Below are 144,179 nucleotides of genomic sequence, written 5' to 3'. Positions count from 1 at the left end.
TACTATGAGAAGGCCTTTGATCGAGTACATCACAAATTAATTAAAATATTAAAGGATAAAGGAGTTGATAGTCAAGATGTACGGATCATAGAAAAATTATACTGGCGTCAAACAGCGACAGCTTGCATAAATGGAAAATTAACAGAAATTTGCAAAATACAAAGAGGCGTCAGACAGGGTTGTATACTGTCCCCACTGTAATTCGATTTATATTCAGATAGAATATTTAAGAAGCGCTGCATAATTTGGAATGGGGTGTGAAAGTTAATGGAATTTACGGTTATATGTTGATGGTCATATAATTCAAAGACTACCCAGTTTAAATATCTTGGTTGCCATATTACTGAACAACTAGATCAAGATAAAAAGATAAAATGTAGAATCGCGACAGCCCGCACGATATTTTTAAAAATGAGGTCATTCTTATGTAATGATAACTTGCAACTTCAACTTCAAAAGCGCATGATTAAATGTTACATTTAGTCAGTCCTCTTTTATGGTGTCGAAGCATGTACATTAAAAATATCCACCATTAATCGTTTGGAGGCCCTAGAAATGTGGCTGCACAGACGTACACTGAAAATACCATGGACGGCTATGCTGACAAATGTGGCAGTCCTTAAGAAAGCAAATGCTGCCCGCGAGCTGCTTGATAACATCAAATATAGAAAGGTGGCCTATTTTGGACACGTAGTAAGGGGAGACCAGTATAATATTCTTCAACTTATTATGATGGGTAAAATCGCGGGACGCAGAGGAATTGGTAGAAAGCAGGCCTCTTGGTTGAAGAATATCCGGGAGTGGACAGGAATAAAGAAAGCAGAACAATTATTTAGAATAGCTCGAGACAGAGACAGTTTCGCCATGTTAATAGCCAACGTCAAGGGGACTTGATAAGGCACGTTAAGAAGAAGAAGAATATAGTATTGTAGTATTATTGTAGTTGCAACATCATAACACGATATATTTTTTTATTGTCTTTCTTTACTAATTTATTAACAGTGTGATTTTCTTAATTAATAAATGACTCAGGCGTTTCCAATAGTATAGCGCAATTTATTAAATACAACGTCATGCCACATCAATAGAAATGATTTTGAGCTATACTGATAAGAACTGCTAGTTCATATTTTATTTCCTTTTCTGTTCCCTAGTTGATTTGCTGATTGTCCTGTTCATCATTTATTTTTCTTGTGTCTTGTTTAGACCATCGCTCATTCTTGGCCTATATCTACTCATATTTGCCGTAGGTAGTGATGCAATAAATAGGTAGCTTTTTTTTGTAAAAGCGGTCATCTGAAACAACAGTTTTGATTCGCTATTTACTGATGTCCATCATCATGAATCTTCATCATCATTATCATCATTCAGTCAATCGCGTCCATTGCTGCATATAGCCTCCCTCATATACCCCTCAGTTTCTTTTGAATGTTCTCTACACTGGACTGCTTGTAGCCAGTTTCCCGCTACCATTTACACATCGTCGGTACATCTAGGCGGAGGTCGTCTTCAGAAATTTTTATAGCAACTTTTAAAATCACTAGAAAAATCATCAACAACATCTTCTTGTTTGTTTGACCATCAGATTTCGACGGTAATCCATACATATTATATTATACTAATACGTCGCTAAGGAGTTCTAAAAACAACTTTTTTTATATACAGTGCGCTGGAATAAGTGTTACCCCTCCCTATTAACTTATTTATTTTCTGTTATACTGTAACTGTTATAAAACAGGCATAACTTTGATTTTTTTAAATAGGAAAGTACATCCTGTGATACCTCATTTAAAAGCTTTTGAAATACTGATTACAAAAATGTATAATACTTTAATCCTTTTTGAGAGCGTAGGCGCAAAATTATTTTTAAATGCATTAATTTTTTTCGAATCCTGAGAAAACTAATAAGTATTTTTGAAAAATTTAAACAAAGAATGAAAGACTACATTATTACCGAGGGCTGAAAGTCCCTTAGAATAAATAAAAAGTTTTTTTTGAATGATATATTTGAAATTAAAAATCACACTCAATTTTATCTTTTTTCACCGCTGTAACTTATTAAAATACATAAACACTATATTATAAGCTCTAGGGACTTTCAACTCTCAGTAATCTCAACTCAACAATCTCAACTGTATATAATCTTTCATTCTGCGTTTAAATTTTTCAAAAATATTTATTAGTTTTCTCAGGATTCGATAAAAATTAATGCATTTAAAAATAATTCGATCGAAATTTTGCGCCTATGCTCTCAAAAAAGATTAAAGTATTATACATTTTTATAATCAGTATTTCAAAAGCTTTTAAACGAGTTGTCACAAGATGTACTTTCCCATTTAAAAAATCAAAGTTATGCCTGTCATCTGAGGAGGGATCGCGAAAAGTTCGAAACATTGATGCTATAATATACTATGATTATTTTAAAAATCTACCTGTCCGAACGTTTTGCTTATGTGCTAAAATTAAATAAGTTAATAGGGAGGGGTAACACTTATTCCAGTGCACTGTATAAAAGTACACTAAAAATCGAAAAATGAAAGGAATTACGCTGAAAACACAAAAAATCGCCGATATAACTTAATTAGTGTAACAATTTCATAAAACAGTAGAGTAAACTTGCCTGAGGTTGGACCAATTACAAACAAGCATTATGGCGCGGTAAACTTGAATTATTCCTCTTGGTTTAAAAAGAGACCATAGTAATGGGCAAATGGTATGTAGTACTCTAGGCATTTTTGAATTAATATCTTTATGGTATGCAAATCGTCATTTGTGCCATACCCTGTCCTGAAGCTTGTCTGTTCTTTGGGTTGATAAAATCAAGTTTAAGTATTAGCTTCTTCATTAAGATTTTTCATAAATAGTTTGTACATATATGTCAAGGGGCTCACGAGTCTATAATATTCTAATTTAGTAATATCACTTTTTTGTGTAAACAGACTGTGACTCAATGAACTGTCAATACGGATGGAATAGGCATAGATTAATAATATAGTATTACCGGATAGATAGGCAACTCACTGTAAAAATTTGGTTCCTTTCGCCACTTGCGACCGTAGTGTTAACTAATCACCATTTGGCGGGAAATTTAAATGGACAAGCATTAATTTCATCCGTTCAGCGCCTCTTGCGGGCCCTTTCGTTACTAATTAAAATATCTTATAATCTCACCTATATTATTAAAATAAAATACCAGAACTTACTAAGCTTGTTAAAGTATTTTATTTAAATAATATCTAAGTAATACTCATAAATTATTCGGAATTCCCAAGTTACAAAAATATGTTATTTTTGCTGTCAAATTTAGTAAGGAAAAGGGATATAAAAAAAGTTATGACAATGTTTTTCTAAATATAGGTACGTGTATTTATTTGTTGTTTCAGATAAAACAGTTATAAACTAATTACTATTTACCTATCTATGCATTTTTCTAACTTTTCTATGATTTGTACACAACGGTACACAACAATAATAAACCATGTTCAGTTTTTTTATTAACACAACACAAAAGTTCTTTCGTTTAGTAACTAAAACAAAACTACACTTTATCAACGAAGGATAAGGAACCAACTTAAATTGAAATTACTAAGAACAAATCGTTAAAGGTAATACAATAAAAAATAAAAACTGTAAACTAATGGAAAATTTTTTCCACTAACTGTCATTACTTCTGACAGAATTGACATTGCCGAGTTAAGCCTCGTTTGATTATTTTATTTATGACATTCAGATATGGCGTTAACATAAATGATTGGTTAAAGTCTTCGTGAGCGAGATAGGCTGTCATTTCTCTTTATTAGCTGACGGTAGTGAAAGTGATGGGGGAAATTCCCCAGTTTGTTCATATAAGATTCCGGGGCATGTGGAATAGGCACAAAGACAACTAATGCAGCCACGATACAAGAGAGAGGTCCTAGAGAGAGACAGACAAGGTGGTGGAAACTTTGACAGGCCGTGTAATTTGAGTTGCCTATATCAACTTAAATCGGGGAAATATAAAAGTCTAAATATAAAAGTAACATAAAAACATAATCAAGGACTTCTTCACTTTGTATAACACAGTCACTAATTTAGTATTTAAATAGTTTTAAAATTATTTAACTCCCAAATACTTTAGGAAAGTAGGTATTTGTTTTGATAAATACAAATAACAATTCTGAAAAGTATCTAAACACCAAGTATGGCACTGTGTACTCTATTTATCCCCTAAATACAAAAAAGTGGTTAAATTTTGAAATATGTACTGCCAATCAGCATTAGGCCTTAGCCAAGTTAAAATATAAGTTAAAATATTCAGCGAACTGTAAATACTGATTCAATCGGGTCCATTTATATAGGCAACTCAAATTACACGGCCTGTCAAATTCTCCAACACCTTGTCTGTCTCTCTCTAGGACCTCTCTCTTGTATGTTGGTGTCAATCTTGCTTCACTATTTGAATGGGACATGGCCATTCCATCTGTATTGACAGTTCATTGCTGTGACTACGTTGTTCCAGTCCTTTAGAATCATACCCTCATGTATAAGCATTTACTAAACAATTAGCTTACTGATGTTAGTAGGATTTTCCTCATTTTGAAGTTATACTTCTTTAGGCACAAGAGTGAATTTTTACATTCCTGGGCGCATGCGCACACCGACAGTATGGTATTAGTCGCTACATCTTTTAAGTTATGTAGCGCAAATAAGGTGCACGTGAAAAGAATATATTATTAGTGTTTTTAGTAAATATACTTATTATAATTTTTATGTCTGTGGATTTGTCTTCCTCATAAGTATTATTGAAAATGTTTATTTTCAATTAATGTATCTGTCACCGTGATTGTAATTATGTCAGAGAAATGATCGACTGAATACAAAAGCGGTGACAGCTGATCGGCAGAGCCTAGGGATCGAGAGGTCCCCTGTTAAAATACTGACAAAGTCATATCCTTTTTTTAAATTTTTTTTATTCTTTTTGATCTTTCTAAAATTAGTTTAATATTTAAATACAATACAAAAAAAACTGTTTAAAGTAGATAGGTATATTGATTTCGTTAAAATCATAATATGAAGTTAGATTAAGTATATTATAATAGAAGTATGACTTCTTACGTGCGTACAAAGTACACACACACATTCTTTTTTTTTGTCTCAATAACGAGTCCATCATCACCAGACGATTGATGGTTCTTCATTTCCTTTTCCATTTCCGCTTCGTTTAAAGCTGATCTTACTTTTGACATTAATGAATAAAAGTACTTCAGATCCCTGATTTCTTACAGAACTTTATGTAAGAGCTATTCTTCCAGTTGTTGATTGTGTTTCCCCTTCATAGTGGACCATGATGCCTGATTTAATTTGACCTGTCCATCTTTGCCTACATCAAAATTGTTATATTTTGCTTTTCGTAATATTTTGTGGAAAATATAAGAAATGGATATTTTTTATTTTTAAAAAAACATCGTAAATATTCATAGAATAATAGCCACATCATTTACCTTTCCTCTCACCGGTCTAATACTTTCGCGAACCCAACCAAAAGCTTCTGCATACGTTTTGGTCGCACGCATAATAACTATCATAATTCATTTCCCGTAATCCTAGTGTCAAAAAGTCCTTAGACAACACAGCCCGCCTGTGCCTGTACGAATAATATATTTGTTCTGAAACTACTAGTGCATTTAAATTAGAAACGGGAGATATATGTGGTCTATAAACTTTTGACAACACAGTAATTGCATAAATTAATTACTCTAGATAGGTTTTGAATGTAAGGGAAATACGTAAATGGTCTTTGTTCCTATTTATATGGACTTCATTATTATTGGGAAAATATTATAACGTTACAAGCACACACTTAGTTAAAAAATTGTTTGTCATTTATTTTGAAGTTGATAGAGATATGTAAAATATTTACAAAATAGACTTATACTTTGTTTTATGTAGGAAAATGGAATCCTTATTTATAATTTATAATACTTTATGAAGGAAAATGGAATGAAAATAAATGTAAACTTGTAACGTTACAAACGTCACATTTATACTATTTTATTATTAAATAATTATTTTACTTTATTTCCTTTATATTTCATTAATGATTATCTTCTGTATTCGTTTTTACTTGTTGTTTCGTTAAAAACCTGTTTGGCGCCCGTTCTATAAGCAACTCTCTTTTCATCTAACATCTAAGTCATCATACTGAACGTACTCCGTATATCCTTACTCTCTAGATATCTGCCTTTTAATACGGAACATGGTTGTCCATCTCCTCATACTTTGCGCTGTCATGTCAATGAGAGTGGCAATTAGTAATGGAGGGGAAAATTAATTTATTTAAAGACATGAAATTTAAATATTAGCTTCATTTTATTCCAAACAGACGATCTTGGGGTAAGAAAATTCATTATTTTTTTCTTGTAATCACAGTTCAACATATAACAGTTTTTCTAGTATTTTTTATACCTAACCTCCCATCTTCTAAAAGCACGTGTTCGAATATTTAATTTCATCTATTGATATGCTTTTAGTAATCAGATAATTTAACCCGGGACCTGCGACGTGGGGTGCTACCAGCACCCCAAAACACATTTTCATCAAATATTTGGTATTTCAAGTTTGTTAACCGTGCTGTGCGTTGTAGTAGCTTTCTTTAATATTATATGGCATAGATCTGTTTGCGTTTGAAGTGGTTATTTAGTGTCTTTTTGAACTTGTAGCTCTAAAGTCGAATTGGGGTGTCATCATCTGGAAGTTTAAGTTTTAATTTTTTTTTTGTGTTTTTGATAAACAGGTCAGATTTATATTTTTTTATTGTAATAACTGATTTAAATTATTAATATAGTCTTTATACTCAATGAATCTTAATTTTTTTAGATATTTTACTTCAAGTATTATGGGTTGGTAATTTTATTTTTTAACTTTTACAATATACTAGTAGCTAATAAGTTGATAAAATATTAGTCCAGAAAGCCACTGCGCATCCGCTAGGGAAAATACAGTCGAACCCGCTTATTAGAATACCTCTTAAAGGAATATCCCGGTTTAAGGAATAGAAATTTGAGGTCGCGAAATATTTATAGTAGCAACCAATGATCGGTTATTAGAATATCCCGGTTATAGGAATACTTTTGCTTGGCATAAAGGCTATTCCAATAAACGGGTTCGACTGTATTCTAATTCGTATTTTTTGCACAATCTTACTCAAAAAGGACTCCTTTTAACAAATTTGCATGTTGCCAGGACCAAAAAGTGGTCAAAAATTTTTTAAACGTTTTTTTTTTGTTTTTTTCCTAAAATTATTTTTTTTGCATGGAAAAAAGTTTTTTTAGGTTTTTTGGATCATTCCAAACAGAAAAGGTCTTTAGTGACTTTTCTCTAAAAATGATAGTTTTTGACATATAAGCGAATAAAAATTGAAAAATTGCGAAATCGGCCATTTTTAGTCCTCAAAAACTATGTGAAAAACTGAAAATTTGAATGTTGCCAAGGTAGGTAGATATTCTTTAAACATCAATTGATGAAATCCCTAAGAGTTTTTTGCAATACAATATTCAAAATTTCTTTGGTTTTTAATTGCTAATCAAGTGTGCGCGACACTATTTTCCACGGACAGTATGATGCAAATAAAAGGAATAAATTCCTTATTTCGTAAACCGGCGACTTTAAGGAAGAATCCTGAAATAGGTCGATTTTTATTTTTAAGTTATGATATTGTGGCATATATGATATACTAGTGACGTCATCCATCTGGACGTGATGACGTAATCGATGATTTTTTTAAATGAGAATAGGGGTCGTGTGCTAGCTCATTTGAAAGGTTCTTCAATTCTCTATTCAGTAATAAAACATTTACAAAATTATTTATACAGGGTGTCCAAAAAATTTTTATTAAATTAAATTATTTGACCAAAAAAGAAGTAGAAGGACACCCTGTACAAATAATTATGTAAATGTTTACATTACTGAATAGAGAATTGAGGAACCTTTCAAATGAGCTACCACACGATCCTTATTCTCATTTAAAAAAATCATCGATTACGTCATCACGCCCAGACGGATGACGTCACTAGTATACCATATATGCCACAATATCATAACTTAAAAATAAAAATCGACCGGTTTCGGGATTTTTCCTTAAAGTCGCCAGTTTACGAAATAACGAATTTATTCCTTTCATTTGCACCATACTGTCGGTGGAAAATAGTGTCGAGCACGCTTGAGTAGCAATTAAAAAAAATAGGAGTTTTGAATATTGTATTGCAAAAAACTCTTCGGGATTTCATCAATATATGTTTAAAGAATATCTACCTACCTTGGCAACATTCAAATTTTCAGCTTTTCACATAGTTTTTGAGGGTTAAAAATGGCCGATTTCGCAATTTTTCAATTTTTAATCGTTTATATGTCAAAAACTATCATTTTTAGAGAAAAGTCACTAAAGACCTTTTCTGTTTGAAATGATCCAAAAAACCTAAAAAAACTTTTTTCCATGCAAAAAAAAATAATTTTAGGAAAAAAACAAAAAAAAAAACGTTTAAAAAATTTTTGACCACTTTTTGGTCCTGGCAACATGCAAATTTGTTAAAAGGAGTCCTTTTTGAGTAAGACAGTGCAAAAAATCCGAATTAGAATATTTTTCCTAGCAAATGCGCAGTGGCTTTCTGGACTATATGTTTTTTTATATATTTTTGTGTAACTAAACACATAATTTTGTTTAAAACAAGTAGATCACAGGAAATTTTTAAGGGGTGCTGTGAGCGTGGCCGTTGACGTCTTGCAAAGTCACGTGGCAGGTGCCAGGTTAACTAGCATCACCTTAATTCCATTTAATTTACCCTTGCCATCTACTAGTTTTTGAATAATATTTGGCAAAGGTGGATTTTGGTTATTAACTTCTTGATTGTCACTTATACGCATTATATCTTCTAGTTTTTGGGATAAAGATCACCGCCCTCCCTCCGGGAGTTTCCATAATCGTCAATCGCCGGCAATACAACAGCGAGGACAAAATCATCCAGACTGCAATGAATTTCATCTAGACTGCAACTAACAGACACCTGTAGGCCTGGTGGCTCAGAACATCCACGTCGCCAGAGCCAGTTGCAGAACCAACAGCAGTACCAGTCGACATCAAGAAGTTACCATCGGACCAGATACCACAAGCCCATGCATAAGTATAATCCAAGAATTGTTAGTTTTTGGCAAGAATTTGAATATATAATTTGTTAATGCATTTAATAAGTCACATTTTATATATCTTTATTGAACAATAAACATGACTGGTTAAAATATTGTTTTGTTTGCTTCCATTCTGAATTTTATTAGTTCATATTTAAGATTAGGACAAGGCGAACACACACCTTGAGAGACTGAGCTAAGCTACGGTGGACGATGGCTATCTTGGACGATTGAGAAGTATTATATTCGGATATCGTTTCCATTAACTGAGGTAGTCTGCCGCGTTCTTGTTGTTTCAAACTAAACCAAAATACACCAAAATGCAGCATAAGGCAACTGAGGATAGACAGAGAGACATAAATAAAAAAACAGAAAAATTAGACAAAAGGGAAAAAAGAAAATTCTCTATTAGATCGGAATGCAGAATCCTTGGTAACAATCTATTGCCTGACCCTTTTATAATTTATAAAGCAAGGAGGCCGATAAATAGCGGACATGTAAGAATGTACAATATGCATTTATCACCTCCAAATCCAATAGAATTCTGCATCCTTAGTACTCAAATATAAGTAAAATAAAATAAGGAAAGACAGCTTTAGATTCAATTCGATTCAGGGGCCATCACCATCATCGGCTGGCATATGTTTCTTCTTTTTTCAGTCTTAAGAACCGCCTGTGGTGTATTGTCCAAGTAAAACATATTGTGGAATAGCTTTAAACCGGTGAAATATGATATTCTTCAAATAAAGATATCAGGTCAAACGTTTAAGAAGCGGCCCTTTGAACGCATCTGTGTTTTTACGCCAAGACCTCGCATCGATTCACAAGTTTCGTGCAAAACGATAGTAGTTTTAGTTCGGTAGCAGTGTAGTCATTCGAGTGTTTTGTTTGCTGTAATTATTTTGAATATTGGTTTAGTATTTCGTTTGAAGAGTGTAAGGTGTTGATTATTGTAATTTAATTAATGTGAATAGTGATGTCGCGCCCGTAGGATAATGTATATATCGCGTACGATAACGCTGATATTGTAGAAATTGCCAGTGCTAGTGTGAATGTAATTACTAAAAAAAAGTGTACGAAATTCGGCTTCCATGAAACACTATTGACACAAGCCACCTCTGGTTTAACAGAAATTCCACTTTCTACTCTATATAAAATAGTTAAAAATGAACCCTATCATCGCAAGAAACGATGTGACTACAAATTTTCAAGATCTTTAAATCCTTCACTTGTAAAACTATTGAAAACCACAATATACGACTGCTACAAAAGCAATGAAATACCTACAATAGAAATAATAAGAAAGAAATTGGAAACAACCGGTCGAAATATGAACTGCTGTGAGAAAACTCTTCAAAACTGGATAAAAAAAATGGGCTTTAAATTCAAAAAAAAATAAATAAACGTCAAGCAATAATCATGGAAAGCCAAAGAATAGTCAACAGACGTAATATGTACCTAGAAGAAATTACTAAATATAGGCAAGAAAATAGGAGAATTTATTATTTAGATGAAACTTGGTATGATACCCTCGATACAGTAAAGAAAGGATGGACAGATGGTTCAAGCATGTGCATACCAGAAATGCCTGCAAGGCTCGCGGCTAATTATTGTATATTGCGGAGAAAGTGAGGGATGGGTTCCGAATGCTTTAAAATTATGTGGGAAGAAAATGGAAGATTGTAACGTTGACTACCACAAGAATATGGAAGCTGACATTTTTGAAGATTGGTTTGAAAACTCGCTGATCCCAAACTTGGAGAAAATCAGTGTAATAGTGCTTTACAACGCTTCCTATCATTCCCGACAGCTTACCAAAATACCAAATACATCTTCAAAGAAAGCTGACCTGCAAAATTTTTTAATGGAAAATTCTATTTTTCTTTTGTATTTCGAAGATTTTTACACAAAAAAACAACTTATTGAAGTTCTACACACGAAGCAATTTAGAAAATTATACGCTCTAGAGAGTATTGCCGAAAAGCATGGACACACTATATTGAGACTTCCCCCTATTTTTGTGTTTCAATCCTATTGAGTTAATTTGGGGACAATTCAAACCAAGTATAAGGCGTTCAAATACATTTCCTAAATTTGACAAAAAGGTAATTGAGATAATTAAAAAAGAAGTAGCCAATATTACCAAAGTAGACTGGCAGAAAAGAATCGCCAAAGTGATCAAAGTGGAAGAATATTATAAGAAGATTGGGCACTTCCACATTAATGGTGGAAATAAATTTATTACTGAATTGGGCGATGCTAGTGACGAAGAAAATACGGAAGAAGGAGAAAATGAGTTAAGTGTATCAGTATTTTAATTGTTGTGTTGTGCAATTCATTTTCCAAGCACAAGTGTAGTAATTGTAGTAAGTGTAATTGTAGTAGTAAGTGTAGTAAGTGTAGTAATGAAAAGACTCGGTTAAAAAAATATTTTTAGATTTTCTATTTTTAATAAATAAAAAAAGAACGGGGACATGCTTGCATTTTGTGCTGAATTTTAAAAGTTTTGAACTGTATACCTAAAGTAATTTTAGATCTAACTGTGTTTTTATAAAGTTCTTTTAGTATCAATAATTCTAACAATAACAAGATTAATTATAAAAGCTATTCTACATAAGTTATTAATGCAAGCATGCGGTAAGAGGGAGAGTCCCTGTGAGGTTAAATGTAATTAAAAAATTGATAAAATTAATTTTAACACATACGATGTTATGTCCTGATTTAACGGTATTTACCTAAGTATAAATAAATATTTTTAGTTACATATTTAATTACCAGAAAAAACCAGCTGCCGGCCTAATAGCTTAAAGAAGAACTACCCAAAGCTACAAATCTTACCTATTACACTATATAGATTGCTTGAACAATACCCTAAATCAGATTAAGGCCCGGTACTTTATGTCTCGATTAACAGCCGGTTAGTTAACCGGCTGTTTATCGGAATCTCTTTACGGTCTCTTGCGTTGTAATAAATGCAATTATAATTATTATTTTACTTATTTATAATTATAATAATACTTGTAATAGCATTTATTACAACGCAAGGGACCCTAAAGAGGTCCCGATAAACAGCCGGTTAACTAACCGGCTGTTAATCGAGACATAAAGTACCGGGCCTAAATCTAAAACTGTCTTTCCTTATAGTCCGTTCTTTAACGGTAAAATATTGCAAAATTTCTAAATTTTAAAGAACCGCTTGGATTGACATGAAATTTAACATACACATAGCTAACAAGTCAAAGAAAAAAGTGATATTGTGCCGATATGTGCTTTTGCCCTGGGGGTGGTTTTCAGCCCCTCTTGGGGGTGAAAAAATATTCGTCCAAAGAAAGCCAGGAAATGAATAAACTGGCTAATTTTAAGTAACTTTTGTTCTATAGAGTTTTTTCACTAAGTCAATACTTTTCGAATTATTTGGCAGTGAATATGTTCATTTTTTTAACAAAATAACCACGCTCTTAGACGGTTTTTCGCAAATAACTAAACAACAGTAAGTTTTTTGTCGAAAAAACATTCTTAGCAAAAATATAGCCTGTAAAAAATTTTAAAAAATGGTGTATATATCACGTCTCTACACCTAGTAGAAGCAGAGTTATAGCTAATGAAAAATAGGTTCATATTCGTCAAATTCCAAATGGAACACTTTAACGTGAAATAACCAAAAATGAAGCATATTTCGGGGAAAACTCATTAGAACTTATTTAGAGTTTAAAAAAGCTTCATTTTTGTTTTATAAAAAAAATTTATTTTATCAAAATTAAACAAGTTACGCTCAAAATAAAGTTAGTCCCTTTTGGTATTGGTAAAAAAATCGAGAAAATCACCCCCTAATTAGTATCTTAAATGAACTTAATCGTTACGACTTCACAAGTTTCTTGACTCGTGTATATATTGTTTATATGCAAATTTAGAAACACCAAATCCAAATCAATTTTTGCCTAACAGAAAAACAAAAAAATACATGATATTCAGAAAAGCAAATCTGACTTTTTTTTGTTTTTCTAGATTTTTGGTATCTCTAACAATTTTTAAGTTATTTTCAAAAAAAAGCATATTTTTCAAAATTTAAATTTTTAAAAATTTTATTTTGAAACCAAATTTTTTCAAAAATAAGCACTTTGAATCGATAAAACTTACAGATCATATAAACACAACATAAGTAAAATAATTTGTGGAGCGGTAACGATTAATTTCATTTAAGTTGCTAATTAGGGGGTGGTCTTCCCGATTTTTTTTTTGCAAAAACAAAAGGGGCCAACTTTATTTTGAGCGTAACTTGCTTAAATTTAATGCTAGAAATTTTTTGTAAAAACAGAAATAAAGCTTTTTTTAAACACTTTAAAAAAGTTAAAATGGGTTTTCCCCAAAAAGTGCTTAATTTTTTGGATATTTCACGTCGAAATATTCTATTTGAAATTTGGTGAATATGAATCTATTTTTCATTGGCTAGAACTCTGGTTCTACGAGATCCAGAGACCTAACGCGTACACCATTTTTTTACTTTTTTATAAGCTATATTTTTGCTGAGAACGTTTTTTTCGACAATACTTACTTTTTGAGTTATTTGCGAAAAACCATCTAAAAATGTGGTTATTTTGTTGAAAAATGAACATATTCACTCGCAAATAACTCGAAAAGGGTTGACTTGGCGAAAAAGCTCTATAGAACAAAAGTTACTTAAAATTAGTCAGTTTACCCATTTCCGGACTTATTTTGGACATATATTTTTTCACCCCCAAGAGGGGTGAAGGTCACCCCCAGGGCAAAAGCACACATCGGCACAATATCACTTTTTTTCCTTGACATGTAAGCTATACGTACGCCAAATTTCATGTCAATCCAAGCTGTTCTTTAAAATTTAGAGCAAAAACCGTGAAAGAATGGACTATTAGACAAAATAGACATTATAATATCAAACAGAGGAACAACTAATAGTCCAAGCGGCAGCGCTGAAAAATCTCTCTGAATTTAGTAAAGCTAGTTTTTTCACAGTTAATTACTGTGATTGTGTAGAGAAACATACTGCGGTCGGTCAAGCGAAACGTAGAACAGGGGTTACTGAGAGGGTATCAACGTTGCTTTCCTGCGAAGGTAATGCAATCCATTTACTAAGGATGAACATCAGTACACACATTCTAAATTGAATGTAAATAAAAGTTATTATAGTCGGTCAGCTGTATGACGGGACAGAGCCGGTCGGTCGGCCCCAGTGAATGTACAGGGTTATTGACTATATTTTGATCCTCCTGTAAACTGCTTTATTTACAGAATTAGAAAAAATGTAAAATACGAAAGTTATTCGATTTTTAAATTATGATTTTTTGACATATATATTGTACTAGTGACGTCATCCACTTGGGCGTGATGACGAAATAGACTAATTTTTTAAATGGGAATATTGGTCGAGTGCTAGCTCATTTAAAAGGTTATTAAATTCCCTATTCAGTAATATAAACATTAACATGAATAATTATACAGGGTGTCCAAAATATTTTTTTAACTTAAATTAATGGACACAAAGAAGAAGAATGTATGTAATTTATTTAGTTCAAAATACATTCTACTGCTGTCAGAAAACGGATATAAATGTTTATTAAACAAATAAACATTACTTTTCACTTAAATTCAATGTTCAAGCTGCCACCCATCTGCCTCTTGGCAGTTTGAACATTAAATTTAAGCAAAAATCAATGTTTATTTGTTCAATAAACTTTTATTTCTGTTTTTTAACAGCAGAAAAATGTATTATAAATTAAAAAAATTACATACATTCTCCTTTTTGTATCAATTAATTTAATTAAAAAATTTGTTTTTTGGACACGCTGTATAATTAATCATGTTAATGTTTATATTACTAAATAGGGAATTGAATAGTCTTTCAAATGAGCTAGCACTCGATCCCTATTCCCATTTAAAAAAATGTCGATTACGTCATCACGCCCAAAAGGATGACGTCAGTAGTACGATATATATGTGTAAAAATCATAATTTAAAAATCGAATAAGTTTTGTATTTTACATTTTTTGCTAATTCTGTAAATAAAGCAGCTTACAGGGGGTCAAAATATAGTGAATAACCCTGTACATTCACTGGGGTCGCAGGGTTACCAGGTCTACTGATTTTTCAGTAGACCTACTGATTTTAACTCCAATTACTGACCTACTGAAAAACTACTTTATAAATCTTCCAACATATATTGGCCGTTATTAACAGGTAAATTTCTATAAAATGAGCTTTAAAAATACGAGATTATTTGGCCGCGTCCGTATTATAAAGATGGCCGTAAATACCAGGTCATAATTATGACCTGGTATTATTGGATTATTTAAATAAGGAAATCTTTATATAATTAAGTATATTCAAATGGGAAATAAGCCACAATTTTACCTAAAAATGATTTTTGAGAGTAAACTAAATGTAAACCCAAATACTTACGATGTCGGGATAGTATCACGAGGTTTTTCCTGGTTTTCCCTCGTGATTTTCTATGGAATCTCTAGCGCGAGAATTTTACTGCCACCGTTGCATTTGGTTGTCTTTTTAAAGACAGATCACATGCTATGATTTTTTGTGGCGGATATTCTTGAGTTGGGATTGATTTCATGTAATCGAATGAACTATCTTTTAGTAAAGTCGTCCCAGGAACGCAACTCATCAATATTGGCAATATCATTTTAAAGTCGTCTACTTTAAAATGTATAATACGTGTCTGATTTGCCGATATAAATGAGTCAGATTAAATAAATTATTAGAATAATTTTTTACTAAGCAACAACATTTTTGTTTATTTAGTATTCATTTGTATTTTGACAACGACACCCGACTTGGGTGTCGAAACGTTAATAAAATCATTTTTAGGTAAAATTGTGGCTTATTTCCCATTTGAATATACTTAATTATAAAAATGCCACAAGAAAATAGCTTCAGAACAACTTTATATAATTGTTTTGGATAATTTTGAAACTGGCCATTAGTACAGGTGGCCGATTTTGACAGGTGACCGATAACACAGGTTTTAGGTACTGTATTTACATGGCCTAAAAAGAATACTGATTTCTACTGATTTTTGAAATCAAAACTACTGAAAAAGTAAAAACTGACCTGGCAACCCTGTGGGGCCGACCAACCGGCTCTGTCCCGTCATACAGTTGACCGACTATAATAACTTTTATTTATATTCAATTTAGAATGGGTGTACTGATTTTCAGCCTTAGTAAATTGGATACCTTCGTAGGAAAGCAACTTTGATAACTTATCAGTAACCCCTGTTCTAAGTTTCGCTTGACCGACCGCAGTATGTTTCTCTCCCAATCACAGTAATCAACTGTGAAAAACTAGCTTTAGTAAATTCAGAAAGATTTTTTGGCGCTGCCTCTCCTTCTATAAAGATGACATAAATAATATGGCTACCTGCTAGAGACAAAAAAGAGATCTATAAATAGGAAAATTACTAAAAAATAAAAATGAGAATTTGACAATGATCATGACATTGAACTACATGACACTATGACCTTGTTATTGGGTGCTTCTAGTCGCGGACTAATGCCCACTCTGGACTGTCAGTCCTTCACGAGCTCCCACATAGAGTCATCTACAATCTGGGAGCCCTCCTGCTTGGGATCTGTTCCTATTACAGTCTACCCTACACCCCAGGCTATTTTTGCCTGGCATGCAGGCATTTCCCAGGCTATTTTTTTGCTGAGAAATAGTGGTGTTATTTTAATGTAAGGACTAGATAGTCCTTTAGAAGAAAAGTCATATACAGGGCGATGAAAATCTATAATTTCGTGGTCTCTGATATAAATTTATTTTCTAAATTTTTCCCATAAAAAATTATACAACAGTATATTAACTTAATAAATGTATTTTCCAAGTTACGTAAGTTTCAAATTTTTATTAAAAACAAATTTTTAAATGTCAAACTCAGCTGCTAACTTTCAACATTATTCTCCACCTTATAACAATGCGATATCGCCAGCAACTACTTTCTTACGCCTTTTTGAAAATCGTTCTTTTAAAAGAAAAACGTCGTTCTTTTCGAAAGTTTCCAATGGTCCAACGCGGACGTCTACGCAACTTTTTCAACACTTTTTAAACGAATGTATCGAGATCGGTTCCGCCTCGGCTATTTTATTTATTTTCTGCAGAAACGTGTAACCGACATTGCCATCGCATCCAAGAATCGATTGAACAGGGAAAAAGTGGCCAACATAAAACGAGTGGTGTAGCACGTTTTCATAGTCTGGTACAATATTGTTCGAATATTTATGTTCGAATTGAATAAAATATTCTTAGATTGTTGGTGACATACCTTTTGTATAATAAAGAGTATAAATAAAGGAGTATAAATTTTGTATACAAAGACAAGCCATAACGAATAGATGCTTTTGTTGTGAAAACTTTTTGAAAAATATTGTCTAACAGTTCGATACGATTTTTCAAAAGGAGATAGAATTGGTTATAAGTATGATATATACAGTAGGGTGCATCGAAAATACGAAAAAATTTTTTTTATATTATCTGCCCCCCAATACAATTAAAAATTTTGAACAAATGTTAACGGACGAAAAAAAAAGTTTAATTTCGAAACGAAAATGCAATAGCTTACAAAAGTTGCCTAACACACTATTTAGTATTTTAGTAAAATTGCGTTGAAATAAAAAAATATTTTCTGCCCCCCACGGCAACTTAAAATTAGAAAAAATACATTAATATGCGAATTTCTTTTGTAATATAAGGGAAATTTAATACCTAATAGAACTTGAATAAATAAATTCGGTTTAAATTGGAAAATATTTTCTGGTTTCAGAAGGCAATTAAAAATTTTACTTAAGAAAAGTATACTATAACATTCTTTTTATAACAAAATAGCCTAAGTTATCCGTCTCCCAGAGTCACCTAAGTGTTTTAGTACTAAAATAAATATAAAGCAAAGTACACAATTAGGTATAAAAATATTACAAAAAAATTTGGCAAAAGCATTCTATTCGGAGATGTCTTCCGATTTAGCATTAAAGTGAGGCATAGTTTTTCTGGAATCAATTCGACTTTTTATAAATCCATACGCTCGAATCCTCGAATACGCTCCACAAACTGCTAGAGAAGCTTGTGTCACAAGCTTGACACATCGTTCTACACATTGTTTGTGGCAGTGATATTTCTCAATCTCAATGTTAAAAGGGTCTAAGTTAGGATTCTTAATAAAATGTCGCAGATTGTCACTCGAAAATCTAGAGAATATAGGTGGTTCTGTAAGGTGATATTCTTGTTAGTTAATTAACTCAAAGTAGTCGTTTGAATCAAAATTTTTATAGGAGAAAGTTTGAAGACCTTCACGTTTTTTGATTTGGTCACTGGCCAACTTCTTTTGATGTCCAAGGGGTAGATCATTTGAATGTCACAGACATACAAACCACTGACGCAGTTTTTTAAGATGTTCTTCTAACAGCCGTATTACATCGCCCTTAACGCTAGTATTTACGACTGTTTCGTCACATGCAATAGCTGGATTTGATACTTTCTGATATACCAGACAGCGGATACCCATATCTGAAATATTTGCACCCTGGCTCATGCACAAGTGTTATGTGTTCCTCCACGATCGATTGACCATAAAACTTGGTACTGTTTTTTACTTGAGCTAAAGTTTTGAATTTGCGTCGGTAACTTTCTTCTTTATCGTTGTTCTCTCTGATTATATTTGTTTTTGTTTTCCCTATCAATCGAGCTTATCACCATTTTTCTGGGACCTCTTTGATTTAATAGAAATTCGCGCTCATCCAGAGGCTACTTGAGTGTCAATTAATCAGAGTGTCACATTTGCATGCTGCAAGATCGAAACGTATAAGTAGTTCTACTTTTGTTCTTAAAGCATTGAATTTTATTTTTGTAAAATTCACTGTTTTGCCTGTTCTTAGATGGTTTCATAAGTTTCATATATTTGTCATGATAGGCTTTTAAAAGCTGAATAATTCTTGTATGTTAAATTATTGGAATTAAAGCCTTTTTCCTTATTTTCTCCAATTTAAACTATTTAGAATGGGAAATAAGCCACAATATTATTAAAAAATGATTTTTAAACGTTTCGACGCCCAAATCGGGTGCCGTTGTCAAAATACAAAATACTATTAACATAAACAAAAATGTTTATATTTATGTAATGTAAATATTTATGAGTTGCGTTCCTGGGACGACTTTACTGAAAGATAGTTCATTCGATTAGATGAAATCAACCTCAACTCAAGAATATCCGTCACAAAAAAAATCATAGCATGTGATCTGTCTTTAAAAAGACAACCACATGCAACGGTGACATTAACATTCTCGCGTTAGAGATCCCATAGTAAATCACGAGGGAAAACCAGGAAAAACCTCGTGATATAAATGAGTCAAATTAAATAAATTATTAGAAGAATTTTTTTACTAAGCAACAACATTTTTGTTTATGTTAATAGTATTTTGTATTTTGACAACGGCACCCGATTTGGGCATCCAAACGTTTAAAAATCATTTTTTAATAATATTGTGGCTTATTTACCATTCTAAATAGTTAAAATTGTAAAAATGCCACAAGAAAATAGCTTCAGAACAACATTCTCCAATTTAATTGCAACCGGTTCGGCAATACCAGAAAATCCTGGCTCTTTCTTGCTGAGTTTTTTTATCCTCTTGCAACCACAAAACTTCGTCGCTTGTTTGTATTTCGGTAAAACATTTTTAGGTATATTTGGTGGTTGCCCAAAAATGGGGTGGTCCACAGCACATCTTGATTTTATTACCCATGATCCTGGTTTATCTATTTTAAAAATCTTTAATTTACAAACAACAATAATAACAAAGTAGGGCATCGTATCAAACAAAAGTGAAAATTACACGCACGGACTCACGAAGCAAAACATTTCAAAGGGGTGGGGGAGACTGAAAAAACAAATAAAACTTTAAATATCGTTTAAATTTGTAATTGACAACATTTTAAGTTTTCTTTAATTGACCTTAGATCGAGTTAGCACATATTTTATTCCAAATAATATAAATTGAAATTTCCATAAAAATCAGATATTTAATAAAATTCAAGGTAGTTGGGGGAGCAGAAAATTCGCTTAAAAAAAATTAAAAATACTAATATGCTGAAAAATAACAATAGCAACTTTTTCACGCTATTAGATGTAACATTTCCAACTTTTATTTTTTCGATGCACCCTAATATATGTCATTTTAACTCCACCTCTATTAGTGACTGGGTAACTACTGCTAAGAAAAGATAGTTTGAAACACCTGAAGGGATGAAAAGGTTATACAGCATTGCTAAAGCAAGGGATAAGTTATAATTAGACTTAGGCAAATATGCAAATAAAAATGTATGAAATATGCACATAATTATGCAGTATTTTACCCAAAAATATGCATCTTTATCTAAAAAATATGCAGGTAATAACAACAATATTTACAATATTTTTTATTTACAATCTTCACATGTCGTATTAATTAACATGTAGTTACCAATGTATTTTACAAACCAAGCTTATGTAATTAAATATTTTTAAGTATTTTAACAAATAAATGATATTATTTCGAATTGTGGTAACAATAAATTATCAAACGGTGTTCAAAATTTTAAATTTAGATACTATAATAGTTGGTTCTAAATTAAAGGTTCGGAAAATGTCCCAGCTAGTACCTACTTGAACCACTTCAGAAAGAACCTGGTAACTGGTAACCACTGTTTATTTCAATGGTTGCTTTAAATTCTTGGAAAATTTTCTTCCCAATACCTATGTATTACTTTTAATGTTTTGACACAATGATTCAAATTCTTTTATTAAAAATGTACTGTCTAATTATTTATTAAAAATGTAATGTTTTCTAAACAAAACTATAGTTTGATTTTATGAATGGCACTGAACTGTTTATTTTCGGCATTTTCAATGCACTATAACTATTCACAATTACAAAGACACTTGTTCACGGCTTATTTCACTTGTTCACGGCTTATTTTACAACAAAAGGGAAATTGACCGTCAAAATAAAAATTTTTACCTAGAGATATAAACTGGCAGATGTTGGAACCCTTGTATCAAGGACAAAACGTGACAAAGCTATGTATAAGCTGGTATCTTATATTAGTTACTACATTTCGATACCGATACCAAAAATTTGACTACCAAGAGATTATAAAACAAAATCAAATATTGAGATTTTCAAGCTTTTTGTTACCTGAATATAAAAAGATATGTATCTATAGTTACAACCAAAATTTCAAATTATATGCACCTTATGCACATTTATATAAATATATGCAAAATTTGCATTTTTTATGCATAATATGCAAAATATGCAATTTGCATATTTGCCTAAGTCTAGTCATAATGCTTTGACTCACATGCTACAGATTAAGAGAGCGGATGAAAGAGATACGATTGACGGAAGATCCGATGTTGAAATAAAGCAAAGATGGTATGTACTGTCAAAAGTGGCTAAATGAAGAATACCATAAAAGAGACAGTGGATGCGGAAAAACAAATGATAATGTACTGGAGAAATCGAGAAAAGAGGTTCCCGAGGATTTAAAGAACGCATGGTAAGGCAGCAGGACCTGATGGAATAACTCTGAAGGTTTATAAGGCTCTAGGAAAGAAAGAGATTGACGTGGTGTAGCAAATGATGAGTAGGATGCCCTAAGAAAGATAGGACAAATGCCGAGGAAGAAAGGGTACTCAGTGCATGGAGGAAGAGCGTGATGGTATCTTTGTATAAAGGTAGAGACATTGAGGACTGTAAGAATAATGAGGGATACAGTTATTGTCGGCTACAATAAAAACTTGGGAGAGAAGGAAAGGCAGCTTTAGATTAAATTCAATGCGGGACCACCACCATCGGCTTACCAAGGATTCTGCTTTTCAGCGCCTTCAGAGCCGCCTGTGATGTATTCCGAAGCGAACTAAATCGACGTTGAACATGACCATCAACATAACGATGACCATAACAAACCATCTTAACCTATGCTCTCTCATTTTGGCATCAATTGGTGCCACACCTAGACTTCTCCTAATATACGCATTTCTAATTTTATCCTTCTTTGTCACTCCACTCATCCATCTAAGCATTCTCATTTCCGCCACGTGCATTCGTTGTTCCTCTTTCTTTTTCACTGCCCAACATTCAGTTCCGTACATCATAGCCGGTCTTATGGCTGTTTTATAGAATTTTCCCTTCAGCTTCATTGGAATTTTTATGTCACACAACACACCACTTACTTCTGTCCACTTCATCCATCCAGCCCTAATTCTACTGCATGCATCTCCATCTATTTCTCCATTACTCTGTAATACCGATCCTAGGTACTTAAAACTATTGTTTTTCACAATCATTTCACCATCCAAAGATACCATTTTATTTGTATTAACTTCATCTTTAAATAACCATTCCAAATACTCTGTTTTTGTCCTACTAAGTTTTAAACCTTTTTACTCCAGAGCTTGTCTCCACTGTTCCAGTTTTTGTTGTAAGTCTCTTTCACTATTTTCTATTAACACTACATCATCAGCATACATTAGGCACCATGGAATGCTACTCTGTAGTTTCGTTGTTATCTGGTCCAAAACTAATAAGAATAAATGTAAGGACTAAACACCGAGCCTTGGTGCAATCCTACTTTCACCTGAAATTTATTAGTCTCTCCCACACCTGTCCTAACACTAGTCGTTACTCCCTCATACATATTTCTCACAATCTTTACATATTTGCCAGGTACTACTTTCTTATTGAATGCCCACCACAGAATCTCTCGAGGAACTCCATCATTTGCTTTCTCAAGATCAATGAATACCATATGAGCGTTGGTCTCTTTATTCCTGTATTTTTCCATCAGTTACTTTACAATGAAAGTTGCATCTGTTGTTGATCTGCCCTGCATAAAGCCAAATTGATTATCGGATATTTTGGTTTCTTCACGTATCCGTCTATTAATTACTCTCTCCCATTCGGTGTTCATTTTAATTTTGTAATAGTTTAGCCAGTTTTGTATCAGATTAAGATGTATTCGAGACACCATTTGGTTTTCCCTTTGTTTGTATTCGCCGAAACAAAGACAAATTTTTATATAAATACTTCATTAAATATTTAAATTCGTTCAGCATAAAACCATTTAAGAGGGGCAATTAATCTTTGGCCCTAAGTAACTCAGACTCTAATGTACCAAAAGTATTTGGTGTAAAAGTGGGCCTAGCCTATAATCCCACCACAAACAAAATAAGTGTTGTACCCGTCGAGTTTTGGGGGAGCTTAAAAAGGGGCTGAAATGAACCGTCTCGCTTGTATTAGTCCATTCACTCACGGTAAAATATTGCAAAACATAAAAAATTTTAACACATTGATCGCCAGAGCTAGACTTACAAAAAAATTCTGGGGGCCACGTGTATATTTTCGTGTATTGTGTCGGACATATGAGTGACGTGACCTAATAATCATTATTGGTGTCGGCCATATATGTCCGACATGGCGATCAATGTGTAAAGAACAGCTTCGATTGACATGAAATTTTGCATACACATAGCTAACATGTCAAATAAAAAATTATATTGTGCTGTGTGCTTTTGTCCTGGGGGTGAGTTTCACCCAGATTATGCAGAAATGCATAATCTAATTCTAAGCAGAATAAAGGGAAAATCCCAGTAGCTGGCTGTATTCCATAGTTATAAAATTAAGAAGAAAACATAAATAAAACTTATAAAACAGAGAAGCACAAACTTTAATTTGTATGATGGTATAAAAATATAATTGAAACTTTTTAAAAAAGTGTCGTCCAAATGGAGTAAAACAACAAAACGTTTTCGATCAGATTCAGATCATCCTCAGTGCCTAGAATGAAGTATTTCTACGTTAGATTGAATGCAAAAAGGTTAAAATTGTGACTTAATAAAAAAGCATGTGGCAAATACTTACATTCCGTATAGTAAATGAAACTAGCACACTCTAAGTTGTAATGGTGACATCAAAATATATGGTTTTATGTATACATTTGTAATAAGTAAAGTGACCCTAGGCCGATGATGTTACATCCATATTAAATACTTAAAGCAACCTGGTTTCCTTGCTCGAATAAAACAAAAGATTCTTGTCCATCCTTGAAATAAAACTGTAGATGTCCAGATTGAGATGACAAGGTAGTCAATTTTTGGTTATGACAGAAAAATTAATGTAGTTTATTGAATTCGAATTAATTGTATTATATAAATTATAAGTAAATTTTATCCTATAGCGTTTTTTTCACCAACTTTTCCGAGTTATTTGCGAGTGAATATGTTCATTAAAAAAAAACATGTATTTAGACGGTTTTTTGCAAGTAACTCAAAAAGTGAACATTTTATCGAAAAAACATTTCTAACAAAACTATAGCTTACAAAAAGGTGAAAAAAATGGTCTACGTATGAGGTCTTTAGACCCAATAAAAGCAGATTTGTAGCTAATGAAAAATGGGTCCATCTTCATCAAATTTCAAATCGAACATTTTTGGAGAAAACTCATTACAACTTTTTTAAAATGTTTAAAAAGTTTTTAATGTTGTTTTGTAAAAAAGTTTCTAGCATCAAAGGTAAGCATGTTACGCTCAAAATAAAGTTGGCCCCTTTTTTTGTTAAAAGAATCGTGAAAATCACCCCTTAATTAGCAGCCCAAATGAAATTAATCGTTGCCGCTTCACAAGTTGCTTTACTCGTGTATGAATTTTTGATATTATGATCTGTAAGTTTCATCGGTTAAAGTGCCTATTTTTGAAAGGGCTGTAGTTGAAAGGGCTTGAACGAATCACTAATCACGAGCGTGCGGAAATTTTTAACAGACATATTTTAACCAATTTTTGTTTTATACACAAAAAAATCAAAAAAAAAAGAATGTGTGTGTACTTTGTACGCACGTAAGAAGTTATACTTCTATTATATGATTTCAACGAAATAAATATACTTTCAACAGGTTATTTGTATTTTATTTAAAGATGAAACCAATTTTTACTTACTACTTTCCAAAAATTTTTATTAAAACAAAAAGAAAAATAATCCGCTCACGCGCTCTACCACTGAGCTAGACTCCCTTTGCTTTGACAGGTTACAAGACTTCTCATACATACTGACAAATTTAATAGACCAAGTGAAGTATACAAAAATACTTTAAATATACTTACTATTATTATAAAATATCTTATTGCCGATGAAGACAAATCGAAAGACACAAAAATTATAATAAATATATTTATTAAAAACACTAATAATATTTTCGTTTTACGCACACCTTATTTGCGCTACATAAAGATGTAGCGACTATAATACCATACTGTCGGTGTGCGCATGCGCCAGGGAATGTAAAAATTCACCCTCGTGACTAAAGAAGTATAACTTCAAAAATCTAACTAATATTCAGAAAAGTAAAACGTATATTTTTCTACTCTTTGAGATTTTTGGTATCACGAATAATGTTTAAGTAATTATGAAAAAAATGCATGTTTTATATTAATTAAAAATAAAAAAAAATACTTTAAAACAAAATGTTTTCAAAAATAAGCACTATGAACCGATGCGATGAAACTTAAAGATCATATAAATAATACATAAGTAAAGGAACTTATAAAGCGGTAACGATTAATTTCATTTGGGATGTTAACTAGGGGGTGATTTTAAAGATTTTCTTACAAAAAATAAGAGACCAACTATATTTTCAGTTTAACTCGCTCTACTTTTATTGCTATAAACTTTTTTAAAAAACAAACATAAAGCTTTTTTAAATACTTTAAACAAGTTGTGATGAGCTTGTCCCGAGAAGTGTTTCATTTTTTGGTTATTTCACGTTGAAAAATTCGATTTGGAATTTGGCGAATAAGAAAAGAACCTACTTTTCATTAACTACAACTCTGCTTCTACGGGATCTATAGACTTCTTTAATACACTAATTTTTTCAATTTTTTTTAAGATATAATTTTGTTAAGAATACTTTTTCGATAAAATACTTACTTCTTGAGGTATTTGCGAAAACCCGTCTAAAAGCGTGTCTTTTTTTGTTGAAAAATGAACATAATCACTGGCAAAAACTCCAAAAGTATTGACTAATTAAAAAAAACTCTATAGAAAATAAGGTGCTTATAGGCTATTGATTATGTATTTTAGAAAGGAACTACAACGTTAACGGGGTTTTATTGTTTCATATAGTCAATGGACCTCTAAATATGGAAAAACCGCGGAGTGCTACCATTTAAAGGGGTGAGTTTTTGAGAAATGGGTGAATTAGTCCCTAGACACAGGGCGAATTAGGGTGAGTTCTATGCACGTTTGGTACAAACACGTCCACAGAAAAGTTGTTCCAGGTTAAATTTATTATCGAAATATCACATTTGAAAGTCACAAATATTTTTTTTTACAAAAATATATTCAAAAGAAAAGCAAGAAAAAAACACGAAAGATAGTAATTTTGTTTTTTGCCCCATAACTTTTTTCCACGGGGATATAGGTATAGGCATTGCTTCACAGAAAAAAATCTGTCGTCCTTTCTCGTTAAAATGACGTTTGGTAGAACTCTCTATGGTTTACAGTTTCTAAAATATGATTTTTAAAAGTTCGCCACTCACAACGATTTTGGGCCATTTTTCTTGTTACTTCGCAAACATTATTCTGTAACTTTTTTCTACGCAGCTTTGGGTATATGCAGTGTTACATTTAATAGGAAGAAAAGTGAATTATCTTTAAAATGGTTTATTGTAGAAGGCTGTGTGACTATTTTTAAGCAAGATATGGTTTATCAAAATTTTATAGTTTTAATTGTTTTTGATATATTTTACGATTATTTTTTCATTTTTCATTATAACTTTTTTTATTATATATTTAGGTATATACATTTTAAAATAAAAAAGAAAGCTTATTTTATTTAGGTACTTTAAAATGGTGTATTGTAAAAAATTCTAGGACTTTTTTTAAACAAGATATGCTTTTTCAAAGTGAGACATATACACATGCAATAGGTCCCACTAAACTGGAACCATAAATATGCAAAATTTTTGATATTAACTTTATCAAAAAAAAAAAAAAATTGTTTATAAAATACTCTGCATAGTCTAAAACCCAAGATGCAATCATTAGATATAAAATTTTATCAATAGTGTACGACGTATGTTAAAAATTATGAATTTCGCTCAAGAGTAAAGTGCCCTTATATTTCACAATATCGAAAAGTGTTTTTAAAAAAATTATTTGGAATTAAAAATTACCTTATAATATCCAATTATATTCTTTAAATTGAAAAAAATAAAAATTTTGAAATTTTTCTCAAATTACGTATATCCTTGGATATACGCTGATCCGACGCATATCTTGTTTAAGAATAGTCCAAGAATTTTTTGCAATACACCATTTTAAAGTAAATAAAGTAAGATTTTTTTATTCCATAATGATATACCTAAATGTACAAGACAAAAAGTCATAAGGAGAAATTTAAAAAATAATCATAAAAAATATCAAAAATCATTAAAAGTATAAAATCTTGAAAAAGCATAACTTGCTTAAAACTAGTCATACAACCTTATACGACAATTCACATCAAAGGTAATTGACTTTTCTTTCTATTAAACGTACCACTGCATCTACCTAGAAATGCGTAGAAAAAAGTTACAGAACAATGTTTGCGAAATAATGGGGAAAATGGCCCAAAAATGCTGTTACCGGCGAACTTTGAAAAATCCTATTTCGGAAACTGTAAATTCTAGAGACTTCTACCAAACGTCATTTTAAAGAAGAAAGAGGGATATTATTTTTCGATGAAGCAATGCCTATACCTATATCGTTCTGGAAAAAAGTTATGGGACAAAAAACAAATTTGCATTCTTTTGTGTTTTTTTCTTGCTTTTGTTTTGAATATATTTTTGTAAAAAAAAATATTTTTGACTTTAAAATGTGATATTTCCATAGTAAATTTAACCTGGAACAATTTTCCTGTAGACGTGTTTGTACCAAAAGTGCATAGAACTCACCCTTATTCGACCTGTATCTAGGGACTAATTTACCCCTTTTTTAAAAACGCACCCATGTAAATGGTAGCACTCCGCGGTTTTTTCAAATTTATAAGTCCATTAACGTTGTAGTTCCTTTTAGCTCTCTTATTTTGAACATAATCAATAGCCTATTAGAATTAGTCAGTTTATCGACTTCCGGTCTTATTTTGAACGTAATTCTTGTCACCTCCGAGAAGGGGTGGTAGTCACCCCCATAGCAAAAGCACACATCGGCACAATATCACTGTTTTTCTTTGACATGTTAGTTATCTAAATTCCAAATTTAATGTCAATCCAAGCGGTTGTCTAAAATTTGGAGGTTTTGCATTATTTCCGTGAGTGAATGGACTAAAAAGGGGCTGAAATGAACCGTCTCGCTGGTTGTATACCGCCGTTCGATATCGGCGGTCCAGATATTTTTGGCACGCGGCCAAAACTGGGGAATCACTAGGATATTAGGAAAAAGAGGGAGATACGAAGGATGGATTTTAACTCGTAACCTACTTTTCTAAAAATGGAGTGCCTTTATCTAAGAAGATGACAAATTTTCACTCTTTGTAAAACTTTCTTCCGTGATTAATTATGCGGTAATTCCCACAGACAGTTTTTTCTTGAGTACGTTTAGTTTGAAGTGGACTGAAGTGACCACATACGGATGGGATAACTTTTTTACTGAACATGACGCTTTAATGTTGTTCTGAAGCTATTTCCTTGTGGCATTTTTATGATTAATTATTTATATGGGAAATAAGCCACAATTAAAATGAAAAAAATAATTTTATTAACGTTTCGACGCCCAAATCGGGTGCCGTTGTCAAAATACAAAATATTACTAAAATAAACTAAAGTGTTGTTGCTAAGCAAAAAAAATTCTTCTAATAATTTATTTAATCTCACTCATTTATATTGGCAATTCAGATAAAAAGAAATAAAAATAGAAACCTTCTACGAGAAACTGGCACATTGTCAAAATTCAATAAAATTTTTAAGAAGATGTAGAAATAACAACATAATACCAAAGGGCTTGAGGTTACGGCCAGCATACTCAAGCAGAAGACTCCAAAATATTCTACATAGAGCCAGTTTGTCGATGATCCGGGAAAGGTTGCAATTTCACAGGTCAAATTTATTTTTTATCGAACAAGACATCGTAAGTATTGAAGATTTACTTTTCGGAATGATATCAAATTCTGATTTTGATCGAATTATTTTTAGTTTACACATAATTTATGAAAATTCATATCAGAAACAAAGAAATATACATTTAAATAAATTTAATAATTTTTTAGAACAAAATAGTTTACATACTTTTGATAACCTAAATAGAAATAATGACATATTAACGACAGTTGTCAATCTATCAAATAGACATTTAAATGCAACGGAAAATTTGGTATTGTCAAAAGGTTTAAACTATGCTGTTACTCATCCATCTATTCCAAAATTAGACATAATCAGCTCAGTGGAGAAAATATCCCAGTGTCTACCAACTCATGAAAAAGAACAATATAGGGTACTATGTAAACTTGAATTGGAAAAGTCTAATCAAATTGAACAGAACATCAGCAAAGAGGAAATGAAGGCTTTAAAAACTTTAAGAAATGATGACTCCATAACAATCCTACCAGCGGATAAAGGCAATGCAACTGTAATAATGAATAAAATACAATATGAGGACAAAATTACAGATCTAATTACAAATGGACCTTATAGCAAATTAACGAAGGATCCAACGAAGACACTGGAAAACAAAATATATAGAGCTTTATTCAAATTTAAAAATGATCTAACATACTATCAAAGAAAATTAATGACACCTCACTACAGTAAGACACCACATTTTTATGGAGTGCCGAAAATTCATAAAGCGAACATACCACTTAGACCCATTTGTAGTACCATCAATTCTCCTTGTAGTGAACTATCAAAATTCTTATTAAACATTCTAAAACCATTTGCTAATAATGATGACACTTTTATAAAAAATACAAAACATTTTTTAAACAAATTATCAACTATTGAATTTAATCCAAATAATATTTTAGTAAGTTTTGACATAAACAGTTTATTTACAAATGTACCATTAGATAAAACTTTAAACATAATCAAAACGAAATTAGAGAATGATAATACATTGGCAACTAGGACAAGACTAAATGTATCAGCTATAATGGAGTTATTGACATTATGTACCCATAATACCTATTTTCAACTAAACAATGAATTCTATAAACAAAATTTTGGTCTAGAAATGGGCTCTTCTTTATCTCCATTATTGGCTAATATATTTATGGAGGATTTCGAAACTAATATTATTTCTAAACAAAATTTAAAACCCACAGTATGGTGGAGATATGTAGATGATGTGTTTTCAATATGGCCTCATGGATCAGAATTGTTGGATACATTCCTGAATATTATAAACGATCAAGAAGAGACAATAAAATTTACAATGGAAAAGGAATACAATAACAGCCTACCTTTCCTCGATGTTTTGATCTCAAAGAAGGATATTGGATATGAGACTCAAGTGTATAGAAAACCAACACACACCAACAGATATCTCAATTACAAGTCAAATCACAACATCAACGTTAAAAAGGGAATCATTAAATCCTTATATGATAGAGCCAAAATTACTTGTTCTAACGAAAATTCCTTTTTAGCAGAAAAACAATTGTTAACATCTGTTTTATTAAAAAATGATTATCCTTTATCGTTTATAAATAAGGAATTGTCAAGATTGGATCGAATGGAACAGAACAACTTAGAACGGGATCCTACAACATTCACCAGAAATAATACGAGGAAAATATCAATACCATATATAAAAGGACTATCCGAGAAACTTAAAACAATAGGAAATAAATTCAACATTTCAACAACATTCAAAACAACAAACACATTGAGATCTATTCTATCTAAAACTAAACCTAACAATGATCAAGAAAGAACAAAAAATTGCATTTATAAAATACCTTGTGAATGCGAACAATTTTATTTAGGTGAGACATCAAGACCATTAGACGTTAGAATAAGTGAACATCAATCTTATATTAAAAATAGAGAATTTGAGAGATCTAAAATATGTCAACACGCATGGGATAATGAACATAGAGTTCAGTGGAGAGATTCAAGTATAGTCCTGAAAGAATCAGATAGTAAAAAGAGAAAAATCAAAGAAGCGGCTCTAATTATGCTAAATGAAACCAATTGTGTCGCAAATTCCTCGGTAGAATGCAGTAGGATGTGGTTACCCATACTGAAAGAGGAAGTCAATAGAAAGAAAATACCAAGATTAGTAAGTCAATAATATCGAGCTAGTACATATTTTATATTTTAGTATTACTTATATATCTAGTATTATTAATAATATTTATAATTTAAACATGTTACAAGTCAGAATTTGGTATTATTTTTTGAGAGTAAATTAATGTAAGACCAAATACTTACGATGTCGGGATAGTATCACAGGGTTTTTCCTGGTTTTCCCTTGTGATTTACTATGAAGTCTCTAACGCGAGAATTTTACTGTCGTTGCATTTGGTTGTCTTTTTAAAGACATATCACATGCTATAATTTTTTATGACGGATATTCTTGAGTTGGGGTTAATTTCATGTAATCGAATGAACTATCTTTCAGTAAGTCGTCCCAGGAACGCAACTCATAAATATTGGCAATATCATTTTAAAGTCTTCTACTTTAAAATGTATAATATATGTCTGAATTGCCAATATAAATGAGTGAGATTAAATAAATTATTAGAAGAATTTTTTTTGCTTAGCAACAACACTTTAGTTTATTTTAGTAATATTTTGTATTTTGACAACGGCACCCGATTTGGGCGTCGAAACGTTAATAAAATTATTTTTTTCATTTTAATTGTGGCTTATTTCCCATATAAATAATTAATCATGACGCTTTAAAGTGCGACAAAAAATATATCGTACCTATTTATTTAACAATCAAAAAAGAACTAACCAGGCTGGTTAGTAGATTATACTTAATATGAAGCACTATAAATAATTAACTTAGTTTTAGATTTCAGAAGAAATTTTGTTTCAGAAGAGCAAACTGATTGTTAGCCGAATAAATTAGCAAGAAATGCGACAAAGGCTAAAAAACTTATGTAAACTAAAGTGGAAAGCACATTCTATCATCACCTTCTCTTTTTATAGGCTCTACATACGTTTAATACTGGATTATAGGATTACAGGTGTTTACTATTTATATGGTTTTGCTAGAGACACCCACTTAAATTCTAAAATTTGTCTATACATACACTGCGGTGGAATAAGTGTTACCCCTCCCCCCACTGTTAACTTGTTTATTTTAAGAATATAAGCAAAACGCTTGGATAGGTCGATTTTTAAACTAATCATAGTATATTATAGCATCAATGTTTCGGACTTTACGCGATCCCTCTTCAGGTGACAGGCACAACTTTGATTTTTTTAGATGGGAAAGTACATCACGTGACAGCTCATTTAAAAGATTTTGACATACTGATTACAAAAATGTATAATACTTTAATCCTTTTTAAGGTGGTAGGCGCAAAATTTGTTTTGAATTATTTTTAAACGCATTTATTTTTTTTTTCTAATCGTGAGAAAACTAATAAGTATTTTTGAAAAATTTAAACGCAGAATGAAATATTACAATAATATCGACGGTCAAACGTCCCTGAGAACTCCTATAATCCTTATTTTAATAAGTCACAGGGGTGAAAAAAAAGAGAAAATTTAGTCTGATTTTTAATTTCAAATATCTCATTCAAAAGAAACTTTTTGTTTATTCTAAGGGACTTTCAGTCTTCGTAATAATATAATCTTTCATTATGCGTTTAAATTTTTCAAAAATACTTATTAGTTTTCTCAGGACTAGAAAAAAATAAATGCGTTTAAAAATAATTCAAAACAAATTTTGCGCCTACCACCTTAAAAAGGATTAAACTATTATACATTTTTGTAATCAGTATGTCAAAAGCTTTTAAATGAGATGGCACATGATGTACTTTCCCATTTAAAAAAACCAAAGTTGTGCCTGTCACCTGAAGAGGGATCGCGTAAAGGTCGAAAAATTGATGCTATAATATACTATGATTATGTTAAAAATCGACCTGTCCGAGCGTTTTGCTTATATTCTTAAAATAAACAAGTTAACACGGGGGGTAACACTTATTACTCCGCACTGAATAACAAATTTTTATAGAATTCTGCTAAACTACAATTCCAACCGTTATTTCAACTACAAACTCCAGCGAACTACAATTAAAATGATACTTCAAAGTAGAACCCAGCTTTTATCAAAGTCACCCATGACAATTATCACTTGTAACGTGGGAGAACTATCTCCAACAATCCAAATACTCACTGCATTTTTGCGAAGAATATAAACGTGACAGCCTGTGCATTCAAGAGACACACAAGGGGTCTGATCATCTGAGACCAAAAATTACAGGTATGCAGGTAGTGAGAGAAAGAAAACATAACCAATATGGTAGTGTCATATTTATTGGACAAAATATTTGGGGATCACTAAAAGCTCAGACTCAATCAAGAGAAATCCGAAATTATTTCTTCCAGATTAGATAACATCGATATATTCTCTATATACAAACCACAAAATTATTAGTTCTCATTTAACACCCCACTAGATGATAAATCTAAAATTTTTATTGGTAACCAATAGCCGCAGCCTATCCTGGGGTTATAGAGGAACTAAATGAGATGAAGAAAGAGGTGAAAACTGGGCTGAAAATAACAGAGTTACTCTCATCCATGATATAAAGCAACCATCATCGTTCAATAGTAGAAGACGGAAAAAAAAAAGATACAATCCAGACCTAATCTTTGCTAGTGATGGTATTAATAACTTATCGTCGTCGTCACGGCAAAAGTCACTAAGTCCAAAATAACAAATCTGAGAAAACGAACATTTAATGACTTCTGCCTGACAACAAAATGGTAATTTTGGACTTATGCATATTCAGTGACTTAGGCAACCATCTCTACGTACTGTCTAGGACTTCGTTATTTCTGTCAGACTATGAAACTTGATATTGTGAATAGATCAGGACACTCAACTCAATTTTAACAAAAGTGGACTTAGTGAGTTTTGAGATGACGATGACGTTATGCATCAAAATGGTCCTTAACTCAATCCCAAATACTCAACACATACCTATCATGATTCAAATGCAAAAGCAGCTATTCACCCAAAAAACAATCCCATTCAGGATTTCAATTTTAAGAAAGCCAACTGGCACAAATTTTTAAAGAAGCTATATGAATACTAACATCCATGGTGCCAGACCCAACAAACTGTGAGGCACTTGTGGAAGCAATAAATCTGACGTCAAGAAAGGCCATCCAGAAGGGATGTAAAACTAGATCTCTGAATGAGAACCTCTATCTCCAACGACAGTTTGAAGCAGGCGCGGAAATATCAGAAATTAGACACCAGACATTGCAATCCACTGGCTCTACAGACAAACTGGAGATTGTCATTGCAGAACTTAATATAGGTGAGACAGTAGGCCTAGTTGACATCGTAAATAAAATCCTTGAAACTATGAGAAGTTTTCGAAAATCTGGCTATTAAAATCGCTAACTCAACGTTGGGTACTGGCTAAGATCCAAAAACTGTGGTCACAATGTAAATCTCGTAGCTACATTAAAATCAGGAAAGGATTCAGAGGACCCAAAAAGCTACCGCGCTATATTTCTCAATATTTTGTCTCGTATTTTGACTATCCTCTTTTTGTTTGCTATTTTACTTAGGAACCTAATTTCGATCGCATTGATTTCCATCAATGTCCATGTTTCGCTGCTATACATGATTGTTGGTTTAACAACTGTATCTAACCACTGCCGTTTTTACTTTCTCCGGTATCTCTTTTTTCGCTATAAATGTTGTTTTCATTGTGTTAAATAAGCTTCCTGTTCGTCCCATTCCCTCGTTTATTTCTATGTCTTGTTTACCATTTGATTCAATTGTTACTCCTAGCTATTTAAAATATTCCACTTGCTCTAGTTGGTCTCCGTCTAATTCTATTGCGTTTGTCTTCCTCGTATTTGAGATTATCATTGTTTTTTGTTTTTTCTGTATTAATTTTCATATTTAGATTTCAAGATTTCAAGATTTTTCTGCAAGTCTTCTCTGTTTTCTGCTGTCAATACCATATCGTCAAATAGTTGCTCCGATAGTAGAGTCTGTTTCATTTTCCAGTATCCTAATGTTATTTTTCTCATTCTTCTCTTGGCGTTCTTTATTGATTCATCCAGTACAACTGAGAAAAGCAGTGGACTCAACAAGCATCCCTGTTTAACGCCATCACTTGTAGTAAATTCTCTGGATTCCTCGCTATTGGTTCTTACTGTATTTGTATTATTTTTCATTCTAAAAAGTAACATACCAGTATTTGACGGACGCTTGATGGTTCTTTATTTATTTATAGTCGAAAATATGTTGTGTGAATATCATTCACAAATTATATTGATCGATTTATTATATTCGGCTTCCATTAGTTTTTAATTTTAATGTTAATAACCGCAGACAAATACCACATACACCACAAGTTAATATATTCGGCAGTAGACAATCATTTCCCGTATCTGCGTAGCATGTTTATAGCGGGGCTATAATTTAATATTCTGGTCAGTAATCGAGTTAAATAAAGGGCCTGTTTCCAGTTTAATTTAATAGTTTAGGGATAATCGAACAGTTAGTAATAATCAATCTATGAGAGATAAAATATTAGCTATGACGAAATTTAGATCATTTCTTTGGCACGACGTTTTCCATTTTGAGTTTTTGGTTGAAATTGGAAATATATTATGTGCAGCTAAAAATAGGGAAAAGTCCCATAAGAAGAGAACGTCCAAGTATAGGGCCTAAAAAGGTCTAAAATGATAAAAGAATAAATATATGGAATAGACAGAGTGGAGACAAGCTCTGGAGGAAAAAGGTTTAAAACTTAGTAGGACAAAAACAGAGTATTTGGAATGTTCATTTAAAGATGGAGTTACTACAAATAAAATGGTATCTTTGGATGGTGAAATGATTGTGAAAAGCAATAGTTTTAAGTACCTAGGATCGGTATTACAGAGTAATGGAGAAATAGATGGAGATGAATGCAGTAGAGTTAAAGCTGGATGGATGAAGTGGAAAGAAGCGATTGGTGTGTTGTGTGACAGAAAAATTCCAATGAAGCTGAAGGGAAAATTCTATAAAACAGCCATAAGACCGGCTATGATGCACGGAACTGAATGTTGGGCAGTGAAAAAGAAAGAGGAAAAACGAATGCATGTGGCGGAAATGAGAATGCTTAGATGGATGAGTGGAGTGACAAAGAAGGATAAAATTAGAAATGAGTATATTAGGGGAAGTCTAGGTGTGGCACCAATTGATGAGCGCCAAAATGAGATAGCATAGGTTAAGATGGTTTGGTCATGTTTAACGTCGAGACGTTAATCATCCAATACGAAGAGTAGCTGAAGTGCAGATTCCTGGAAGGAGTAGGAGAGGAAGACCAAAGAAGACCTGGGGGGAGACGATAAGGCAGGACATGTTGGTAAAGGGAATTAACATTGATATGACCCAAGATAGAATTGTGTGGAGAAATGCAATTAGGGAAGCCGACCCCGCATAGGGATAAGGCAAAGAGAATGATGATGATATGGAATAGACAGAATGAGAATTACGATAAAGGAGCTATATAATACATGTGAAAAGAATTAAGCAGACATGGAGTTCACGTCTGGCTTCACAACAGCCAAAACCGAAAGGAAATATCACAATAAAATTAAAGTATACGATTCAGGTAGGGATAAAATACATTTTAGGACTAGTCCACAATGTGCATTAGAAAAATAAAAATGCAAGATTTTTCCTCAATATGGACGCACTTAGTGATAGTATAAGGAAGATGAAGAAAGATATCTGTTTTATGAAAATGTAGAATAATAAAGCTTTAATTCAAAGAGAGGAAGAGAGGAAATATGTAGATTAATATTAATAACAGGTAACTCCCAGTAAAAATCAAAATACTAACCATAAGGGACAATGATTGATAAACTTGGTAACTATAATATCCACAGAGATAACCATAAACCACAGAGGTTAAGTCTTAATATCAAAAAAGTATGGAAAAATTATAACAGACTACTTCTTAATCACCGACTAAGTAAGTTTAAGACTAAATGTTTATACTAAGGGTATAAACATTTTAGATACATCCCGTATGCACACCAATGGTGAATATAAAATTCTTAGTTTATGTCAAAAAATGCGCAATAACTATCTCTTAAAACTTACCAAATTTCATTTGCATATCTCAACCGGTTTTAGAGCAAAAAATAAATCGTCAGTTTGTAAGAAAAAATTCAACATCCCGTATCTCGGAAACGAAGCGCTTGTGGACGTATAGGAGGACGTTGTGGAGGGAGATAAAGCAAACGGTCATTATTTTTTCATGCAGAATTACCCCGTAAAGTTTGTCGCACTTATTTAGAAACACCCTGTATTGATGAATAACATGGCTAGTTGTTAAAGCACGTAACTTTTTTATGGTCCCACATAAGTGAATGGATCAAAAAGCAAAATGTTAAGAAAGCCTAAGGATGCAGTTGAGTTTTAATTTCAATATCTTATATACGCTAGAATATTCCACAGAGTGTTCCAAACTTTGAGGAAAAAACACACTATCATTGTTACATCCGGTATACAATGACACTTACCTGTTTAGCAATACTATTATTACATCGATATTCTTGAAGAATAAAGCTATAATATACTAAAAAATCGCTAAAATCGGACAACAGGTTTAGGAAATACGAGACATCAAACATGGAAAAACAATTTTGATGCTTGGTGTAGAATACTGACTTTGGGTTATACGAGTTTTGCAGCTGCTACAAAATAATCAACAAGGCACAGATCCTTCTAACCCCTCCTTTCTCTATGAAATACCTTTTGATGGGATAATATTCACTTACAAGTTTACCATTTACCTTTTTTCCATTGGATTTGTAGTTTTGCCGGAAATAGTATCAAACCGTTTTTACTCTTAAAAACCCGCCCCTTCCAGTTCCCGACTTCAGATCGCCCGTTATTTATTTTTCCTCTAATCTTTGTTAATTTTCGGTCTTTTACATTGAGTTCGATCCTGTTACTTTTTTTTCATTTTTTACCATTTTTCGAGGATTCCGCCCTGGTCTATTTTGAGATACATATTATAACCAACATTATACAAAAAAGCTTCCCACTAGAAATTGATCGCCACTAGATCCGCTTTCGGTCATTATAGTCCTGTCGCCAGGGGGGGTACAACGGCCTTCTTAATTCAGATGGACTTACCCAAGTTTTTTTTATGTATTTTGACCCGTAGAACACGAATTTTTTGGGTAACAGTTGATCCGGATGTCGATAAGATTGTTATAAACAAAGAAGTTGAGGAATTACATAACAGCGATTTCTCGCAAAACAAAACATTTTTTTGTATTTTTTGGGTCATTCTAACCAAAAAATGTTCCTACAAGTTTTTTCGTAGGATGCATAGTTTTCGAGATAAACGCGGTTGAACTTTCAAAAAATGGAAAAATTGCAATTTTTGAACCCGAATAACGTTTGAATAAAAAATAAAATAGCAATTCTGCTTACCGCCTTTAAAAGTTTAAGTCAAATTATATCTGTTTTGGATATTTGTATTGCTACAAATTTATTTTTTGATTGTTAAAAAAAGCTATAAACACATACTGTTTCCCGTGCCTAATACATGCGTTTTATTGCATGCTACTTAGAAATAGCCCCGCTTGCACTTTTACCTCCTCTACGTACTCGTTCGATTTTAAATGAGAAATCATTGAAACATCACTCAAGCACTAGGTGTTTATAGCTTTGTTTTAACAATAAAATAATACATTTTTGGCAATACAAATAATTAAAACCGATATAATTTGACTTGAACTTTCAAATGCGGTAAGCAGAATTGCTATTTTATTTTTTAATCAAAAGTTTTTCGGGTTCAAAAATTCCAATTTTTCGATTTTTTGAAAGTTCAACCTCGTTTATCACGAAAACTATGCGTCCTACGAAAAAATTTGTAGGAACATTTTTTGGTTAAAATGGCCCAAAAAATACAAAAAAATGTTTTGTTTTGCGAGAAATCGCTGTTATGTGATTCCTCAACTTCTTGGTTTATAACAATCTTATCGACATCCGGATCAACTGTTACCCAAAAAATTCGTGTTCTACAGGTCAAAATACATAAAAAAAACTTGGGTAAGTCCATCTGAATACAGGAGGCCGTTGTACCCCCCCTGGCGACAGGACTATTACCTGTGTATCCCTAGTAATGTATGTTATTACATTCAAATTCCAAATATTACTACGTATCTTGCAACGTATTTTCAAATGGATGACAGTTATCTCGAGATATAGCGGTGTTTGATTTTATCAATTCCTTCTACGTGATGCTATTTAAAGCGGGAGAAGGCTTTGATACGAAATCTCGAGCAAGGGATTGGATTAAGAAAGAAGCAATTAATTTTGTAGAGTTAATTTAAGTCTCTTAGAGCGTTAGGTTTTGAGTGGGTACATTAACGTGATGTACATTTCCAAGGTAATTGGAGAAATCACTCGGTTTCGCAAATTTCAATTAAATTATAATATAAGGCATTTACCAAGGACTGTCGTTTAACGTAAAAAATTAAACTTTGACGATTTAGGATTTAAAAGAAAAACGGTAAGAAGGTAGCAACGAAGAGGACACTCAGGAACGTCGTTAATAAAGACAGAGCACTGGGATAAAGATAAACAAACTGAAAAGGTATTTCCATTGTAATCTTCTTAAAAATCACTCAATCTCGGTGAAATTATCACAGCTTACAAGAAATAAGTAGTTTCAAAAATTTGCATGACAAAAATTTTTTGGAAAAAGAAAAAAAAATAATATTTTGACTTTTGAAAAAATCAAGTACCTAACTTCTAGTGATAATTTCCAATATATTTTTTACAAAATTTTTTTGCAAGTGTCAAAAAAAGATTTTTCGGAAATACGAGTCGTACGCCTTACGGCATTATAAAGATATAACCATGGTGAACACGTAAAAATAGATCATTTGTATTTTTATTTCTTGTTATGTTTTGTGCCTCCAACTAACTATACCCAGAAGGGAGATAAACGTGGTAATGTGCTTTGAAATACTTGGTATAGTAGCCCCTTATGCATAATATGTATAACTTGTGACACGATTTCTCTCTATTCTCGCTTCTATTAGCGATGTTTAGTCTATACAGTGATGAGCACGCTAATAATCGGCAAAATAACGCAAAAGATGGATAACATATTAAGTTGTGAGATAAAAAGAGATTAAACTAATATAGGCGAGAAATTTAGTGTTAGAAACCTATAAATTTACATTATATTGATTGTTTCCCACCTTTAGACGTATCGGACGAGCTTGACAACTAATACTATGAGAGTGACAGTTTTAGTTGACACACTATTTTGAAGCAAATCGATCCATTCTATAAAAATTGCGAGGTGAAAAGCTTCGGATCCTGGACTACAGTGAAATATTTTTAATTGTGTATTATAGTACCTGAAGAAGAGGAAGAAACAGAAAATGAAGACGGATCCAACATAAACACAGAACTAGAAATCACAAAAGAAGAAATAAGGAATAACATACGTAAATTAAAAAACAGAAAAGCACCAGGACCCGATGGGATACCAAATAGGTCTGGATCCCGCGTATGAAAAAAAAAGTTGATTAATAGCAAGCTGAAAATTTGTTAATAGCTTAAGGGTGTCTAGTCGAATAAACTTTGATATATGAGAACACTGAAACAGGGGCAGTTTTAATTGTGGAACAGGTTAAAAATTTGGAATGGTCAGACCACGAAAATGGCACATTTATTTTGTCCGACAGAATAGACTTAAACTCTCCGAACAGAGATTAAACTCTCATGCAAAAATCAAATGGCTATTTATCAGCTGTCATAATTCCTGTCATTTGAAATATTCTACATGTTCCACTCATTAAAACGCCCATTTGGTGATAAATAGCAGTCTGATTTTTGCATGAGAGTTTAATCTCTGTTCGGAGAGTTTAAGTCTATTCTGTCGGACAAAATAAATGTGCCGTTTTCGTGATCTGACCGTTCCAAATTTATAACCTGTTCCACAATTAAAACTGCCCCTGTTCCAGTGTTCCCATATATCAAAGTTTGTCCGACTAGACACCCTTAAGCTATTAACAAATTTTCAGCTTGCTATTAATCAACTTTTTTTTCATACGCGGGATCCAGACCTAAAATGAACTCCTGAAATACGGAGGAGAAACCTTAATCGAAAACATAGAGATCCTCTTTCAAGAAATAATATGTAGCCAGCGTGTATCAGACCAGTGAAGGACGAGTATAACAATACCTATACACAAGAGAGGAAACAGCAAAACCCTAGCAACTACCGTACCATCACCTTGCTGAGCACAACTCTTAAACTTTTAACAAAAATACTTGCCAATAAAATAAATGAAGAATACACAATTAGTTAGGAACAACAAGGTTTTCGGAAAAATAGGTCCACAATAGACGCCATATTCATAGCCAGACAAATTGCTGAGAAAGCACTGGAATATAGTAAACTTGCATTTATGTGCTTTATAGATCTGACTAAGGCCTTCGATTGTGTAAGATTGGAAGATGTGCTAAGATTGCTAAAGGAGAAAAATCAGCTCAACAAGATGATAAGGATAATTAAAGACATTAATACGAAGAAAAAAAACCAGAATAAAAGTCGAGAATGAACTAACATCGGAAGTAGAAATCAACTCGGGAATCAGACAAGGGGATAGCTTGAGCCCATTGCTTTTTAATTTAGTCATGGACAAAATCATAGAAAACATTAAAGGTACTGAAAAAGGATATAAGGTGGCGGAAAAACAAATAAAAATCCTCTGTTATGCTGACGACGCCATCTTAATCTCCGATAACGAGGATAATCTACAGCGAATGGCACAAACTTTCAATACAGTGGCGAAGAACTACAACATGAAAATATCAACAGCCAAGACAAAATCCCTGGTAGTGTCAAGGGAACCCATAAGATGCAACTTAGTAATTAACAACGAACTAATTGAACAAGTCTCGAGATTCCAATATCTGGGAATTGAAATATGTAGTTATGGAGATGTTAAAGAGAGCGTCCGAAAGCAAGCAAATAAAGTCAATTACGTGTCAGGATGTCTGAGGGATGTCATCTGGAGAAACAAAGATATGAGGCTGGAAGGGAAAGTATGCATATACAAATCATGTGTAAGACCGATCATGACATACGCGATAGAAACAAGATGTGACACAGCAGAAACCAAGAGGATACTGGGAACATCAGATATGAAAACGACAAAATAAGAGATCTCTGTAACATACAAGATATAGTACGGTGGGGAAGACAGAGACGACGAGAGTGGAATCAGCATGTGACGAGAATGGACAGCGAGAGAATAGCCCGTATAGCCAGGGATTCGAAGCCAACAGGCAAAAGATTAATAGGAAGGCCCTTTAAAAGGTGGCGAAATAGCTGGCAGTCAACATCACAGCTACGAATACAAGTTCAAAATCGGTAAGGAACAGGCCAAGAGGCCTATTATAAGAAGAAGAAGAAGAAGTGTATTATAACATTTAATAACCTCGCCCAATTCATTCGAACCACACCTATAATACAGTCCTAATATGGACAGTCCGATAAGTACTTAGCCTACAAAAGAAAAAAGAAAATTTTGGAAAAGTGGCAATTTATTTCTCTACATAGTCTCCTTCTAGCTCGACACTTGACCCAGCGATGCTCCAACTTCTTTAACCCGTCTGAAAAATACCTTTTCTCGAGGTCTGCAAAATAAGCTTCCGTGGCGGCGATGACCTCCTCATTCGACTTAAATTTCTGCCCAGCAAGTGTCTTTTTCAAGTTTGGAAACAAAAAGTAGTTGACCAAATCTGAAGAATACCGTGGATGGGGAAACAGTTCGTAGCCCAATTCAACCAATTTGGCTATGGCGACGGCGGAGGTGTGAGCCGGTGCGTTGTAAGGGTGGAAGAGCATTTTTTTTGCCAAATGGGGTCGTTTTTTCTTCAATTCGGCATCGAATTGGCCCAATAATTCGGCATAATAGAGCACTATGATCGTTTTGCCCTTTTCCAAGTAGTAGATTTAGATCACACTTTGTGAATCCCAGAAAATGCTGGCCATCACCTTTCCGGCCGATTGGACAGTCTTCGCCTTATTCGGAGCAGGTTCGCCGGGTGCTGTCCACTCTTTCGACTGTTCCTTGGTTTCTGGTGTATACCAGTGAATCCATGTTTCATCTACGGTTATGAAACGACGTAAAAATTCCTTTGGATCACACTTAAATAGGGTCAAACACTGCTCTGAAGTGGTCTCATGGTTGCGCTTATTGTCTGAAGTGAGCAAGCGCGGCACCCATCGGCCGACAACTTTCTTATGACCAAAATTTCATGCAGGATATGACCTATGCGGTCTTTTGAGATGCCTACTGTGTCAGCTATCTCCCGCACCTTCAGTCGGGGGTCTGCCAATACAAGATCGTGGATTTTTGTCACGTTATTCTCCGTGGTAGCAATTTTCGAGGCAATACGCGTGTAAAATCTAAAACCGACGTTTGTCCACGTTGAAACTCATTAAACCAGTTTTTGACAGTGGCCATCGAAGAAGAAGAGTCACCGTACACCAAGCGCTCTTTGATTTCGCTGCGTGATTTTCCTTCCAAAAACAAGAATCGAATCACCGACCGATATTGCTCTTTTTACATTTTATTAAAATCCGCGGACACGCTGACTTTTAAACTCAATTACAACAATACTATTATTTCGATTTGGCTAAAATTTTGACATTAGCCTTCTACGAGAACGAATTAAATGACAGTATACTTCATTCGCGATAGTGGCGCCATCCGGCGGAGAGGCTAAGTACTTATGGGACTGCCCTAGTAACTAGTAACCTAGTAACTCATATGCTGGTGAACAAAGCCATATTTTCAGTGTAATGTATGTAGGCGTTATATTATATTTTACTAGTATAAATGAAAACCACAAAACCAAACCAATATCTTGAGGTCGATTTAAATTTTTTATTTCCCTTTTGAATTTTTTCTTATCTCTGGGTTGTCGCCTGCTACGCGGTCCCGTCCAACGAGCACGATTTATCTAAACCTTGTACTGGAAAATAGTTTGGGATAATTTTATTTGGGGAAATCGCGTGGAAAATTCATAGCTACGAAAGCAATCTACGGATATATGTTGAAAAAGGAATTCATGTGTGAAAGAAAAAATGGCCAACCGTAAATGGGAAATTGTGTGAAGAGATTGTTTCGTACCGATACAGTTAATGTAGTAGCTGGAAAGTACGTAGCTAATGGATTATACATGGTTTACGATGTAGTTAAAGGACTTTTTTGGAGACATGACCTTTATTTTCTGCTTTATGCAGCTTCCTATAAGAAATTTTTGAGAAATGGAAATATATCATAACTTAGCAAGGCGGTGGACTAAAAAATGGTTTTTCTTGAGACTTATATTGTTTATCCATGCGATTTATTTTAGTAACACACTGATAATAGAACGCATTCACTACCTCTTATACTATCTAATGCACACCGCACCTCCGCTCAAACAGTGCCATAAGACAAAAAAGCAAAATATCGAGGAAACGACGTTTAAAATTTGGGCTAGAACTTTTCCGGGTTGAACTCAAAAACTGCTAAAAAAGTATAATAACTATTTTAGTCAATTACAAAGGTTTTTGAATCTCTACAAAAGGGTGTGTTATTTCTGCTAAAAATATTTTTTTTTGAGTTGTGAATTATTATTTGTTAAAAGTGGCTCTTGCAATATAGAATATATTATCATTATTATTATCTGGTTAACAGACATATTCTTTTTAATGATATAACTTCGCCAAACTTTACTCGACAAACGACGCTTTATACGCATCTTCGATGAACAAATGCCTTGCAAAAGTCGATATGTGACACTGTTTATGTTCGATTTTGGTTAATCATCTGACTCTAGTGTCATGTAACGAAAAATACTTGAACTATAAACGTACCACTTTTTGAGATAAGATTTTGTAGTTTTATTAAACTGTTGGTGCAATAAAACTGATTTTATTTTTTTTTGAGTTGTGACACTATTTGAGCGGAGGTGCCACATGGAATGTATAAGCGTCAGATTTATTATGATATGATGATTTTTGTTAATACAGAGAACTATTACCCCAATTATTATAAAAAGATTAATGGATTACTTGTTAACATCCCTATCAGACACCATATAGCTGCTAAGAGTCATATTGGCAAAACAACATTCTCTCCAACACTCTCTTCTTGGGAAGAGTTCTATTCAAAAGAGATCTAAACAAGTACCAAAAATAACAGATGTCTCGAAATTACGAAGAGCCATAAGTAAGAAAAAAAGCAAAAAGATATCGTGGCAGAATTACGTATCTTTTAACAAAGAAAAAGCCAATCTTAGCCAACTTTGAATAAAAAAAATACGACAGATTCAAGGTCACAAAAGTACTAATAAAACTACCTATTTAATTTCTAGAGATTACTTCACATTTACTTATTCCTATTACCTGTGCCAAACATTTCCAAGAGAACTTCAGAAATAAACTAATCAAATTATTTTGCCTCTTCCTGGAATGTATCCATACTTGGGAATGTATCCATACTCCATTATTTATGGATTTGGGTAATAGTATGGTATAGTTAGATCCAAACCCAGACATCCAAAGTGAAAGTTATCCTCCAAGACTAAATTGTTGTATATAGTCCACATAATGTCCAGAAAAAAGTCACACCATTTTGAGCGTCGGATTTGGGGGGGAGAGGCAGGAGAAATCTGTAAATTCCTAGTTTTTTACGTTTTTCGTCAATATTTCTAAAACTATGCGGTTTAGCATGAACAACCTTCTATACAAAATTGTTCTACATTAAATTTTAAATAAAAAAAGGTCCGATGCATAACCCTTCTAAAATGAACGGTTCCAAAGTTACGGAGGTAGTATAGTATAATTGGTCCAAAAAAAGACCTAACCCAGACACCCAAAGTAAAAGTTTTCCTTCAACACCAAATTGTTCTATATGGTCCAAATATTCTTCAGTAAAAAGTTACACCATTTTGAGCGTCCGGTTTGGGGGGGGGGATGGGAGAGAAGTCGATAAATTAGTAGTTTTTGTACGTTTTTCGTCAATATTTCTAAAACTATGCTTTAGCGTAAACAATGTTCTATACAAAAATGTTCTACATGAAATTTAAAACAAAAAATATTCTACACATGATTGTTATAAAATCAACGGTTCCATAGTTACGGAGGATGAAAAGTGGAGGTTTTCGATACTTTTGCCCAAAAAATATAAAAAGTATCGAAAACCTCCACTTTTCACCCTCCGTAACTCTGGAACCGTTGATTTTATAACAATTATGTATAAAACATTTTTTATTTTAAATTTCATGTAGAACATTTTTGTATTGTTTACACTAACATTGTTTACGCTAAAGCATAGTTTTAGAAATATTGACGAAAAATTAAAAAAACTACTAATTTACCAACTTCTCCCCCATCACCCCCTCCAAACCGGACGCTCAAAATGGTGTAACTTTTTACTTAACAATATGTGGACCATACAGAACAATTTGGTGTTGGAGGAAAACTTTTACTTTGAATGTTTGGCTTAGTCCTTTTTTTGGACCAGTTATACTATACGCTCTGAGCTTCGCTGGTGTCGCTCCTGGCGGATTACTAATTCAACTTTCACCGATAATTTTTAAATTTATTATTTAATTGTTATCGCTTAATATTTACAACGCAAAAAAGTAATTAAATTGTAATCGATTTTTTTAAGATTTTGCTAATCATTTTGACATTCTATTGATAAAATATGAATTTCTTACTTCGGATACTTTCACAATTATCGTGTAGATGGCGCTAAGATTAATTTATAATTACATTTACGGAACATTAAAAAAACTTAAATTCAGCATTTAAAACGTAAGTATATTTAAGGTAAAAATATATACCACAGCTTTGACCAACTAATATTCTTTATAATTAATGTTTTTAATTTTAATTTTAAATTAATCACTTTGACATTTATGTCAAATTTCCGGTAAACGTTTACAGACTTGCCACTACTGGCGCTCGCGAATTTGTAAATATCCCCTCTACATACGAGCTCACAGCGTATACTACCTCCGTAACTTTGGAACCATTCATTTTAGAAGGATTATGCATTGGGCCTTTTTTATTTCAAATTTAATGTAGAACAATTTTGTATAGAAGGTTATTCATGCTAAACCGCATAGTTTTAGAAATATTGACGAAAAACCTAAAAAACTACGAATTTACCGATTTCTCCCCCCTCTCCCCCACAAACCCGACGCTCAAAATGGTGTGACTTTTTCTGGACATTGTATGGATCATATAGATAGAGCAATTTGGTGTTGAAGGATAACTTTCACTTTGGATGTCTGGGTTATGCCATTTTTTGGATCAATTATACTATACTATAAATGTTTGTTGGTCACGGGTTGGGTTTTGTGCGGTCTGGCTGGTGGAATTTTTCTTATGGAACATCTGGAAGAAAAGGCAAGATTACCTCGGTAGTTTGGACATATTGGAGCATCTTCTGTGATACAATCAAGCGTACAAGATGTTAGCTGTTTTAAGCAGTTGGGACAAATGATGGTCTTTTGGGTGAATTCGGTGATGAGATGACCGCTTTTGCAGCTTCTCAAGCAATACTCTAGACGAGCAGGGATGACATTGTTTGATCTCGGGATGTCGCACTGTAATTTTTCCTCATTAATCGTGATACCCTACGGTGGGCAGGGCACGTGGTCCGCATGCATGATAATAGAATCCCCAGAAAATTGCTACATGCAAGAATGCAGGGAAAAAGACCTGTTGGAAGACCTAAAAAGCGATGGGAAGACGAAGTCGATGAGAGTGCCTGGGAACGCGTTCATGGAAAAGAACAGCGGCAAATCGAAATGATTGGAGAAGCTTGTTGAAGGAGGCCAAGGCTCGATTTGGGCTGTAGTGCCATTGGATGAATGGATGGAATCCTGATACCCTCCTCGAGAACGCTTTAATGTATATTTTAAAAATATTTGAACAAGTCAATCTAGAAGTTTGGTGTGTCTGGAATTAATACGAAATATCTATTTTGTGACTACAGCTGAAGAATTTAAACTTCTTCTTCTTAAAGTGCCGTCTCCTAAATGGAGGTTGGCTACTACAATTGCAAACTCTTCTCTGTCTTCAGCTGTTCTGAATTTAAAGTAAAATCACAATAAATATGCAACAGAAATAAACAAACCAAGACACGTTGAATATTACTAGGAGTACTCTAGAATCATGATTTACAATGTGTAAACTTTGTAAATCATGATTTGGGATTTATAATGTATTATTATGTATCACTTTATCAATCAAAGATAGAGTAAAAACTGAAATTTTTAATTATAACGCGGGCACATAAATTTGATACACCCCGTATATTGATTTGTAACTATTTAGTAGAAGGTAGCTTTTACGCAGTGGGTTTCTCCTTAATGAGTTTTTCCCTGAAGACCTAAAGACATTTGTAAATACAGTGAAGTGAAATGACAATTTATTTCGGATTATAATTTAATAATATTGTTTGTTACGGGAAGGTAAAATCTACAGGTAGTTGTAATTATTAGTTTTTAGAAAAATAAAGGTAGAGAGATTTGGAATTTTAAGTATGTTTGTTGTAAGCACAAGAGTATTTGTATAATTTCCGGAAAGTGATTAGGATGAGTAGAAGTATTGTTTGAAAGAATGCCTGGTTTTTCGAATGAAAAAGAGGAATGTGAAAAGAGAAATGTTTCTGATTGGCTTGCCAATTTGGAATGGGGAAAGGGAAGTTTGAATGTTGAGACAGTTTTGGAAAAGAGAGAGCATTGTGTGGTCGGCATCCGAGAAAGGCAGTCGAAAGTTTTCGCGTATAGTTCAGAAGCAAGTACTAGTGGTTGTTTGATAGTGGAGAGTAGCTGAAAAGTGGAACGAGAGACAAATCAAATTGAGAAGAAAAACCTCTTTGATTCTGTAAAGTCCAAGAGAGTAAGTTACAAGAACTATAGTTATTAAAATTATTTGTCTTGAAAGATACTAAAGTCTAAAAAGATACTTGAGTCTCAGGACATTATTATTGAGAGAAAGGGAGGAGAGAGTTTTGGAGTTTATTGAACGAGTACTGGTCAAAAGCGGCCTGGCTTGTGTTTTGGAGAAATAGTTGCTGGTATGGTGCTGGATTGATGCTGAGAACGGAGAGGGCTTTGATTGGTAGCCTAACATAATCAACAAGGAAGAGCTGTTTGGGTCAAGAGGAGACATCATTGTGTGTGAATCAAAAAGCTCAGTCAATAATTCATGTGATAGATGTTCTTTGTAATCAGAAGTTAAAATATTTGCGTAAAAGCATATGAATTAAGATTCCAACATTTCAATAATTTAATAGGAAGTATAAGTAGTTTTGCAAATGCCTAAATTTGTTTGTTTAGCTTATATTATAAATGGTATCAGGAACAAAGCGATTAATAATTGTTTAAATTAGATTAATTATATGGTAAAAGTTTCATTGGGACATTTATGCTCACAGGATTTAATTGATAGATTTTCAGAGCATTCCTTTTGATAATAAAGGTATTTGTGTGTGCTTATTTATGGTTGTTCTATTTATTTCCTTTTCCTATTTTATCCCGATAAGGATCAACTAAGAGAGACTGAAGCCACGAGAAAGGATAAGTATAACCTAAGATAATTTAGTTATTTTTTTTTATGACAAAAAGGCACCCTGAGATTTTTTATTAATTTATTTTGTATGATTTGCGTCAATTCAATAATTAATTAAATAAATACTAATTAAAATAAAAGTAACAGAAAGCAGATCATAACAGTATTTACATTATAAATCATGATTCGGGAGTACTCCTCGTAACATTCAACGTATCTTGGTTTGTTTATTTCTAGTTCATCTTTATTGTGATTTTAGTATAGTGTATTCTGCATAAATGTAAGACTTTACGATTCTTCTTCAACTACGTACGTGAAAATCACTTCTCGCTTGATAATAATTTGGTTTAATGTTGAAACTTTTTTAAATAGAGCTTTGTTTATATTGTTTTTAGTAGACATCAGGGCTTCTAATTTTGTGATTATTAAAAAAATTCTACACAAAATATGGATATGGCCACATATTTTAACTAAGAAACATCTATTTTTCAAATAGCGTTATATTTATCGTGTCTGCTTTTAAATTCCGTATTACGTCGCTCAGACTATAGTAGGGACATATATTTTAAGAAACACCTTCTGCAAAGTTAATGCTCTGATAAGTTTACGTTCTCATCACATTAAGAGCTTTCAAAGTGTTTATGTCATAGCACATAAAACGTAAGATAACTAGATTCTGCAAACGTAATCTTGACATATTATATAAAATATATACAGGATGGGCCAAAGAAAACAGTCCACCTCGATATTTTCCGTAGTTATTAGAGTTTAAGGAAATGCCGAAACAGATCGATTTTTGTTTTTAAGTTGCAATTTTTTGATATATATATTTCATACTAGTGACGTCATCCATCTGGGTGTGATGACGTAATCCATGATTTTTTTAATGGGAATAGGGGTCTCCTGGTAGCTCATTTAAAAGGGTGTTCAATTCTCTATTCAGTAATATAATCATTTATACTATTATTTATACAGGGTGGCCTGAGGCGCACTCGATCGAAAAGTTTAGTGGATTTGCGATCGCTGGTTCGAGCCTCAGCCAGGTCATTTGAAATTAATAAAAGGCCAACGCCGTAGAATAAAATTCAGTAGAATCTACGACTTGGTCTGGAATAAACTGGCGTCTGATCGGCCTATGGAGGACCGGTACGGCAAGGGATAAGGGCTTGCGGCTTGGTGATACTCCTCCATAGTTCCCTACCGAAGGGCGTTGATGCCTAATAACGGTGTATATATATACAGGGTGACCAAAAAAATATAATTTTTGAATTAAATTCATTGACGTAAAAAGAAGAATGTATGTAATTTATTTAACTCAAAATAAATTTTACTGCTGTCAGAAAATAGAAAAAAAATGTTTATTTGCCAAATAAACATTGCTTTTCGCTTAAATAAAATGTTCAAACTGCCAAGAGGTAGGTGGGATGCTGTTTGTAATTTAATTTAAGCGAAAATAAATGTTTATTTGTAAAATAAACATTTTTTTTCTATTTTCTGACAGAAGTAAATTGTATTTTGAGTTAAATAAATTACATACATTCTTCTTTTTGTGTCAATTAATTTGATTCAAAAATGATTTTTTTTGGACACCCTGTATAAGTAATGATATTAAGAGGAAACAGTAGCGATCAACAGGTAGCGAAAACGCGTTCCAAGATTGCGGCTGTAATTTTGAATATTTTTTCGAGATATTTGGCACACGTATTCGTAATATAATAAAGAATCGCGGTACAGAGCCCAATTTCAAAAATATATTGATATGTGAAAATTACTCTGTAGTTAAATACAATATTTAAAAAACGAGCCTGTACCGCCATTAAGTAGTACAAAAAAATACACTTTCTTCAAATAAATTTTTTTATCCGATGCCTAGATTTTGTGTCATTTTGGAACTACTAAAATTTTTTATTTCATTAGTAGTTCCAAAATGACACAAAATCTAGGCATCGAATAAAAAAGTTTATTTGAAGAAAGTGTATTTTTTTGTTCTTTTTAATGGCGGTACAGGCTCGTTTTTTAATATTGTATTTAATTACAGAGTAATTTCCACATATTAATATATTTTTCAAATTGGGCTCTGTACCACCATTATTTATTATATTACGAATACGTGTGCCAAATATCTCGAAAAAATATTCAAAATTAGAGCCGCAATCTTGGAACGCGTTTTAGCTACCTGTTGATCGCTACTGTATCACCTTAATGTTTATATTACTGCATAGAGAATTTAACACCTTTCAAATCAGCTGCCACATGACCCCCATTCCCATTTAAAAAACATTATCTAATACGTCATCACGCTCAGATGGATCACGTCACTAGTATGAAATATATGCCAAAAAATTGCAATATAAAAATAAAAATCGACCTGTTTCGGCATTTCCTTAAAATCTAATAACTACTGCCAAATATCGAGTTGGACTCTTTTCTTTGGTCCACCCTGTATACATATATTGCAATATATAGTGCGACCATCAATTTGAATTTCAATAGAATTTAGTTAATTAATGCAGAGGTTTAATCGGTCAAATCTGTTGGGAATTATATAAGTACAACATCTAAAATATAGACTTATTATGTATCAAACAGATGAAACTTTTAAAATTTTAAAGCGAAACTTTTTCAATAAATCAATGAAGTAGCTGACTTATTTATTTTTTTTGCCAACTTTGACCGATTAAACCTCTGCATTCACTAGCTAAATAGTTTTGTATACATACATAAGTTCGAATAGGAATATGTTAATTTGGGAAATGATCACTACAGGACCAATGCAACCAATTTGTGGCAATAATGACAGAAGATCTTGAGGAGTCCAAAGCAACATCCACGGAGGAAGCTACAGCAACTTGAGCAAAGGAATGCCAAATATTTAGAACGTTTCAAATAACAAGAGGAAAAGATTAAAGTGAGTTAATAGTAAAATCAAGCTGGAAAGTATACAGGGTGAGGCAGATAAAGGGCCTATTAGAAATATCTCGAGAACTAAAGCTAAGAGAATCTTGAAAATTGGAATACAGGGGTTTTGAGGTATGAACTATTTAATGAAAATATTTTCTTCTCTTTGCTACTCCCGGTTAGACCGGAAGTTGATTGTAACTTCGTTTTTTTAAATGGAACACCCTGTATATTTTCACACATTTGGATTCTCCTTGATTTCTTCTTTCTTAAAATATAAGGTTTTGTAATATTATACAGGGTATGTTAAAAGATAATTACGTTTCCTTATTAATTTCGTAGCAATTTTAACCCCTGTACAATCATACAGGGCATAATAAACTCTATTAATGTTAACATGATTTTCAATATAGTCTACTATTGTTAAGAGTTATTGGTATAGTTAAATTTTACATTTTAGTATACAGGGTTGGTCAAAACTCGGAATGAGTATTTTCTGAGTTTTCTTAAATGGAACACCCTGTATTTTAGTAGTGTAATGAGATGTTATTTTATGGTACTTTTGAATTTCTTAAGCATTCCCTATACCTAACTTCTTTAATTTGTGAGTTATTGGTGATTCAAGCCAAACATTAATTGCAACACAAAATGGGTGAAATTGCATTAGATTGGCCGTGAAAATATTCAATCACAAATAATTTTTTGGAAATAAATACATATTAATCTATACTGATACTTAAAATTGCCAATAGTGGTTGAGGTATCAAGATACCATCGAAGTTAAGATTGTTGGTGCGATTAACAATTAAGCACAAATTATGGCAGTTAGGTATAGGGAACGCTTAAGAAATAAAAAAGTACCACAAAATATCATTTCATTACAAGATAGGGTGTTCCATTTAAGAAAACTCAGAAAATACTCATTCCGAGTTTCAACCCACCCTGTATACTAAAATTAAAAATTTAGCTACACTAATAATTGTTAACATTAATAGACTATAGTAAAAAGCATTTGAACATAAATAGAGTTTATTATGTCAAGCTACTAAAATCCTACAGGGTGTGAATATTGGTGCGAAATTAATAAGAAAACGTAATTTTCTTTTAACCAATCCTGTATAATCTTACAAAACCTTATATTTTAAGAAAGAAGAAATCGAGGAGCATCCATAAATGTTAAAATATACAGGGTGTCCCATTTAAAAAAACGAAGTTATAAGCACCTTCCGGTATAACCGGAAGTACCAAATAGATGAAAATATTTTCATTAAATAGATCAGTCTTCAAAACCCCCTTATTTCAATTTTCATAATTCAGTTTTCTTTAGTTCTAGAGGCATTTACTCTTGCCTTCCATCTTATACACATATTTTTTTCTTCCTTGTTGCGAGACATGCCGATATTTTACCTTGACTACATTGTTACCATTCATACACTTGAGTCCACGAGTCTTTACCAGTGCGTCATTAATACCTGGCTAGATAAAACACATGCTTTTTATCTAGCATCATTCTCTTCCACGCATGAAACTAAAGACAAACCAGCTACAGTCGAAAAAATGAAAGATTACCCATGAACGATCACATCAAGCACTTATTTTGTATTTGCTGTCTTTTTCTATAACAAACGTTTGTTATTTATAGAAAAAGACAGCAAATACAAAATAAGTGATTGATGTGATCGTTCATGGGATGGGTAATCTTTCATTTTTCAGACTGTACCGCCTGTTATTTAGTAAAAACAAATGTTATTTTTATGAACGATATAGACTCAGTACATTGAAAAGAGATAAGTACAAAAAAGACGATTGGGGATGTTTTCACATATTTTAAGTACATTTTCTGACGTTTTGGTTTGTTTACTTTTGTGGCTGTCAGTTTGTTGAATTTTTTGCTGTTATTTTGTCGAATTTTTGCATTTTAAAGTTTTTTATAGTATACAAACAGTTGTTTTCAGAACTAATTTTATATTGGAGTTTGAAATTTTATGGTAAGTTATGCTATTTTACGATTAATTTTGATAACGTACAAAGCTAACCTCATTGACACAGTTAAGGAATGCTTGTGTTTTATTTATTAATCAATGATAATAAAATAATTTATTATCTTTATATGTAGCTGTAATTATGCTCCAAAATTTTAAAGCAAAACTTTGACATTCTATTTATTTGATAATGTCAAATTTTATCCTATAACCCGTGATCGAAGTAATACCCACTTTCTGTCACTTGCTGTTGCGTTTAGTAAATTTCCTACTTATTTCGTATGCTTTAAATGATGACGCACGGGTAAAGACTCGTGGACTCAACTGTATTGTTATAATTCCTGGTATTTTTAAAATTATTAACGAGAATGCGTGCACTAATGTGATTCTAGAATAGTTAAAATTAATATGGTTAATCCAAAATAGTGTAATGCAGTGACTAGTAAACATTGTAGTGAAGAGAATTACTTGTTCAGACAAGACATATGACATATCTAACCTCTTGAGAGATTATCTGTAATTTGCGTGCATCTAATTAGGAACGTGAGTCCCTCTGGTGACGAAGCTGCCCTCTGGTGAGCCAATTTACCAATCAATTACAAACATACCTATCAAATAGCAATTCAATAACATTTGATTTTAGTGCAAACGTGAGATTTCACTGGTGCAAATATTATGTACCTGGTAAACCATATAAACCTTCTAACAAAGCACAGAAATATCAGAATTTAACATCAGTCCTAGAGTAGAATAGCGCCTCGCAATTTTTCAGTTCAAAAAGTGTACATAGTATATATTTTAGTGCTTACAAAGGTGGTTTATGCATATTTATGGTTTCCTTAGTTTTAGGGATGTTGTGTTATCTGTGCTAATCACGCACATATTTTCCACATAAAGGTACGTATACACACACCCAAACTTATATGGAATCATCTGATATTTCTTACTATTCCGTGCAAATTTAAAAAAAAAACGAACACACGAAGTCAAACAATATTTATTTTAAAGCAATTTAATAACAGATACATAACAATTAAATAATGTTTTACTATGTTTTTTATTTGTTATTTTTTATTTGTTAAAGTATTTAACAAACAAATTGAAAGTAGTTGTTTTAAAGTTAATAACATACAAAATTTCAATGTAAAACGAATAATGTTTAACTTGTTTTTATTTATTTTTTTGTATTTTGTGCTGGTCAGTGTAATCACCTCTAGTCCTTATGCAAGCTTCAGTTTGCGTGGGTACGCTCCTATGAAATTATTAACATTTTGTTGTGGTAGGTTGCTCCATCCTTTAAAAGCAGCTTGTAGTAGCCGTGCTGTGTTTTGTGGATTATCCTGGCGGGCTCTAATTTTTCTTTTAAGCACATCCCACAAATACTCTATATGATTAAGCTCGGTTGAGTAAGCAGGCCACTCCAAACAAGGGATACCTTCTGCTTCAATGATGTCTGTAGTCACTCTAATGGTATGTAGAGGTCCATTATCATGCAATAAAATTAAATTTTATTCTGTTGCACCTCTCTAGAGCCTGACTACAGGTTATCAACATACGTATGAGCAGTTAAAGTTGATTGGATGAAAATTAAAGGAGTTTTTTTTACGTATCACAATTTCTCTCCAGAACATTACACCTCCCCTTGTATATTTGTGAACAGATCTGACAGTTTTCGTTCTTACTTGTCTTTCTCGACCTCTAAGTACACGATTTTGTGAGTCATCTGATTTTCCGTCGGATAACATTAAATCCTGACTGTTTTTAAAAATAGCACATTTTGTCAATTCCCAATGTTCCAGTGTTGGTGGTGAAGACACCAATTCAGGCGATCAATCTTATGCTGCCTGGATAACTCGGGAACCCATAACTGTCTCCTGCTCTATAATTCTTGGTACGAACTCTTCTTCTTATCATTTCAACTGAAACAGATTCACTTGAAGCTTCCAAAAGCTGCCTTTGGAGCTGCAGGTGAGAAATGGTTGGGTGTCTTCCAGCTGATTGGACAATTAAACGATCGTGTAGAGCCGTTATTACTTTTGGCGACTTTCCCTTGCTTTATTTTTGAGCTTTCCTAGTTCCTGTTACCTACCATATGTTTTGGACATAACGCCCTGTATTACGCCTAGCTCTGCAGCTATGTCCATCTGAGAACATTCCTTTCTCCGTAAGACCAATAATCTTTCCTCGTTGTAAGTTCTATAACCCCACATGAGGCATATTTTCGTTTTTGGACGCAAAAGTTAGTTTATTTATTTTCGTTCAACTTGCAACTCAAGCAAATAATCTATACCGTACCGGTACTATCCGATTGTCTTTGTAACGATATTTGTTTATTTTCAATAAAAACCTTTATTCTTCGCAACAATAACAAGTTTTTTCAAAAGAAATAAATATTACTTTGAAATACATGGTGATTCCATATAAGTTTGGGTGTGTGTAGATATGCGCGCCGAACACTTCGCGCCGTGTGTGCGGTACGCGTTCGTGGCGGGTTCGTTAGATTAGTACGCGTTAGTGCGTGTTTTCAAGTAGCACACAAACGGTGCGCACACAATCCAACTTCTTTCGGCGCTAAGAACGCACGGCGCGAAATGCGCGGCGCGCATATCTAAACATACCTTTATATGTACAAACTATTAGTTTCCGTAGTTTCAGTGATCGTCCACAATCGATTCGTCGACAGTTTTTTCTTTACCTTATAGTGTACAAGGCAAGATAAACTTATGGAGGAATATTGTTAGGGTATGATAATCTATTGTAAACAATTTACAGATTAACATAAACGTATTCACCCCCATTGCCATGAAATGACGCAAAAACACACTCGGAACCCTAAATTAACGTTTATTTCTAAAAAATCGTAATACACATATTGTAGATATATACGATCGCAATAAGCGGTGATTATCCCTTCTTCTTCTTAAGGTGCCTTCTCCATTACTGAAGGTTGGCTATAACTACAGAAAATTGCTCTCTATCTTAATCTGTTCTTAGTATCGAATGTGTGTCCATGCCTGCCCAGTATCTTACAATCTTCAGCCAAGAGCATTTTCTTCTTCCTGGACTTCTTTTTCCTTCCACTTTACCTTCCATTATGAGTCGTTGTATTTTTCTCCTCTGTAAATGTGTCCTAGTTTTTCTGTTTTTTACAATATTTAGCAGTTTATTCTCTCACTTCCCATTCTTCTCAGCAGCTCGTTGTTGGTCACGTGATCTGTCCAAGAGATCTTCAGCATTTTTCAAAAAACCCACATCTCAAAGGCTTCTATACGCCTCATACTTGTAGTTCCGAGAGTCCATGTTTCCACTGCATATAGCAATATGGAATACCTAACTGAACGGTTTTACAAATTCGTATTGGATATTCAACGGTATAGACTACAGGCCCATGTCAAAAATGGATGGGTCATATGAACCACCAGGTGACGTATATAGGACGATATAAGAGCATAAAATAATAAGATTCAGCACTATGCCGTCACTTGTAAGCATTCCAACTGAGTGCTGGTGAAAATTCAAAAGTGCAGGTAGAGTGGGTACATTTCGGTCATATATTTTTGTACGGCACTTTTACCATCGCTAGATCCATGAAAAATAATAAGAAAGTGCTCAGTGCCGTAAAAAAATGGTGAGCTACAAAGTTGGTAAATTTTTTTGATTTTCTGACAATTTCCAGGGTAAATTTGGTCATTTAATTCTGTACGGCATCAGTTTCATACTGTTTCAATACAACTTCTAATCCATTATTCCGCAACGCCGTACAAAAATCATGCGACAAGGGGAAAAATCGAGGGTTGCTATCCCCTCTTTTCCGTGGTCCGGGGGGTGATTTGAAACAACATAAAATTAATTTATTTTGAAAGTATTTTATGCATAGATAACATTATTTTACATGCCGTACATTTTCGTTGGTCCAAAGGTTTGCAGGGATAAAAAAGTTCAAGGAAAATCCACAGAACGAAATGTAAGAAAAATCCATATAACGAAATGTAAGGTGAAATTTATGACGATATTTTTTTATACGGCATTTAGATAGTTCATTTGTACTTAATGCAATAATTTATAAAAAGTTAACCGTCGCCGTACATATCGGAAAATTCATATTGATATAAAGTAATAAAAATATTAAATAAATATAATTTATATTATATATTGCTTAACGAGCAACGTTCTGTTACGACGTTTAGCATTTGTAGGCATATATTATCTACACGACCTGCCTATAATACTGTACTGTGTGCTAAGTAGTCGTTTTCTAGTAGTAATTTTTCTAAAAAATAGTTGTTTTATTTATTCACATCATTACAATGAAACAAATCAATTTATACATGTATCAATACATGTATCAATAATGTTTGAAATATATATTAAACCAAAAAGTATACAAAACTGTTGATACTGGGATTTACAGTTTCAATTCTTGGATATTATATACCTACACACCCTTTAACTTCAGTTAGACGTCATAATGATTTTATCATATTATCAGTAATTGTTCTCTTCAAAAATATGTTAATACCGTACAGTATCAAATGACCCTAAAGTACTACACCTTTAAAATGGTAGCGTCATTTTCATCAGCCTAAAAGATATGGTCTGCATTAAAATGTACGGCATCATTTTTTCCTAATTTATTGATCTTAATACTATTTAAAACAAAATATAAATGTAGAAAATTGCTATATTTTATTAATCTATGAATATTTAAACTTTTGCAATTAAAAAATTTCTGTGTTTTTATTTCTCTATATTTTTTAGAACAGTTTCTTTTAAACGGCAATACTATATAACAATTTTATTTTACAATATCATGTTAAAAAAAAAGTTGCCGTAGAGAGTCAAATTATTTTTTTAGCTTTATAAATCAAGTATACCATGAAATTAACATAATTATTAATATACATTCAAATGAACCATAATTTTTTGACGGCATTATTATTTTTTTAATAGGCCTTAGAATATGTCATGCGAAAAATGTAGGTATCCAAAACTCAAACCAGACATAACTGCTCGGGGAGCAAAAATCATACTCGCCTTTGCCGATGACGTAGACACAGTAGCACAATCAACGTTAGGAATTAAGGATATTTTGGATGGATTAAGGATTTTCATGGATCTTTCGATGGTAAAAATGCCGTACAAAAATATATGACCAAAATGTACGCACCCTACCTGCACTTTTGAATTCTCACCAGCACTCAGTTGGACTGCTTACAAGTGACGGCATAGGGCTAAATCTTATTATTTTATGCTCTTATATCTTCCTATATACGTCACCTGGTGGTTCATATGATCCATCCATTTTTGACATGGGCCTGTAGTCTAGTAGAGTAGTTTATTAAACTTAGCAAATATATTACGTTTACTTTAAGTCAATGTAAATAATATTTAAAACATAAAACAATACCACAATCTTACATCCAAACCGAAGTTCTGTGGTCTTTATTCTTCAGGAAATGTCAATATTTCACTAATGTTTGGTTTTACTAAAGATCTAATCTCCTTTTTAAACAATGTTTGTGTTTTTATTTCTCCAAAAAACATATTATTCCGTTCTAATTTCAAAATGATAAAACACCAAAATATTTCATTATATTCCGTAATGATTGTTGTCCTTTTTCTTCATTACGGCCCTCCGACTCATTGTCGTCGACAGAGAATTTGCATTTCGATTGCGGCTCTCGCGTGGCCAAGGGATTATAATAAAATGTCTGCCAAGATCTGTTTCGGAATACAATTCACGGCTTAAAATATGGCTCGATTATTATAATGCTCGGGCGTTTGTCGACCGCGCCAATTTCGGACGAAAAGTGGTTTAAATGAAGAGGCTGATATTTAAATTAGGACTCTCCTGCGGGACGATACGGCCTTTTTCATACCACAACTTTTAATGACTCATTATTTTAAGATAAATTAAATAGCGAACTTCGAAAAAGTAAACAAGATCCTATAATTAAAATATATAAAGAATACAAAGTTGAAGTTGGTGCAAAAAAGCTTTTCGTTTTTGTCTAATCTAGCTCGAAACTCTTCATTTTTACGTAGAGCATAAAGTGCAGATGTTTTATATAGTGCCCAAAAGTATCTACTTTAGATAACTTAAAAACCTTAACAGCAAAGTTAATAATATGCAGCTTATTTTTAATGTTCGTTGATATTAAATGAATAAGTAATATAAATGCAGATGAATATACAAAATATCTTCAATTTTTATTAGGAACCTGGATCTTTTGTAATTAGCTTAAAAGGTCTGCCTAGGAGATTTGACTAGATATAAATACACTAACATCCACAAAAAAGGGACGTAGAAACCAAATTGACGAACAAAACAAAAGTAAAGTATTTATAGTACATTCTTTCATGTTTTTTGCAGTAAATTTTAAAGAACCGCTTGGATTGACATTTGAAATTTGGCATACGCATAGCTAACATGTCAAAGAAACCCCATCTCGGGGGTGAAAAAATATATGTCCAAAATAAGTCCCGAAATGGATAAACTGATTAATTTTAAGCAAATTTTGTTCTACATAGTTTTTTCACCAAATCAATACTTTTATGCAAGTGAATATGTTCATTTTTCAACAAAATAACCACATTTTTAGACGGTTTTTCGCAAATAACTCAAAACGTAAGCATTTTGTCGAAAAAAATATTCTTAGCAAAACTATAGCCTATTAAAAAGTGAAAAAAACGGTGTATATATTAGGTCTCTATACCTAGCAAAAGCAGAGTTATAGCTAATGGAAAATAGGTTCATATTTGAAAAATTGCAAATAGAAAAATTCAATGTGTAATATCCAAATAATGAAGCATTCTTGGGAAAAACACATTACAACTTTTTTAAAGTGTTTAAAAAAAGCTCTGTTTCTGTTTTTATAAAAACAATTCTAGCATCAAATGTAAGCAAGTTACGCTCAAATTAAAGTTGGTCCCTTTTGTTGTGGCAAAAAAAAATCAGGAAGGACACTTCCCAATTAGCAACTTAAATGAAATTAATCGTTACCGCTTCACAAGTTACTTTACTTATGTTGTGTTTATATGATCTGTAAGTTTCATCGATTCAAAGTGCTTATTTTTGAAAAAAATTGGTTTTAAAGTAAAATTTTTAAAAATTTTAATATAAAAAAATGCCTTTTTTCAAAATAACTTAAAAATTGTTAGAAATACCAAAAATCCTAAACAATAAAAAATCGGCTTTACTTTTCTGAATATTTTGTATTTTTTGTTTTTCTGTAAGACAAAAATTGGTTAAGATTCGGTGTTTCTAAATTTGCACACACTCGTGATAAGTGACTCATTCAAGCCCTTTTAACTACAGCTCTTTAAAAAATAATGACTTTAAACCGCTGAAACTTACAGATCATATGATCAATACGTACGAGAGTAAAAAACTTGTAAAGTGGTAACAATTAAGTTAATTTGAAATGATAATTGGGGGGTGATTTTCCCGATTTCTTACCAAAAATACACAAAAATGCACGTTAAAATATTCGATTTGGACGAGTATGAACCTATTTTTCATTAGCTATAACTCTGCTTCTACTAGGTATAGTAACCTAATATACAGGGTGGTTCATCTTATCCGCCTCGGTGGCTGTACGGAAAACCACTTAATATTTTTAAAAAAATTCTTCACATAAATATACAGGGACATTAATACTACAATCTAAAAATAATGTGAATTATACAGGGTGGGCAAAAAAAGAGTGGTATATCAAAGTTATATTTTTTCTTATGGAATGCCCTATATCTGATGACACTATTGAATTGACCTTAAAAAATAAACTATACTTTCATAAGGGTTCCCTATACCTAAATACAGGGTGTTTTGATTTATTTCGATTTTTATAAAAATGTAAGGCTTTAGAAAAAAATAAATATCTAAGAATCTAAGAATCAATAACAAATTATTTCTTGGATCTTAATAATAGACTATTTAGCATACTTTAGCAGATGCTTATTGCAACAAATTTTTTTACAGGGTGGTCAAAATGTGAGATTCTTCTATTAACAAATTCAAGCTGTAATAACTTACTTATTTTAAACAAAACACCCTGTATCTTACTAGTCTATCGCGTAGAAAATTTACTTAGCTTTCAACTTGTATTAGGGTTTCCTATACCTATCTTTTTACAGGGTGGCCAAAATATTAGATTGTTTTATTAACACATTCAAGATGTAATAACTTACTTATTTTAAATGGAACACCCTGTATCTTACTAACCCTGTATCGCGCAGAAAATTTATTTAGCTTTCAATTATTATTAGAGTTTCCTATACCTATCTGCCTTCATTATTTGAATATTTAAAAATTTCCTAATTTGTAAGCTTTAAAAATTAGAATTAAGTACTTATGTCGTGGTTATGTACAACACACCACCAACACCGGCAATATACTTAGACAAGATACTGTCATTAATAAAATTTTCATTGTTATCATGTAATTACACAGAGTGTTGTATTATTTTAGTTGATTTTGGCCTATATGTGACATTGAATATGTTTATATTAAACTGCATACCCTATATTAGATGCCGTATTCTGGAAGATATTTAAATTATATTTCATTCCGTATAAGTATTTTCCATATCTTAAACCGACGGTTATTAAGTAAATTGAAGAACACCACTTTTGGTTTGAAACTTTGAATCGCAATTATAAACAATTGCAATGGCTACTATGACGAAAACGAGCCTATTGTACAAAAATATGTAAAAATGGGTAGTTACAGAATAACATGGGAATTTATATTTACAGAATAACATGTGTATTGAGAATGTTTACATGGAATTGAAGAGATTTTAGATCTTCCATTATAAAGAATAGAATATCGAGTATGTCATTTAAAATAAGAACACTCTGTGTGATTAAATGATAAAAATGCGAATTTTATTAACGAAAGTATCTTGACAGAGATATTTAAGTATATTGCCGGTGTTGGTTTCTTTACATTTATATTACATAAATGAAAAGAAACTAAACCACCTAAGATATGCAGACGATGTAGTGGTCATAGCATCAAGTTTTGAAGGACTATAAACCATGCTAACCGAACTAGCAAATGAATCCGAACAAATAGGTATAAAAATGAATTTTGCCAAAACAAAAACAATGACAAACACACAAGATAATAGAAACGCAATACTAAGCGACACCACAATAGAAGCGGTTAATGATTATATATATTTGGGACAGATGATAATAGTCCTGTCGCCAGGGGGGTTACAACGGCCTTCTTAATTCAGATGGACTTACCCAAGATTTTTTTATGTATTTTGGCCCGTAGAACACGAATTTTTTGGGTAACAGTTGATCCGGATGTCGATAAGATTGTTATAAACAAAGAAGTTGAGGAATTACATAACAGCGATTTCTCGCAAAACAAAACATTTTTTTTGTATTTTTTGGGTCATTCTAACCAAAAAATGTTAATACAAGTTTTTTCATAGGATGCATAGTTTTCGAGATAAACGCGGTTGAACTTTCAAAAAATCGAAAAATTGCAATTTTTGAACCCGAATAACCTTTGAATAAAAAATAAAATAGCAATTCTGCTTACCGCCTTTAAAAGTTTGAGTCAAATTATATCTGTTTTGAATATTTGCATTGCTAAAAATTTATTTTTTTATTGTTAAAAAAAGCTATAAACACATAGTGTTTCCCGTGCCTAATACATGCGTTTTAATGCATGCTACGTAGAAATAGCGCCGCTTGCACTTTTACCTCTTCTACCTACTCGTTCGATTTTAAATGAGAAATCATTGAAAACATCACTCAAGCACTAGGTGTTTATAGCTTTTTTTAACAATAAAATAATAAATTTTTAGCAATACAAATAATTAAAACCGATATAATTTGACTTGAACTTTCAAATGCGGTAAGCAGAATTGCTATTTTATTTTTTAATCAAAAGTTATTCGGGTTCAAAAATTTCAATTTTTCGATTTTTTGAAAGTTAAACCGCATTTATCTCGAAAACTATGCATCCTAAGAAAAAATTTGTAGGAACATTTTTTGGTTAGAATGGCCCAAAAAATACAAAAAAATGTTTTGTTTTGCGAGAAATCGCTGTTATGTGATTCCTTAACTTATTGGTTTATAACAATCTTATCGACATGCGGATCAACTTTTACCCAAAAAATTCGTGTTCTACAGGTCAAAATACATAAAAAAAACTTGGGTAAGTCCATCTGAATACAGGAGGCCGTTGTACCCCCCCTGGCGACAGGACTATAAAGATAAATAAGGAAAACCAAACAGCGGAGGTAAAAAGAAGGGTCAGATTAGCCTGGGCAGGATTTGCAAAATTAAAATGGGTCCTAAAGAATAAAAAAAATACAACAATACTTAAAAACAAGAGTGTTTGACCAGTGCAAACTCCCAATTCTCACATACGCATGCCAAACATGGACCTTGACCAAGGCAAACATGGATAAAATAATGAAGACACAAAGAGCCATGGAGAGAGCAGTGTTAGGAGTAAAATTGACAGACAAAAAGCAAAACAACTGGGTAAGAAATAAAACAAAATTCAAAGACGCAGGACAACATATAGCCAGGCTAAAATGGAGCTTCGTAGGTCATAACGCTAGACTAACGGACAATAGGTGGACCATGGACAGGAAAGAGAGCAAGAGGACGACTCCAGATGAGATGGGGAGACGACATTAAAAAGATAGGAGAAACGCACTGGAAACAGAAAGCACTAAACAGAAGAGAATGGAGGAAACTGGGGGAAGCCTATGTTCAACATTGGACGAATTAAAGGGCAAAAAGAAGAAGAAAAAAGAAGCCGGTGTTGGTGGTGTGTCGTACATAACCACGACATAGGTACTTAATTCTAATTTTTAAAGCTTACAAATTAGGAAATCTTTAAATATTTGAAAAATGAAGGGAGATAGGTATAGGAAACCTTAATAAGAATTGAAAGCTAAGTAAATTCTCTACGCGATAGACTAGTAAGATACATTGTATTCCATTTAAAATAAGTAAGTTATTACAGCTTGAATTTGTTAATAGAACAATCTAATAATACTACAAATATTTACTTTTTGAGTTATTTGCGAAAAACCGTTTGAAAACGTGGTTATTTTGTAGAAAAATTAACATATTCATCCGCAAATAACTCGAAAATTATAAACTTATTGAAAAAACTTTATGGAACAAAAGTTGCTTAGAATTAGTCATTTTATCCAGTTCCGGACTTATCTCGAACATATATTTTTCACCCCCAAAAGGGGGTGAAACTCACCCCTAGGGCAAAACACACATCGGCACAATATCACTTTTTTTCTTTGACTTATTAGCTATGCGTATGAAAAATTTCATGTCAATCCAAGTGGTTCCTTAAAATTTAGAGATTTTGCAATATTTTAAAGAACGTATTATTAAATGGCGTTATAGAAGGAACAACGAGCGTACATAAATAAAGGGTACGATTATGACATTGACGTCGGCGTCGCGACTTGTCGCGTATGTTGACGATATAGCAAAGAAATAATTACAAAAGGGGTTCAGAAATAAATTAAAACAAAATATCTAATATTTTCAAGAAAAAATACAGTTAAATGTGATAAGTTTAAATATTGGCGAATATGAGTTTGAAAAAGTAGAAAACGTTAAACATCTTGGGGTCTCAGTTAATGGAACTAGTAGTAGAAGGATAAGAATCAATGGAAGAATTTAGACAGGAAACAGAACCTACCGGAAATTCAACAACTTCTTTAAAGATAAGAAGCTTATTCAGAACGCTAAACTGAAAATTTACAGAGCAGCATTTAGACCAGTAACCACATATGGTGCTGAAGTAACGAGTCTGATACAGAAAGATGAAGAAATATTAAGGATCCTAGAAAGAAAAATAATTCGAAGAATAGCAGGACCACTAAACTTAGATAATAATGAATTTAGAAAACATAATAATGAATTACAAAGTAAGAGAACTTTTGAAAGGAGAAGACATCGTCAGATTTATCAAGGCACAGAGACTTAGATGGATGGAAACAAATAGAAAGAAGAAATCCAGAAGCAGTTATCAAGAAAATCATCAAATGGACCAGTATCAGGCAGACCACGAGCAAGACCTAAAAGCAGATGGGAGAAGCAGATAGTTGAAGACCTTAAGAAGATGGGAGTTAGAGAACGGTTAACCATAACCAAAAACAGGAACGAATGGAGAAAAAATTATAGAATATAATAAATCCCACCAAGTTGTAAAACAATCATGCGACCCGTTGTGATGTATGGAAGCGAAACGTGGACGATAACAAATGCAAACGAAGAGAGACTATGTGTTTGGAAGAGGAAAATCCTAAGGAAGATCTTTGGTTCTGCGCTGGATGAACCATCAATGGACAGGACCCCTCAGAAGACATTCTGACCAAAGAACAGTAAGATTGGTGTGAGAGGAAGTCAGTCCCAACTGGAAGGAGACCACGCGGACGCCCTCGACTCCGGTGGCGAGATAATATAGCAGGAGACCTAAGCACTATGGGCGTGGAGAATTGGATGGAGGTTGCTCAAGACAGAAACAGTGGAGGACTGTTGTCGAGTCGGATAAAACCCACGAAGGGTTGTAACGCCACGAAGTAAGTAGGTAAGTTGTAAAACCAAAATGTTAATGCAAATTAATTCCCCGCAACAAATGAATCGGAAGAGCCCAAAGAAGGCGGTAATTACTCCGCTAGGATTGTAGATGCCATGATGGTGAATGGTGATATTTATACAATAAATAATCCGTGTGAATATTATGTATAAAAAATTTTTGTGTATAAATAAATATTTATTTATACTAAACATATTTCGAAATCCTCCTACAATGCCCCTTTCACCTCAAGTATTCTTTTGTTCGCGCAATAAGACTTACAACCGTATATCGAAAGATAATACCCGTTCCAGAATAAGTGGATGAAGCCCGAAGGACTCTTTCGAAATATTTTTAATTAAAATGTACAACAGAGAAGCAACCGGGATGATATTATTGAGAATAAAAATACGGGATACTCAAGGAAACGTATTGTCGGTTTTATGTCCCCCCGTAGAGATTATCTGCCATAAAATTTTGATGGTAAGAAAATTTAATGAACAATTTTCATTTATATGTTTCTATAGCGAAGCGGATAAAAAGAGAAATGTTTATGTAAACGTTTTGGACTTAAAAAATAGTGTTTAAGAGATATTTTAGATTGCTTATATTCTGTTTAGTATAATCAGTTTCTGTGTATTGTTAAATAATTGTTATGGGGAGAATTTAAAAAATTAATTTTGTGTCAAAGACCACGAGACAGTAAATTTTCATGACCCTGTATATGGTCAAATTTTGCAAATAGAATAATTTAGCCGTAAGAATTGTTTCGCAGAAGAAAATAATTTTAGTGGTAAAGTTTCTACGAACAATCTATACATTTCAACAGAACGGACTACAAACGCTTGTTTAGAAACTTAATGGATACCGCGTTGATTGAACAAAAGACAGTGCTTCCTAAATGGTTTCCTAGAAAGAAACGTTAGTAAACAATTTTGTTTAGTTTAGACTAGAGGGTTTTTCTAGAGTGTAAGTAAAATTAATTTTAATATCTCCTGGAAATTGACAAAAAAGAAATTTTGTATACAATACTATTTGTTCTTAAGAAAAAAAAGTAGGGATATGATGTGTGGAGAAGGCTTGTGATTGGCTAGGAGACCGATGGAAGGAGAATGGAGTGGTGATTTTCAAATTGATGAGAGAAAGAGGAATTCATTGTGTAATTACCATCGAAAGCAATCAGTCGAGTTTGAAAGTAGTATTTTTGTGTAAAGTGTGTTGATTTGGTGGCCGTGGAAGCAGATTCGTGTGAGACGAAATCGTGATCAAGTCGAGAAGTACAAACTACTTGTGTCCAAATAGATTCCAGTTTCTGTCTGGAACGAGTAGCCGTATTATATAAATTTTGCACGAGATACCGAGCTGAGAGTAAAAATTTGGAATGCTAAAAATTGATATTGTTTTTATCGAGTCAGATATTTTAATTTGAGGAGAGAATTCGAACGAGTGCCATTTTTGAAACAGTTTAAAGGAGAAGGACAGTTTGCAGAATCCGAGGAGCACGTTGTGGGAGAACTAGGAACAACACAATCCAGCAGAAGAAATAAGGACGTTAGAAAAGGTTAGTTAGATTATTTGTGAAAAGAGAGAGTTGTTTTGCATTACATACCATATTTGTTTTTGTGATCTTAATAGTATTACAGCAAAAATTATTCATTCATAAATTCATAGAAGATATAAGTAATCTATTTAAAAAGTGGAAATTAAATTTTGTTTTTTTTAATAATAAGAACAGTCTACCGATTCGATTGAATGAATTTTGGTTCACAAAAGAAGATAATAGAATTAAAGTTTTTTTGATTAGATAAGAGAGTTTTCAACAGAATAAAGTTTAGCATAAATTTGAAATTTTTTTTATATTTATGGTATAGTAGGTATATAAATAAATACTTGTTATAAAATTTTTATGAGTTTGAGTATATTTATTTTCTCTGTTTTGTCCTGGATAAAGCAAGCAACGAGAAATACTAGAAGCCACAAAATAAACGCAATACATCCAATCAATAAGCCCTGAGAATATTTTTTATTAAAAAAATTTATTAAATTTTGGTTTTGTTTCATGAGTAGCAATTAAAATAATTAATTAATTAATATTATTAATGAGATGCTTGTCAATCTCAAAACAAGGAGAAAATACAGAGAATAATAGTACATTTATATATGTATTTATATAAACTATTGGACCAAACTCACGCCATGACGGAGGTCGGCAACCATCATAGCTATTCGGACTTTAGAGACGACTGCTCTTAAAAGTTCATTTTATGCAAAAAATCTGTAACATTATCTCCGGTTACGCAGCCATGATATTCTTGATCTGCCTATGCTCCTTTTTTCTTGGATTTTTCCCTGCATAATCAATAGTTAGAACAAGTTGTATCTCTCCATGCCTAATTTATCCAAGATATTCCAATTTCCATTGTATATAAGACTTACGTTTCTTTATACAGGGTGTTTCAAAAAAAGGTAACCCCGTCTCTAGGGTAGGTAAAAAACTGAAAAATAATTGGGGTTTGCTTAGTAAAAAATTTTTGTAACGCCATCCGTTTTCAAGATACAGGGCGTTGAAGAAAAAAAAATTTACGCATTTTTGAAAATTGAAAAATTGAAACAAGGTTTCAAAACTCTAATTATTGTTGATTTATCGTCATAACAATCAATAAATGTCAGATTTCCATGGCACACCTGGAGAAAATAGAGGTATACCTATTAGAACTTTATCATTACTACCAGCATCAATTATTACTTCATAATTTTCAAATCAAAATATTCCGAAAACGGTACACAGTATCGAGTTTTACCGAGAGTACCTTTTTCGTGTAAAATTGAATGATGTTTAAGTTTACTTGAAATTTTGATTAATAATTATACTCTTAAAAAAGTTATATTGACTAATACTTAGTACGATCCGTGTAACTAGCGCCCTCTATGAGAATCAGATATAAAAACAAATTCATGGGATATATCAGCTTCCAAAATATATTCGTATAAACTTTCATTACAATGTTGCCAGTAGTTTCGGCAAAATCGTAAAAAATGCGTAAAATTTTTTTTTCTTCAACGCCCTGTATCTTGAAAACGGATGGCGTTACAAAAATTTTTTACTGAGCAAACCCCAATTATTTTTTAGTTTTTTACCTACCCTAGAGACGCGGTTACCTTTTTTTGAAACACCCTGTATATCCTACTCAGAACTTCTTTGCTTTTAACATGTTATATCCACGTTTTCAGAATTATTCTATACACTCACAACTCGAGTGATTTCAGTTTTTTCGTTGATGCCGAAATTCAAGGTCCAAGATTCCATGAAACAAAGTCAAGAAAACCCATCACCTCGCCAGCATAATTCTTAGCTCCAGCAACTTTAAATCTCTTGTGCAGAGCACACTTATTGCTTAGTTGAAATGTTGTTCTAGCCTCTTCTATTGTGATTATGATTTACTGAAAGTAATCAATTGTTACTTTGGCCGAAGGAGGAATTCTTAGCTGAGAAATCTTCGAAAATGGTATAATTGTGGCTGAGTAGACCTATTCAGAGCAGCTGCAAATAATATACAGATAGCTATGATGATAACCAATCTCCGATAGGACAAGAAACTGAAAGAAAAATGGAGGGTATGCTATTTTCTCTTCTTTAGATAAGCGTTGCTGGAGTGTTGAGAATGTTTAGCAGATTAATGTATATTATTGTTATAATTAATAAATGTAGAAGAAGGCATGATAAAGAATCATGTACAGGGTGAGGCAGATAAAGGGCCTATTAGAAATATCTCGAGAACTAAAGGTAAGAAAATCATGAAAATTGTTATACAGGGGTTTTGAGGTGTGAGCTATTTAATGAAAATATGTTGGTCTCTTTGTTACTTCCGGTTATACCGGAAGTTGATTGTAACTTCGTTTTCTTTAATGAGACACCCTGTATATTTTTACATTTTTGGATTCTCCTCGATTTCTTCTTTCTTTAAATATAAGGTTTTGTAATATTATACAGGGTAAGTTAAAAGATAATTACGTTTTCTTATTAATTTCGTAGCAACATTCACACCCTGTAGGCTTGTAGTAGTTTGACATAATAAACTCTATTTATCTTCAAATGATTTTTAATATAGTCTTCTATTGTTAACAATTATCAGTATAGCTAAATTTTTCGTTTTAGTGTACAGAGTTGGTCGAAACACGGAATGAGTATTTTCTGAGTTTTCTTAAATGGAACACCCTGTATTTTAGTATCGTAATGAAATGTTGTTTTATGGTACATTTGAATTACTTAAGTACTCCCTATACCTAACTGCTTTAATTTGTGAGTTATTGGTGATTCAAGCAAAACATTAATTGCAACACAAAATATGTGAAATTGTATTAGGTTGGCCGTGAAAATATTCAATCACAAATAATTTTTTGGAAATAAATACATATTAATCTAGACTGATACTTAAAATTGCCAATAATGGTTGAACTGTCAAAATACCATCGAAGTTAAGATTGTTGGTGCGATTAACAATTAAGCACAAATTAAAGCAGTTAGGAATAGGGAATGCTTAAGAAATAAAAAAGTACATGAAATATCATTTCATTACAATACTAAAATATAGGGTGTTCCATTTAAGAAAACTCAGAAAATACTCATTCCGAGTTTAGACCCACCCTGTATACTAAAATTAAAAATTTAGCTATACTAATAATTGCTAACAATAGTAGACTATATTGAAAATCATTTGAACATAAATAGAGTTTACTATGTCAAACTACTACAATCCTGCAGGGTGTGAATATTGCTACGAAATTAATAAGTAAACGTAATTATCTTTTAACCTACCCTGTATAATGTTAGAAAACATTATATTTTAAGAAAGAAGAAATCGAGGACAATCCAAAAATGACAAAATATACAGGGTGTCCCATTTAAAAATACGAAGTTATAAGCAACTTCCGGTATAACCGGAAGTACTAAGTAGATGAAAATATTTTCATTAAATAGATCAATCTTCAAAACCCCATTGTTCCAATTTTCATAATTCAGTTACCTTTAGTTCTCGAGATATTTCTAATAGGCCCTTTATCTGCCTCACCCTATACACATGATATATATTGCAACGCAAACTTCAGATGAATTTAAAAGAAAACTATTGGTAAAATGGTTAAAAATTCTTGGAGTCTTTCAGCAGAACATATTATGAAAGTTTTTTTTGTATATCAAAGTGTATGAAGATTTAAAAATTTATCGAAAACAACACTACTACAAATTAGCAAGAAAAATGAGAAAAATTAACACGTAACAACCAATTTATGTCACACTAAACCAACCGTACCCTATTTCAAAAAAATCTTATTCCCTAAATTATGTCTAAAGACCTTCGGAGTAATTTTTCTAAAGTAACTGCAATCTCTCGTCCTCGATTCATTAGGTTTTTACCGTATTACGGCAAACCCGATATCCCATTACAAACAATTTAAATGAAATGAAAAGGTGAATGCAGTAAATCTCCTGCTGGAGAATTTGATCAAATAATAGGTTATCAGTTCTTAATAATTCCGCTAATCTTCCATCTCTACCAGGTATGTCCAAACTCCAAATTCTAACTTTATGCCATGTAAACCCATGGTTTAAAATACTTCACCTAAAAGGCAAGTGAAAGAACGTAAATCATCTGCTCTGGATTTTCCACTTATTTCTTACTCTTTACCTAGTAATAAAAAAAACGAAATCGACATATAATCTCATCATATCAAATCCTCACAGAGATAATTTTATCCAATATAAGGAAAAACTTAAAAAGTCAGGTAGTATGGTTCATTCCACCAACATAGGACTGTTTAGGATTATCGCGACAATGAATATTTCAACATTCGAATATTTCGTGTGCAACATAAGAAGTACGAAAGTAAATGGCTCTAATAATTATTCCAATAAACAACAATGTAATTTGCAATTTATTTTCGTTCCTCATATTTTGCACAATAAAATATTCGTTGTCGAAATAATACAACACAGTCGTATATTCTTGGAATAGGGTATATCCGTAGTTAAACATGTAGTTAATTCAGATACATCCGAAACACATTACAATACAGAAGAAAATATTAGAAATATGATTTCTTCTCTATTAAGTCCTTCAAATTAAAATCCAGAAATCGATGTTTGAATCTTGTTCTGATGACTCAGTCCAGTAATAAAATAAATAAACACAATAGTAAAAACATTAAAGTTATCCAATGGAATATTCGTTCTTTCTCTAAAAACCATTCAAGTTTATTAAATTTTTTACATGAGAATCCTATAGAAATTATAGCTTTATCAGAAACCTTAAAAAAACCAAACCATTCTTTTAAACTTAAAGGGTATAAGATTATCAGACAGGATCGCGCAGACGGCTTTGGCGGGGTAGCCATTGCAGTTCGTTAAGACATTAAAATTTTAAATTTTCCTCTTGTTTTGCATATTATAAAAAATATTGCAAAACCACTTTACGCACTCAATCTTTTCAAATGGTTAAAAATCCTTTGAGTCATTTAACAGCAGATATAAAGGTTTCTTGTTTATAAATTTAGACCTTTACCGAACACTTCTACTAAAATTAGCAAGAAAAAAGAGAGAGAAATACGTAACAACCAATTTATGTCACGCTAAACCAACCGTACTCTATCTCAAAGAAATCTTATTCCCTAAATTATATCTAAAGACCTTCGGAGTAATTTTTCTAAAGTAACTGCAATCTCTCGTCCTCGCTTCATTAGGTTTACGGTATTGCGGCAAACCCGATATCCCATTACAAACAATTTAAATGGAATGAAAAGATGAATGCAGTAAATCTCCTGCTGGAAAATTGTTTTTCACACTGCTTGTAAAACGCAACCCTATAATTCCGGGGAAGATTTATTTTATTTGGCGGCACAAAAAATCGTCGGTACAATTTTTCAGTGTGTACCTTGCTTGGCGATGCGTGTGCGCTATAAAATTTAACATGGGAATATACGGAGACAACGTATAAAATGAGTAGAGGCTGTTTCACACCTTTTATTCAAGATTTATTGGATGTTAATAATGTGTAGAGTATATTTTAAAAATTTTGCGACATAATCTACAAAGAAGTAATGCAACATAAGAATAATGGATATATAAGAACACCGAACTTTGTGAGAGATAAAAATGAGCAACTGATTACAGCTGAAAATGAAATAATCGAAAGATGGGCTGAATACTTGGAAATCTTCTAAATGTTCGGGGTGACGCGACGCCGACGCTAATTAGTCCAGGGCGCATCTCTTTTGAGATGGACGTTGAGAGGTGACTCATATTTTTTTGCAGAAATTGCTTAGAATTGACTCATATAATAATAATTAAGTTATCCTTCCACTTAAAAAGGTCCGGAACATTGTTTAAATAATCAAAATGTCAAAAAATGAAGGAAAATTCAATTTTTTTTTCGTTTGTTGATTATAACTTTAAAAGTGTTCACTTCCGAGAAAAGTTGTGCTAACATAAAAGTTGCGTAATTAAACAATACAGAATTAGTTAAAAATTTTAGAAATTGTTACCCTTGTTGCAAAATAGCAATAATTGCGAAAAAAACCATAAAATAAACAGTATTCGCATTTTACGTTTTTTAACCATTTATGTTACACTTAGGACCTTCATATTTTGCCCAGAAAAACTTTATGATATAATAAGATAATACTGTAAATTTCATTAAGATCGGTTCAATAGATTTTTCACAATAAATTTTGAAATCCAGCTTTCGCAAAAAAATCATTTTTTCAAAATGTTACAGGACTGAAAATAAAGCAGATAGCAAATTGAAATTATTTTAGCATATAGAAGACTCCTCTACCTTTCATTTGCAATTTGCAAAATTAAAATCGGTTAACTACCACGGCATCAGGAATTTTTTTAAATAAACATTAATTTTTGATGCTACGCACAGGACAGCGGTGCTCGATTCAGACAAGTTGATTTTTTTTTTGAGTGAATTTGATGGCCTTGGCCGAGCCAATTAGCCAGACATTTTGTTGTTTTAAAAACAAACAAATTTGATTTTTCAATTAGAGGAATTTTTTCTGTATTTCTAACTCTAAATACATAACAAACTAACATTATTATCTACAATTATTATCTAAATAATACTCTGTTTTGGTTGTTCATTTTTTTTTTTGTAAATTTTTATTTTTTTTGTATTTTTTGTTGCATTTTTTTTATATTGTTAATTTGTTTTTTTATCTTTATCTAATATATTATTTTCTTACTCAATATTTTGTTGTATTTTATTATTTTAATTCCAGAGAAATCAAACTAATTTGATTATTGTTTGTGAAATATTGTTTAAATAATTGCATATGTTTAAAAATAAACTTTTATTCTCTAAGTTAAAATATATGAACAAAGGAAGTTTTTGCTAAAAAAGTGGTATTTCAAAGGACAGAGTATGTGTTTTATTTTGCAATAAACAAATTTATATCGAAATGTACTAAAAATTAAAATTTATCAATCAATATCAAAGTTCATTGGAATGCCCAATCAGAGCAAACTATCCGCTATCCTGCGCGTAGCACCAAAAATTAATGTTTATTTTTAAAAAAATTCGTGACGCCGTGATAGTTAACCGATTTTAATTTTGCAAATTACAAATGAAAGGAACAGTATTCTTCTATATGTAAAAAAAATCAACTTGATGTCTGCTTTATTTTCAGTCCTGCAACATTTTGAAAAAATGATTTTTTTTTGCGAAAGCTGGATTGCAAACTTTATTTTGCAAAATCTATTCAACCGATCTTAATCAAATTCACAGTATTGTTATTTTATATCGTATAGTTTTTCTGGGAGAAATATGAAGGTCCTACGTGCAACATGAATTGTTGAAAAACGTAGAATGCGAATACTTGTTTTTTATGTTTTTTTCGCAAATTATTGCTATTTTGCAACAAGGGTGACAATTTTTTAAATTTTTAACTAATGCCATATTGTAGGAAATTTAATTACACAACTTTTGTGTCAGTGAAACTTTTCTCGGAAATAAATACTTTTAAAGTTATAATCAAAAAACGAAAAAAAAAAATCGAATTTTACCTTTATTTTTTGACATTTTGAATATTTAAACAATGTTCCAGACCTTTTTAAGTGGGAGGATAACTCAAATATTATATGAGTTATTTCCAAGCAATTTCTGCAAAAAATATGAGTCACCTCTCAACGTCCGAATGTACTAATATTTTTACAGATGCGCTCTGGTCTATTGATCTATTTGTAACTACGTCTGGAAATCTTGTAATCCGTAAAAACAAAGGGAGTATAGCTCAGTGGTAGAGCGTTCGACTGGAGATTGAGAGGTCCCAGCTTCGAATCCGTGTGTTCTCTAATTTTTTTTTATTTTTGGTATTGTTTTAATAAACATTTTTGGAAAGTAAAAATTAATTTAATCTTTAAATAAAATACAAATATCCTGTTGAAAGTATATTTTATTTCGTTGAAATCATATAATAGAAATATAACTTCTTACGTGCGTACAAAGTACACACACATTCTATTTTTTTTTTGTCTAACAATAATGACTTTATTTCTTTCTAATTCTTCCACCCTATTATTTTCGTAGTACTTTATTCCACGTTGAATCGACAATACTTTTACTCCAAATTACCTTACTCCAAAAGCGATCACCGTCAACGGTGGGGCTAATCTAACACTGCTTTATAATCCCTTATCGTAATTTATGCCTATATATCTCTTGGAAGGAATCTCCGCATTAATTCACCATTGAATTCGTTGGCCATTATCGACTTTCAAACCTATCGGACTGTTCATTTCCATTACAGCCGGTCTGTTCTGAAACCCATCCAGAATTGTGGGGTTAATCCTCTCCGTTCGTTCGCCTGTTTTCGAAATACACTTTTAAAAATTCGATTTTAGTTTTGGTGTGCTCCTCAAAACGTTTTGAAGAAGCATATATTTTTTAATATTGGAAGTCATATATTTTTACACGGTACTTTTGTTTACAACTCTTTCAAACATTGACGAAAGTAGGTCTCAGTAGAGAGTATGTGGATGCTATCGCAAATATATTTTTACGAGTAGAACGAAAACATGCATTGTTTCGGAAAAATTCAAACAAGCTTATATTTTTCTAAAACGTTTTTTGTTAGTTTATATACATGTTAAAGTAAAAAGTTCTACTCGCAGATTTGGCCGCTAATTGTTTATTAATTGTTTAAACAATAACAATTATTGTTTTGTATAAATAATTTAAAAAATATCGTTGAATTAATCATTTTTATTTGATCAAATATGTTTCTATATTTTGTTTTTGATTATGCTGAATCTGAATATGGCATTACAATTTAAAAAATCTTATACAGAAGCTCTTATACAGTATGTCTGCGTAGCTAGGGACCATATGCAAAACTTTTTTATTATAAATTTTACGAAAAAAAGTTATTCTACCTAAAAGGTTCTGAATAGTAAAAAAATTTAAAACTAAACCGTCATATATCAAATTTTATCAATTTTATACGAGTTATGTCAAAAATATAAATTTCGTTAAATAGTAAAATACCATAATATCAAAAAATGCTATTATGAAAAGTTGTTTGAAATTAAAAAATTATTTTTTAATATACAATTACATCATTCTAATCGAAACATTTTTTTTAAATTTTTTCTTGAATTACGGATACCCATCATCATTTTATTACAATTATGATAACTAGTTTATTATCAACTTTACGAAAAAAAGTTCTTCTTCATAAAATGCTCTACCTGGTCTAAAATCTAAAATACAATTAACATATATCAAACTTTTGCAATTTTATACGAGGTATGTAAAAAATATGAATTTTACTTAAGCGTTAAGTGGCTTTGTTATTCATAACATTTTAATTAGAAAGATATAATTGAACACTGAAACATATTTTTTAATTTCAAACAATTTTGTTTAATAGCAATTTTCGATATTGTGAAATATAAAGGTACGTTACTCTTGAGTGAAATTCATATTTTTTGACATACCTTGTATAAAATTAATAAAATTCGACATTTGATGGTTGCATCTTAGATTATATACGATGCAAATTTTATAAAGAATAACTATTTTTCGTAAAACTAATAATAAAAAAGTTATCAATAGGTTTCAAGTTAGGCAGACATACTGCATAAGAGCTAAAAAATTTTTTTTTGTTGAAAATTTATTAGTGTTGAAGCTTATTATTAAATGTATTTTAGGTAAGTTTTATAGAGAAAAGTTTTGATCACTTTGTATAAACATTTTTTTAACTGGTAATTTTCGGTTATTGTATTTCATTTTTATCTTTCTTAATTTTCTCAAACAGAAATAATTTATTTCATTTCTAAAGTAAAATAATTTAGTGTATTTTACAGATTACATCCTAAGCTTTAAAAAAGCACCTATAAAACTTATAAATCTGTTCAAACTCGAGTAACACCGTCTTAAAATAATGGTAATTCTGTAAAACTACGAAGTTTTCAAAAATTACATTTTTTGAGACGTCGTATCATTTGAATTAAATTTTTTAGATTTTTTTGAGAAAAACATCGTTTAGTAAGATCGTCTGAAAGGTAAGCTGTGCAAAATTGAGAGTTTTATAAGATAAAATTGTATTAGTTACACATTTTTAAATCATTTTTAAACCAAATTCATGTAAGTCTCATTTTCCGCCCACACCATACTTATGCCCATACATTTTATTTCTTTTTATTAAAACCATAAGATAGCTAAATTATTCTTCTGTCATGATCAATTTATAAAATTTTATTTGATCCACTAGTTAAAGAATTACATTAAAATAACTCAACCGTGCACTTTGCCGTACGCTAGTTTACATTGCGCCAATGTTTGTGAGAAGGGTAACTTTAGAGTTATAAATAAAAAATTATAGAAGCTACAGATTTAATTTTAAAAAAATCTTTATACAGGGATTTTTTTGTAAAATTTTCTGAATTTTTTCAATGGTCAAGTCAGTCTTTTTCTAAAATTTATATTTTCGGAGTTATTTAAAAAAACATCTAATTTCGCAGTTCATTTGTTTAATAAAAAATGAAGCACCCACTTCTCGAGTAGAACTTTTTGATATGTTGTTTAGTAAACATTTCTTAATGAAATTGCAAAAAGTTCTATCTTGTTTGATTTCTTTTGAAGTGAAAATCTATATGCATTTATGCACTCCCCTATATACAAAATGCAAGAAGTGTCGTTAAATAAGGAAACTTTATATCTGAATCATTTCCAATAACAAAGTGGCTTGAACAAGGATGTTGTCTGTATCCGACCTTATTTAAAATATATTATATTCAATCATCGCTAGAGCAGTACATGAAACAAGTATTCGGAATGAGGATAGACATAGGCGTTGATAATGTCTAACAACTTTGTTTTTCGCAGATGATCGAGTAGTCGTAGCGAATGATGATAAAGAAATGGACTACATGTTTAAAAAACTAAAGAGAGAATATGAGAATTGAGGCCTCCAGAGGTAAAAATTAAAACCACAAAAACATGTAAAAAATACATAATAAATATCTCGGATCTATAATATCTAAAAAAAGAATGTGTGTGTACTTTGTACGCACGTCAGAAGTTATACTTATAACAGAATAAAACACACACAAACTCATTGAAAAATGCCACAAATTATTTCTGAACAATAATTGTTGGAAAAATTTTAATTAGATACGTATTTTTGTAAAAAAATTATGTAATAAAATACTTACAATCATAAAATGTATAAAAAAAAATAAAAAAATAAAAGTTTGTATTGGGGATTGAACCCACGTGCATTGTGTTCAAGTTCCAGCACCTTTGGATATCGGCTGCGGGGACATATGCATTATACTGGAAGATAGAGCAACTGAACAACTTGACACTTCCGAATTTAACCACATTAGTTTGATGTTTACGGAATTCAAATATTACAACACAACAAAACAGAGCAAGAAAACAATGTTAGATGAATATTTTTAGAAATTTTGTTGGTTAGGTAGGTAGGTTTATTTTACATACATACTAGGTAGGTTTATTTTACATTTTCCAAATAGGTTATGTAATTTTTTATTGCGATCCTGAAATATTTACAATTATTATTACGTACCTGTTGCTTTTAAAAGCTATTTAAAAAGTCACTACAATTATAAACTTTTTGTTTCTGTCCTCACAACAAAAGAACTAATTTGTTTACCTCCATATTGAACATATTATTGACAGATCATTTCAACACATTTCAACACCCAATCAGAGCCCGTATAACGACTATTACCATACTGTTGGTGTACGCATGCGCGCAGATTAATAATAAATAATCACCCTCAATCACGCCTAAAGCAGTATAACTTCAAAAAGGCACTACCAAAAGAGATATCGAAAACAGAACACAGCAGAGCCAAAAAGCGGTAAACATTATAAGCTCTTTACTATGGTTTAAATATATAAAACAAAAAACGTAATTGACAATCTATCGAACATTGGTAGAGCTTTTTATAACTTATGGAGCAGAAGTTTGGCAGATCACGAAAAAAGATAGAAAAAGAATAGTAGTAGAAATGGATTATCTAACGAGATCTTGTGGTATATCCAAAAAAGATCACATCAAGAATTAAGATATTAGAAGGAGGACAATATATTCCAGTGTAGATGGAATTGAAACGAGACAACTAGTATGGAATCCTTCTCCGCCTCATCCATTGTTGTATTCTTCTCTCTCTCCTTCTTTTTGTATAGACATGACTGTCTGTCTTTTCATTGTGCCTTTAGTAAGTTGTCGTTCCATCGTTTTCGTGGTCTTCCCACTGATCGTCTTCCTATTGGGGAGCAGTCTATCGCTGTCCTGACTACCCTATTTGTTGTCATTCGGCTTATGTGGTCGTTCCATTCTATTTTTCTGTTTATCTGACCTTTCAGCTCCAATTTACATCTTATTGGATCTGCTGTTATAACCATGAATCTTGTCTTTTTTGAGGAAATTAACATTTTGTGGCGGTTATGTTAAATTGGTGCAGCATACGTTGTAAATCATCTTCACTTTGAGAGATTAGTATTGCATCGTCCGCATAGCAGATTATTTTAAGTTGTTTTTCTCCCATTTGGTATCCTTTTTTAGTTCTTACTTTTTTTATTTTTTCGTCCATGATCAGGTTAAACAATAAACCTTAAAGTACTTAAGGAATCCTTCTGTCTTATCCCATTGCCGGCTTCAATTGGGTCAGTTAGTTCATCTTCCACCTTTACTTTTATTGTGTTGTTCTGGTAGATGTTTCCGATCGTTTTGATTATTCCTATAGGTATATCTCTCGAGTATAACAAATGGATAACGTCCTTTAATGTGACCCTCTCAAATGCTTTCTCCAGGCTGGAAAAAGGTCCACGAATCATAAATATGCTGGTTTATTGTATTCCAACGATTTCTCTTAAACTTGCTTATTTATAAATATAGCGTCAGTGCATGACCTTCCCCACCTAAAACCTTGTTGTTCCTCTGCTAATGGTATAATTTGATTCAATTTGTTTGTTATCACTTTGGTTGTTAATTTTATTGTTGTATTGTGGCGTTTAAACGTTGGTCTTTTTGTCTAGCAGTGTGGTCTGCGAAGCTCTATTTGAGTTCGACAATTTTTGTTGTTCTTGACTTTTGTTTTTGATCTTACCCAGTCGTTTCTCTTTCTATCTGATATTGCTCTTTCAATTGTTCTTTCTGTTGTGACTAGTTTATTCATATATACTTTGGTTATGATATAGGACTGGCATCCAGCCATCGTGATAGGAAGGATTCACTGGTTGAACCTCAATTATGGTATTTGCGGTTCTTAAGTATTCAACCGAGTTTTCCAGATTCTACCTATGCCAGCCTTGTTCCTCTAGTGATTTCTACAATTTGGTATTCTTGGACTTGTTCTATCTTACTGCCATTTAAATTTATACGTTTCGGATCTTTTGTGTTTATCATTGTTTTTGTGTTTGTCATTTTTATTTTTATTCCAATGTCGTCGTATTGGTAACTGTCTGCGAGTTGCTTCATCATAGTTTGTACCTAGTTCCTCCAATGTGCTCGCTATAATCACGATGTCGTCAGCGAATCTAAGGTTGTTTAGATTTTTTCTAACCGTTGCTGCCATATGTTGACCAATATTATGTCGCCATGTCTAACTCCTCTCGTAATGGGGATAGGAAAAAACGCCTAATGCCTAGAATGAAGAAGAAAAAGACAACACATTCACTGTAACCTAATCCCTCATGTGTGTTTAAGGATGCATCAAATTTTAACATAGAATATAGAACATAACTTTTACCTACACTTGTCCCAATAATAGTTATAACCACAGTTACTTGAACTTGAAAGTATTCACTGGTAATTAATTTCTTACTAGTGTTTCTCACATAATAACTCCAGATACATTATCTTGTTGTTTTTCAAGATCAATGAAATTGGTGATGTTTATATCACTGATCGCGGTGCACATCGTTCAAAAATTATTGACTTTGTTAATAGATATAGAAGATATTATTATGTTTTTAGTAAATACAATTTTAGAACAATTTTATATACTATATCATACTGTTAAAACGCCTACTACAAAAATTTAAAATAACCACCAAAAAGGTATAACCTGACACTATGAACAAAGAAAACCCAATCGATGGTAATACCCAAGAATCCAATTAGATGTAAATTAGTAGGGAAGGATCATATAATCGAAAATAGATTGTAGATACCTGCGTGTGGAAATATTTACCGACAGGCATCTGTGACAAGAAACAAAACAGCAGGCAATGAAATCAGCGGGAATGTCTGATTACCTGAGGGATATAATCTGACGGAATAAATATATGGGCACTGAAAGCAAAATCCGCATTTATAAGACATGTGTTAGACCCGTGCTGACATACGCAGCTGAGACAAGAGCCGAGACAACAAAGAGCAAACAAATAATGAGAATATCAGATATGAAAACCCTAAGATCCATAAGAGGTATCACACTCAGAGACAGGATACGAAACGAAGACACATTGAGAGAGCTAGGCGTTCAAGACGTAGTGAGATGGACAAGAGCTGGAGCGATAGCTGGAGCACCGGATCGCAGCAGAGACTGTAACAGAAGAAACAGGACATAGTCCTATTAACGTTGTTCTGGAGCTATTTTCTTGTGGCATTTTTATGATGAACTATTTTAAATGGGAAATAAGCCACAATTTTACCAAAAAAATGAATTTATTAACGTTTCGACGCTATTAAAATAAGAAGAAGAAGAAGTTTATATATTGTAACGTTACAAACGTCACATCTTTGATATTTTATATTTAAGTAATTATTTTACTTTATTTTCTTTAATATTTCATTAAAAATAATTTTCTTCTATTTGTTTTACCAGTTTTCTTCGTTAAAAACTCGTTGGCGCCTTCTTTTATTATCCCCTTTTATTATCTTTTTTATTATCTTCAATTTACTATATCTCTTTTTATTTAAATCATCAACTGAACATACTGAACGTAACCCGTATACCCTTGCTCTCTAAATATCTGTCTTCCAATACGGAACATGCCTGCTACTTCATAGTACTTGGTCGTCATTTCAAATGTCGTTTTCAATGACAGTGTCACTTCATCCCTACCCAAAGACACAAAATGGAAGCGAAAAATTATTTCTTAAATAGGCATGTAATTCGAAAATTAATCATTTTTATTCAAATCATCTTTCTGTTGGGGTATGTGTTCTGATATTTTAGTTTTAAATATATCTTTTTAATTTACATGTATGTACGTTTAGTAATCAAATTTTAACTATTCTCCTCATCTAAATTCCATTTAATTCACCCTTGCCATCTACCATTTTTGGATACTATTTGGCAAAGGTACAATTTGGTTTTCTTCTTGATGATTGATATGTGTTTTACTCTTCTAGTTTTTGGATAAGATCAACCTTTTCTCCCTTCAGGAGCTTGAAGCCAACGTCACCGGTGATGGAACTAAGGCTGACACAATGGAGACCAACAACTAGACTGCAACAACTACCATCTACAGCTACAGAGACCTAGGGCCACAACATCTGCCCAGGTCCACAAGAAGTCTACAGCAGTACCATTCGACGTCAAGAAGTTACCATCAGCTACCAAAAGCCATAAGTATAATCCAGAATTTTTAGTTTTTGGCAGAGGCGGCTCAAGCCCATGTAGCGCCCGTGTGCAGTCGATGCCCTGGCGCCCTTTGGTAGACGGGTAGTCAAAATGGAATAGTCGAATAGGTACCTACCTAGCACTAGTACGTAGGGTATTAAAGGGTTTAGAGGGTATTAGGTACGCTTATAATGTAAACAAAAATCCATGTGCAATTAGTGCAATATTAGTCGGGAGCCAATAGGGCATTCACGGCATCAGAACAACCTACCCAAATGTGTTAAGAATATTTAATTAAAAATGAAGTTTTTTAGCTATGAGGTAAGGTTGACAATTAGTTGAGGAAATTTTACAGGTTTGAGTACACGAATAAATAGTACTTTTAGGAAGGAATCGGTTAGATGAATAAAAAAGAACAACTTTGTGATTATTTAAAAAAATAATAATTTATTAACGAATTATTACAGGACGCACATATTACAACATATAGTTATAAAAAAGATACTTTGTGTGCTTTTGCCATCAGCAAAATCTTGAATAATATCACTTACTTCAATTTTTATTTCATGTTCAATACTTACTAGTGATAAATTTGTTAATCGACTTTGCGACAATGTTGACTTAGCTGAAAGTCGCAATAATTGTGGTAGGTAATAAAGGAAAATCTTTCTTTTAAATAATTTTAATCAAAAGAAAAGCCGAAAATTGGACAATACAGAAGAAACATGAATCAAAAATAGAAGCCATGGAGATGAAACACTTAAGAAAGATCGCAGGAAAATCAAAATGGAATAGAATAACAAATGAAGAAATAAGAAGAAGAACGGAAATAGAGCCAATATTATATCACATACAAAATAAACAACTAGAATGGTATGGACATGTGATAAGAATGAAACCAGAAAGGATGCCCAAGAAAATTCTGGAAATAGGAAAGACGACAAAAAGGAGAAGAAGGCGTCTCCGAAAGAATTGGAGGGATCAAATAGAGGACATAGAAAAAGCACGAGGGAAAACGAAAGAAGAAATGAGACGCCTAGCCAAAAACAGAAAAGCGTGAAAAAAATGGGTGAAAGATACAACAAACCATAATCCGACGCCGTAATAGGCATAAGAAAAAAAGACAAGAAGAAGAAGAGGAAGAAAAGCTACTTTACTTTATATTTACATGTTAAATTAAAAATAAAACTTAATCCATTCCGTCACTTGTACAAACGCCTTTGAAAATACTCAGCAAGTCCCAAAGGAACTTGAATAATATTTTAAATTCGAAAAAAATGCTATAAATCACAACGGAAGACGGAACATGATTTAAAACGTATATCAAAGAAAAAACGATTCAAAATTCAAATTAGAGCAGCCAGACTAAAACGCACCCTCATTGGTCGTGACGTCATATAATTGTAGTGTTGGATTTTTTTGCCCTTAATCCATTAGGTTTGACATTCGTTTTGACACTGACACTCAGTTTTATAAATGTTTCTAGATAGATTTTCTAATCTCAACAAACTGGTATACATTATTACAATGACATACGATAAATGTCATTAAAATATAAATATAACCATAAACATAAATAAAATACAATTAGGTGACGGCACGGGTCGTTTGAACTATTTTAAATACACAGAAGATTTTAAATTTGTACTTCTAAGTTATTATGAGTTTTTGAAGCGTGAAATTTTGGAAATCTCATTTTTAAGCAAAACTGAACATTATTATGTAATAAAAAAATGTGTAAGTTCCCTTCGGAAACATTTTCGGTATGTCTTCAAATGAATCAATAGATTGCCGCTCGTCCGTTAAGCGATTATAAATCGCGATTAAGTGCCAATGTAATTTTTCATTAATCGTTTTAAAGCATATTTTATGTTGAAACAAAGTAAAGGACCCGCTCTTTGGCGCTCGGCGCCCCCAACACCTCGGCGCCCGTGTGCACCGCACACCCTGCACAATAGGTAAAGCCGCCTCTGGTTTTTGGCAAGAATTTGAATATATTTGTTAATGCAATTTACTAATTCATATTTTTATTATATCTTTATGAACAATAAACATGACTAGTTAAACATAATGGTTTATTTGCTCCATTCTGGAATTTCATTGTTCATGTTTTTGATTAGGACAAGGTGAACTCACAACTTGGGATATTCAGCTAGTTTAGGGTAGACGATAGCTATCATAGTTGATTGAAATATTATTCTCGAATATTATTTCAATTATCTGGGGTAGTTTAGCGCCTCACTTTTGGCGCCCAACGTCTAGGGTGGACGATAGCTATCGTAGTTGATTGAAATATTATTCTCGAATGTTATTTCAATTACCTGGGGTAGTTTATCGCCTCAATATGTATTAAAAGTAGATATGTGACCAGTGATAAACTTTTTAAATCGTTTTTTGCCTTTTAATTTCCTGTAGACTGACGCCACAGTGTATACATTCGATCTCAGTTATCTAGTCTTGTTTAAACTTTTTTATTATATCTCAGATAATATTCCATCGCTATTACACCAGTAAAATTGGCGCACTCACTAGGATTATTCAATTTCGTTTCATGTTTATTGTGTTCTTTACGCTCTATGCACGGTTCTGATACGAATCCACTTCAACTATAAAAACATAAAAGCTCGTAATAATATTTTAAAATCACTTTATTCTCGAAAACGTATATCTGCGGTCCGCAGAGATGTAAATCCTGTCTGGTCTTTTAACAAAGCCTCGTCGGCCAAATTAAGAACGAAGGATAATCGTCCTGGGAATGGAAAACCGATTACTTACCGGAAATAGTCCTCAGGAGCGAGTGCGAATGTCAGACCAGATTAAAAGGCAGTCTCAACTTAATCAGATTTCTTCTGTTCTTGAAGCCGGATTGAGTGCATAAGAATGGTCAGAGATTAGGCCGTAAGAGCCCGAATATCGGCATAATAGAATAATAATTGAAACAGTTTTAAGGGTATTACGTGCTTTGTGGAAATTAATACATAATTTCAAGAGGTGCTAACTTAAGTAAATTCTTTTTGAAAAGTTTTATTTTTTAATTTTTTGAGTAATCATTAAAATAATTTTTTAGTAAAAACTATTTTCTTTTTAAGTAAAAAAAAAAATTCATTAAACACCTCTGTCCCATAGTTTCTTACCATTCATTTTTCGAAGGGTTTTCATTTCTGCTGTTAATAGGATTCTTTTTGTCCTTTTCATGTCAGGTTGTGTTTCTGCCGTGTATATCATTAGTGGTCCGATGACTGCTTTTTCTTTTCCTGAATTTTTATTTCTCCGTATTGTTTCAATCAGGAAACATGCGGCTCTCTTTGCTCTATTCACTTAATCTTCCAATTCTGTTCGAGCCTTCCGTAGCTAGATAGTGCGATGCTGAGATATTTAAGCTCCATCAGTAGTTGTTATCTTATCTGATCCTCAAGCTCCAACTTAAAACTTAGTAGATTTGCTGGTATAACCATCCTACTACCAAATTAAAACGCATGATCCATTTTTTCAATATATAATTCAAAGAGTACCCAGTTTTAAATATCTTGGTTGCCATATTACTGAACAACTAGATCCAGATAAAGAGATAGAATGTAAAATCGAGATAGCCCGCACGACATTTTTAAAAATGAGATCATTCTTCTGTAATGCTAACTTGCAACTTCAAGTTCGACAGCGCATGATTAAATGTTACATTTGGGCAGTCCTCTTGTATGGTTTCGAAGCATGGACATTAAAAATATCCACCATTAATCATTTGGAGGCCTTTGAAAGGTGGCTGCACATACGTACACTGGAAATACCATGGACGGCTATGCTGACAAATGTGGCAGTCCTTATTTGAGCAAATGCTGCCCGCGAGCTGCTTGATAACATCAAATAAGAAAGATGGCCTATTGTGTACACGTAGTAAGGGGAGACCGCTATAATATTCTTCAACTTATTATGATGGGTAAAATCGAAGGAAGCAGAGGAATTGCTAAAAAACAGGCCTTTTGGTTGAAGAATTTCAGGGAGTGGACATGAATAAAGAAAGCAGAACAACTATTTAGAATAGCTCGAGACAGAGACAGTTTCGCCATGTTAATCGCCAACGTCAAGGGGACTTGATAGGGCATTTTAAGAAGATCCTTTAGGAAGATCTTTTTTTTATTAGGGCACCTAATTATTCAAAATCTTTCGTAAATATCACCTAATACTACACAAAATAATAATTAAATAAAAACTAAATATCTTGATAAAATATATTATATGACGTTGAAATATTGTGTCTAATCTAAAATGTGTTTTACCTGGTTTTGAATTTTACAACAAAAACTTCCATTTACCTGCAACAAAAAAGGTTTATGTTATTATTTTAGCAAACTTAATTTTTCGTTGTTAACTTTTGTTTGTTAAATAAATAAAAAAGTTAAAACTTTGCTATTTATTTTGTTAACTTTAAATTTTGAAACTCGGAAATACTCGAAAATTTAACGCCAGTAGAAGCAGTTCAAATCGAGGTCTTACTTGCAGACAGACAATCGTACCAATATGTTGGTTAAGTTATGAGAATAAGTTGTTCTAATAAGTAATTATTATTGGACTGCACTTGGGGTAACATAATGGGAACGAAGACAACTAAATACTGCGGGACTATAATCAAGACAACGAAAAAGGGTCCTCCTCAAACAAGAAGTAGAAAAACGTAACAACAAAAATAAGATAAGAGATATATTTAAAAGTATAGATCTGATACCAGACTGCTTTGCATCAACTCACAACGCTATCAAAGATGAAAATGAAATAGTACGTACTCACTGCTAAGCATGATAGGGGTAATTTATTCAGAGGTACTTTTTTTGGTGGGGATCTGATGGAAAATCGTGCATGAATCGTATCACCTAACGTTGCGTTTTTATTCAGTATTGTTTGACATTTCATCCTGGAAAGACTTTGCTCGGCAAAATGTCTAGAAATTATTCAGCTCTATTACGAAAATAGGCGTTCAATGAGGAATGTTTTTCATGCGCTTTAGGGGTGTGCATATAGGTTTTCACTTCGGAAAAAATCAAACAAGATAGAACTTTCTGTAATTTCATTAAGAAATGTTTAATAAACAACATATCAAAAAGTTCTACTCGAGAAATGGGTACTTCATTTTTTATTAAACAAATGAACTGCGAAAATAGATGTTTTTTTAAATAACTGCGAAAATATAAATTTTTGAAAAGAACTGACCTGGCCAATAAAAAATTCAGAAAATTTTCCAAAAAACCATGTATAAAGATTTTTCTAAAATTAAATCTGTAGCTTCTATAATTTTTTATTTATAACGCTAAAGTCACCCTTCTCACAAACATTGGCGCACTGTAAACGAGCCTACGCCTACGGCGAAGTGCACGGTTGAGTTTTTTTAATGTAATTCTTGAACTAATCAATCAAATGAAATTTTACAAATTGGACATGAAAGAAGAATAATTAAGCTATCTTAGAGTTATAATAAAAAGAAACAAAATGTATGAGCATAAGTACGATGTGGGCTGAAAATGAGACTTGCATGAATTTTGTTTAAAAATGATTTAAAAATGTGTAACTAATACAATTTTTCTTATAATATAAAACTCTCAATTTTGCACAACTTACCTTCCAATAATCTTACTAAACGATGTTTTATTCAAAAAAAATCTCAAAAATTTAATTCAAATGATACGACGTCTCTAAAAATGTAATTTTTGAAAACTTCATAGTTTTACAGAATTAACACCAATTTAAGACGGTATTACGCAATTTTCAACAGATCTATTACAGTTTTATAGGTGTTTTTTTAAATCTCAGGACGTAGTCTTTAAAATTCACAAATTATTTTACTTTAGAAATGAAATAAGTTATTCTTTTTGAGAAAATTAAGAAAGATAACAAAAATGTAATACAAAAACGAAAATTACCAGCTAAAAAAATGTGTATACAAAGTGATCAAAACTTTTTTCTGTAAAACTTATCTAAAATACATTTAATAATAAGCTTCAACAATAATAAATGTTCAACAAAAGAATTTTTTTTAGCTCTTATACAGTATGTCTGCGTAACTTGGAACCTATTGATACCTTTTTTATTATCAGTCTTACGAAAAAAAGGTATTCTTTATAAAATACTCTGCATCGTAAATAACTTAAGATGCAACCATCAAATATATAATTTTATTAATTTTATACGAGGTATGTCAAAAAATATGAATTTCAATCAAGAGTAGAGTACCTATATATTTCACAATATCGAAAATTGTTATAAAGAAAAGTTGTTTGGAATTAAAAAATATGTTTCAGTGTTTAACTACATCCTTCTAATTAAAATATTGTGAATAATAAAGGCACTTGGCTCTTAAGAAGAGTTCATATTCTTTACATACCTCGTATAAAACTGAAACAGTTTGATATCTGATGGTTGTATCATAGATTTTAGACCAGGTAGAGCATTTTATGAAGAATAACTTTTTTTCGTAAAATTGATAATAAAATAGTTACAATAATTGTACTAAAATCATGATGGGTATCCGTAACTTGAGAAACAATTGAATTTTTTTTTTTTTCGATTAGAATAATGTTATTATTAGGGACACGGAATTTTCGCAAATAAAAAACATGAATTTCGCATTTACTTTTTTTATAATTACAAAATTTCGCATTAACTTCGCATTTATTTTTAACTACGAGTAAAACAATAAAAAAACATTAATTAACTTAGTAACATTGTTGTAATTTCGACTTCGACTCTTTAAGAGCTGTTCTTCGATCTGTCCCTAAAATATTATATGATGAAAGATCCTTCTGTTTCAACACGTGTTACAACAATAAACAATCCTTTCGAAAATTACAATAGAAAACTTTCAGTAAAATCTTTTTATACCTTCCTACTACCTACTTATTTAGGGGTGAGTTGAGCACCTGCAGATATTTCGCGGAAATAAACAAAAACTCCATATTTCGCATTTATCGCATTTATGTTCAAAATTTCGCCGAAATTCGCATCTATTTCGTAAAAACGAAAATTTCGTACCCCTAGTTATTATATATTAAAACATAGTTTTTAATTTCAAACAACTTTTCATATTAGTAATTTTTGATATTCTGGAATAAAAAGGTATTTTACTTTTTAAAGAAATTCATATTTTTGACATAACTCGTATAAAATTGATAAAATTTGATATCTGGTGGTTGAGTTTTAAATTTTTGACTATCCAGAGTATTTTATGAAGAATAACTTTTTTTCGTAAAATTGATAATAAAAACGTTTTCCATGTGGTTCCTAGCTACGCAAACATACTGTATAAGAACTTCTGTATAAGAATTTTCAAATTGTAATGCCATATTCGGATTCAGCATAACCAAAAACAAAATAGAAACATATTTGATCAAAGTAAAATGATGAATTCAACGATATTTTTAAATTATTTATACAAAACAATTGTTATTGTTTAAACAATTAATAAACAATTAGCGGCCAAATCTGCGAGTAGAACTTTTTACTTTAACATGTATATAAATTAACAAAAAAAGTTTTAGAAAAATATAAGCCTGTTTGAATTATTCCGAAACAATGCATGTTTTCGTTCTAATTGCACTCCCCTACTTAGAGCAACTTATTGTCCACATCATTGGCCTACCGAACGCACAATTCGCTTTACCATGAGTAAGTTTGAAACCCAGTTTTCATTGTTGGATAACACGCGATCAAATAGACCATATTCAGCACGTACTGAAGAAAACATAAATAGCAATAAAAAACAGCAATAAAAAACCCAGTGTTGTGAAGTGTTTATTGTTTTTGTTTTGTGTTTTTATGGTGGGAGTTTACAGTAATGGATGAAAACTCTCCCCCTGATAAAGGGGGAACCCAAAACATGGACCAGGAGGAAGAACGCGAAAAGACCAAAGATCCAGAAAAAGAAATCAAGCTGTTCAATCTACAAAAAGAATATCTCTATACAGATAAGGTATATGTATTCATTGAGAAAATAAATGAGGAGCAGATTGGAAAAATTCACCCTATGCAGGTAGGTCACCTTTTTCATAAAAAAATAGGAATTAAAAACATTCTTAGCATCGACCGAGTAGGAAAAAATAGGGTAAGAGTACAACTTAAAAGCCCCAAAGATGCAAAGTATCTAGTTAAGAATGAGAATTTAAAAGAGGAACAACTAAAAGCATACATTCCAAATAACCTGCTACAAAGAAAAGCAATTATAAGAAACGTAGATACTGCTTTCAGTGAGGAATATCTTTTCGAAAATATAATATCCAATATATCAGTAACACAAGTTACTCGACTCAAAAGGAAAGTTGATATAAACGGAGAAAAAGCATATATACCTAGACAAATGGTATTACTTACTTTTGAAGGCAATATTTTACCTAGATATGTATATATAAACAGCGTGGCCTGTTCCGTAGAACCGTATGTGCATAGAGTTGTTCAATGTTACCGGTGCTTGCATCACGGACACATTTTTCGTAATTGCAACAGTACAAAAACGAGATGTATTAACTGCTCACAAGAGAAAAACGATGATCATAACTGTAGAGACCCGCAAGACAGTTATTGTATACACTGTAAAAACTTTGAGCACAAATCCATATCCAAACAGTGTCCAAAATTTAAAGAACAATACGAAATTAAAAGACACATGGCAGAAAACAATTTAACTTTTTTGGAAGCAAAGGACAGTCTTAAAAGATCATATACATCTGCTGTTACTACAACGAATAGCTTTGAAGCATTAGGTACGATAAATAATGAAAGTTTTCCATCCCTTCCAAGGCAAAACAATGTCAGACATAATATTTCCAAACCATCCACATTCAGTATCCAACAACAAACACAAAAAGTAATACCAAGTCAACCTGAAACTTCTTCTCAATATAAAAAGAGGAAAGCCCAATCTCCTTTAGCTGAAGAAATGTTCCCTTTTCAGTTTGGACCAAAAAACCCTCTGCCACCAAATGTTTTACCCAGTTCCGATTCTGATCCTAACACAGATAAATTTATTAATATGTTTTTCAATTTTTTAAAAAGCGTACTCAAAGAGTTTGATTCTTTTAACGATTTAGAAAGATTAGATAGAGCTTACATATATGATAAAATTATTAAATATAACAAACTTAAATAATGGCTAATAAAATAAAAAATAAGATAAAGATTTTACAATGGAATGCGCAATCGGCTGTAGCTAATAAATTAAGTTTAGTTAAATGTTTAAATGAAAATATCATCGATATTGCCTTAATTTCAGAGACATGGTTTAAGCCAAATAAACAATATAATTTCAAAGGCTATAAAATTATACGTAAAGATCGCCATGATGGTTATGCTGGTGTCGCAATCCTTGTCAGAAATGTATTTCGTTTTGAAGAAATTACAATTACAAAAAATTTTAAAAAAATATTTTGATGTGTGGAATACAGATATTGGACAACAGTGAAATAACACTAACATGTTTCTCGATATATTGCCCACCAGATATACGAACAACAGTTGCAGACTGGGAGGCAATTCTTAACTGTACCAAGTCTAATAGCATTTTTGGAGGAGATTTCAATGCGCATCATCAAACATGGGGATCTTACAAAAATAACAGCAAAGGCACGCAAATAATAACCGCTTCAGACCACACAGAATTGTACTTTTAAATACCGGAGACCCCACAAGGTTCACAAATAATGGGAATAATTCAGTCGTAGATTTAACTTTTGCAACTCCAGACATAGCAATTAATTGTGCATGGGAAACCTTTCCTGATGTACTGGGCTCAGACCATTTTCCAATTATTATAGAAATTAATAAAGGAATGGAAAGTAGAGACATCATAATACAACCTAAAACAGAATGGAACCTAAATAAAGCAGATTGGAGCTTATATCAAGAAATTGCGGATACATACTTCTCACAACACATTAAAAATAACAACAGCGTAGAACATAAGTACAACTTATTAGTTAAAGGGATAAATAAGGCAGCCAATGCCTCCATACCCATCTACCAACCTTTTAAAATGAGCAAAAAAACCTCTCTTCCACCATGGTGGGATCAAAGCTGCGAAGATGCTATTAAAAAAAGAAAACAAATGCTCAAAACATATAAGCAACAAAGCACCATGGAAAACTATATGAAATGTAAAAACGAAAATTCAAAAACCAAGAAGTTTTTAAAATATAAAGCAAAATTATATTGGCAGCACTGGTGTGAAAACTTAAATAAAAATACACCATTGACAACTATATGGACACAGGCCAGAAAAATGAATAGAAGATCTGGGGAAGTTAATACATCGGGGAATTATGAATGGCAAGAACAATTTCTAGATAAAATTTCGCCAGCTAATGCCTTGAATGATACATCACACATTTTCACAAAACAAGAACAAAATAATACCAATCATAAAATCTTCTGTGAACCTATCAGTCTGCCAGAATTAAACTATAACATAAAAAATAGAAAGAATACATCACCTGGTTATGATGATATTAGATATCCTATGATATACCAACTACCAAACAATGCCAAGATGTTTCTAATCAAAATCCTAAATGACATCTGGATTAATGGGGAATGTATAGAAGAATGGAAAAAGACTATTGTAATACCCATACACAAACCAAACAAAAACCCCCACTTATGCGATTCATATAGACCTATTGCACTTATGCCATGTATACTCAAGATTTTTGAAAGAATAATTAAAAACTGACTGGAATGGTAGTTAAATACAACTGGCTCTCTGCCAACCACACAATACGGTTTTAAAAAAGGGTTTGGCACCATTGATGCGGTGACACACTTAGTTACAGACATACAAATATGTTTAACTGAAAATGATTACAATGGCACGATGTTTCTAGATGTTAAAGGTGCATATGACAATGTCAACTGGTTCATTCTACGGGAAAAAATGATACAATTACAAATACCTCAAGAAGTTGCTAACACCATATGCAAATTTTATATAAACAGGCAAGTAGGACTCAGAGGATGTGATGGCTGTCAAGTGAAATACCAAACTGCAAATTTAGGGTTGTCACAAGGATATGTTCTTGCACCACTACTCTTCAATATATATACCACTAATTTACACTCCTCCATATCTACAGCAACTATGATACAATATGCCGATGATTTTGTTGTTTATACACGTAGCAAACACCTCGATGAATGCATCAATCATTTAAACTTCAGCACAGAACTCTTTTTAAGATCCATAAATGATTTAGGACTACAAATCTCCGCTGAGTCGTTATCGCAAAATCCAAAGTCGTTATCTTCACCAGGCATAATGTGAAACCAATGCAGAAAATTAAAATAAATAAAATATAATTTCCAGTGGATACCAATGCCAAATACTTAGGAGTTATATTAGACAGAAAACTGACCTGGAAACCACACATTGAACAAATAGAGATAAAATGTAACAAAGGACTAAACTTCCTAAAATCCATCATGCGAACTTGGTGGGGAGCAGAACCTCAAACAGCACTAATTTTCTATAGAGCTTACATAAGATCAATAATTGATTATGGTTGTACACTTTATGGAACGGCCAATAAAACCAATCTACGTAAGCTGGACATAATACAAAACAAAGCACTTAGAATATGTCTGGGAGCAATGAAATCTACACCAGTTGAACCATTAAGAGCTGAAGCAATCGAACCTCCATTAGAACTGAGAAGATCATTTTTAGCTGAAAAAATGATTATTAAATCACTAAAGAAAAATTCACCATTCATTAGTAGCATATACAAGTTAAACGAATACGACTTAACTAAGCCTTTTTGGATACATAAGAACTCTCCTCCTATTTGTGAAGCATTAAGAAACGTGACCCTACAACCACAAACAAAGGTAGAGATCGATTACTTTGTTCACTTTGTTGTATGTGATGTGAATATACCCCATTACTCTGAATTAGCATCATCTAATAACATAGTTATTAATCAAATTTTAGACCAACATCCAAACTATGTCACAATATACACTGATGGATCAAAAAACACTGACGGCACAGGTTGTGCCTTCGTAATACCTAAACGTATACAAAAACACTATAAGCTACATAAAAATACATCTATCTACACAGCCGAGGCAATAGCAATTCTAAAAGCACTAGAATATGTACAACAGGAAGAGGAACAGAATGCCATTATCTTCTCTGATTCACTTTCAGTTCTTAAAATTCTAAAATCCAACTCAAACACAACAAATGATATTATCTTTAACATTCAAACAATTATTAAAAAATTACAAGATCAAAATAAATTTATAAAATTCTTCTGGGTTAAAGCACACGTAGGAATAACAAACAATGAAATTGCAGACAAAATTGCCAAAGAAAGCATAGAAATGGGGAACAGATAAATTGCCAATTAACTACGGATGAACAAATAAACATATCAAAACATAAAATGATGAGAAAATGGTCCTACTTGTGGCAAGAATACACATTTACAAATCCAACACGTTACACCAGAATAGAAACCAAATTGAGGAAAAAACCTTGGTACAATAAGTTCGATTACAATCGCAAAAGCATAACCACTATTAGTAGAATGAAGTTTGGTCATGCGTGTTATCCAGCACACTTACATAAAATCAAAATACTTGAGAGTGATCTTTGTGAATTTTGTAATAAAATCGGTGACCTGGACCACATATTTTTTGATTGCCAAAAATATAGGGCTCAATCCAATGAGCTGTTCAGAAAACTTCTAAAATTGAACATTGAAAGCATAACATAATGCATCTTCTTGCTTTAAACAGAAAGGAAATTTACGATTGTCTGTTATATTTCATCAGAATAACAAAAATACAAATTTAATAATACCTTTTGCTGCTACCTTATGTCTTTCCTTAATGTATATATACCTTATCTATCCGAGGCCCACCTTTGATCGTTTATAAAATGCCCTGATCGGCCCCTGGGCGAGAAGAGTGTAATCCTTGTGTCAAATCCTTGCCCTCTCTTTTACAAAATTTGTATCTGGCTGTGTGGGTTTTACCTTAAAGCCAAAAAAAAAAAAAAAAAAAAGAAAACATAGCGGCGGTAACGGATGGTGTAGGCGAAAATAACGAAGAATCGATTCGTCTCCATTCCCAACAGCTTGGCTTGTCGTATGCAACAACTTGGCGTATATTACGTAAGGATCTCGGTCTAAATGCCTACAAAATTCAATTATTGCAAGATCTAAGAACGATCGACCTTCCGAGTCGTCACCGTTTCAGTCGGAGTGCTCTTGATAAGCTTGCAGAAGATCCATTGTTTTCGAAAAATAATTGGTTTCCGATAAGGCCCATTTTTGGCTTAATGGGGACGTGGATAAACAAAATACCCGTATTTGGGTTGATGAGCAAACCCAGGAGGTTCAAGAGTTGCCATTACATTAAGAAAAAATAACTTTTTGGTGTGGTTATATATATAAAAACAGAGGCCGGCCAGAATGTAACTGTGAATGCAGACCGCTATCGCGTCATGATAACGGATCATTTGGTGCCAGAAATTGAACTCGTAGGTTCAATTACATTTGGTTCCAAAAATATGGAGCCAATGGCATTACAGCCCGTGTAAACATGGCTTCGGACCAGTAAATTGGCCACCTATATCGTATGACATCACACCTCTAGCCATTTTCCTTTGTGGCTACGTAAAGTCCAAAGTATGCATGAATAAACCGGCTACGATTGACACACTGGAGACTAATATTACTAGAGTCATTGGTCAAATACCAATCAAAATGCTCGAAAGCGTCATCGAGAATTGGAACTTCAGAATGGACCATCTTTACCGCAGTTACGGTCAACATTTGAAAGAAATGATCTTTAAGAAGTAATTTTAATGAACGGTTCTTTTGTATGACAATACAGATTTTCAAATAAAATTTATTTTTTTCATCGTTTTTCATTTTGAAAAAAGCACCTCTAAATAAATCACCCTTTATTGTCTTTAATACTGCAAAAATTGAAGACGGACAAAAATGTAGACCATCTTCTTAAAAAAAGATATGGGATGACATGTTCCAAAGGGCAGTATTTAAAGGTCCGACATATTTGAGAGGGAGCGAAAATCAATTATTATTGAAGTTGTCACAAAACCTTTTCTGTGTTGTCAATTCAGGCATCTCTGACCGCCTTTTCCAGAGCTATGTTGAAAAGGAGACACGCCAGCGCATCTCCCTGTCGCAGCTCATGCGTTTAAAACGCCTGTGATTGTTCGCCCTGTATTTTGACTTTGCAAACAACTTTACGCATTGTAGCCTTAACCAATCTTATTAGTTTATCGGGGATATGGATATCCATGGCTTCATACAATTTATTTCTTAAGACACAAGACACTATACTAGACAGATTTAAAATCTACGAAAATATGGTATGTGTCGATCTTGAATTTATTGGTTTTTTCCAGTATTTGCCTTAGCACAAAGATCTGGTCTGTTATTGATCGATCAGGCCTAAATCCACTTTGATATCCGCCAAGAAGCTCTGAATATGCACTTAGACGACCATATAAGATACTCTAAAATATTTTGTTTGCTGTATTAAGGAGGGTTATTTCCCTAGTAGACCAGGGCGCATCTGTAAAAATATTAGTACATTTGGACGTTGAAAGGCGACTCAAATTTTTTTGCAGACATTGCTTGAAAATAACTCAAATATTGATATTTGAGTTATCCTCCATCTCAAAAAGGTCCGGAACATTATTTAAATAATCAAAATGTCAAAAAATGAAGGAAAAATTTGATTTTTCTTGGTTTTTTGATTATAACTTTAAAAGTGTTCATTTCCGAGAAAAGTTGTACAGACATAAAAATTGCATAATTAAATTTCCTACCATATAGAATTGGTCAAAAATTTAAAAAATAGTCACCCTTGTTGCAAAATAGCAATAATTGCTCAAAACCATACAAAAACAAGTATTCGAATTTTACGTTTTTCAACCATTTATGCTACACTTAGGATCTTCATATTTCACCCAGAAAAACTTTATGATACAGTTAAACAAAATTATACAGTAAAATAATGCTGTAAATTTCATTAACATCGCATCGGTTCCATAGATTTTGCAAAATAAATTTTGCAATCCAGCTTTCGCAAAAAAAATTCATTTTTTCAAAACGTTACAGGACTGAAAATAAAGCAGATACCAAGTTGAAATTATCTTTGCTTATATGTAGAAGTGTACTGTACTTTTCATTTGCAATTTGCAAAATTAAAATCGATTAACTACCACGGCGTCAGAAATTTTTTTAAATAAACATTAATTAATTATTGGTGCAACGCGCAGGACAGCGGATAATTTTCTCTGATTCGGCATTCCAATGACCTTTGATAATGATTGATACATTTTAATTTTTATTACATTTCGATATAAATAAATAAATTTGTTTATTGCAAAATAAAACACATACTTCATCCTTTGAAATATCACCTTTTTTAGCAAAAACTTTCTTTGTTCATATATTTTAACTTAGAGAATAAAAGTTTATTATTTTTAAATATATGCAATTGTTTAAACAATATTTCACAAACAATAATAAAATTAGTTTGATTTTTGTGGAATTAAAATATTAAAATACAACAAAATATAGAGTCAGAAAATAATATATTAGATAAATATTGGAAGTAATTTTGGTGGAAATCAAATTGTGTGAATCGAACACCGCTGTCCTGCGCGTAGCACCAAAAATTAAGGTTTATTTAAAAAATTTTCTGACGCCGTGGTAATTAATAGATTTTAATTTTGCAAATTGCAAATGAAAGGTACAGTACACTTCTATAAGCAAAAAAATTCAACTTTCTATCTGCTTTATTTTCAGTCCGGCTAAAAAAAAATGAATTTTTTTTGCGAAAGCTGGATTGCAAAATTTATTTTGCAAATTCTATTAAACCGATCTTAATCAAATTTACAGTGTTGCTTAACTACATCATAAAAAATTTTTCTGGGTAAAATATGAAGATCCTAAGTGCAGCACAAATGGTTGAAAAACGTAAAATGCAAATAATTCTTTTTGTATGGTTTTTTTCGCAATTATTGCTATTTTGCAACAAGGGTGACTATTTTTTAAATTTTTAACCAATTCTATATTGTAGGAAATTTAATTACGCAACTTTTATGTCAGTACAACTTTTCTCAGAAATTAATAGTTTTAAAGTTATAATCAAAAAACCAATAAAAAAATCGAATTTTTCCTTCATATTTTGACATTTTGATTATTTAAACAATGTTCCGGACCATTTTGTGTGGGAGAATAACTCAAATATTATTATTTGCATTAATATCAAGCAATTTCTGCAAAAAAATTAAGTAACCTCTCAACGTCCATCTCAAAACATATGCGTCCTGGACTATAGAGTTTGTACATTCCAATTGATTACTCTTTTTGTGTAGCGGGCAAACGATTCCAATATACTACTCTTCCGGGATTTGTTCCTTATTCCAGGCCCTCAGTATTATTTTATATATTTGATTATTCAGAGTAGCACCTTCACATTTAATAGGTAGGCCCATACAGTCCGTCTAATTTACTTACCGTTGCACGTCATTATTTAACTTAGAGATCTAAGTTGACATTGTTGCCTAATTACAAAAAATTCTTGAATTCATTTTAAATCAAATGCATCACACAATTTTTGCGGAAGTGGATTATACAGCAAAACAAATTAATATTCAATGTAAATAAATAAAAACTTTGAAGCAACAAAACAAAGGAAAACAATAACTGTAGTGTGGATTAAAGGACACTCAGGAATAAAAGGTAATCATGTAGTTGATACACTAGCCAAATCAGCCACTGACACAGGATACGATCTAACCACCAATATTGTTCCATCTACAGGTCTTACCTCCAAGTTTACTTCACATTTAAAACAATTGTTGCAGCAAGAATATAATTCATCAGTCACAGGGCTTAACGTGAAACAGTAGCGATCAACAGGTAGCCAAAACGCGTTCCAAGATGGCGGCTGTAATTTTAAATATTTTTTCGAGATATTTGGCACACGTATTCGTAATATAATAAAGAATGGCGGTACAGAGCCCAATTTGAAAAATATATTAATATGTGGAAATTACTCTGTAATTAAATACAATATTAAAAAAACGAGCCTGTACCGCCATTAAGAAGAACAAAAAAATACACTTTCTTCAAATAAACTTTTTTATCCGATGACTAGATTTTGTGTCATGTTGGAACTACTAATGAAATAAAAAATTTTAGTAGTTCCAAAATGACACAAAATCTGGGCATCAGATAAAAAAGTTTATTTGAAGAAAGTGTATTTTTTTGTTCTTCTTAATGGCGGTACAGGCTCGTTTTTTTAATATTGTATTTAATTACAGAGTAATTTCCACATATTAATATATTTTTCAAATTGGGCTTTGTACCGCCATTCTGTATTATATTACGAATACGTGTGCCAAATATCTCGAAAAAATATTCAAAATTACAGCCGCAATCTTGGAACGCGTTTTTGCTACCTGTTGATCGCTACTGTTTCCTCTTAAGTATGTCGGCCACCAAAATAACATACCATCGAAAAGCTGGTTTCATGGATTAACAAAACGAAACTTCATTGTTACAATAAACAGAATAAGATCTAATCATGCTATGACTCCTTTGTACAAATATAAAATAGGACTGGATGAAAACCCATATTGTCTATGCGGAGAAGTTGGTGATATAAACCATGTAATCCTAGAATGTTCAAGAAACAAGAAGAGCATTGAATCATTTTTCGAAGATATGGTAAATCTCAAATTCTGTTTGCCAACCAGTCTAAATTGTATAATTTTTAGTAATAATATTAACTTATATCAATGTTTGTATAATCATTTAATTCGTTGCAAAATGAAATTGTAAAAAACTAACACCATTGTAAGCAATTCTGCGATACAAAATATTATTGTAAGTGTGTTCACGAAAAAATTAACATAAAAAAAACATATATAAAAAAAAGATTAACAAATAAAAAAAAATAAAAAAAAATGATAAACAAATAAAAAAATAAATTAAAAAAAATGGAACAAAAAAGGAATCAAAACTAAACAAAAGACTACATAAATAAAGCATTAAGAAAACAAAAAATATAATTACAAAAAAAATATACATATAAAAAAATGCACTAAACAGAAACACACACATTTTACTAACATAATAACATTTATCCTAGGGCGTGAGAATTTGAACAATCAATTTATTTATATTGAATAAAATTTAAAAAATGCTCCTTTTATATTTCATAAATAAAAAATAAGTCTGGCTAATTGGTCTATAACAAAGCCAATTATAAATAAAAAAAAAATAAATAAATAAAAACTTTAGAATAGAAAACAAGAATTAAGTTATAATCTTACGTTAAAGTACATAATAAAAACAGTAAATATAAGGAAACAAATACTTATAGTAAAGAATATAAACAAACATGAAGTGTCATCACCGCAACTATCAAATATATGTTACCAATTTATGCCAAAATATCACCTTCGTCCGATTATAGTTACAGTGTATTCCGAACAAATGTGATTCATAAAAACGCTTTAGAATCTATTTATACAAATTAAATGAAACATATTATTGTGTATTTCTTTAATTTAACATTAATAGAAATTTTTAAATATTATTTCTACGCGTATATAATAAAATATGCGTAGTGGCTATAATGCCAGTGTACTCGGCAAAGTGATTCTAAAAAAGAACACACCTACCGCCTAAATATTTCGTGTTGGTATCATGTGACGTCTCGGGATATGACGCGGATGACGTGCAACAGTAATTAAATTAGATGGAGTATATGTAGGTAAAACATATGGAAAATTAGCGTGTTCATATACTTATATTTATATTTGAAATTCCAACAAACACATGCTCTGGCTTTTAAGTATATGAATTTTCTTTAGAAATAAACGTTTCGATCGACCATACACAATCCACAGCTATCCACTTGAAAATCTATTAGCCGAGTAGAGTGCGCCATGCATTCTTATTATCGATATCAAATGATATTTCCCCTCGTACTTGGCTTTTTCCAGTCGGAATAAAAAAGAAATTCATTATCTGCGGCATTATACTCTGCAAAATGGAGCATCACGGTACCGGAATGTACTTTTTCATCAATTGACACCACAAATTGAAAATCCATTCAATGCTCCGGCCGAAAATGTTCGCGCTCTCTTCTCTTCAAAATTTATATTGAATGTTTTAATTAAATTCAAGAGGCGAATGTTCGATTGTGATCGAGAACTTCCGAATCAGATTCTGCGAAAAATGAATTTTTGCGTGGAAGCATTGTCGGAGGTACAAAAGGGGTGAAATGTTGGAAAGTAATAAATTTTTCCGTCGATAGTACAACAATCAACACTTTCACTAACACGATTTTTGGAAGTCAATATTTCTGTAGGCGAAGTGATTTTTAGGCATCATAAATAAATAAATGATTTTATATAATACAGCGAAAATAGTAATCACAGAGATATGACACTAAAAAACCAAAATGCGTAGTCTCAAACTAATTCTTGTGGATGAGTTTGTGGATTCCTTCGTCGTTCAACAGAAGTGAACAATAATCCACCCATATGTGAGTACTGCAACCTTCGATTAACAGTCGAATATGTTCGTTGTGGTAAAAATGATCAAGAAAGACATCGTTACAATATCTCGAACTCTCTAGCAAAGATCTCGAACTCTCTCGAAAGGTCTAGCTCAAAAGTTTTCCTTTGATAATATAGTTAAATATCTAAGAGAGAGAAAGAGAGATAAAGAGAGAGAGGAAAGGCAGGAAACGGAAAGAAAAATGCAAACCGAGGAAATGGAAACCTATAGAGGAAGAAAAAGAAGAAAAAGCAATGGAAATAGTTAAGACTGGGGAAACACGTAGGAGTAATATAATTAACACTGGGAAACAAATCCCCATTAGCCTAATTTGAGCAATAAATCATGACTATAGAAATAACTCCTTGTAGCGACATGTAAGTACAACACGTTTACATTGCATAATCGGAGACTGCATACATTTGCATGTATTTGCAGGCATTAGAGCGTTTGTTATTGCCAGTATGTGTGCATACATATGTATTTGTCTTTGGTTTTAATTTATATATATTGTTAATATTGGCTTGATATTATGGATCTTTTTAGCATCTTTTTTACAACCAGACATTGTTATAACTCTGGTTTTTATTTGTAGCATTTAGTTTACTGGGAACCGTTGATCTGAAAATGCTCTGCAATATTATAGAGAGCGAAACCGGTCGTCGGAAGTTAACAATAAAATGATTGCGAGTACGTCTGCCTTTTTACTTCATTCTAAATAAATTACATACATTCTTCCATTTGTGTCAATTAATTTAATTAAAAAAATTTTTGCGTGGACACCCTATATAAATAATTAAGTCAATGTTTATATTACTGAATAGAGAATTTTGATTTAAAAAATCATCGGTTAGATCATCACTCCTAAAAGGATGACGTCACTAGTATAATATATATAAAATCGACCTGATTTAGAATTTTTCCTTAAAGTCGCTGGCTTACGAAATAACGAATTTATTCCGAACATTTGCACCATACTGTATATGAAAATAATAAATACAATAAGAACAAAAATATAAAATCACAACCATCTGAAACACTGCAAAGAGTTAGAAAAGGAGGTAGTTTAAGCCTAGAATTTTTAGGCTTAAACTACCTACTTCAGACTTAATTTTTTTGATAATAGAATACAAATGATAAATGTAGAAGATGTAGGTATTTGCAGATCACATAGTACTATTCGTCGAAAGTTGGAAAACTAAAGTATAATCTAGAAAAATGAAACTCAGAAGCAAAAATTTACAACATAAACGTAAATAAAGAGAAGATACAAATAATGAAAATAACAAGAAAAAACGGTACGGAAGACCTAATCGAAGTGGTGGTAGATCTACAAAAAAAGCAGACATACCTGGGAACAGTAATAAATTACAGAGGGAGTATCGAGGACGATCTCAACAATATATTAGAGGCGACAGGAAAACTATTCCAAGCACTAAATCGAGGATCATTCAAAAACAAAGAAATAACAAGAAAAACGAAAATGACAATATACGAAATAATATAGGCCAACGTTGATCCTACGGAGCAGAAAACTGGATGTAAAGAAGAAGAATTTTGCGAAAATATTTGAAGACGCTCCTAGTGGCATAGAAGAACAATGGAATGAAATGAAGATATCTATTAACACACTTTCGCATAAATATCTTAAATCAAAAAGAGAAAAGAAGCAAGAATGGATGACAGATAAAATATTGCAGATGATGGAAGAGCGAAGGAAATTAAAAGGTAGAAATGACAATGAATACAAAAAGTTGCATAAGGGTATACTAAGAAAAATAAAAGGGACAAAAGGAGCATGTCTGATGGAGAAATGTACAGAAATTGAAACGCTACAACGCAAACATGACGATTTCCATATGCACAAAAAGATTAAAGGAGTACAGAACATAAGAAAACAACGCAATACAGGCATAGTCGTAGACGTCGAAGGTCAGATTTTGATTACAATTGAAGATAAATTAAGAAGATGGAAAGAATATATGCAAGAATTATTCGAAGATGCTGCACGAAGTCTGTATGAAATAGACAATCCCTACGGCCCAGAAATAACAAACGAAGAAGTAACTATGGCCATTAAGCGGATTAAAGATGGGAAATCACCAGGACCTGATGAGGTGCATGGTGAAATTTTAAAGCTATTAGAGGCACACCAAATTACAGCTCTTACGAAGTTATTCAACAACATATACGAGACTGGTTACTTACCAAAAGATTGGCTACTATCAATATTCATTCCACTTCCCAAAAAAGCCAACGCTAGAAAATATGAAGAACATAGATTAATTAGTTTGATGAGCCATGTACTTAAAGTACTCCTTATTATCATTCACTCGCACATATACACCAAATTAGAAGAACAGCTGAGTGAAGTTCAATTTGGATTCAGAGCAGGACTCGGAACAAGGGAAGCACTTTTCAGATTGCAAGTTCTAATACAGAGAGCCAGGGATATCAACTACGATGTGTATGCATGTTTCATAGATTTCGAGAAGGCATTTGATAAAGTCCCACATGGAAAACTAATCGATATCCTAAAAATATCAGGACTCGATGGTAAGGATATAAGACTCGTTTCAACCTTATATCTCCAACAAAAAGCAACAGTTCGATTCGAAAATGAACTGTCCGAAATCTTCACAGTCGAAAAAGGAGTCAGACAGGGTTGCATACTGTCACCAACATTATTTAACATATACTCTGAAAACATCTTTAGAGAGGCCTTGGACGGATCAGAGGATGGTATTGCAGTAAATGGACAACTTATAAATAATATTAGATATGCAGACGATACAGTATTGCTATCAGAGAGTGCGCAGGGGCTCCAAAGGATCATGGATAATGTTGTAGAAGCATGTAACAAATACGGCCTAAAACTAAACTGTAAGAAGACAAAAATAATGATCATTAGTAAAAACACCAGCATAAACTCCCAAATTACAGTAAACAATACACCCCTAGAGAGTGTATAGAAAATATGCTATCTGGGCTGCAACATTAAGGATACTTGGGATCATAGCTACGAAATAAAAACTCGTATTGAAAAAGCCAGAAGCTCTTTGAACAGTCTTAGGAAAATTCTGTGCAACTTGTCTTTAAGTATCAATATACGCATAAGAATTCTTAGATGTTACGTTTTTAGTGTCCTATACAGAGTTGAAAGCTGGAGCCTGACAGAAGATGCCATAAAACGGTTAGAGGCATTTGAAATGTGGTGCTACCGACGTATGTTGAGGGTCTCATATATACACCACACAACTAATATGACTATTCTCCAGAGGCTAAGAAAAGGCAAAGAAATAATTGACACCGTAAAGAAAAGAAAATTGGCTTACTTCGGCCACATTATGCGTAATGAAAAATACCGACTGCTACAGTTGATTCTAAAAGGCAAGATTGAGGGCAGGAGAGGTCCTGGACGTAGACGTATATCCTGGCTGGCCAATCTTAGGAAATGGACTGGTCTAACGTCAACTGATCTATTTCGAGCTGCCGTAAATAGAATAAGATGAGTCAATGTGGTCGCCAAGAAGAGAGGCACTTTTCGAAGAAGAACTCGAAACAAGAAGATGCTAGAGCAGGATACAAGCTGCAGAGATGAGATATCTCAGAAGAATGATAGGGCAAGAAGACTAGATAGACTTAGAAGTGAAGAAATAAGAAACAGACTTAAAAATAAATCATTGCTTGATACAATAATGGAGAAAAAATTAGCATGGTTCGGTCATATTACACGGAGGGACAGTAAAAAACAAATGAAAAAAGTGTGGGAAGCTAAACAATTATGGAAAAACAGAAGGAATAGATCAATAAACCAGTGGTATAGCGAACAGGGACAGAAGCTAAGATAATGATCAAATGACACTCATCAGATCTAGGGCTTGTGAAAACGCTGATGCAACGAAATAACTACTGTAACAATTATTTGCTGTTCCTTTTGAAACTACTGATAAATTTTAGCCCAAAAATTAAAATTATTTCGATGTGTATCCTCACCCTGTATATTAGGTGAATGCTTTTACGAAGTTTTTCTAACAAATTTCAAAATAAAATTCACCCTCTGTCGGGGATTATAAAAAGGTTTTTGTAACAGTAAAATATTAAATTATTCGTTCGTCAGTTTTTTTTCAAATGGCGTTTTTTATCGAATATTTATTCAGGTAGGTATACGTCAATTATAAAAGGTAAAAATACTAATTTGCATTGAAACCCCAAATTGTTGTCAGCGTCGATTTTAAATAAAACAACGCCGTAAAATGGAAACGTGGCAATTTTTTCTCGTTTAGGTATGAATAGAATGGATTATTATAACTGAATTTCAATATACGTTATGGTTATGGTGGCTGCAATTACATACGGTGTCTGTATTTGAATTTTGAAATCGATTTTGTGCTGCTTTTGTTGTTAAGACAATCAAATAATATACACTGCCCTGCAAGTGCAAAGAATAATGTAACTGAACAATCAGATCTAAAAATAAAACACTGAAAGTTTTTGTTACTAAATTGTGAAAATCAGCACAAGAAACTAACATCAGCTACACTCTAATCAAAGCCTTAAAAAACCTATATGAAATTTCTACATCACAAGTAAAAATTGGCAACGCACTATCTAAAAAGTTCATCGTTAACAAGGGTCTGCGCCAGGGCTGCTGTATTTCACCAACTTTGTTCAAGATATATGTTGCAAAAGCACTAAACCAGTGGAAACGTAAATTTCACGGTATGGGTATAGACCTGGGAGACGTTTGTTTATATACCTTACAATTTGCTGATGACCAAGTCATCATAGCTAATGATAAAGACGATATACAGTATGAGGCAAGAAAACTAAAGGAGGAATATGAACAGAGGGGCTTGGAAATTAATGTGGAAAAAACTAAATACCTACCCATAGGAGCTGAGTTATCCAATATCAAACCAGAGAATAATGAATAAATCACATCCTGTAGTGAATACACGTACCTGGAAGTAATCTTCGATAGAACGGAAAAAGACGACGAGGAAATAAAGAAAAGGGTGACACAATCTAGAAGAACAATTGGCTGCCTAAATGGAATACTTTGGAGCTCCGAAATAGGAATACAGCGAAAATGCAATATCTATGAAACACTTATTAAAAGCAGCCTTCTTTAGGGTGCAGAAACTTGGAGAATAAACGAGAACAATAGGAAAAACTTAGAAGCTGTAGAAATGGATGTGTTTAGAAGATCGTTAGGTATATCCCGTAGGGAAAGAGTACGAAATGAGGAAGTAAGATGACGAATCCGAATAGATGGTTACTTAACAACAAACATTGAGAGGATACAGTTGATTTGGTATGGTCATGTTCAACGAATGGAAGACACAAGATTGCCCAAAAAGATTATGCAGTGGGTAGCACCAAACCGCAAAAAACGAGGAAGACCCAAAAAGACATGGAAAGAAGGGGTAACCAAAGCAATGAGTACAAGGGATCTTAGAGATGGCCAATGGGATGATAGAAGGACGTGGAAGTTAGGCATCGGACAACGTCGAAAGATGTTCTAAAACCGATACATACATACAAGTTTTTGTTTTCAATATTTCCACGACATTTTTTACACGTTAATGTTTTTACAGCTGTTTCGGCAGAGTGCCTTTCTCAAGTCATGTATTTTACTATGTGTCTGTACTTTGAGATGTATAGAACATCATTAACCAAATAGAAGTAAGCAATGAGTATAACGAACAAACAAAATTTTAAACCAAAAACTGCAAAAATAAAGCCCGGAAATTGGTCTTCCCACCACTGAAGAAAAAACCCAGTACCTTCTGCTATATCACATAGGCAAGCTATCAACAAAAATATCCAAACACATAAAAAATAAAGGAATAACACCAGCTTTCAGAACAATCAACAACTTAAGCAAATACATGCTATACAAATTGACATGTGGTGACTTTTCAAAAACTTAAATCGGTCAAACTGGAAGAAGCTTTGAAAAACGTATAGCACAACACGAAAGGTCGTTCAATAATAGAAAAACAGAATTGACGTACATATTTCACCTTATAGATCATAATCATTGTTGTAATAAGTAGTTGCAAATTTTTCATATTCAAAATAAAAGCCTTAAGCTTAAGCTATCTTAATCGCGTTACGAACTGATGCCGTTACGAATTGTTTGTTATCATTTGTCGAGTTAGGAACTGTCGCGTTACGAGATGTCATGGACCCGTTTTCGTAACTTGTACCGCGTTGAAAATTTCTCGTTCTTTGCCCCTTTCAAAGTCTTTCCATGTATTTATGGAAGATGTTTTAAATGTCCAAGTTGTTTTAACTGCGTAGAGGAGAGTCGACCAGATGTACCAATTTATGAAATTTAATGGAGTTTCGAGTTTTATTCAAAAATCATATAGGAGCCTGTCATTTTCTGGCCTGTTTTACTCTCGATCTTATTTCTAGATAAAATAAAGAATCATGACAGTGACTAAGTATTCAAAGAAAGAAAGGAATTTTTATAACGTAGATGGCTTAATATTTTATTGAAGGAATAAAAATATTGACCTGACCTTAAATACCCTGACTAATTTACTGACTAACTATTAAAGTAGCTATAACCATGAAATAACAGTTTTAATAGTTGAAATGCGCGTATTTTGCGAGCTTTGAAATTATTAAACGATATGTAGTCGCCACATAAATAATTTAATTAATTTTAAGTACAATTCTCTCTTAAGCCGGGAAAATGGGGTGGTTTTATTGCGAAAGGGTTGTAGCTCAATAATCGAAATAAGCGTGATTTAAGAATTTATTCTTAGAATATAAGCTATACGAATTATATCCGTCATGCGATATATTTATTTTTTCTCAGCATTTTTCTTTTAAGTTAAATCAATTAAAAGGTTGTTTGGGGGTGAAGGGGATGAGCTCAAAAATTGAAACTATATCACTTAAATCAGCCCCCCTACTAAAATATTAAATGCCTGCTCAGTGTAACTAGCTCAAAATTTTTAATTTGCAGAATATGAAAGCTCATAAATCAGCGCTATTTTTTTTTTAATTTTTGCAATTGGGGGAGGGGGGCAGCTCAATACGAGTCAGCTACCGTCATCTTATCTTGTTAATACACAATAATTAATTTAAATAAAAATTCACTTTCCGAAAAACTTTTCTAAATTAATTATTTTGCCAAAGATAACATTTTTGAAAAAGTTGTAACAAAGCTTCAAGGCGAGATTACCTGTACTGAAACTTTCAACAAATCCCCTCGTAAGACCTTGTGAATAACAACACAACTCCTTATATTTTATCATCAGAAAACTTCTCCTGCTTACACAAAACGTTATGATCCTGAATCCTACAAAGTTATTTGACGAGCCTACACGGTTTTCCAAAACACTGCCTTAATTCTCCCCCATCTTGTAGCCGACATACATTTTCCCATTAACGATTGTACTTGAAGATGACGTAGGCAATTAAACTATGTCAGCATAATTTCATCAGATAATTTTCGAACTATTATAACAGCACTAGAATTGCCTTTAGCAAGTAATGAGTTATGTATAGCGATGCTTCCTTTGTCATCAAGTTCTGAGTTCTGAGTGAAATATGATAGTACAGACTGGACATAAATTAGGTACTTTGAGAAAATCTATCTATATTACGAGTGGTATATTGATAGCCCGATCAGAGAACCCAAAATTTTACAAAAACCTTCAAAAAAATAAAGGAAGGATGAAAATTATATAAGAGAAAGTTTACAATTCTACATCCCCTCCATTTTACAAAAATTGGAAAATACGGGGTGAAAAATTTTTTCTCGGGGGTGAAAACATATACGTTCAAAATTGGTCCGGAATTGGATGAAATGACTAATTCTAAGTAACTTTTGATCTATACTATAGAGTTTTTTTCTAAGTCAATACTTTTCGAGTTATTTGCAAGTGAATGTGTTCATTTTTAACAAAAAAAAAAATGTTTTTGGACGGGTTTTCGGAGATAAGTCAAAAAGTAAATATTTTAGCGAAAAAAATATTCTTAGTAAAAATATAGCTTATAAAAAATTGAAAAAAATGGTGTATTCATGAGGTCTGCAGATCCAGTAGAAGCAGAGTTGCAGCTAATGAAATGTAGGTTCTTCTTCGTCAAATTCCTAATTGAATATTTCAATGTGAATTAACCAAAAAACGGAGCACTTTTCGTTGAAAATTCATTACAACTTTTTTAAATTGTTTAAAAAATGTTTATTTTTTAAATTGTTTAAAAAACGTTTATTTTTGTTTAAAAAAAAACCTTAAAAGTAAGCGAGTTACGCTCAAAATATTGTTGGTCCCTTTTATTTTTTGGTAAAAACATGGAGAAAATCACCCCTTAATTAGCTTCTCAAACAAAATTAATCGTTACCGCTTTACAAGTTACTTTACTTAAAGTAGGAAAAATGAAAGAATACCCATGAAAGAACATATTAAACACGCTGTATTTTCCTGTCACCGTGTCACACAAAAACTTGGGCAGCGCAAGTACATGTAATAATTATTATTACATGTACTTGCGCTGGGCAATTCTCTTTGTGACACGGTGACAGGAAAATACAGTGTTTTATATGTTCGTTCATGGGTATTCTTTCATTTTTCCGACTGTATGTGTTGTTTATATTATCTATACGTTTCATTGGCTCAAAGTGCTCAGTTTTGAAAAAAAATTGGGTTTAAAATAATTTTTTTTTAATTTTGAAAAAAATCGTAATTGTTTATGGAATTAACTTAAAAACAATTAGGAATACCAAAAATCTCGAAGAGTAATACAATTTACGTTTTGCTATTCTGAATATTGTTGATTTTTTTGTTTTCTTGTTAGACAAAAATTGGTTATGCTATATGTTGTAATTAGTAATAAGATTTTTACTTTATTTCCGCGGCTATAACTCCGCTGTAGTTTTAATACAAATTTGTTAAGAATTCCAGATGAAGTACTTAAAAAATAGGTCAATTTTTATAGCCGCTAGCAAGCGAGAGATTTAATCACGCATCACGCACAATAAGTAAAGTACGCACATTCAACTCACAACACTCACATCGACAACGCAACGAACGCTCTCAGATTTTGTCACTCTCCGCTGTAGTTAGTTTAGTTTATGTTAGTGCTATATTTTTCTGTAGTTTATAATCAATAAAGTTCACCCTAGTACCAAAACCAGTGTTTTTAAGTATAGTAGAAGTGTGGTCGTCCTCTCTGTATTACCAAACTTCGTCTGCTCCGATGGGGAAAGGGCGTGCCTAGAAATATCGAAGGAAGAATTACAACAGCCGAACACCAGCTACATTTAAAGCACCCTACCCCCCACTATAGCTGTTCAAAATTTGCCTAAACTCGTGATTAGTTAATCGTTGAAGCCATTTTAACTACAACTTTTTCGAAACGAAGCACTTTGAACCGATGAAACTTACAGATCATATAAATAATACATAGACAAAGTAACTTGGGAAGTGGTAATGTTAAAATGTATATGTGATGCTAATTGGGGGGTGATTTTTGCGATTATTTTACCAAAAAATAAAAGGGACCAACAATATTTTGAGCGTAATTCGCTTACTTTTAATATTACAAGTTTAAAAAAATCTCAAATAAAGCTTTTTTAAACACTTTTAAAAAGTTAAAATGAATTTTCCCCTAAAAGTGCTCCGTTTTTGTTTTATTTAACAATGAAATATTCGATTTGGAATTTGACGAAGAAGAACCTACTTTTCATTAGCTGCAACTCTCCTTCTACTGTGTCTACAGACCTCGTGTATACACCATTTTTTTCAATTTTTTATGTGCTATATTTTTGCTAAGAATATTTTTTTCGCTAAAATACTTACTTTTTGAGTTATCTCCGAAAAACCGTCCAAAAACATGTTTTATTTTGTTAAACATGAACATATTCACTCTCAAATAACTCAAAAAATATTGACTTAGTGATAAAACTCTACAGAAGAAAAGTTGTTTAGAATTAGTCATTTTATCCAATTCCGGTCTTATTTTGAATGTATTTTTTTCATCTTCGAGAGGGGGGTATTACCCCCTCTCGAAGATGAAATTTTACAAAATGGAGGGGGTATCCCCTCCATTTTGTAAAATGGAGGGGATGTAGAATTGTAAACTTTTTCTTATATAATAATAGACAATTTCAACTAACTATTCCCAAATTTTCAACCTTCCTTTATTTTTTTGGGGGTCAGATTGTTCTTTGATCGGGCTATGATAGGCAGTGATGGACTTGTGTGTTAGACGGGTGGGTTTTGTAAAAAAATAGGTGAATTTCATACCTACAAGCTGAAATTTGTTTTAATCGATAGGTTATGAGGCAATATGCTTTGTTTAAAAGTTTACACCGAAACTGTTTCATGACAACCTATTTATTTATTAGAATTTATAAACAAATTATACAAAAATTATAAAACATTCCTTTTCTCGCTGCGAAACATTTTAATAATTTGAGTTATTTTATAAGTGATTTTTCGTAAAATTCACACAAACAATTAAAAATACCGAAAGAAAGTAAATTCTAGAGTTTTTGAGACCATTTTTCAATAGGTTGGACATCGAATTAAAAAAATTGATATGAAATGAAAGCTTATAGGCGAGAGGCATGCCCTTATTTTAGGCACAGAATTTGAAAAAGCGACCATGACAGGTGATAGCGATTTCTTCTTATTCTTTTTGTATAGACATGACTATGTTTTTAATGTGCCTCCAGGAAGTTGTCACTCAACAAGTATACCGTGTTTTATTAATTTTTACCATATTTTCCGACTAACCCGGATCGGCCGCGGTACCGATTTATCCGACTTATCAAGATTCAACTGTACTAAGATCCTTTCTTTAGATATACTATGGAAGTAGATATTTATCTACTTCCATAATATTTTGTTGTATACATTGTTGTATACTCCTAAAGTTGTATACGCGCCTCAGCGATATCATCATCGTATGTAGTTGATTTATCTTCCTTTATTTATATTCCGTTTAATCTGGAATTGCTTGGGCAATTTTATCGTTTGTTGTTTTTGTGACCATTGCTGTACTGATTTCGTTATTAACCAGCACCATATATGTGAGTGTTTTGTAGAATTTGAGTTAAAATACCAATAGTAGTATAATAATATAGTAATTTAGAGTGTGATTCATTTAGATGTATTTTTTGGTAAGGATTTGATGGTAGATCCTGTATGAATTCTGTCACCTGACGATGTAGTTCAGTTTGTTTGATATTTTGTCATGGAAAGACTTTGACTTAGACCAGCATAGCGTCTAGAACTTATTCTGCTGTACTTATTACGAAAATGAGCGTTCTACGAGATATGTGTTTCGTTCGTTTGTTCGAGCAACTTATGGTCCACATAATCGGCCTACCGAATGCACCATTGCTATACCATCTGTAAGTTTGAAACATGAGTTTTCATTATTGAATAAAACGCGACCAAATAGATCACATTCAGTACGTACTGAAGAAAATATAGCGGAGGTAGCGGATAGTGTAAGCGAAAATCATGAAGAATCGATTCATCGCTGTTCTCAACAACTTGGCTTGCCGTGTGCCACAACTTGGCTTGTCTGATGCCACAACTTGGCGTATTTTACGCAGGCCCGAGAAGAGGGTGGTACAGCCGGTACAGTTTACCGGGGCCCGGCGATGTAAGGGGCCTGGCGTCGACCAGAAAAGACGTAATTTTTCCCTAAAATCAGAAATGCATGGTCTTCCATTGTTGAAAAATCTAAATTAATTGCCAGCATTTATGGAAGAAATCCAGAATTTACATCAAATAAAGGAAAATGGCACAAGAAGCCACCGAGATTTTTTGATGATTTGATTGGAGCTATTAGTGACATAATTTTGAGCCCGATGCAATAGTTGGCTATGAAATATTTGACATTGTCATTGATTGTATAATAAGAAATTTTAACAGAAGATTTAATACAGCAATGAAATTTATTCGCTATTTAAGATTTTATGGACATTCCGAGAAAAAGATGACGACAATATTAAGAAAAAAAATTGATATAATAATATTGCGCGGGTTTTATAAAGAAGACATCAGTAAAGATAAATGAACTTTTTCATTTGAGAGCGATATACAAGGATAATATTGGTGAATCTCAAATTTCTCCAACAGATTTACTTAATAAAATTGAACATCTCAAATTGAATTCATTATTTCCTAAGTGTCGACGTCGTTATTGCGTTAAAAGAATATTTTGCACATAACCCGTGACAGTCGCAGAAGCAAAAAGATGCTTTTGTTATCTTTCTCGAATAAAAGATGGTATGAGATTTACAATCTACAATGAAACAGAATCGGTTAACTGTCCTAGCAACTTGTGCATTTGTGAACGATTTGGTAAAATCATGCCATTTTTTGAAAATTATAGACATCTTTGCCAATTAGAAAACTCGAAAATACCTGTATTATTATGTAGGTATAAATATTTTCACTATTATAATCAAAACTTAATAAAATTTATTTTTGAAATGTTTCTTATTATTATTGTTAATTTTATTTTTATAAAAATTAAACAATTGTTTTCGCTCTTCACTTCTTCCCGGGGGCCCGCTCGTCACTTCTTACCGGGGACCGCTCATTCTTCTCGGCGGCCCTGATTTTACGTAAGGATCTTGGTTTAAAATTATATTAATTTCAATTAGTGCAAGATCTGAAGCCGATCAACCTTCAGAGTCGTCACTGTTTCAGTAGACGGACTCGTGATAAGCTTACAGAAGATCCACTGTATTAAAAACAAGCTGAAAATGCGAGCATTATCATAACGAAGACTTTGTTTATTTACGTATTTTAATTCATAATACGGAAAATTTGCTATTATGAAAAGTTGTTCAGAATTAAAAATTATGTGCCATTACATCATTCTAATTTAAATGTTGTGAATTATAAAGGTACTTTACTCTTGATCGAAATTCATATTTTTTATATACCTCGTATAAAATTAATAAATTTTTATATATGATGGTTGTATCATAAATCTTAGACCATGAAGAGCTTTTTATAAAGAATAACTTTTCTTCGTCAAATTAAAAATAAAAGAGTTATAAATGAAAATGTTGTTGGTATCCATAATTTGACAAAAATCTTCAAATATTTTTTTCCATTAGAAGGATGTAATTGCACATATAAGACCATAATTTTTTATTCCAAACAGCATTTCATATATTCGGTTCGCTAAACTCAGACACATAGGTCTGGATCCCGCGTATGAAAAAAAAGTTGATTAATAGCAAGCTGAAAATTTGTTAATAGCTTAAGGGTGTCTAGTCGAATAAACTTTGATATATGGGAACACTGGAACAGGGGCAGTTTTAATTGTGGAACAGGTTAAAAATTTGGAATGGCCACACCACGAAAACGGAACATTTATTTTGTCCGACAGAACAGACTTAAACTCTCCGAACAGAGATTAAACTCTCACGCAAAAATCAGATTGCTATTTATCACCTGTCATAATTCCTGTCATTTGACATATTCTACATGTTCCACTCATTAAAACGCCCATTTGGTGATAAATAGCAGTCTGATTTTTGCATGAGAGTTTAATCTCTGTTCGAAGAGTTTAATTCTGATCTGTCGGACAAAATAAATGTGCCGTTTTCGTGGTGTGACCGTTCCAAATTTTTAACCTGTTGCACAATTAAAACTGCCCCTGTTCCAGTGGTCCCATATATCAAAGTTTATCCGACTAGACACCCTTAAGCTATTAACAAATTTTCAGCTTGCTATTAATCAACTTTTTTTTCATACGCGGGATCCAGACCTAACAACTGGCTAGTGATTTTAGTCCGTAATTTTGCGAATTCGGCAAAAAAATAATTACTAAATAGTTAATAATTACTAAATAATTAGTAATTTTGTCAATTTCGGCAAAATTGGCAAAAAACAAAAAAAAGAATGTGTGTGTACTTTGTACGCACGTAAGAAGTTATACTTCTATTATATGATTTAAACGAAATTAATATACTTTTTATTTATATTTTGTTTAAATATTAAACTAATTTATACTTACTACTTCTCAAACATTTTTATTAGAACAGTGCCAAAAATTAAAATAATAAAAGAATAAAACACACACAAACACATTAAACAAGCCACAAATGATGTCTGAACATTAATTGTCGAAATTTTTTTTAACTAAATACGTATTTTCTGAAAATACAATTATATAATAAATATACTTACAATCATAAAATGTATTAAAAAACAAAAAAGAAAGTTTCTATTGGGACTCGAACCAGCGCTGATAAGAGCGGTTGGTATTGGAATTCATTTGCCTTCTCCGCTTAGCCACGGACACTATGTGTCATTATTTACGAAGATCGACTAACTAAACGGATTAAACTTGTGATATTTTGATATTTTGAAAATTGATCAAATTATTTTAATTTTGAATTGAAATGATTTAGAATTGAAAAAATACAACAAAACATAGAGTAAAAAAATAATATATTAGGTGAATATTGATAGAAATTTTGATGGTAATCAAATTATATAAATAAAAGTATTACATACTATGTATTTTGGCAGATCAAATAGGTAGGTTTATACCCATGATACATTAACAATTATTACGTACCTGTTGCTTTTAAAAACTATTTAAAAGTCACTACAATATTATAAACTTTTTTGTTTCTGTCCTCACAACAATAAAACTAATATATTATACATTTGTTTACCTTTACCTTTACCTCCAAACCACAGCTGCCATATCGGATAATTTTTGACATGTCATTTGAACATCCAATCAGAACAAAGTTATAATGCGCATGCGCCGGGCTGATAGGTTTTAACGTATAAAAAAATCACCCTCTATCGCCGGTAAAGAAGTATAACTTCAAAAATTACCTACTAAAATCACTAGCCAGTTGTGTCTGAGTTTAGCGAACCGACTATAATAACAATTTGCATTTCATAACAAATGGAACAGTCCATTTATCATTAGGTAGTCCCATTAAAGGGGAGGCCGTATACTCGTATAAACCTTTGTTATTAGTAAATTATTGCTTTCAAAATATACTCAAATTGGATTTTTGAACATCTTATTTATTTTATATATAATAAATATATTTACTATCAAATGTCATTGATATTTTATTAATACCTAATTTAAAATTTAGTTTGACATTCACGAAATGTCAAACTCAAATGTAAATAACCTATGCTTTGCTTAACAAATTCAGATAAAACTAGCCTACTTACTATAAACGATTTCAGCTGACGTTTAGTGTGTCGGCGGAAAATAAAAGGATTGTGACGTAACATTTTAGACTTTGAGATCGATTATCTTGAAGACGGTTAAGCGCTGGTTTCCTCGAAAGCGGCACCGATAAACTGTGACCGTAGCACTGCGATGAATTACGTCAGATTACGGTAAAAAAATCAAGGTTCTTCACTGCGGCAATGGAATGTGCAAACTCAGCAAGCGGTGGCTTCCAACGCATCCTTGGAAACCACCGCTATTATTTTGCATGGTACAATTTTTTATGACGTCATTCATCGCAGTGTTACGGTCTTAGTTTGTCGGCACCGCTTTCGAGGAAAACAGCGCTTTAGAGATATCGAAATGCCGTTTTCAGATTTGGATTCAGAAGACAAAACTACATAAGAATCTATCGATAAATCAACTCTAAGTATTGCAGGAGCAGCGACGCAATAACACACAGATTTTGCGAATTTATAAACGAAAAGTTTTCGTTGAAAAATTGTTTTCCGATGAGACCCATTTGTGGCTTAATAGGTACGTGAATAAACAAAATGCCCATATTTGGGGTGTTGTGCAAACCGAGCAGAGTTCAAGAGTTGCCATTACATAAAAAAACAACTGTTTGGTGTGGTTTATGTGCGGGTGGAATCGACGGTTCATATTTCTTTAAAACACAGACCGGCCAGAATGTTATGGTAAATAAAGACCATTATCACGTCATGATAACGGACTGTTTGGTGCCTGAAATTAAAGCTCGTGGTTTCGATGACATTTGGTTCCAACAAGATGGCGCCACTTGCCATACAGCGAGTGAATGCGTGGCTTTACTGCGAGAATGATTTGGTGTACAATTTATTTCACGCTTTGGACAGTGAATTGGTCGCCTAGCTAGATTCTATGTATATTTTTATAATGCATAATATTTTCTTCTTCTTCTTTAGTTGGCATGTCTGTATTCAGACGTTGGCCGTCATCATGTTTACAATGTCCTGAAATCTCTCTCTATCGGCTGTTGCGCAAAATAATTCTTCTACTGTGCAGCCACACCATTGTCTAATATTACACAGCCATGAAAGTTTCTTTCGACCAATCCATCTCTTTCCCTCCACTTTTCCTTATATTATAAGGCGAAGCAGATGGTATTTAGGTCCTCTAATTATATGGCCAAAGTATTCTGTTTTTCTCCTCTTGATGATGCTTATGAGCAGACGTTCTTAATTCAGCATTTGAAGAACATCTTCATTAGAAGTGTGAGAAACCCACGATATCTTTAGGATTCGGCGATAGCACCACACTTCGAATGCTTCTATTTTGTTTAGCATTGTGATTTTTAACGTCCATGTCTCACAACCATACAATAGGATAGACCACACATAACATTTTAGCACCTTCTTTCGAATATTCATCGACAGGTTTCTATTACATAAAACTGGTTTCCAGGTCATAAAAGCCTTCCGTGATATTTCGATCCTAGTTATTATCTCTTCATCAGAGTCACAATTTACATTTAGTCAGCTGCCAAGGTACTTGAAATAATTTACCCGTTCTAATTCCTCTCCATCAAGAGAAAGCTGACCTTGATCTATATTAATCTTTCCAACTGCCATCCACTTTGTTTTTGAAATGTTGATTTTAAGGCCTCTCCGATAAGTATTGTTTGAAGATCTTGTAAATTTTCAGCAAGAGTGGCTGTATCGTCAGCGTATCTAATATTGTTGATTACTTATCCGCCTAGCCTTACTCCCTCTTGTCTGTCATCCAAAGCCTCCCCAAAGATTTCTTCAGAGTACAGATTAAAAAGGGTGGGTGATAAAACACAACCTTGTCGTACTCCGCGTTTTATCGGCAGTTTTTCAGTACGACTGTCTCCAATTTGGATAGAGGCTACTTGATTGTAATATAAGTATTTCATCAGTCTTATATCGTAGTGGTCAAGTCCTGCTGCCTGCAGGCAATCGAAAAGTGTATCATGTTGTACTCGGTCGAATGCCTTCTCGAAGTCGATGAAACAAACATAAACGTTCTTTCGGAATTCACAACTTTGTTGTAATAGATCGCGCATACAAAATAGTGCTTCTCTAGTTTCTAGACCATTTCTAAATCCAAATTGCTTATCACCCATTCTAGTTTCGCACAGAAGGAATACTCGGTCTTGTATAATACGTAAAAGTATCTTAAGTGTGTGACTCATCAAACTGATTAGTCTAAAATCGCTCCATTTGGTGGGCCTGCTTTTCTTTGATAATGTTATAAACAGTGACTCCAACCAATCATCTGGTATTTTTCCTTCGTTGTAAATTTTGTTAAAGAAAGTAGTCAAGTAGGTAATGTTTTCCTCATCTAAAAGTTTAAGTAGCTCAACAGGGATTTGATCTGGTCCAGGTGCTTTATTGTTTTTGGCTTGTTGTATTGCTTTTATGACTTCTGACTTCAGTATATTGACCTATGACCAATATATGACCAATATATGACCTCTGTCTAATTGGTTGTAACAGGTAGTATTTGGAGCATAGTATCTACTTATATTATACCCCGATTTTTTTTAGTAAATATTTTTTCTTGTTTGAATGCTTTTTTAAAGGGTTGTCTGTATATCTGTGTTACCAAACAAACCAACCATAGGGACAGCCGGTATACTCAGGCCAATATTCCTTTGTCATCAATTCCTGGATGAGTGAAATATGAGTACGTGATTATAATGGTGTTTATATACCGCAGCATACGGCTGGAGCGAATCTAACAGGCAGCGAAAATTAAACGAACTTGTTCTCAGAATACGAAAATGGAGATCCCGAGGGATTGTCCCTAACATTCTATTAATAGTATACTTGAGTCTAGACAACCACGTTATATTTTAGATTTATGCCAGAAGGTTTTCAGTTTCTCCAAGAGATATATCATTCGGTGGATGCGCGCTAAATTTTTGAGGGCTTTTTTGGGAGTGAAGATGGATTAAAAGTTTCAGCAAACAGATGATCCTTGAAACGGAACCACAAACGTGACATAATTTTGTATATAGATGATTAAATTGTGACACATTTCGATATAGATTTTAGAAAAGGGACAAAATCTATAAATATTCTAAAAAGCGGTTATGACATTTTCACGATTACGAGGGATGTCTTTTTAGTTTTGCATATATACTGTTATATTTCTATTTGATATGAAAATTAAAATTTGATAATTATAGACAAAATTCAATTTAATATAAAATATTTTCAATTTTCTCAACCACGGGCATATAAATTTAGAACAACCTGTATACAACAAATTGTTATATTTAATTTTAAGAAGTGATTAAATAAGACTCAAGTGAAATCGTTAATAGGTCATTATCGTTGTTCGCGGAAGGATCGGTCATTAGCCGATGCTAATTAAGACTAAGTGGAAATAGAGAATAGGTCATTAAAATTTGTATATAGTAGAAAGTAATTTTAGAATGGGAATTAACTATTTTCTTTGAAATCCATTAAGCATATTTAGAAAGTTTAAAAATTGGTTTTGAGGAATACTGCGAATGAGAGTTGGTGGTGGAAGTTTGATTTGTGAATCTGGAAGGGATATTTAGAAAGTAGGGGAATGAATGACAAAGTGAGATCAGAATGTTTGGAGCTGTCGAGAAGTGAAGTCGAGTAGTAGACGGTAGTGTACGGAGAGTGAGAAAGCCTGTGTAGTTCCGTGAGTGTGGAGTATCTATCGTAGAACGAGAGGTAGGCCAGGTTGAGAGTAAAAGAACCTCCTTGAGCCAAGAGTTCCCGGTAGCTGATTGCAGTTTCGAAAAAGGTAGAAGACAGCATCACGACAGAAGCAGGAAACGAGAGCTATACGAGCTAGTTTCAGAGGAGAACATTACTGGAAGCCAGGACGAGGTTTTGATTGCAGCCAAGGATAGCAGGAAACGGGTCTTGTGTGAAGACTTTCTCAGTGCACCAGAAAAAGGTCAGTCTCATTTTTTTGGACATGAATGTATGGGTTTTTCGTAGTAAATACCACATTTAAAATTGAAGAAACATAATCAATAATATCAGAAAAGCTTCATCAAACTTAAATAGAATTGTTGCTAATACATTATAATAGTTAAATGTTAATAAAAACTTTCAATTGGAAATCAAAAGAAAATAAGATTCCCATGTGTAAATGTTATGTTTAAGAATAATAAGATATAGCAAATATTAAGCAGTGATTGCCATTTGAATAAAATAAACAATATTTTGATTACAATTGTAACCCATATGTGTTATTATTTTACTCTTTTCTTTCCTATCCCGATTAGGAACCATTAAGAACTACTTAGATGCCACGTATGTAAGTAATTAATTTTATAAAAAGCCCTGAGATTGAAAACATATTGATATGTGATCTGGTAAATTAATTAGATTATTAGTAATGCATTGATTAAATTAAATGACATATAAAATTATCATCTCATATCAATAATCAAGATCACAACAACTGTCGTCCAACGTGGAGGGCATTGTAAAGTATTTCTAGTGGCAAATTTGAAGGATAGAAAGAGTAAAGCCGGTATTTGAAAATTTATATGCCTGTGGTAAAAAGTGAGATACTTACATTTGATAACATAAAATTTTAGATCTCTTTAGGTACAAATTTTACATAACTGATTTAATATTTTATTTTTACGATATTTACATTTGATATATTTATTGACAATTTATAATATTTGGGTGAGAAAAAGTCGTCTTGGTAACATACTAGTAAAATTTCATATTTGGCGGGGACAGTACTTCTTGAAAACAAATGTCTGTGACAAGAAGCCAAAGCAAAGACAACAAAAAACAAAAAGAACATTCAGACCAAGAAGATATCTTAGACACGACAATCATGGCATCAGAACAGCAAGAATTATCAGGAATAGATAAACTATTACAAATGATGCAACTCCAGTCACAAAGAATGGAACAGAAAATGGATGAAACACAACAAAAACTGGATGACAATCAAAGAGAAACAAAACAAGCAATGGATGAAGCAAAAAGGACAATGGATAAAGTGGATCAAAAAATGGATGAAACACAACAAAAATTGGATCAAAAAATGGATGAAACACAACAAAAAATGAAACAAGCAATAGAAGAGAACAACAAGAAAATGGAGGAACGCATAGGAAAGTATGAAAAGGAAGTAAAAGGATGTTTGACAATGATCAAGAACGATATGGGACAACAAGAGACAGAGATTAAAGAAATCAAAAGCAAAATAAAGGAAATAACGAATTGTCAGAAAAAGGAAATAGAAAATTTGGAAAATAAGTTGGAAAATGCTATTCAAGTAGACAGAGAAGAAGTGGAAAAAAGAATCACAGAAATAGAAAAACAAGTCAACGAAAACCGGACACAACAAAATGTAGGAGAAAGAAGAGAAATGGTTATACATAGCACAGATGACGTGAAGATAAGGTTTGGCGGGGACGTAAGAAGATTACACCCAGTGCCGTTCATAAATAGCCTGAAAAAGAAAATACAGCACATCGGAAATTTCGAAACAGCAAAAGAAACTATCAGAAACCATCTCAAATATGAAGCAAGCCTATGGTTCGACAGTAAAGAAGAAGAATTCGGCAATTGGCAACAATTTGAACAAAAATTTTTGAATTATTTCTGGGGAAAAGTCCAACAATTGGAAATTAACAAGGAATTGCAAAATGGGAAATACAATGATAGGATGGGTGTATCAGAAAGGACATATGCTTTGCAAATTTACAATAATGCAAAACATTTACAATATAATTACTCATCGGAACAATTAGTCGAACTGATTGCAAGACATTTCGAGGAAACGCTGGAAGACCATATCACATTGCAAAATTACAAAGACATAGATAGTTTATGCCAATTCCTACAAATAAGAGAATCACGTCTAAGAGAAAGAAAATCAAGAAGGTCGCGAGAAGATTACAGGCCCCGAGAAACACAAGATTACAGAGGTAGAAATCAAAATAGCAGGGACTATACAAGACGAGATTTTAATCCCAGAAGGGAAAACGAAAATAGAGACAACGGAAGAGGAAATTATGAACAAAGAAATAGGCAATGGAATGAGGACAGAAATCGAGAATACCAGAATAGAAACACCACACGCTCAAATCAAGAAAACAGAAATAATGGTAGACAAAATGAACAGGGATATCGAGAAAACCGAAACAGATCCGACAGACCAAGAGAAAATAGAAGAGAAGTAAATAATACCCAGACAGATGAATATGACGGAGAGAGACATTATGACGAAAATATAAACAACGATGAGCAACCGGCGTCTTTTCACGACGGCGCTCACTAAAAACCAAAAATCAAACAGGAATCTTTTGTCACCCCAAGGAGTTTATTAAATTGGCAGGAAACAACGAAAAGAAAAATGGAGTTAATTTAAAATTTGTGGATGGATTTATCAACGAGAAACCAATTAAAATTATGATAGACACTGGATCTGAAATAACATTGGTCAACAGAAAACTAATAGAAGAAGTTAACTTAACAAATTTAATTTATAAAATACCTGGGGTAAATTTAGTGGGCGCAAACAAACGGACATTGGCAACTATAAATGAAGGCATACGAGTAATGGTACGACTGGGCAAGAATATGTATGCACTACAATGTGTAATAATGCCAAACATGTCACATGACATGATAGTAGGAGTGGACGAATTGGCAGAAAAACATGTAGTGATAGATTTTAAAAATAATACGATGAAACTAACAGAAGAAAAAGAAAAAGAACAGGACAAGGAACATGAGAAACAAAATACGGACGAATCAGGTAAAGAACAAACAGTGGAAATGAATTTGGCAGCGAAGCAAGGACAAAGAAAAAAAAGGAGAAAAGGTCAGAAAAAGATAAAAGAAAATGAAACCTGTGGCTCCTCAAAAGAAGAGTTGAGCCCAGAAGAAGAAAATTTGAGAGTATCAGAAACAAAGGAAACCTGGGATTCCTCAAAAGAAGAGACGAGCTCAGGAGAAGAAGAAATAAAGCAAAAAAATGAAAGTGAAAAGAATATGATTGAAACAGTGGTATTTGAAGAGGAGGTATATGCAAACGAGGATGCAGAATGCACGGTAAACATGTGTGAAGAATCTGAGAAAAAAGACAGAAAATTGATATGTGGAGAAGGGAAAGAAAAAGAATTGCGGTTGATGTTAAGAAACTACGAAAATTTGATCAATGAGGAAAACAGAGTGGCTAAAAAGTACGAACATTCATTTGAGGTGAAAAACTTGGGAAATTTTCGATCAAAGACTTACCCGATTCCATACAAGTATCGACAAGAGGTGAAAGAAGAAATAAATAAAATGTTGGAAGATCAAATCATCGAAAGATGTGATTCACCGTATGTTAACCCGATTGTGATAGTAAAGAAAAGCAGTGGAGAATTGAGATTATGTTTAGATGCCAGGAATATCAACCAGCACACTGTATCACAATATGAATCACCTCTAAACATCGAGGCCATTTTTGGAAGAATCACGGGGTCACACATATTTTCGAAAATTGACTTAAAACACAGTTTTTGGTTGATACCGTTAGCTGAAAAGTGTAGAAACTACACCGCTTTTTCTATTGATGGTATTGTCTACCGGTTTAAGGTAGTGCCGTTTGGATTGCAGAGTGCTTGTGCTGCACTCGTCCGAGCTCTACATACCATTTTGAATCGCCACGAAGATTTCATAGTTCATTATATCGATGATTTATTAATTTTTTCACAAGATACTCAGAGTCATCTGAAACACATAGAAATAATTCTGGAAGAATTGGACACAGCGGGATTGAAATTAAACATTGAAAAATGTCAATTTTTTCAAAAAGAAGTCATTTATTTGGGTTTTCAATTGGACACCAAAACAGTAAGATTAGCCGAAGACAGAGTCAAGCTCATAGATGAATACCCAAGACCAACGAATTTGAAAACATTGAGAGGTTTTCTTGGCACGATTAATTATTTTAAAAAACTGATTCCCGATTTGAGCCAAAAGGAAATCCCTCTGATAAAGTTGCTTAAAAAAGGAATAAAATGGAATTGGAAAGAAGAACAGGAGGAAGCTTTCGAAACATTAAAACGAGAATTCGCAAAAGGAACGAAAATATACCACCCCATTTACAATTTACCTTTTATACTCCGAACTGATGCGTCCATACAAAAATTTGCAGGAGTTCTGTCTCAAATACAAAACGACCAAGAAGTGCCGATATGTTTTATATCGCGAGTGACTAAAACACATGAGAGAAAATATAGTGTTACAGAATTGGAGTTTGCCAGTGTACTATATTGCGTAAACAAATTGAGGTTTTACTTATTGGGAGCAAAATTCACAATCGAAACAGACCATGCAGCTTTAGTACATATCATGAAGAATAGATTAGTAAATAATAGAATACATAGAGGCATTCTATTATTACAGGAGTATGATTTTGAGTTCCGATATATAAAAGGAAAAGACAACATAATAGCCGACGCTCTAACACGGGATGAGGACACGGGAAAAAAGGAAACAATTACTCTACAGGTGGGACTAAATAGATTAATACAAGAAGAAGGGATATATTCGTTAAATGAGATAAGGTCAAACCAAGAAGACCTAGAGGAAAGAGAGAAAAGAAGAGCGGAAGTAGAAAATGACATATATTTTAAGAGAATAGACGGAAAGGAACTATATTTAGTGACACAGACATTGGCCGAAAAGATAATAAAGAAATTACATGAGGACAATGGGCATATCGGTAGCAGAAAAGTTTGGCTCGTTTTTAGGGAAAATTACATCAGCCGACAGGATTACCGCATTGCAAAGGAAATTACCCAGAAGTGCGATGTATGTCAAAAATATAAGAGTCGGAATTTCAAAAACGAAAATGTTGCCAAAAATATTGAAGCCCGAAACAAACTAGACATTGTAGCAATAGATATGTTAAGCGATCTAATTATGACCACTAAAAAGAACAAACATATTCTGGTAATGGTGGATGTGTTTTCAAAATACGTAAAATTATATAGTTGCCGCACCACAAAGGGGGAGGAAATATTAAGAAAAATCGACAATTTTATAGCCATAGTAGGAACACCAAAAAAGATTCTACTGGACAATGCAACGTATTTCCGAAATGATCGTTTCAAGGGACAACTTCGAGAACGAGAAATAGAGACAAATTTTGTCAGCATCAGGCATCCACAGAGTAATCCTTCGGAACGATTCATACAGGAAGTGACGAAATTTCTTCGCATTGCAACAGATGGTCAACATCGCCACTGGGACAGGAAAATGGCGGAAATAGAAAGGTATCTAAATACAATTCCGAGCACAGTAACAAAAGAGACCCCAGAATACATCATGAAGGGTGTATTGCCGATAAGGCCATGGGAAGACCAAGAGCCAAAAGAATATCAACAGGTGATTGAAACCGTACAGAGAAGATTACGGCGAAGCAACGAAAAATATATCCAAAGACAGGAACAAAATAGAAAAAGAAGACCAGTGACTTTCCAAAAGGGTGAAAAAGTACTCGTGAGGGCATTACGAGTATCAAATCTTCCTGGGGGCATTTGCGCAAAGTTGATGCCTGTTTTCGAAGGCCCGTATATCGTGAATAATGAAAATGGGATAAATAGTTATGAGTTGAGGCACAGGAACTCGGAAAAGATCCGAGGAATTTATAATATTCACGATGTATACAAATATCACGAATAAAAGACAGAATTACATGAAGTAGATAGTAAGTTAAGGTATAAGACATAGATTAAAGTAATGAAATATACAGGGAGTTGGTTTTGCCTCGAGAAAATTTATTTAAAAATGCAGATAAATTTTATCGAATACAAGGCGGGGATTTGTTATATTTCTATTTGATATGAAAATTAAAATTTGATAATTATAGACAAAATTCAATTTAATATAAAATATTTTCAATTTTCTCAACCACGGGCATATAAATTTAGAACAACCTGTATACAACAAATTGTTATATTTAATTTTAAGAAGTGATTAAATAAGACTCAAGTGAAATCGTTAATAGGTCATTATCGTTGTTCGCGGAAGGATCGGTCATTAGCCGATGCTAATTAAGACTAAGTGGAAATAGAGAATAGGTCATTAAAATTTGTATATAGTAGAAAGTAATTTTAGAATGGGAATTAACTATTTTCTTTGAAATCCATTAAGCATATTTAGAAAGTTTAAAAATTGGTTTTGAGGAATACTGCGAATGAGAGTTGGTGGTGGAAGTTTGATTTGTGAATCTGGAAGGGATATTTAGAAAGTAGGGGAATGAATGACAAAGTGAGATCAGAATGTTTGGAGCTGTCGAGAAGTGAAGTCGAGTAGTAGACGGTAGTGTACGGAGAGTGAGAAAGCCTGTGTAGTTCCGTGAGTGTGGAGTATCTATCGTAGAACGAGAGGTAGGCCAGGTTGAGAGTAAAAGAACCTCCTTGAGCCAAGAGTTCCCGGTAGCTGATTGCAGTTTCGAAAAAGGTAGAAGACAGCATCACGACAGAAGCAGGAAACGAGAGCTATACGAGCTAGTTTCAGAGGAGAACATTACTGGAAGCCAGGACGAGGTTTTGATTGCAGCCAAGGATAGCAGGAAACGGGTCTTGTGTGAAGACTTTCTCAGTGCACCAGAAAAAGGTCAGTCTCATTTTTTTGGACATGAATGTATGGGTTTTTCGTAGTAAATACCACATTTAAAATTGAAGAAACATAATCAATAATATCAGAAAAGCTTCATCAAACTTAAATAGAATTGTTGCTAATACATTATAATAGTTAAATGTTAATAAAAACTTTCAATTGGAAATCAAAAGAAAATAAGATTCCCATGTGTAAATGTTATGTTTAAGAATAATAAGATATAGCAAATATTAAGCAGTGATTGCCATTTGAATAAAATAAACAATATTTTGATTACAATTGTAACCCATATGTGTTATTATTTTACTCTTTTCTTTCCTATCCCGATTAGGAACCATTAAGAACTACTTAGATGCCACGTATGTAAGTAATTAATTTTATAAAAAGCCCTGAGATTGAAAACATATTGATATGTGATCTGGTAAATTAATTAGATTATTAGTAATGCATTGATTAAATTAAATGACATATAAAATTATCATCTCATATCAATAATCAAGATCACAACAATACATAAAGACAAAAAATATATATACAGCGTGTCTACTTGAGTTGGAAACATATGGGAAACTTTTTTATTATTAATTTTACGAAAAAAAGTTATTCTTTATAAAAAGTTCTGCATGCCCCAAAACCTAAGATTCAATTATCAGATATCAAATTTTCTCAATATTATACGAGGTATGTCAAAAAATATGAATTTCGGCTAAGGGTAAAGTACCTTTATTTCTCTCAATATCGAAAGTTCTTATTATGAAAAGTTGTTTGGAAATAAAAACCAAGCTCAAATATGTAATTACATGCTTCTAATTGGAAAAAAATATTTTCCAAATTTTTCTCAAATTTATTGATACTAACTTCGTTTTTATTCATTACACATACGATAACTCTTTTATTATTACTTTTACGAAAAAAAGGTATTCTTTATAAAAATCTCTGTATGTCCTAAGACCGAAGATTCAACCAACAGATATGACATTTTATTAATTTTATACGAGTTATGTCAAAAAATATGAATTTCACTCAAGAGTAAAGTACCTTTATTTTTCACAATATTGAAAACAGTTATTAAAAAAGTTGTTTAGAATTAAAAACTATGTGTCAATATGCAATTACATCCTTCTAATTGAAATACTGTGAAATATAAAGGTGCTATAATATTGAGCGAATTTAATATTTTTTGACACACCTCGTATAAAATTAATAAAAGTTGATATATCATGGTTGTGTCTTAGATTTTAGACCATGCAAAGTTTTTTATGAAGAATAACTTTTTTTCGTAAAATGAAGAATAAACGAGTTATGATATTTGTAATAATTAAAAACGATGTTGGGTATCCATAAATTTGAGAAAAATATTTTTTTTTCAATAAGAAGCATGTAATTGCATATTTCATCTTAGTTTTTAATTCCAAACAACTTTTTTATCATAAGAATTTTCGATATTGAGAGAAATAAAGGTACTTTACCCTTAGCCGAAATTCATATTTTTTGACATACCTCGTATAATATTGAGAAAATTTGATATCTGATAATTGAATCTTAGGTTTTGGGGCATGCAGAACTTTTTATAAAGAATAACTTTTTTTCGTAAAATTAATAATAAAAAAGTTTCCCATGTTTCCAACTCAAGTAGACACGCTGTATACTTAAAGTACTTTTCTGATTTTCAAAATATGTCCCACCAAGACCGATACACTTTTGCATACGTTTAAACCAATTGGTAAAACAGTCTCAGTCTTCAGTTGACACCTGCAAAATTGCTGTTTTAAAGACATTGGTGGCTTCTTCTGGCGACCGGAACGCATTGAATTCTTGATATTTGGGAACGTGAAGAAGTCGTTGGAATTTCTTGCCGGGCTATATGGTGGATGGTTTAACAATTCGATGTTTTTAAGCTCCAAAAACGCTATTGTCTTTTGGGCAATTTGGATGATTCGCGGTTGCGTGTTGCTTTGTCAGAGTTTCGCGATAACTTTTGGTAAACAACCGCTTATACACCAATCGGAAGTAACCGTTCTTCGATTTTTTAAAATAATTGTTGTGCCACTTGACCAGGTTTTGACCAAAAGTTGCGACCATTTTCTTTGACACACTTCAAGAACGGATTTAGCTGGAATGCTGTCTGATCCAGCTGCTTTCTTGAAATACATTAAATGTTAGAATATATGAACATCAATGTTACATCAACAAAAGAGAGATTGACAGATATCGAATATGAAGACATGCATCATAGCATCATGCATCGATAAATCAAACATGGAGTTCATTAGAAAGATTCAAGTATAATCCTGAAAGCAAGAGATGATAGAAAGAAAAAATCAAATAAATTGCTTCTATTATAATTGATTGATTCGACCGTTACTTGATGAAAGTTCATTTTATCTAACAATAAAACACTGAAAACGTTTGTTTTCTATACTTCCACAAAATTTATTATAACTATGTGACTACAGCTGTTTAGGCAGAGTGCTTTCTCAAGTGATTTAGATTACTATGGGTTTGCCTTTTTAAAAGTCTTTAACTGAAGAGGTTGAGGAGTGGGGAGCTGTTTGTCTCGAGTTTGTCATTCAGAATTATATCTGTATTTTTTAATTTATTAATTTCCATAGAATTTGAAACTCTTCATTAAAATAATGATTATGATCTAGAAAGTGAAGAGCGTATGTAGAAGTGTCTGTTTTTCTATTGTTGAAAGCCCTTCTGTGTTCTACTATCCGGTTGTCAAAGGTTCTGCCAGTTTGACCGATGTAAGTTCTCGGACAGTCACCACAAGTTAGTTTGTAGACACCACTCTGTAGTTGTTTTTTAGCCGAAGAACAATAAGAGCCGAAAGAGAAAACAACTACAGAGTGGTGTCTACAAACTAATTTGTGGTGACTGTTCGAAAACTTACATCGGTCAAACTGGCAGAACCTTTGACAAACGGAAAGCAGAACACAAAATGGCTTTCAACAATAGATAACAGACACTTCTACATACGCACTTTACCTTCTAGATCATAATCATTCTTTTAATGAATAGTTTCAAATTCTGCATATTCAAAATAAAGGCCTTAAACTATCTTTATTAGAATCTATGGAAATTAATAAATTAAAAAATACAGATATAATTGTGAATGACCAACTCGAGACAAACAGTTCCCCACTCCACAACCTCTTCAGTTAAAGACTTTAAAAAGGCAAACACATAGTAAACTAAATCACTTGAGAAAGGCACTCTGCCGAAACAGCTGTAGTCACATAGTTATAATAAATTTTGTGGAAGTATAGAAAACAAACGTTTTCAGTGTTTTATTGCTTCTATTATATTAAAGAAACCAATTGCGTTGCAAATTCCTCGGTAATATGTAGTAAAAGAACGTTTTTCATAGATTTTTTGTTCGATTAATTTAATGTACAGTGATGACAATTTATCAAAAGGACAGATGAATTATATACATTACTAAAAAAATCGTAAGCGTAATTAATTAGGTGATAAGGAATATCTGTCTATCTATCTAATCAATAAGTCTTAAACGCCCATTCCTGACATAGACTTCCCCTGATAATTTCCATTGGTCTCTATTCTGGGCGATCTGCATCCAGTCCTTTTCTGCCGTTCCTTTAAGGTCGTCCGTCCATCTCATTTATGGTCTTCCTCTTTTTCTCTTCTAATCTCATGGTAGCCAGTGTAGAATTCGCTTATTCCATCTTTCATCTTTTTGCCGCAGTGTGGCCTCTGAAGTTCCATTTAAGTTTTGCAACCTGTCTTGATGCATCGTTACCCTTTGTTTTTCTCTGATCCATGAGTTCATTTTCTTGTCTTTAAGACCGATATCCAGCATCTGTCTTTTCATTGCTCTTAGTGTTTTGGATATCCTCTCGATGTTCTCCTTGCTGAAAGTCTACGTTTTTGAGCCATAGAAATACTTTCGTTCGCATATATTGAGGACACTTTATTATATTTTTTAGAATATCTTCTTCTTCTTCTTCTTTATAAGAAATTCTGCTTCTTCACTGGCGGATTGATACCTCTGTGGAATGTTGTCACTCCATCTTTTGCGCGATCGGCCGATACTTCTTCTACCGATTGGTGATTTACCTCGTGCTATTTTGACCACACGTGTCTCCCCCATTCTGGTTATGTGGTTGTTCCATTCTTCTTTTCTATTTAGTGTCCATTCGTTTACACACTGTACGTTATATTGTCTTCTTATTTCTTCACTCCTCTTTCGATCTCTCAGCGTATTTCATGTAATTGTTCTCAGTACTCTCATCTCTGTAGTTTCCAGTAGTCTTTGTGTTGTGGCTCTATCGGGTCTTGTTTCTGATGCATATGTCATATGTCATTATTGGTCTTACACTGGCTTCATAAATTCTTGATTCATCTCAATGTTACTGTATCGGTTTCGCCATATAGTGTTACTAAGGCATCCTGCCAGGCTATTTGGCTTTTGTAGTTGATTTCTCACTTCTTTGTCCAGGCCTCCGTAACTTGACAATGTAATTTCAAGGTATTTTACTTCCATTACTTGTTCAATACTGATACCACCAATTTCTATTTTGCATCTGATTGGTTCTTTACTGATTACTATTGTTTTAGTTTTCTGAGATGAAATTGTCATATGGAATTCTTTTGCTCGTAAGTTAAATCTGTGGACTAATCTTTGCAAACTTTCTTCATCTTGGGCTATCATTACTGCGTCGTCTGCATAGCAGAGTATTTTTACTTCTTTTTAGAGTATATGATAGTTTACTAAATGATGCCCATGCTAATCTAGTTTTTCTTTTTATTTCTTCTATTTGACGGTCCCTGTTCAGCTTAATAAAATAGAGATAAAGAATAAAATTGAATAAATACACTCCAACCAAACAATTTTTACTGTTTGTAGTGTCATAATTTATTAGCAAGTACATATATTAATTAAAACAGTGGTGTGTACTATCCATTCCATTTAAGGACTTAGCTAATATCTGAAGAAAGTTTTTACTGGTAAACTCATAAAAATACAGTCCACTGCAAGTGTAATACGAAAAATACCCTGTATTTTCCTTTATTTAAAATTAAAATGTACCCCAACTTCCCGGAAAAAGAGTATATTGGCAATAAACCAGCGTTTTCATTGTACATCTAGCATATTATCCGCATCGTGATACTCACTCGTCAATTGTCTGGCATTCCAGGACGTTTTCCTTCAGGAATTTCACTCAATGAGCACGTGAGTGAATTTGAGAAGGAGCTTTTAGTAAGAATTTTCGTTCCCCGAGAGTTGAAGTCTCATCCTCTGCAGCGCTAGGGATTTCCTTTAATATCGTCAGCGTGTTGACGCTAATCACATTCCCAGAACAACTTCTCAAATAATTTTTTCGCTCTGTCTCTGTCTGACGCTTCTGCGTCAATAACTTTGGTTAAGGGCTTTTTAGGGTAATAAACGTAATGAAATTATTGGGCGAAAGGGAAGAATATTAAACAAAAAACTCGCAACTTAAAATTGTTATGACATAATCTTGTTATGACACACATTTTATGACATAAACAACAATACTTTCTGCTAGTCAACATCTTTTATAAAAAAACAGATTTTTCTCTGTTTACTAAATTTCACTCAAGACGCTACATGAATCTTTCCACTGAATTCTACTTTCATTTTCCCATGCGTGTATATACAACGTCGAGGCCTTTTTTTATATATGTTACGGTCAATGATGTAAATTGGAATTGACGTTAATGGGGCATTGTCGTGAATGTCCATTTTCCAGGTTATTAACGACAATGCCCGGCCATTAACGACAATAACATTAAATATTGGCCAATGTTGTAAAAACTTAACGTAAAATTAGATTTTTCATCAATAACCGGTCAATAACGACAGTGGCCAGAAGCAAATGGCCAATGTTGTTATATCGAGTTTTAAGGGAGCTAGATCTCTTTAAAGATAGCCTCTTGGAGTTAGTTTTTCTTAAATATCTTCAGAGCGCTTCTATTTAGAAAAACGAAAACTAGTATGATTGTTTATCTTCCAAAAATAAATAGATTTCCTTAATTACGACATTCTAGTACCAGTCATGTGCATCCGTTTGGGTAGGTCAACGGTTATTTTATTGCATAACTTTTTTGTCTTAATTTTTAAGCATTTTTGACATTTGATGATTCAATATTTTGTTTGTGGATATATTGCAAACATTTGATCACGGCGATATAGAGGCCACACAATCTCAACAATGTTACCCATAGCCTTAGCCATTACTAGTCCTTTTTCGACATTAATATTAGCTCGTAACATTACCGTTGCGCCGACGAATATCTCCAACTCCTTTATTAATCCACCTATAGGGGCTATAGGGGCGAAAGGGATGGTCTGGAGCATTTTAGCGTGGTAGAGTGACTCCTGTATGACACGAATTAATAGACCTCGCTCCAATGAATTTTTGCACCCGGACGTCATTTTTAGGAGTAAACAAGTCTCACAGTGTAACAAAAAAAGATTTTCTGTTGGAGCGAATTCAAAGAGAGTAATTACTCCAACAGAAGTAAGGAAAAAGGATGTAGCTCTAGATGTGTCTAATGGGACAAAAAAATGAAGAGAGAGTGAGGTGGCTTCTCATTGGAGAAGCCGAAGTAATGAAATACTACTTTGACAGTAGTACTTATATGGGGAAAATTATAAAATGTAGCAGGAATGATGAACAAATAATAGAAGTATGGATAGACAGAGGCAAACTAAAGGGAGTTGGGCTAGCTAGAGATGCAAGAGAACGCCTGTCGAAGAACAGTAGCTCACAGTAGATAATGATGGTGACTAGAGAAGTTAATAACTAAAATAAGAATAATTTTCTGAAAATTAATAAAGGAGAATAATTGCTAAAGAAGAACAAATTAAATAACACTAACAAATCACGGGCGCCAAGAAAATGATCTTCGATCATTCTCCCAGGTATCTTACACTGCTGTCAAATATTAAATATATTAAATCAGTAAATGTGAACATAAAGGAATAATAAAAATAAATGATATAAAAAATAAGTAAGTATTTATTAAAAATAACTACCTAGATTTGCACAATCTCTGAGTTAAACCACATCGAATTATTTAGTGACTCTAACATGACAAAAGTTATCGTTAAGCAGGACATACAATATAACAACAGTCCTGTGTTCTTTTCATGAGCATTTTTCAGTGCGTCACAAATGATAGAAAAAAAGGTTAGTCCGTGATAAATACACATTTATGACATTTATTCTAACATGACATTTTAGTTAAATCTGACAGTTGTCACATTTGATTTGCAATTTTGTATAAAAACAAATCAATTTTGTTTATTGCATTTATAAAATGGTATTTTCTTTGATTTGTATAGTCTTATAAATTGTACAGATTAAATTTTTTTGCCATTTATTGACAACTAGTTTATTGTAAATGTTATAAATGTCACCGACGAAATGTAATCAGCGACGTGCGTTTCTTTCTGTCACATACAATTTAATGCGTTAGGTTAGAGAGAAATCGAAAAACTGTGACGCACTGAAAAATGCTCATGAAAAGAACCATATACGCTGTGAGCTCGTACGTAGAGGGGATATTTATAAATTCGCGAACGCCAGTAGTGGCAAGTCTGTAAACGTTTACCGGAAATTTGACATAAATGTCAAAGTGATTAATTTAAAATTAAAGTTAAAAACATTAATTATAAACAATATTAGTTGGTCAAAGCTGTGGTATATATTTTTACCTTAAATATACTTACGTTTTAAATACTGAATTTACGTTTTTTTAATGTTCAGTAATATGTAATTATAAATTAATCAGCGCCATCTACACGATAATTGTGAAAGTATCCGAAGTAAGAAATTAATATTTCATCAATAGAACGTCAAAATGATTAGCAAAATCTTAAAAAAATCGAGTACAATTTAATTATTTTTTTTTGTTGTAAATATTAAGCGATAACAATTCAATAATAAATTTAAAAATTACCAGTGAAAGTTGAATTAGTAATCCGCCAGGAGCGACACCAGCGAAGCTCAGAGCGTATATGTACGTTACAAAATGATATACCTCTTACTTACATTTAGGGTACAACTCACATGAGACCCTTTACCAAATGGTTATAGTACCTTATTGCTACGTACAACTAAATTAAAACCCGACAAATATGAAAAAAATGATAAATAAATAGGCATAAGCCTAACTAAGAGAAAATACTAAATGAATTAAGCAAAGTTAAATATACCAATAAATGTGAAATAAATTGAAGTTACGATAAATACCTAAACAACGACCTAGATTGACCGAACAAATGGAATAAAGTGAATAAACAATAAAATATTTGGGAAAGAAGCAAATAATACAACCTCAATTTACATAATGACATGAAATCGACTAAATTAATAATAAAATATAAAAACCTAATACCTTTTTGGCAAATACGCCCAGCTGAACGTACGATACCGCAGGTTTATACATGAGTTTGGGAACGTACTTAACTTTTATGTATATAAAAAAAACAAATAAATACAAGCTAAATCTGAACAAAAATATTTATTAACATAATACATCAACCAAATGTCTGCAATATAAACCACAATAGTTACTCAAATCACACTAATTGTTCCCAAACAAACCCAACTGACTTCTGAAAAGGTTGCTGCCGCATACCGAAAAATGAGCACCATGGTGGTGCAAAACTGTACCTCCTGTAGGTCCAGGTGTACAGGAAATCAGGAGCTGGAACCTCCCATAAGCTTGCTCCCAAATGACTTACTCCCAGATTGACTTGGCTGTGGCCGTGGCTGGAATCGGCTCCTTCCAGGTGGTCGAAGGGTCTACATGGTAGGGTTTAATATTTTTCCCAAATGGCTAAAAACAAACATTTCCCAGTCTTAGTTTCAATTTCCAATCGAACATGTGTGAGAAAAAACAAAAGAAGAAGTAATGAGGAAGGGGTTTTTAGAATGAACAGCAACAAAAAAAAAACATCCATTAGCAAGGCTTATCAAATGTAAAAAAGGTATTAGTTTGACCTTATGGCATAATTTTGATACAGAATATGATATTTAGGATAAAATATTATAGGAAAATTATATTGCCAGTGTGATATGAGCATGGCAGTAGATTTTTTTATTCACAATTTATCAGATATTGGGTGTGGACAGACTTCAAACTTTATTAACCAAAAATGAAGACTATTAGAACTTTCTCCGAACAAATATTGAACACGCTGTAATGATTAAGAAACTTAATTCGATAATTAACAAATTTACTGGGAAAATTGAACTGGAAAGAATATTTTATATAATAAAAAAAATAATGTAAGATCCAACCTAACCTTTATATGTCAAAAAGTATTTACCGGACCTTTCAGGTTTTCATTACTGTTGTCCCTCTAGAAACACTGGATGATGGATTCTAAGAAAACCACGGGATACCATTTTCACTTCAGTGAAACTGTATTTTCCAAATAAACTGACTTAATAAATGAAACCTTCCGCCATTATGGAACCAAAAGTTCGTCGACCTACTTCCAGCGCACTTCACAGCCAAGTAAAGCACGACCGCCTTGTCAAATTTTCAGAACACGAATCAAATTCACCACAAGAGGCGTAGAGTACGTTCCGTACACCGAAGTGTGACGTCACGTAAATATTTATTTACGAGAAAATTAGAGAAATTAATTATTAGATTAAGAGAAAATAATTATAAAAATAATTAAAGAGTTCAAAACTGATTTCGTAACGTCAAACCGTTACAACAACAGACTAAGTTTAATCAAAATGCCATATATCACCTCGTAGTGGATCTGGAATTCCAAATTAAATTTGAAAACCAAGTAGACAATAGACATAAAATTTTATGAAATATATTTTGACGAATAAAAAATTTCCAATATTTCCGTTAAAGTTGTGTGTTAAACATTTTCTTTGATTTATATGAATTTAAAGTCGATTACAAAATTCTTTTATGACAAAGAAATTGAAACAACAAAATAGTTTATAATTTTATATTGGGCCCTATAAATATGAAAACATTTTATTATAAAAAGTTCTTTTTTATAAAAGTGGAATTATTTACAAACACCTTCTTGCTGTGTATTTCTATGCTGGCCCTTAATTCTGTTGTTTGATCATGATTGTCTGAAATACACGTTCCTATATATTTGTATTTATCAACCCTTTCTATCGGTACATTTCCCAAATGTATGCATGTTTGTAGGTTTGTTTTCTTAGTTATTATCATGTATTTGATCTTTTTTATATTCACTTTCAGTCCATATTCCTCACAGAAACTATTTGTTTTGTTTAGTGGTAATTGGAGCTGTTCAGCATGGCCAACCTTCAAAAGAAGACGACTCAGTAAGAAAAAGATTCTGTTATCTCGAAAACTAACTTGCAATACAATAATCCTACTAGATTTGAATTATCAATAATTATTGTTGGAAGCAGAATGAAAATGTACATGAAAGTTTACATGGTTCAAGTTCCTATCTCTGTAAAACTATTAAATTAGCAAAAATATTATCTCCGCATATTGATTTCTTTATGAACGACTTTACTGCGTTTTCCACACAATTACATTTATATTTAACTTAATGTTTTAATTTCAGGACTGATTTGTCAATTACTGTTATTGTCTTTGTTCTAAGATAAGTTGTATTTGTCAATTGCAAAATGTTTTAGATACACTGGGGTGCAAAATTAACCGGACACCTTAAAAATGAGTCATTTTTGATGTCTCGAATTTCTTGAACCTGTTGTCCGATTTAAGTGATTTTTTAAAATATTTTATAGAGTTGTTCTTTAACAATATCGCTGTAAGAGTATTGTTGCTAAGCAGTTAAATTTTCATTGTATACCGGGTGTACCAATCAAACTGTGTTTTTTTCTCAAAGTTCGCATCACCCTGTGGAATATTCTAGCGTTTATAAAATATTGAAATTAAAATCCAACTATAGCCTCATGTGTTGTCAACATTTTGTATTTTGATTCATTCGTTTACATTAGACCTTAAAAAATTGAGGTACTTTAACAACTAGCCATGTTTTTCATCAATACAGGGTGTTTTTAAATAAGTATGGTAAACTTTAAGGTGTAATTCTGCATGAAACTAATAATGACAGTTCGCTTTATACACGGCATGTCGGCGCTTCGTTTCTGAGATAGAGGGTGTTGAATTTTTTCTGACAAACTGAAGATTTATTTATTGCTTTTAAACCGGTTAAAATATGCAAATGAAATTTGGTGGGTTTTAAGACGTAGTTATTGTACATTTTTTTGGCATACAAGTAAGAAATTAATATTCACCATTGGCGCCCGTACCTGTATTTTGAGCCGTCATATTACCCGTATACACCCTCTATATCAGAAACGAAGCATTTGCGGACATAGATTTATAAAGCAAAGTGTCATTATTTTTTCATGTAGAATTACTCCTTGTTCGTCATACTTATTGAAATACACCCTGTACTGATGAAAAACATGGATAATTGTTAAAGTACCTAAATTTTTTATGGTCTAATGTAAACGAATGAATCAAAAAACAAAATGTTGAGAGCACATGAGGCTATAGTTGGATTTTAATTTCAGTATTTTATAAATGCTAGAATATTCCACAGGGTGATGCGAAGTTTGATAAAAAACACAGTTTCATTGGTACACCCGGTATACAATGAAAATTTACCTGTTTAGCATTAATATTACTATAGCGATATTGCTAAAGAATAAGGCTATAACATAATAAACAAGCTGAAAATGCGAGCATTATCATAACGAAAACTTTATTTATTTACGTATTTTAATTCATAATATGGAAAATTGCTATTATGAAAAGTAATTTAGAATTAATAATTATGTTGTAATGTGCAATTATATCATTCTAATTTAAATGTTATGAACTATAATGGCAGTTCACTCTTGATCGAAATTCATATTTTTTATATACCTCGTATAAAATTAATAAAATTTTACATATGATGGTTGCATCATAAATCTTAGAACATGAAGAGCTTTTTATGAAGAATAACTTTTCTTCGTCAAATTAAAAATAAAAGAGTTATAAATGAAAATGTTGCTGGTATCCATAATTCGAGAAAAATCTTCAAATATTTTTTCCATTAGAAAGATGTAATTGCACATATCAGACCATAATTGTTTATACCAAACAATATTCTTTCATATACTGTCGGTTCGCTAAACTCAGACACAACTGGTTAGTGATTTTAGTCAATAATTTTGCCAATTTGGCAAAAAAAATAATTACTAATTAGTTAATAATTGCTAAATAATTAGTAATTTTGTCAATTTTGGCAAAATTCGCAAAAACAAAAAAATTACCTACTAAAATCACTAGCCAGTTTTGTCGAGTTTAGCGAACCGACTATATTTTAATTTCATAGCAAATGGCACAGTCCATTTATCATAAAGGGGAGGCCGCATACTCGTATAAACCTTTTTGAAGCTGTTAATAAATTATTGCGTTTAAAATATACTCAAATTGTATTTTTGAACATCTTATTTATTTTATATAATAATTAAATTCACTATCAAATGTCATTAATGTTTTATTAATACTTAATTTAAAATTTAGTTTGACATTTACGAAGTGTCAAACTCAAATGTAAATAACCTATTATGATTTGTTTAACAAATCGAGATTAAAAAACTAGCCTACTTAATAGCAACGATTTCAGCTGGACGTGTAGTGTGTCGGAAGAAAATAACCCGATTGTGACGTCACATTTTACACTTTGGGGTCGATTATCTCGAAGACGGTTAGAAATATCGAAATGCCGTTTTCAGATTTGGATTCAGAAGAAAAAACTACATAAGAATCCATCGATAAATCTGATCTGAGTATTGCAGGAGCGGCAACGCAATAACACACAGACTTTTGCGAATTTATAAACGAAATGTTTTCGTTGAAAATCGCTAAAATCGACCAACAGGTTTAGAAAATTAGAGACATCAAAAATGACCCATTTTTAAGGTGTCCGGTTAATTTTGCACTCCAGTGTATTTAGATTTTATTACTTTATATACGACTAGATCTCAATTGTTAAATGAGAGCAAGTAATTTTATTATTGTTTATTATGTATTTACCAATTGTGTACTAGATCTTATTTTGAATTGTTTTTCTAGTTTGTGTGACATTTTAATTGTATTATGTACTAATGGACTTCGGTCCGTCAATAAATAATAAATAAATAAAAGAAAGTGCCAACGGCACTAAATAATTCTCCCATTTATGCGGTATGAATCCAACAAAGGCCCGAAATATATATTAATAAAGCATTAGGATCTAATGCAGTACAATTAATAAATTAATATTTTAATCGACGTCGCTAATAAGTCCTCTGTTCCCAAAATTTCAAACGAGGGAGATCCCATCGGGGATCTCGTTAAAAATTTAAGTTGTTCATTCACGGTCCTCGGTGCTGCTGGTGCTGGCTGGATATGAAAGGTCCGTCGTAAAGTTGTTATGATTGAGAGGGTTTGAGGGATGAGCTGCGAGCAAATGACAGAGAACAATTAAAGAAACTCAAATCTTTGTTGTCGTAGATATGATGCGATAACGAGGCCCTCTTCGGAATTATAGGCGGCAGTTAAAACGTACAAAACACGGAAAATAAACAAAGAATATAAAAGAAAAGATAAGTAAATTACAAAACTTGAACTAGGATTTTTATAGTATATTAAGTATGGAGAACGGTAAGGGTTTTATACCGATCGAAGACAATTGTTTGGAGGAGGAGCGGAGCGACGACTCCAATTATTGTCTGAGATCGGTTACCCTTAACGTTCGACATGCTTATAACGTTTTTTGCACGATTGATACCATTATAAATTATAAAATTAAACATTTTCGTCATATTGACTAGTTTCATTCATTTTATCAAGATAGAGACTTTGGTTGTTAGGTAGTAACTAGGGTGCATAACAACAATGGAGAATTGAGTTTTTATTTAGCTGTCAATAATTTTACGTACAATTTTGATTATTATAAATTAAAATATGAGCGAAAGTGAATTTGAAGAAATTGAACGGGCTTGGGAAGAAGGGTGTTCCGCAATTATTCCCGAAAAATCCAAAATCCGTTATCAAAATACCTACCAAAGTTTTAAAAAATGGTGCGAAGGCAAGAATTTAAGAATCGAAGAAAAGACTCTATTGGCATAT

Source organism: Diabrotica virgifera, chromosome 5 (assembly GCF_917563875.1).
Source record: "Diabrotica virgifera virgifera chromosome 5, PGI_DIABVI_V3a".
Lineage (NCBI taxonomy): Eukaryota > Metazoa > Arthropoda > Insecta > Coleoptera > Chrysomelidae > Diabrotica > Diabrotica virgifera.
This window is presented reverse-complemented; position numbering follows the sequence as displayed.